Below are 144179 nucleotides of genomic sequence, written 5' to 3'. Positions count from 1 at the left end.
ATTATAAAAATACTCTTTCAAAATGCTGATGTTTTATTTAGTTATGGATCCATAACGAATTACAATGGGATTAAATATCACTGAATTACAGAAATATTGGAACAAAGTTGTCTAATGAAGGTAAACAAATTGTTGCTTACTGGAAAATACTCTTTCAAACACACACAGTCACGTTGTACAGGTGCCATTATGGCTGTTAGCAGGTAGCTGGACTATAGACTAGCCTAGAAGGAGGGTAGGGGGAGAATTCTATCGTCAAAAGTATTTCTTAGTTAGGTTGGCTGTATCACAACCGGCCGTGATTGGTTGCAATTTCAGTTTAATCCACCAGAAAAGACAAAACAAATAATACAACAAAAAGGATTATTATTATTATTATGATGTTTCACATCTGACTGTGATTGGGATTTCCCATTGTGCGGTGCATAATTGGCTTAACGTTTCTCTCCCTCTAAAAACAGAAATGTTTTGGCCTTTACAAATATTATTTTGGCCTTTTATTCAGATTATAATCGCTCACTTTCATTTTTTTGAAAACGAAATAATCTCCAAAATATCTTTATATATTATCAACTTGATGGCACAGTCATATAGCTGACACCTACATAAAGCTGAGTGACTCACTCATTCATGGCTTTGGATCAAAATAAATAAGTACCAACATTCTTTCTGATAGTCTTTGATAAATACATGTTTTGGTTATCCTGACCTGGACACCATGTACACTATATAATAGCCCATTATGTGCTATTAGCAGGACAATATACCTTTACCAACACCTCTCTGTATTTTGATACTTTGTGGATGGGTCCTCCCCAGTGGCGCAGCTGTCTAAGTCACCGCAATGCAAAATGCTTTGCTACAGATACTCATGCCGGCCGCCACCGGGAGACCCATGAGGCGGCTTTTGGTTTTAATTTAGAATCCTCCAATCCTCTATATGTAATTATTGTCGGAGAGTCATGTCATATTTTTGATAAACTGTAGGCCTACACTAGGCGACATGAGTCTCACTAGTGTTGAGTAATGTGCTGTTAAAAGTGGTGTAGGTCTTATTTATTTAAAGAGCATATTGAAGTTAGAAGCAATAGGATTTGAAGCAATAGCCTACAACTATTTTAGCACCGTTTTGCGCTGCTCTGAGACAAGCATGGGGACTGCGGTTGGGTGCCTTGCAGTTGCCATACCAAGTGGTGATGCAGCCAGTTAAACTGCTCTCAAAGGTGCAGCTGTAGAACTTTGAGGACCCCATGCCAAAACTTTTCAGCCTCCTAAGGGGGATGAGGTGCTGTTGTGCCGTCTTTACAACTGTGTGTGTGTGGACCATGTTAATTCCTTAGTGATGTGGACACTGAGGAACTTTGTGCAATTGACCACGGCCAATCACCTGCAATCAGATGTTCTGGGTAGGGCTGCAGTGGACATGGATGGTTGCTCCAGATTTCGTTCTGACGGAGCCTTTTCTCCCCTTAAGCACGCTTAGCCCTTCTCCAGTCTTCTGATGCAATCAGGTCCTCAAACTCAGGTAATGCCAGGGTGGTTCTGTCTCCATCGGACATCATGTCTTCAGTTTCCCCCCGTAAATATCTTCAGCAGAGAGTTATTTTGACCGATTGGCCAGAGCCTGTGAAATTACAGGAGACTAAGTTATTCTGCTCAATAAACAAACGGTCTTGAACACTGGAATAAAAAAAGCTAAAGAAGCACAAACACACACCAAAAGCTGTGGAACAAGTCTCAACTTTTCAAAATTCTTAACTGGCATTTAAAATGTATGAATTGGTGAACCCGTCTCTGGCGACGCCGCCTTCGCTTTTTGATGGCCGTTCTTTTGCTCTGTCTGGGTTGTCCGACTTATTCCTCTTTCAGTCCAATACTGATTTGTAGGTGCATCTGAGGAGTCTGTGTGGTTTATTAGCAATGGCTATATGCATCAAAATCCTTAAATTGTAAAATGTAGAATTATGTTAGTCAGTCCATGTCTTTTATGGGACTACTCACCTTCAAAATCTGCCATGCTCCACTCTCTATCTGTGTACCTTATTCTCAGTTGACGAACCAGCAGACCCAGTGCACAGGTGTACTGAGACATGACAAAGAAAAAACATGACATTTAAGTTTATGCATGATATTCACACCTCTATGTCAAGTAACATATTTGAGAATGCTAAGATAACATCATACAATTTACGGATAGCTCATTCCGTTTTGCTCGACGAATGCCCGTCGCCCATTCCAGTGCAGGCGCTGGAGGAGTGCTCTGCTGATGCTGTTGTTGGAAAGTTGAGCTACTTGAAAACCTTTCATTCATATCAGCCACCGTGTGGTTGTCCATCATCTGATTCAGCCTCGCCATGAGTTGTTGTATATCCATACTCTCGTTTGGTGATGCATCGTTTTCTCACAAAAAGTCTGTTTAGTAGGCGCCATCGATTTCAGTAATCCACTCATTCAACATGCAGACAAAGGAGTCCAAAAAGCTACCGCTAAAATTCGTCCAAACATGTCAAACGACGTTTCTTTTTAATCCTCAGGTACCCTAAAATGTAAATAAACTATAATATTTCATACGGAAAGTAGTATGTTCAATAGGAAAGCAAAATTAGTAAGCGCGCGCCCTCTCCCTCGAGCACCGAAAGACTGATATTGTTCCGGTGCTCTCTTCCCCAAAACTCCAAATTCTTTCTTGTTTTTCAAAAAACAAGCCTGAAACCTTGAATAAAGACTTGACATCTAGTTGAAGCCATAGGAATTGCAATCTGGGAGACGGAATTACTTAGGACCCAAAGCTTTAAGAGCTTGTATTCAGACAAAAACATGTTCTCACCATCACAAGTATATATACCCCATTTTGAACACTCCTCCTTCTCTCCAATCCTTACATCTTATGGTTCGACAGGAAGAGGGTAAGAGTCTGGGACCTAAAAAAAAAAACAATACGAATATATACAGATGTCTTCTATGTCGTGTCTTTGGCATCATTTAAACTGAAGACTGTTATTTTATCAAATCAATTTTCTGTAATTATTATTACGTGATTAAACTAATCATGTAAATGTAATTAACTAGGAAGTTGGGGCACGAAAAGAATCTTCAGATTACAAAGTCATAGTTTTCCTACTATAACTCTTCAGATATTAAAATATCTGTTCAATTAGTCTTCTTATTAATGAATTATTCTTTACCTCACGTTAGTCGCATTCCAAACGTTGTAAATTGTTGGTTATCTGCACGAACCCAGCCTTTACTATGAATCATCCATACACCAATTGTCTTAATCATTCATTTATTTACTAACTAAATAATCACGGAAATGCATAAACAAACAAACAGTAGATATGGTTACAAGGAAATGATAGGGGAGGTTCCCTAGTGGGCTTAACCGGTATGGCGGCTTGGTGGACAAAGGGAAGCGTAATAGAGCACAAAACTTGATGCATTTTATTCCCCAAAAATATTTAGAGAACAAAAAATGTATTTGAAAACAAAACTCAAATTTTATTTCGCTATCATCCACCATTCATTTTGGCAAAAAAAATTTGAGTGTCAGTTTGGCTACAACCAATACTGTTCAGCCTTTCTTTCCGACACAAAGGACGTCATAGCGGACACCTACGAAGAAGGACTGTGTGTTGATGGCATCTCAGGTAAGCAGCACTGGGTGTTCTTCCATCCAACTTCTACATAGCTAGTAGTTAGCTCCTACGATTCAGTGTCGGTTCATAACATTCTACTGTATTACTTACAAACATACATACAGTTGAAGTCGGAAGTTTACATACACCTTAGTCAAATACATTTAAACTCAGTTTTTCACAATTCCTGACATTTAATCCTAGTAAAAATTCCCTGTCGTAGGTCAGTTAGGATCACCACTTTATTTTAAGAATGTGAAATGTCAGAATAATAGTAGAGAGAATGATTAATTTTTTTCAGCTTTTATTTCTTTCACCACATTCCCAGTGGGTCAGAAGTTTACATACACTCAATTATTATTTGGTAGCATTGCATTTAAATTGTTTAACTTGGGTCAAACGTTTCGGGTAGCCTTCCACAAGCTTCCCACAATAAGTTGGGTGAATTTTGGCCCATTCCTCCTGACAGAGCTGGTGTAACTGAGTCAGGTTTGTAGGCCTCCTTGCTCGCACACGCTTTTTCAGTTCTGCCCACACATTTTCTATAGGATTGAGGTCAGGGCTATGTCATAGCCACTCCAATAACTTGACATTGTTGTCCTGAAGCCAGCTGATGATGCCATCTATTTTGTGAAGTGCACCAGTCCCTCCTGCAGCAAAGCACCCCCACAACATGATGCTGCCACCTGCGTTCTTCACGGTTGGGATGGTGTTCTTCAGCTTGCAAGCCTCCCCCTTTCTCCTCCAAACATAACAATGGTCATTATGGTCAAACAGTTCTATTTTTGTTTCATCAGAACAGAGGACATTTCTCCAAAAAGTACGATCTTTGTCCCCATGTGCAGTTGCAAACCGTAGTCTGGCTTTTTTAATGGCGGTTTTGGAGCAGTGGCTTCTTCCTTGCCGTGCGTCCTTTTAGGTTATGTCGATATAGGACTCGTTTTACTGTGGATATAGATACTTTTGTACCTGTTTCCTCCAGCATCTTCACAAGGTCCTTTGCTGTTGTTCTGGGATTGATTTGCACTTTTTGCACCAAAATACGTTAATCTCTAGGAGACAGAATACGCCTCCTTCCTGAGTGGTAGGTTGGCTGCGTGGTCCCATGGTGTTTATACTTGCGTACTATTGTTTGTACAGATGAACATGGTACCTTGAGGTGTTTGGAAATTTCTCCCAAGGATGAACCAGACTTGTGGAGGTCTACAATTTTTTTCTGAGGTCTTCGCTGATTTCTTTTGATTTTCCCATGATGTCAAACAAAGAGGCACTGAGTTTGAAAGGTAGGCCTTGAAATACATCCACAGGTACACGTCCAATTGACTCAGGCTAATTGACATCATTTGTCAGAAGTTTCTAAAGCCATGACATTTTCTGGAATTTTCCAAGCTGTTTAAGGTCTAGGGGGCCGGGCTGGGTTTCTACTAAGCTAACATATGGGATAAAAAAATGTGGACCTCTGTAAGTATAAAACAATTATGAGAATGAATAATTTGACAAAACAATGAATTTGGTTTATGGCTATTTGCCCATATAAACGCCTTGAATGACATATTCATACATGGCAAAACAGATATTCAAAAATAAATCAAAAGGAAGTATGTTTTAAATGTCTGTCCTTATATCTGAGAGATAAGAAAGTTCAGGAAATTATATACAGTACCGGTCAGAGTTTGGACACACCTACTCATTCCAGGGTTTTTCTTAATTTTTTGTTTTTTCTACATTGTAAAATAATACTGAATACATTAAAATTATGAAATAACACATATGGAATCATGTAGTAACCAAAAAAGTGTTAAACACATCAAAATATATTTTATATTTCAGATTCTTCAAAGTAGCCACCCTTTGCCTCGATGACAGCTTCATGAGGTAGTCACCTGGAATGCATTTCAATTAACAGGTGTGCCTTGTTAAAAGTGAATTCGGGGAATTTCTTTCTTAATGCGTTTGAGCCAATCAGTTGTGTTGTGACAAGGTAGGGCTGGTTTACAGAAGATAGCCATATTTGGTAAAAGACTAAGTCCTTATTATGGCAAGAACATCTCAAATAAGCAAAGAGAAACGACAGTTCATCATTACCTTAAGACATGAAAGTCAGTCAGTCCTGAAAATGTTACTGCAGTCGCAAAAACCATCAAGTGCTACGGTAAAACTGGCTCTCATGAGGACTGCCACAGGAGGATAAGAGGATAAGTTCATTAGATTTACCAGCCTCAGAAATTGCAGCCCAAATAAATGTTTCACAGAGTTCAAGTAAGACACATCTCAACATATACTGTTCAGAGGAGACTGTGTGAATCAGGCTTTCATGGTTGAATTGCTGCAAAGAAACCACCCCTAAAGGATACAAATAAGTGTCTAAAGGACACTTATAACTGTAAAATACATATTTGTATGATTAGTGGTAAAGAAAATTTGCATATTTTCTAAAGGTCTCTCGATCAAAACATCTGCCCTCACCGCTGTGAATGTCACACAGAGCTCCAGTTTGGCTTATTATTTATATTATTCATATTAATCTTGTCCATCTATGACAATCAGAAAGTGTTTTTTTTGTCTAAAATCTATAAATTATTTTTGATTTATAGACATTAATTAATCTCTGAATGTGCTATAGCGAGTGTGGTTATACAGTGAGGGAAAAAAGTATTTGATCCCCTGCTGATTTTGTACGTTTGCCCACTTACAAAGAAATGATCAGTCTATAATTTTAATGGTGGGTTTATTTGAACAGTGAGAGACAGAATAACAACAAAAACATCCAGAAAAACACATGTCAAAAATGTTATAAAATGATTTGCATTTTAATGAGGGAAATAAGTATTTGACCCCTTTGCAAAACATGACTTGGTGGCAGAACCCTTGTTGGCAATCACAGAGGTCAGACGTTTCTTGTAGTTGGCCACCAGGTTTGCACACATCTCAGGAGGGATTTTGTCCCACTCCTCTTTGCAGATCTTCTCCAAGTCATTAAGGTTTCAAGGCTGACGTTTGGCAACTCGAACCTTCAGCTCCCTCCACACATTTTCTATGGGATTAAGGTCTGTAGACTGGCTAGGCCACTCCAGGACCTTAATGTGCTTCTTCTTGAGCCACTCCTTTGTTGCCTTGGCCGTGTGTTTTGGGTCATTGTCATGCTGGAATACCCATCCACGGCCCATTTTCAATGCCCTGGCTGAGGGAAGGAGGTTCTCACACAAGATTTGACGGTACATGGCCCAGTCCATCGTCCCTTTGATGCGGCGAAGTTGTCCTGTCCCCTTAGCAGAAAAACACTCCCAAAGTATAATGCTTCCACCTCCATGTTTGACGGTGGAGATGGTGTTCTTGGGGTCATAGGCAGCATTCCTCCTCCTCCAAACACGGCGAGTTGAGTTGATGTCAAAGAGCTCCATTTTGGTCTCATCTGACCACAACACGTTCACCAGTTGTCCTCTGAGTCATTCAGATGTTCATTGGTAGACTTCAGACGGGCCTGTATATGTAGTCTTGAGCAGGGGGACCTTGCGGGTGCTGCAGGATTTCAGTCCTTCACGGCGTAGTGTGTTACCAATTGTTTTCTTGGTGACTAAGATCTTGGCCATGGTGGAGAGTTTGGAATCTGATTGATTGATTGCTTCTGTGGACAGGTGTCTTTTTTACAGGAAACAAGCTGCGGTTAGGAGCACTCCCTTTAAGAGTGTTCTCCTAATCTCAGCTCGTTACCTGTATAAAAGACACCTGGGAGGCCAGAAATCTTTCTGATTAAGAGGGGGTCAAATACTTATTTCCCTCATTAAAATGCTAATCAATTTCTAACATTTTTGACATGCGTTTTTCTGGATATTTTTGTTGTTATTCTGTCTCTCACTGTTCAAACAAACCTACCATTAAAATTATAGACTGATCCTTTCTTTGTCAGTGGGCAAACGTACAAAATCAGCAGGGGATCAAATACCTTTTTCCCTCACTGTATTGATACAATAGTAGCTAGGATGGGGAGAAGTCTGTCTATAATAAAGCACTGTCAACAAGGCAGGTCCTACATGCCCTAGTTTTGTCGCACCTGGACTACTGTTCAGTCGTGTGGTCAGGTACCTCAAAGAGGGACTTACGAAAATTGCAATTGGCTCAAAACAGGGCAGCATGGCTGGCCCTTGGATGTACACAGAGAGCTAATGTTAATAATATGCATGTCAATCTCTACTGGCTCAAAGTGGAGGAGAGATTGACTTCATCTCTACTTGTATTTGTGAGAGGTATTGACACCCATGCTGTCAAGTCCTGGCCAGTAAAGGGGTTATTTGTCATTGTAGTTGGTCAGGGCGTGGCAGGGGGTGTTTGTTTTGTGTTTTGTGTTTTTTTGTCTAGGGGATTTTGGTTCTAGTTTTCATTTTCTATGTTCCGTTTTCCAGGTTTGCCGAGTGTGGTTTCCAATCAGAGGCAGGTGTCTTTTGTTGTCTCTGATTGGAAGCCATACTTAGGCAGCCTGTTTTCCTTTGGGTTTTGTGAGTAGTTGTTTTTCGTATAGTGCTTGTGTCCTTACGGAACTGTTGTTTGGTGTTCGTTTATATTTTGTTTAAGTGTTCTCTTATATTAAATAAAGAAGATGAGCATGATACCTGCTGCGCCTTGGTCTAGCTTTTACGATGCCCCTGACACATGCAAACCCCACAAGACATGCCACCAGAGGTCTCTTCACAGTCACCAAGTCCAGAACTGCCTTGGCAGCAGCTAATGGGGATCCATAATAAATACAAACACTGACTCCAATGCTACAGCAAAATCTCTTGCACAGTTTGTTTTGTATAGATCATTTTCTTTCGGTATGTTACATTGAAGTGGCTAATATTGCATTGATTCAATCACAATTCCCACAGTGGAGAGAAACGTTGATAGTGTTAACTAAATGGGAAAACTCTAGAAAGTTGAGTGAAGTTCAATCTCTTGCTTCTCTGCGCTGGCTAACATTTCTTCTGTGCAGCAGTCCGAGGGGAGCTGTGCGCACACAAGCACAGCTTAGAGGGAACATTGTTGTGGAGTAACTACAATGTTTTTTGATCCATCTTCAGTTTTCTCCTATCACAGCCATTAAACTCTGTATATGTTTTAAAGTCACCATTGGCCTCATTGTGAAATCTCTGATAGGTTTCCTTCCTCTCCGGCAACTGAGTTAGGAAGGACACCTGTATTTAATATCTTCACCATGCTCAAAGGGGTATTCAATGTCTGCTTTTTTTTTACAGATCTACTAAAAGGGGCCCTGCTTTGTGAGGAATTTGAAAACCTCCATGGTCTTTCTTGTTGAATCTGTGTTTGAAATTCACTGCTCAACTGAGGGACTTTAAAGATAATTATGTGTGGGGGACAGAGATGAGGTAGTCATTCATAAATCATGTTAAACACTATTATTGCACAGACTTATTATGTAACTTCTTAAGCACATTTTAACTCCTGAATTTATTTAGGCTTGCCATAACAAAGGAGTTGAATACTTATTGACTGAAGACATTTCAGCTTTTCCTTTTATAATAATTTGTAAAATTTTCAAAAGTCATAATTTGAAAAAATTGGGTATTGTGTGTAGGCCAGTGACAAAAAAATCTCAATTTAATCCATTTTACATTCAGGCTGTAACACAAGAAAATTTTGAAAAACTTAACGGTGTGAACACTTTCTGAAGGCTCTGTAAAAGGTACTCTATTTGTGGAATGATACTCCTCACAGGCGTTAGTGTGAGTCAGATCTGTATCGAACAGTGTATGTGCGTGTGTGTGTGTGGAGATTGGGCGAGCAAGAACTAGCTAACTGCCTCCCCAGCTAGCAAATTTTGTTCCTTGCATGTTGTGGGAACATACGTTTTTTGCTTCGCATTGGTTCTGGGAATGAAGCAATTTTTTAAATGTTCTGAGAACAGAAGTTGCAGGGAGCTTCTGAGAACGTTTTACTATTGTTCCCTGAAAGTTTTCCTGGGAGGTTTTATTAACATCCTGAGAAAGGAAATTATAGGTTATTTGAAGGTAATTAAATAACATTCTGAGAACATGTTTGAATAACACTTTTAATAACACTGCTTGTTAACTTTTTTAAACGCCAAGCTAGAGGTCTTCACGGATCCACCTGTTTCTGAATACCCGAGACCCGATCCGGGACCAGAGCGGGTCCGGATACAGAATTCTAAATAACGTCACGAATTCTAAATAATGTCTGGGTCGGTTCTGATATGATTGTCATGGGTCTCGGGTATGTGTAATTTTAACTGACTTGTCCAGAAGGACCCATACAGATCCGAACGCAGCTGCTGTATTAGAGAGAGAGAGAGAGAGAGAGAGAGAAATTGAGTGGCGTGTGTAGCTTGTTGCTGTTGTTGGCCAATCCTAAGTCATCAATGTGGCAATAGGCTGCAGTCATAGAGCCTCCGTGTGGGGCTCTATGACTGCAGCCTATATTATATTATAGAGTGAGTCGGCTTGGTTGGTTGCTGTCTCTTGTCTCTCTCTTCCTCCTCCCTGTTCCCTGTGTCACTCCCTCACACTCACAGTAGCCTACACACACAGCACGGCCCCTGCTATAGCGTCACCTCTATCTACATCCTCTCCCTCGCGCTTTATCAGCTCCGGTTAATAAAGTAGCTTAAAAATAGACTTTTCTTCTGCTTCCCTCACTTGGATCAGGTCCGTTCGGAACAGGTCTCTATATTTAAAAAAAAATATATATATATATATATATTGGGTCCAGATGGGAAAGCCCTAGGTCTATTTCAGAACGGGTCCAACTTTTTGGGCCCGAGAAGGCCTCTACTTCAAGCACAGATAGGACACATGAAAATGAATTTGCTTAAGTATTAATCATGCAAACACATTCATGTTTTATTGTGGCATGACGCCAGTGAGATTTGAATCTTTGATCTTCTGTTTTATAGCCATGGAATGAGTCCACTGTGCCACCAAGATGGAGCCAGCATGCTATGTTTTTTTTTAAACTCATACCAAGTTGTTCGTTTTAGTCTATTCAAAAAGACCCCATTTCAAAGGAAATGGGTACTAATTAAAGGGACACTTCTGGATTCTGTCAATGAAGCCCTTTACTTCCCCAGAGTGAAATGAACTTGTGGATATCATTTTTATATCTCTGGTTGCAGTTTGAAGGAAGTTGCTAACTAGCTCAATTGCTAACTAGCGTTAGCACAATGACTGGATGTTTATGGGTATCTGCTCGTTGCTCTAATGCTAGTTAACATTGGCTCACAAAACTATGTCTAACTTATTGGACACAAATACATAAAAACGGTATCCACGGGTTCATTTGACTATGGGGATTTAGATAAAGGGCCTCATTGCCAAAATCTCAAAGTATCCGTTTAAGATCGGGTGTGGCCAATTAGTGGGCATGGCCAAGACACTTAATAGGATAGAGTTTTGTTGATGCAGAGAACGGAATGTATATGCTTTTACCCTTTTCAAACGTGAGTTCTAACGAGTTATAATTGTTGCTCCAGCTTGAGTTGTTTTATGCACGCGATGTCAGAGTGCACTCACTGTTCCAAAATGTGATTGTTACGCAACAGGACAATTAACACTAGCTGCTTGCTAGTTATGTATGTTTCAACTTGTCAATTTCAAATTATTTTCTAACAAGTTGTATTTTCTAACAGTTTGAATTGAGGTGTGTTCCGCCTCCTCATTAATTCACATAGAAGTAGCCCATTTCAATTTGCTTGAGGCTTTACTGAGCCGGACAAACTTCTCTCTTTGAGGAGAGCCCTTCCCCATTTTTTCTGCACATCAAGTATGCAGACATTTGAGCAGCACGAACTGTTACATTTTCTGGCTGGCGCTCACATTGCCTCCATTGTTGTTTTCCTTCCAATCAAAATAAGTGCCTTATTTTCTGTATATCGTGTTGTCATTGTCATTTCTACTGTAGCATGAAGTATGTGTATGTATGTATGTATGTATGTATGTATGTATGTATGTATGTATGTATGTATGTATGTATGTATGTATGTATGTATGTATGTATGTATGTATGTATGTATGTATGTATGTATGTATGTATGTATGTATGTATGTACACTACCGTTCAAAAGTTTGGGGTCACTTAGAAATGTCTTTGTTTTTAAAAGAAAAGCAAATTTTTTGTCCTTTAAAATAACATGAAATTGATCAGAAATACAGTGTAGACATTGTTAATGTTGTAAATGACTAATGTAGCTGGAATAGGCTGATTTGTTTATGGTATATCTACATAGGCATACAGAAGCCCATTATCAGGAACCATCACTCCTGTGTTCCCATGGCACGTTGTGTTAGCTAATCCAAGTGTATCATTTTAAAAGGCCAATTGATCATTAGAAAACCGTTTTGCAATTATATTAGCACAGCTGAAAACTTGTTCTGATTAAAGAAGCAATAAAACTGGCCTGCTTTAGACTAGTTGAGTATCTGGAGCATCAACATTTGTGGGTTCGATAACAGGCTCAAAATGGCTAGAAACAAAGAACTTTCTTCTGAAACTCGACAGTCTATTCTTGTTCTGAGAAATGAAGGCTATTCCATGCGAGAAATTGCCAAGAAACTGAAGATCTCGTACAACGCTGTGTACTACTCCCTTCACAGAACAGCGCAAACTGTCTCTAACCAGAATAGAAAGAGGAGTGGGAGGCCCTGGTGCCTTGGATTAGCTAACACAACGTTCCATTGGAACACAGGAGTGATGGTTGCTGATAATGAGCCTCTGTACACCTATATAGATATTCCATTAAAAAAACAGCCGTTTCCAGGTACAATAGTCATGTATAAGATTAACAATGTCTACACTGTATTTCTGATCAATTTGATGTTATTTTAATGGACAAAAAATTGCTTTTCTTTCAAAAACAAGGACATTTCTATGTGACCCCAAACTTTTGAACGGTAGTGTATGTATGTACTGTATGTATGGTGTATAATGTATTTACAGTTTTATTCACATGTTTTCAAGTACTGGTCACAAATAATGCATTCCGATTATTGCATAGATTGTAATGGACACCTTTGATGAGTGTAAAATACTTTTTTGAAGGTTGTACTGATTATAATTAGCTAATGCTAAGCTATTTGCTAGCTATGTGTGGCACCATGTTTGCTGACATCATACAATGCATTGTGAGTGTCACGTAAACGTCTGTCAGACCAAAGATTTTATAATGAGGTGAAGGAATGGTTCACTCATCTTTCGGGTAAAAAGTGAGTGACCGTAGACGACACACCCCCTTCAACATGCATACTGCAAACAGACCAAACTCATCTTGTCTCCTCTTATTATTTTTGGTTGACGCGAAAAACAAACATGGCGGCGCGCACAAACTACCCATCATTGGATTACTTTCGATTTCTATAAAGTGTTTTACTCAATGTTTTCGATCAATGTTGAGCTCACCCATGATGTGATGAATTACTAATGTACCTTACATTTTACGGTTTGGATGATTGTGTATGCTGATCCTACTTCTGTGAATGTCTAAACATTGCATCCAAAAATAAACTTGTCACATTCAGGACATAACTTTGTAAGGACTGTGTTTCTGCTAAATGTTTCTGTGAAAACACAGTGTGGCTACCTCAAATGCTGACTGTTGCATCAGTCGAAACTGGACGTTCTAAATAAGCGTTCTAATCAAACCGGTTTAAGCGTACGCTGCAGAGACCACTGTAGAATGATCACACCCGTTTGTTGGTACATGTGAAAAGGTTAAATAACATTCTTAGAATGTTCTCTGAACGTTACTAAAGATTTCTTGTGGTTTTTATGGAAAGTTTCTTAACGTTCTCGGAACAATTTGAGAACATGACTTTAAATAGAACCATGAGGAAACCTGTAGGAAATGTTATGCTGGAGTATGAAAATTCCCATAGAAGAACGTTTCTTATCATTCTCTGAACTATTTGAGAACATAATTTTAAATAGTACCATGAGGAAACCTGTAGGAAATGTTATTCTGGAGTATGGAAATTCCCATAGAAGAACGTTTCTTATCATTCTCTGAACTATTTGTGAACATTCCCAATGTCAAACCAGTTGGAGAACATTCCTAGAACATTACCAAAATGTAAATGAAATGTAACCAACTTTTAGGAAACGTTCTGTTAAAGTATTGAAATACCAAGAAAATAACGTTTTTTTTTTTTGTGAAGTTCCTTAGATGTGCTCAGAATGTTCCAAAGCCAAGCAACCATCATGCACCATTCCCATAAAGTTGTGGAAGGTTGAATGCAAGATAACAATAGGACAACAACGCTCTCACCAAGTTTGAGAAACATATGGTTCTCATAACATTATGTGCTAGCTGGGTTACAACTGTGAAATGTGATGTCATGAGACTGAAGTGAGAACAGGCAACAGTGTGCTTTCCTTATTGTTGTTCAGCAGATTCACGAGACATCTGTTTATGGGCAGGCATGGGATGTCTTCCTGTTGATAGCGACAGTTTGCTTTTACCGTACCCTATAATCATGGGGTTATTGTAACAACACAGAAGAGTGACCTTTCATGTCAACTTTATATATTTCTTATTATATGTTAAGCATATCTCTGCATTTCTACATTATTCTCTTTTCATTGATACAATTTTTATCCACTCGTCCAGTTGAATGTTTAAGCCTGTGTGTTGGCCCATGTGTGTAAAGTTGTGCTATAGTCATCAATGACCTGCCTCAGTGTAACTGTGAAACTACATGTAGGTCTACTTATATAGAGTATCATTAACTTAACTCTGCAAAATACCGGCCACCCTTATAGTGAGAGCGACCTTACCTTGTAGATGTATTGTTTGTTATATAATATATAGTGACATCCTGTTTCAAAATAATTAGTCTAGCATTGTGTCTGGGTGTTGAAAATGTGAGGATGGGTGGTATTGCTCACTGGGGTGTTGGCTGGTTATATCACTCACAGGCTGGAGGTGTGACAGGATGTGGTGAGAAAGATGAAAGCTACATGGTTGGATGCATGTGGATATGTGCACATGCCTGTATTGATGTGCACACGTGTATGTGTGTATCTCCCCATTTCAGTGTTATCCAACACGATGAGGTGTGTAGATTTCTACTTCTTTGTCTTTTTCACCACCCAAGGGCTCAGCTGTAGTTCTTTATCTATCTACCTCTGTGGTAAGAATATAGACCTTTAGCTAGTCATGCCATCTCTGGGTGATCGCCACACACTTCAATATACCTCCATTTTCTATTCATTTATGATATTTACAGTGCATCCGGAAAGTATTCAGACCCCTTTACTTTTTCCACATTTTGTGACGTAACAGACTTAGTTTAAAACGGATTAAGTATATTTTTTCATCAGTCTACACACAATACCCCATAATGACAAAGTGAAAACAGGTTTTAAGAAATGCCTTATTTACATAAGTATTCAGGTCCTTTGCTATGACACTCAAAATTGAGCTCAGATGCATCCTGTTTCCATTGATCATCCTTGAGATGCTTCTACAACTTGATTGGAGTCCACCTGTGGTTAATTCAATTGATTAGACATGATTTGGAAAGGCACACGTCTATATACGGCCCCACAATTGACAGTGCATGCCAGAGAAAAAACCAAGCCATGTGTTAAGGCACAGATCTGGGGAAGGGCAGCAAAAAAATTCTGCAGCATTGAAGGTCCCCAAAAACATAGTGGCCTCCATCATTCTTAAATGGAAGAAGTTTGGAAGCACCAAGACTGTTCCTAGAGCTCGCCGCCCGGCCAAACCGAGCAATTGGGGGAGAAGGGCCTTGGTCAGGGAGGTGACCAAGAACCTGATGGTCACTCTGACAGAGCTCCAGAGTTCCTCTGTGGAGATGGGAGAACCTTCCAGAAGGACAACCATCTATGCAGCACTCCAGCAATCAGGCCTATATTGTGGAGTGGCCAGATGGAAGCCACTCCTCAGTAAAAGGCAGATGACAGCCCGCTTAGAGTTTTCCAAAAGGCACCTTAAGACTCAGACCATGAGAAACAAGATTCTCTGGTCTGATGAAACCAAGATTGAACTCTTTGGCCTGAATACCAAGTGTAACGTCTGGAGGAAACCTTGCACCATCCCTATGGTGAACCATGGTGATGGCAGAATCATGCTGTGGGAATATTTTTCAGTGACAGGGACTGGGAGACTAGTCAGGATCGAGGGAAAAGATAAACGGAGCAAAGTACAGAGATCCTTGATGAAAACCTGCTACAGAGCGCTCAGGACCTCAGACTGGGGTGAAGGTTAATCTTCCAACAGGACAATGACCCTAAGCACACAGCCAAGACAACGCGGTAGTGGCTTCAGGACAAGTCTCTGAATGTCCTTGAGTGGTCCAGCCATAGCCCGGATTTGAACCCGATCTAATATCTCTGGAGAGACCTGAAAATAGCTGTGCAGCGACGCTCCCCATCCAACCAGACAGAGCTTGAGAGGATCTGCAGAGAAGAATGGAAGAAACTCCCCATATACAGGTGTGCGAAGCTTGTAATGTCATACCCAAGAAGACTCGAGGCTGTAATCGCTGCCAAAGGTGCTTCAACAAAGTACTGAGTAAAGGGTCTGAATACTTATGTAAATGTAATATTTCTGGGTTTTATTTGTAATAAATGTGGGATTATTGTTTTTTAATGTGTTTATGTTTTGTCATTACGTGGTATTGTGTGTAGATTGATGTGGAAAAAATGAACAATTCAATCCATTTTGGAATAAGGTTGTAAGATAAACAAAATGTGGAAAAAGTCAAGGGGTCTGAATTCTTTCCAAATGCACTGCAACTACAATTTGGGGCAGTCTTTTACTGCATTTACATATATAATAACAAATATTATTATATATTATTATAAGTGCTGCCCAAATGACAAACAATGTTTGTCACCAGCATTTCTTTTCCTGGTCGTTGTTGTAAATGAGAATGTGTCCACAATCAACTTACCTAATAAATGAAACACAAACAGTGCACATATTACTCATAATATGTGCAATCTGTTTATTAGTGTTGCCTGCATATGATGGCAAAAGAGTTGGATATGAAGCATGACGCACTTCCCTTTTTTACAGGAACGTGCACTCACAACCAGTTTCCTGACCCGTTAAAGTACCAATGCATCCAGCCCCAACCGCCCCTCTCTGACTCGAGTCTGTGTATTGTCAGAGGTAAGTACTGCTCGGTCTTTTTGCTTTACATTTCATACAGAGATACTTCAATCTGGACTGTTAATGTTAAAAATTCAGCCTAAAATGTATAATTGTTCTTTGTTGCAATATGGGATAACATTGTCTCAGACAATAGGGATAATATTCAGATATATTCTATTATACATTTTAAGTATAGAATCAAGGCACTCATTCAAATGGGTACCTGTGCTATTTACATTTGGCAAAGCTTGTGCTTTGGTTATGTAGTTTGTATAAGGTTAGAGTACCACTTCAATTGCACATGGAGGGGAATTCATTGTGCAAGAGCCAATGCACTGTTGGAATCTTACACTTTTGGAATTTCACATTTCGTACTGCACTGGAAATTTGTTCTATAGTATACAGAAAGCGCCAGCAGAGGAAACACATGAGAAGTTTTGGCTCGTCTAATGTGACACAAGAAGCCTCCGAAACAGTCACATTTGGTGTGTGGTTATTTACCCCATCACAATGTGTGGGTGAAAGGTATGGTAGTGTTGTAGAGGTTCACTACAGAGTCAAAAAGCATATCAATTGTCACCACAACAATTGCCAAATATCACACTCAGTGCAAAAAAATATAGATTTAATAGACAATATTTTTTATTACAACATCTATAACACATGATCTAGTTCATATTTGCACAGGTCTAGTATTACTACATAATTATAATTATTACCCCAGCATGTCTGTTGATAACTGCCCCATGTAATACATTTTTTCATTCAGAATTTACCGTTATGATACAGAAGCCTGGAGGCTGTTCTAGGCGTGATGATATTTCAACTTGACGAGGGGATAGCCTAATATTGGCTTTCAGTTCAGAAAAAAGTCTAAATAACAATGCACTTCAATGAAGAAGCATAAACTGTATGCAGTCATTTAACCTCAAACTGACGCCCACTGGTGGCATTTTCTAAACAATGCATAATATTGTATGCTACCCTCATAAGGTACATTTCAGTTTCAAAACTATAAGTCCTACACATGCTTAGTACTGTTAGAAAGGTAAGAACTGGGGGATTCTGATAAGGGAAACAATGTGACTACTACAGAGCCTGAGCTACAACCCTTGAAATGTACAGTTTTAGTTTTTTGTCGGGGGAATTTTTGGTTGGGGAATAAGAGATTTCAAATTCTAGGTTTGAAACAAAAAATGTCACCAATTACTGTTCCAAAAGGATAAAACAAAGATTCTGATCTTTGACCTAATGATTGCGCTCTAAACATGCACACATTCTCATAGGAACACAGACATTTTAAAAGCACAGGGCTTGTGTAATGTGCTTTCTTCATACAGGAATGATATACATATGAGGAAGCTGTAATCTCTATCTATCTATTGATGTACAGTAAATATAACCCCTGTCTGATTCCCAGTTAGTCCACTAGATAGCAGTAGGTGATCACATGACGTCTCTTGGCCACTTGAAACCATTTGGATCTGGCTTGGTTAGTGAGTCACTGTGCCAAAATGGCTAAATGGATTTTTAAACCTGACACCTTAAAACGAACTTAGCAACCAGGGCTTTCAAGTTATGGAGTAGAACTAATTCAAATATGACTCAGGCAGGTGAGGAAACTTCAAACGTATTTTCCCATTCACTTTTCCTATTGTAAACGATGAGCTAGATCAACGGCACATGTGGAGGACTCATACAAGGCCATGTGGACGGAGAAGGAAATGCATTGCTTTACAATGACCACCAGGGTGTACCATTTCCATGCATACTAAATGTTTGCACTTTTGGTGACTTGACCTACATTGCATGCTCTATGAATATGACCATAGCACATTATTTATGGTCTTTATGGGGGGGAGGTATGATTTGAGTTGTGACAAGCTACATCACATTACACTTTAGCTTGATGTATTTAGCTAGTTACTGTATCATTCCCCTTTCATCTGTGGTATCATACCTAGCCTGGCTCGCTAGCATTATAAAATAATGTTGTATAACAAAAAGTATCTACCAAACTCACAGGACCTGGTACCTTGTCCAAAACAAACACTCAGAATTTAACAGGTTTTAATTCATTGGCACGATATTCTGCCAAATCTGGTTTTAAAACGGGTTCAGATCCCAGGTGACACTACAGACAGGATCATGCTACCTTTTTACATGAATCTAAATGTCTGCCTGATCATAGGTTGTCTGTGTGAAATCATTGTTACCATGGCATGGAGTTCCAACAGCACCAAACTGGACAATACCACCTTGTCCCTGTTCCAGAACGTGACAGCCAGTACAGCAATCTCCATTGTCTACATTGTAGTCACCATCATCAACCTGGTAGGAAACAGCCTCTCCATGTGGCTCCTCCTCTTCCATACCTCTCCCAAAACTCCCTCCATCATCTTCATGGTCAACCTGACCCTGACTGACCTGACCTTGGGCCTCGTCCTGCCCTTCCAGATCATGTATCAGATGCAGGGGTATAATTGGAGCCTAGGCCCGGCCATGTGCAGGTATTCTTGTTTATTCTTTTGACTATCATTTATTTATCCCGATCGGTCCCATTGAGGTAGATGTGCCTTTTACAAGCCCTGGACAAGAGCCAACAACTTTCTTTCATCACAGATTAATAATGATTAATTATATTCTGATCTTCCACAGGCTCTTGACCCTGGTGTTCTTTGCCAACATGTACTGCTCAATTCTAACTATGACCGCCATCAGTGTGGACCGCTACCTGGGCATCTGCCGGCCCATGCTCTTCTGTGAGACCAGGGAAAGGAAGTCATTCGCTGTGATTGTTTGCTTCGCCATGTGGACAGTCGTCCTATTGGTCCTGTACCCACTCACTATAACCGACCTGACATTCCACGTTCCAGAACTCAGGATCACCACCTGCTTCGACGTTCTGAAGAGGGACATGCTTCCATCCATGGTGGCCTGGGCTGCCTTCCTCCTTGCACTGTTTGTCATCCTCTTCCTCATCCCATTCTGCATCACTGTTTTCTGCTACATCAGCATCATCCGCAAGCTGGCCCGAGACTCCAAGACCAAACAGAAGGATAAGGCTATAGGTCTCGCCGTCACCGTCCTAACGGTCTTCACGCTCTGCTTCACTCCCAACAACATCCTCCTTCTGGCTCACACCATCCGGAGGCTCTTCTATGGGGAGTCCTTGTACATGGCCTACAAGCTGACTCTCTCCCTCAGTTGCTTCAACAGCTGCCTGGACCCCTTCATCTACTACTTTGCCTCTAGGGAGTTCCGGAAGAAGTTGAGGCAGATGCTAAGGCTGAGAACACTGAGCAGTCTGGACACGGGGAAGACAGACCTGCACAGAGAGAGCCTGTTCTCCGCCCAGTATGTGTCTGAGGGACAGGGTGGAGAGAACGGCAGAGTGTCTGTTAAACAACACTGTTAAAAAACAGAGAGAGGGCCTCCCGAGTGGCGCAGCGGTCCAAGGCACTGCATCGCAGTGTTAGAGGCGTCATTACAGACCCGGGTTCGATCGCAGGCTGTGTCGCAGCCGGCTGTGACCGGGAGACCCATGAAGCAGCGCACAATTGGCCAAGCGTCGTCCAGCTTAGGGGAGGGTTTGGCCGGCCGGGATGTCTTTGTCCATTACACTCTAGCGACTCCTTGTGGCAGGCCACGCGCATGCACGTTCCTCCGACAGATTGGTGCAGCTGGCTTCCGGGTTAAGCGAGCAGTGTGTCAAGAAACAGTGTGGCTTTGCAGGGTCGTGTTTCGGAGGACGAATGGGTCTTGACCTTCGCCTTTCCCAAGTCCGCATGGGAGTTGCAGCGATGGGACAAGACTGTAACTACAAATTGAGGAGAAAAGGGGCTAAAAATTACAACAACAAAAACTGAAAGAGATGTCATTTTATAGTATCCCCTGTTCAGATAAGTTTAAATCCCGAAATTCTATTCATTCATGAAATAAATATTAATTTAACATTCTCATTCTCTGAGATTTTGATGTCATTTCCCCAATGTGGAACATTGGAACACTCCATAAGTAAATATATTAAAAAAATTATAATAATTGCATTTGTCTTTTCCTACTAGCACTGACTTAGCTGATAAACTTCTTATTGAGGAATTTCCTTTTTACTATGACTGTGATATATGGTCGTCCCATCTAGCTATCTTAAGATAAATGCAGTGTAAGTCGCTCTGGATATGAGTGTCTGCTAAATTACTAAAATTAAATGTAAACATTTCTAACCTAGCTACCTTAAGATGAATGCACTAACTGTAAGTCACTCTGGATAAAAGTGTCTGCTAAATGAGTAAATTGTAAAAATGTAAACATCTGAGTGTGCATAGAAAGAGGCCTTTATGGCCAGTGCGCTACGATTGGGTTCGATTGGTACTATGAAAAGTGTTCAATTTAGGAGCTGTGATAAAATGTTGAGATTAAGTCTTATTTAGATGCATTTACCAATGTAATGATGGATATGGGAATTGCCTTTGCAAGTGCATATGTATCAGTTTGAGGTCCTCTGATTCAGATTCATTTTGGTTTCTTGGCATGGACACGGTTAGCCTTTGCCGGCCGAGAGTACTTAGCACCTCTAAACAGAGTGGCAACAGTAATTTGCAAACCTAGCGCGAACCGATTCTACATGAAGAAATGGCCGAAAATGTCGGCAGTCAGACACCCACAGGTGGATGGTCCCGAAAACACACCACGCAGTCAGCGAGCAGAGAAAGAGCAGATGAGCGGTCTTGAAAACCTGTGTCTGTTCAGATGCTACAGGTTGAGCCTGATTTAGAGGTTATCTATTTTGGCTGTTGCCAGTGTATACAGTATCTCACAAAAGTGAGTACACCCCTCACAGTTTTGTAAATATTTGAGTATATCTTTTCATGTGACAACATTGAAGAAATGACACTTTGCTACAATGTAAAGTAGTGAGTGTACAGCTTGTATAACAGTGTAAATTTGCACATTTACACTGTTATACAAGCTGTACACTCACTACTTTACATTGTAGCAAAGTGTCATTTCTTCAGTGTTGTCACATGAAAAAATATACTCAAATATTTACAGAAATGTGAGGGGTGTACTCACTTTTGTGAGATACTGTATATTGAAAATCTAAACAAAAATATCTAGAAATCAATTGATCCAGATTAGAAAAATTATAGGCCCATGTCAAACCTCCTTTTTCTTTCAAAGATTCTAGAGAAAACTTGCTCAGCAGCTTTCCTTTTTCCAACAGCACCACCATGAGGCCAAACATAAGAATACTCCACAGCCCTCAAACTCAACTCCGGCGATTGAAGCCAGTTCCACTGCATTTTTTCATTGTTCCCCTCTAATCAGGGACTGATATGTATCTGGGACACCAGGTGGGTGAAATGAATTATCAGGAAGAACAGAAAACCAGTAGGCTCCGGACCTCATAGTGTAAGAGTTGAATACCCCTGCTCTACAGGTTAGCTAGACTCACATCCCTGAGAATGTGTGCCAAATTCCGTAACTCAGAGTCAAACAGATCAAGAGATATTAATAGGTGCCTGTTATAGCGCCACCATGTGGTTGATCAGAATATTGTTTGCATTTTTTGAGTCTTGACAGAGTTCTGAATATTTATATCAAGATTTGTTACAACATGAATAACCATGTCTGATTTATATGCATTTATGTGCCAGGTTGATTTGCCTGATATTTTCTATTACATGGCGCCTTCACTGTTGGACCACCATGAAAGACCTGTAAATAAAGTCTACACCTTGAGCACTTGACAAGCTGATTTCCTTCCATTACGACTGCTACAGTTCCATATTTTAGAAATAGAAAAAATTAAATATTAAAAGTTACTACCAAAGAAACATGGGAAAAAATGATGAAGAAGGTTTCCATAGGACGTGTAAGACATCAAATGAAGCCCTATACTATGTTCAACTTAAAATTGATCTGTAGCAGTTTTGAAAATTGTATTATTCTATGGTTGCCTTTGACACCCATTTGAAAATGTAAAATGTTTTGTAATTTATAATTAAGCTTTAGACATCCAAATGTTTACAACCTGTCATTATACAATAAACATGTCCACCTGAAACTATATATCAATTAAATTACAAAGGAATACTGCAAAAGTTTGACTTTTTCTCTTTTTTTAGGATAGGTCAGGTCTATGTCCCTCCTCCTGCTTTTGTTCTGTTGATATAATTCCACTGGATGGCGCTGTCACATAAGGGACCTGGCACTGCTTATTGACAGCTGCTATTTGAAATTCTCACGCTTCTGGTAAGAACATTACATTTTATCAGGACAGGTTTTCAGACTTTTATTACGGAACGTGTTATACTCATGTTTTCTTGCAATAGTCAGCACTTCAGTCAGCTGTTCAGCCCTATGTGAGATCGATGTTGTTGTTTGAGCTTGTTCTTATAAAAACATCGAGATAGAAACGAGATGAGAAATGTTAGATAGGTCTACTACACTATTCAAATATTATGTCACACCGTCAAAAGACATTTACTGTAGAAGTAGCCAGCCCATGACATTCGTATCGGAATGAACTAGTGAAACGTGGGGGATGGGAACTGAGAGGCTGGAGGAAGCAGTCACAGCAGAGAGGAAGAGACGAAGAGAGAGGGATAACTGGGCACAAACTCTGTCTTCTCCAGCAGGTGGCGTTTTGTATTTCTTTTCGCTCACCAAGCAAGGAATTTTGTGTCGAGGTCAATGAGTGTGTCGAATTTGGTTAATTAACAAAATATGTAATGGTTTATTTGCTACGTGTGGCTTATTTAATCGAATAGAAGCGTTTTAATGACGAGGTTGTTACGAATGTACTGGTATAAGTAGGACACGTGACATCCCGGCAACTTTGAGACAAAACACTTTACAGCCTGTTCGTCATCCTTACCACAGCCACAAAGCCATTACCCCAGCCTATTTCTATCTTCTTAAATTGTGATTTTTAAACCTAAACTTAACCGCACTGCTAACTTTAACGTTAAACTAAGACCAAAAAGGCATTTTTAAAATGATTTTGTACGAGAATAGTCAACTATTGACTTTGTGGCTTTGGTAACTAATGGAAACCGTTTGTGCCCTCTCATTGGCTAGAAGGATCCCACCTGATCTTGCCTCTTCCCGGCTGCCCTCCATGTTTGAAGATATTCATTTCCCTTGTTAGAATGGCCAATGGAGTATCTTGTCAATATAATGGATCATCTGTGGTCACTGTCCCTTTACCACAAGGTCATAAACCCCGCCTATTTCTGCTTTAACCTAACTTCATGCCTAATCCTAACCTTAAATTAGGACCAAGAAGCACATTTTTGTCTCATAAATTTTTACGATATAGCCCACGTTGACTTTGTGGCAAGAAGTGATAACACGAAATTCGGAGTGCTTCTCGAAGCGTTCATTCAAACTGCGTGCTTTATGATCACTGGCAGATAGATAGCCAGTGACTAGTTGGGGTGGGCATGTTGCTCATATTTTGATCAGGAAGTCTATATCCTGTGGCGGTAATACAATAGTAATTCTCTGATCAATTTGTATTCATGCTTCGCTATCACGTCGGACCGAACAACGCCCTATGACTGTATTCATGATACAGCACTGCGTCTTATTGCTTAAATACTTGCCTGGAAGTAGATGTATTTATATTAATGTTGCATGACACTATGGGCCTAGTATAATGAACATTATGTAATGATGACCATTTCAGATGATATGATAGTTATTCTGTACCACGACCCGGTTTCCCGATAGCGATGGAATTTATATTAGGCTTACGAGTGTTTTAACGATGCATCTTTCCTACAACGACCGAAGATGTAACTTGCGTTTTCTAAAACGCCACTCAAGAGAACGTACGTTAAGTGCATTGTTTAGCCATATGTCGATACTCCACTGTGTAGCACCCACTTGAGTGATGCTACACTGCCGCTGAAAACTCACGATACAGGCGATTGAATTTACATTCATTCTCCATTCCTTACATTTACACCTTTGGTTTAAATTCATATCATTCGCAGCTCCAACAGATTATTTGTTTCTTCTTCTGACAACAGGCGTTGTCTTTTCACCCAGGTACACACACGCCTGTGACTCCTGGGAGATGACAGCATGGGTACTAATTATCCTATTTAAATATGTGACAGCCAGCAAGGTGCAGAATACACACCAAGGGATTGTTCAGTAGAGCACTATGATAAGGCTGTTGCAGATACAGTTGAAACTGATTTTAAATAGGTTAAGTGCAAACTCATTTTAAGTGCATGTCTAGTTCACAATCAGTCAAATAACAAACACCATCATTGTTCTTATTCCAGATATCTGCACAGTCTTGACACATTCAAGACAACCCCAAGCCATTTTTCAGGAGTCAGCTGTATCTGGTAGAAAAATACAGATTTGTGACTTCACTCTCTATTTTACATTATCTAAAAAATTTCTGTATTTTACCATGTCTATCTCAAATCAAATTGTATTTATCACATACATGGTTAGCAGATGTTAATGCGACTGTAGTGAAATGCTTGTGCTTCTGGCAGGGGCGAAAATCTGATATCCACTTTGGAGGGGACAATTACATGAAATTTTCTCAAGAGCAATTCCTGAGGGGGACACCAAAAGTAGTGCTGTAACACATAGCCTACATTGTAATATGGTAAATGTATATTGAGGAACCAAAGAAATAAGGTGTTTGCCGTACTCCTAATTACCGGTACCCAAAACTACACAACTAATCACAACAGCAATACCATTGCCTTTAACAAATCTTAGTTCAGTCACCAGTTTAAGTTGAGAGTGGGGGTATCCATGGCATTTTCCAATTATGTTCCTATTTTACAAGTCCCAAAAAATTGAGAACCTTTCATAATGTTGCCAAACAAAGACTCAACAAACTTACCTGAGACTCCCTGTCTCTGCCAGTCTGTCCCTGCATATCTGTCCCCAACTCTGCTGTCTGTGTGCCATCTGTTGCCTGCTCTGCCTAATGACATCATTGTGCAACATTTCCATTAGAATTTCATTTCTTTCTTATGAACATTTTATCAACTAGTCTTTGAGATATTAGGCTACTAGGGTTCTTACTATGCGTTTTGGTGTATTGAAAAATACTCTGATGTCCGTCTTTTATTTTTCTGCCATTTTTCTACCTGGCTGGCTACACACACGCACACAGTGTGTAGGTTATTTACAGTAGGTGATGGGCTTCTATCATCTTCAATCATTCTATTTGGGCTTCGATCTAAAAGGTTGCTAGCAAATGTGAAACGGATTAAAATGACAAGAGTTGACAGCTGTATGAGTTCACCATTTACACAACATATGCTGCAACCTTTTGTAATTTTAATAGTTTGTTTCATATTGGCTGGCTTCCAACAATAGCTGAATTTGCAAAGCTAGCGAGCACCAATTCAGTTTCAGTGGTGTTTGCTATAATCTTTGCTACCCGGGTTAAATAAAGGTGAAATAAAATAAAAAAATAAAAGTTCCCTTGCGACAATTTAGCTTTTGCAACGAGACCATTAAATATATTTAAGGCAATGGTAGAAGAGAGTGTAGTTCTGTTCAGTTTGGATTTCAGTTTATCGCTAACCTTATCACAGGGACTTTGAAGCACTAACTTACATCATCTGCATGCTGATTCCATCTTTGACGACACCACATAAATGGAATAGGTACTAGCTAGCTTAATAGTTAATATTTGCGCGCTAGCTCTGCATATTCAGCTAGTGTGTGTGTGTGCGCGATTGACTGGATGAACCTCACGGCAGTTACGTGCAAACTAAGGAACTGGCAGTGGATCAAACCAGGGAGGGGGGGTCGCAAAGGGCGGGGGGGTCGCAATCTTTTGAAACTTAAAAACGCGCTATTAAGTGTCTATAATCAGCACAATTGCTTTCATTGCGTATTATTAATATTATTTAAATTACATAGTTATGTTTCAGTGATATATTGGGGGGGACAAATCATATTTTTCCCAGGATGGGGGGGTCGTGTCCCCCCCGTCCCCCCCGGGATTTCCGCCCCTGGCTTCTGGTTCCGACAGTGCAGTAATATCTAACAAGTAATCTATCAGTTCCCCAACAACTACCAAATACACATATCTAAAAGGGGTGAATGAGAATATGTACATATAAATATATGGACGAGCGATGGCCGAGCAGCATACGCAAGGTGCAATAGATGGTATAAAATACAGTATATACAGTTGAAGTCAGAAGTTTACATACACCTTGTCAAATACATTTAAACTCAGTTTTTCACAATTCCTGACATTTAATCCTAGTAAAAATTCCCTGTTTTAGGTCAGTTAGGATCACCACTTTATTTTAAGAATGTGAAATGTCAGAATAATAGTAGAGAGAATGATTTATTTCAGCTTGTATTTCTTTCATCACATTCCTAGGGGGTCAGAAGTTTACATACACTCAATTAGTATTTGGTAGCATTGCCTTTAAATGGTTTAACTTGGGTCAAACGTTTCAGGTAGCCTTCCACAAGCTTCCCACAATAAGTTGGGTGGATTTTGGCCCATTCTTCCTGACAGAGCTGGTGTAACTGAGTCAGGCTTGTAGGCCTCCTTGCTCGCACATGCTTTTTCAGTTCTGCACACAAATTCTCTATAGGATTGAGGTCAGGGCTTTGTGATGGCCCCTCCAATACCTTGCCTTTGTTGTCCTTAAGCCATTTTGCCACAACTTTGGAAGTATGCTTGGGGTCATTGTCCATTTGGAAGACCTATTTGCGACCAAGCTTTAACTTCCTGACTGATGTCTTGAGATGTTGCTTCAATATATTCACATACTTTTCCTACCTCATGATGCCATCTATTTTGTGAAGTGCACCAGTCCCTCCTGCAGCAAAGCACCCCCACAACATGATGCTGCCACCTGCGTGCTTCACGGTTGGGATGGTGTTCTTCAGCTTGCAAGCCTCCCACTTTTTCCTCCAAACATAACGATGGTCCTTATGGCAAAACAGTTCTATTTTTGTTTCATCGGACCAAAGGACATTTCTCCAAAAAGTACGATATTTGTCCCCATGTGCAGTTGCAAACCGCAGTCTGGCTTTTTTATGGTGGTTTTGGAGCAGTGGCTTCTTCCTTGCTGAGCGACCTTTCAGGTTATGTCGATATAGGACTCGTTTTACTGTGGATATAGATACTTTTGTACCTGTTTCCTCCAGCATCTTCACAAGGTCCTTTGCTGTTGTTCTGAGATTGATTTGCACTTTTCGCACCAAAATACGTTCATCTCTAGGAGACAGAACGCGTCTCCTTCCTGAGCGGTATGACGGCTGCGTGGTCCCATGGTGTTTATACTTGCGTACTATTGTTTGTACAGATGAATGTGGTACCTTCAGGCGTTTGGAAATTTCTCCCAAGGATGAACCAGACTTGTAGAGGTCTACACATTTTTTCTGAGGTCTTGGCTGATTTCTTTTGATTTTCCCATGATGTCAAGCAAAGAGGCACTGAGTTTGAAGGTAGGCCTTGAAATACATCCACAGGTACACCTCCAGTTGACTCAAATGATGTCAATTAGCCTATCAGAAGCTTCTAAAGCCATGACATAATTTTCTGGAATTTTCCAAGCTGTTTAAAGGCACAGTCAACTTAGTGTACGTAAACGTCTGACCCACTGGAATTGGGATACAGTGAATTTTAAGTGAAATAATCTGTCTAAACAATTGTTGGAATAATGACTTGTCATGCACAAAGTAGATGTCCTAACCGACTTGCCAAAACTATAGTTTGTTAACAAGAAATTTGTGGAGTGGTTGAAACACTTAGGTTGGAGTCATTAAAACTTGTTTATGTAAACTTCTGACTTCAACTGTACACATGATATGAGTAATGTAAGTGGCATTGTTTAAAGTGACTAGTGATCCATTTAAAGTGGCCAGTGATTGGGTCTCCATGTAGACAGCAGCGTCTCTGAGATAGTGATTGCTGTTTAGCAGTCTGATGGCCTTGCGATAGAAGCTGTTCTTCAGTCTCTTGGTCCCAGTTTTGATGCACCTGTACTGACCTCACCTTCTGGATGGTAGCGGTGTGAACAGGCAGTGGCTCGGGTGGTTGATGTCTTTGGTTATTTTTTTTGCCTTCCTGTGACATTGGGTGCTGTAGGTGTCATGGAGGGCAGGTAGTTTGCCCCTGGTGATACGTTGTGCAGACTGCACCACCCTCTGGAGAGCCTTGCGGTTGAGGGTGGAGCAGTTGCCATACCAGGCGGTGATATAGCCCGACAGGATGCTCTTCGATTATGGATATGTAAAAGTTAGTCAGGGTTGTGGGTGACAAGCCAAATTTCTTCAGCCTCCTGAGGTTGAAGAGGCGCTATTGCGCCTTGTCCACCCACACAGACAGTGTGGTGAAACATTTCAGTTTGTCGTTGATGTGTATGCCGAGGAACTTTAAACTTTCCACTTTCTCCGCTGCTGTCCCTTCGATGTGGATATGGGGGCTAATCTAATCTAATCCTGCTACAACAGGGCTAATCTAATTTCCACCGTGAGTACACTTCCAATTGAATAAAGTCCGCAGAAAACAAATGAATGCTACACATTTCAACTGTCTTTTTCAGGCAGTGCTTGTACATCTCAATGGCCCTATAGGCCTCCCTCTCTATTCAACTACAGCTATTATATCTGTTTAATAATATGCTATTATTTGCATCCCTAAAGAAGGCATTGGCCCTTTTAAGAGCAATTGCCTGACAACATGGACATGCTCTTGCCAGTAATTTGTTAAATTTTATATACCGTATGCACTGAAAGTCTATGGTGTAGTTGTACAGATCTTGTGCATCTGAGGATTTATTGTGATGCAGTATCTGCATGTCTCCCTTTTCAACAGCAACTCTGAAACATCACTGGACACATCTATACTCATAGCTGTACACTGAAACACACACCACCTCCCCCAGCTCCTGTGGGATGATGTGAAGAGATGATAGCAGAACCTACAGTCACCTCCAGGTCCTCAGTACAGAAGTAAGAAACATTCTTCTTTTAACACCATTTATGAAATAGTGGTAACTTTCCACTCTGAAACTTCTTAATCGAGCTGATTATGGAAAGATAGTAGCCAGGGTGCCTGACTGTTTCTGTTATCAACAATGCAAATATTTTGTCTTAGCAAATAAGACAACAACAAATTGTCTAAAGCAGAAACAGACTTGCACTCAGGCTAATGCTGTTGTTGTAGCAGTAATATAATCTCTTATGCCGGGATTCAGTCAGTTATAGATATGCCTAGTAGCTTTCCAGATGTGCACTCAGTTGCGCAGCAGTAGATGGAATAGTTGGGTAGTTGACGATGGGCGGCTCCAGAGAGGGGCTTGATGGTGCTGAAGCCCCCGTATATACACCATAGATTACAACCAAGCAACCCCTAAACTACCCAAGTAAAAAAATGACTGGTGCCCCACTGGAGTTGACACCTGATATAGAAATTGTTAGATTGCATGCACTGGAAGACTTCTCTGAACGATCATGCGATGATGGGACATGCCATACTCTTTTTGGCCAGACAGCATCAGATAAATGGGACAGAGGGGTGCTGTTTCACTCGCTTGGCTGCTTTATCTGAGATTGATGCGTCTTTCTGTCGCCCGTGCGTCTCAGTCAAATAAATTCTCAATATTTACATGTTTTATTTGGACGGGCAAGTGTAACCGATGTGAAATGGCTAGTTAGTTAGCGGTGGTGCGCGCTAATAGCGTTTCAATCAGTGACGTCACTCGCTCTGAGACTTGAAGTAGGGTTTCCCCTTGCGTTGCAAGGGCCGCGGCTTTTGTGGCGCGATGGGTAACGATGCTTCGTGGGGTGTCTGTTGTTGATGTGTGCAAGGGTCCCTGGTTCGAGCCCAGGTTGGGGCGAAGAGAGGGACGGAACCTACACTGTTACACAAGGATGTACGCTAGGGGCGGGCCAGGCACCCTAAGGCTGCCTAATGCAATTTGCCAGCAATTTTAGTTGCTTGCAACTGAGTTTGCTTCTTGATTGCTTCATGAAACACCTGCCCCCGCCCCCGCAACTAATAAGCAACTCTGGTTGTATCCAGTTGAAACTTTTCAACTTTGTGCAACTAGTTGCAAGCAACAGTCAATCAAAACAAACACTTTTGTCACATGATCCATTCAAAGGTTTGGAATTCTGACTGTTGTTTTTTTTATTTTATTTAACCTTTATTTAACTAGGCAAGTAAGTTAAGAACAAATTCTTATTTACAATGACGGCCTACCCCAGCCAAACCCTAACCCGGATGACGCTGGGCCAATTGTGCGCCGCCCTATGGGACTCCCAATCACGGCCGGTTGTGATACAGCCTGGAACCGAACCAGGGTTTGTAGTGATGCCCTTAGCACTGAGATGCAGTGCCTTAGACCGCTGTGCCACTCGGGAGCTTGAGTTGTCATGTCAACACAGCTGTCAGTGCTACGAAGCACAACCCGCGGTCAGGGTTGAGAGAACAGAGACTAGCACAACAGGAGATGTATACACATTATTGTACATGGTGAACCCAAACCTCTCACTGACCAGTTTCAACATGAACTGTGCTAGCTAGTTTAGCTAGTTTGTTGCTAGCTTGGTTTGCTCATTGCTACAATAGCTAGCTGCATTGGTGTTTGCAATTCCTATTTGCTAGCTAGCTAAATTGTACAGGCTGCATTTCTTGTATATACATGCTGTTACAATAACCAAACAGTTGGATAAACAAATAATTTGTGAAACCACAATGTAATGCAGCAGATGGCATGGGGTGAGTTTAGAATATTCAAACAAACAGCTTTAATTTGATTGGCTGTTGGATGCCATTTTAATTGTGTTTGAATTGCTTCATGTAATAGCGAAGTTGCTTGAGATGATGTCACCTGCAACAGAAATTGTGTGAAAGTTGATTCATGTAACCCTAGCCTAAAGGCATCAGCCTGCTTCGGTTCGGCTGACTAGGCGACCCGAACGTGTGCTCGCATACTCCCTTAAGACCTTCGGTGAAAAAAACGGTAGTAGTACTATTTGTCCATCTTGAGATGCCGTAGTCAGAATTAATCTAAAATAACTCAAGAAATGTGTCATTCCTTTTGATGTTTTTGCAGGAGATTTAGCTGTAAAATTGCACACTAATATGTTTGGTGCAGTATTTCTCAAGTGGAAAAATGTAAATGTAAGATGAAAACAAGTCGTCTCTTGTTGAATGACAACAAACACTTAATTGAAGAATCCATACTTTGGTACTAATCACCAACGGAGGGACGTAGATTTAGGTTACTGACTTCGGCTTGCCTCGAGAAAAAAATGTTGTGCGCACTAACAGCCGGAAAAACCTTTACCAAAGACCAAAAAATAACGTCACAAAATGTCATCATAATAATGCACAAACTGTTTTCGGATGGGAAGCATGCGGACGACTTAAGACCTGCCCATAATGCCGGTCCTCTCTATGCAGAAAATCCACTATCTACAATTGATTAAATACAGGCCTAGGTTAATTATTTTCTGAATAATGCCCTGTGTGGTAGTTGTCCATCAGTATCATCTGTGATTTCCCAGTGAGAACTTGGCTGTGGATGCAAACTTCTCTGGAGCTGTCAATCACACAGTGGGCGGAGCCGGGAATGAGAACAGTCAGAAGAGTTTGGTGGGTGCTGATCATTTACATATTCCAATCTCACTTCTGGTCATGTAGAATTTCACTGCTGGTCATTAATACATTGTAGAATTTCAATGCTGGTCATTTACAGATAATAGGATCCACAGGAGACTGGTGAGCGGAAGACAGGCTCATAATAATAGCTAGAATGGAATGGTATCAAACACTTAAACCATGTGTTTTGATGTGTTTGATTCCATTTATTCAGTTCTAGGGATTATTATGAGCCCGTCCTCCCCAATTAAGCTGCCACCGGCCTCCTGTGATAAGATCTACAATGGCACAGAGAAATATTAAACAGGCTACTTTACAGCCTACAACTAGGATGGGCTGTGCTTTGATTGGGGAACACTGGTGGATACTTTTTATTCAGTTAACATGATAATCAGATAAGGATATCAAAAATAGTTTAGTAAAGAATTTACTATGGCGACTTTGTATATAGACTTTGGGTACTCAGCCAAGAGTGTTCCAGAAACGTAAATGGTCTGTACAGTAATAGTCTATGTTCCTGTTTGGGTGTCTGTGTGTGTGGTTGTCGGTCTCTCTGTATTTAACCTTTCAGAGAGGGAAGAGGAGGGCACGGGGCGGCTCTGAGAATGCCAAGCGCAGACACACCAAGGTAACCAATGGCAGTCTGGGTCGGGCACAGACCAGACACCTCAAACATGGGGACATTGAGGCCGTCACATTGTTCGAGGTGGTCACCATGGGCAGGAGTGCCATGCAGGTACGAATAAACACACTGGGCACATACTGGTTGAATCAACATTGTTTCCATGTCATTTTAATGAAATTACAGTAAACCAATGTGGAATAGATGTTGAATTTACGTCTGTGCCTAGTGGGAAGATCTATTTTTTGTCATAATAATCCCTCCAACAATGCTGTATGATCTTTTGGACTTGATCTTGTATCTGACACCTTTGTTTCTACATGTAAAGTGGGAGAGTTTGTCTGTCTGTCTTCCCTGCAGGCTGTAGTTGATGATTGGATTGAGGCGTACATCACAGACAGAGACTCTGGCCTCCTGGACCTCATTAGCTTCTTCATCCAGTGTTCTGGTTGCAAAGGCAAGTGCACACACAAAACACCCAACCCTCCCCAACACCCACCAAATGCATACATGATTAGAAGAAGTTAACTATAAGGGAATAAGTCATGTAATGTAGTATGAGGTATTTGAATACAGGTTGTTACAAACTGTGGTGCTTGTCACCCTTTCCAGGTTTGGTGACAGCTGAGATGTTCCAAAGCAGGCAGGATGATGTCATGAGGAAGATGGTGGAGGAATTGGATGAGGTGTGGGTCTGTCAGTCATTGTGTCCTCATTTCTGTCTACCATCTATATTTGAAGAGTTTTGTTGCAAAATGCAATACCAACCCATTTCTCAACAACAAAAATCTGAAATGCTTTTGTGTGTAAAATATTACTGTTCTCAGAATTGATATAATACTTTTTAACCCAGACAGCTTGTAGTCCCCTGTGGCTCAGTTGGTAGAGCATGGTGTTTGCAACGCCAGCGTTGTGGGTTCGATTCCCACGGGTGACCAGTACGGAAAAAAATAATAATTATGAAATGTATTCACTACTGTAAGTCGCTCTGGATAAGAGCGTCTGCTAATGTCTAAAATGAAAATGTAAAAGACCAAGTCCATATAATAATTGTTTAGCTGTTTAGCAGGAATGGAATGTCCATATCATAAATATCTCATTACTGTATTGATTTCTTTTTTAAAATATAAAAATATCGTATAAGGGACTGATTGAAATTTACAGTATGGTTACCTGGAGGAAAATGGTCATGCTTTTTCAATTTCAGTCAAGGGAAGGGTTTAGATTTGTTTTACATCTACTCCTGGGGAGGCCCATGTTTCTCAGTGTTTTAGAATTAGTTGCTTATTAGACTACCTATCGGTGTGTGCCTGATGCCGCTCCTCATCTCTGATTTTCCACTGGGCGCGTAATATTACTCCTATAGACTATTTAGTATGGTCTCAATCAAATTATCCATAGTCTCTAGGCTATGAAGTGCATGCTAAGAGAAGCACAGAGCAAAGTTGTATTTCTAAGAGAGCTGCTGGGATAGTATAAATAAAACTAGCCTGCCTTACACACTGCAATGGATATTCCAACCCTGAGCCTGCTCTGCTCTTGCTGGTCAAAAACTTTTTTGTGTGCTGCTTAACCAATGGCTGTGCTGTGTAGGGCTACGATGGCAGTTCAGGAGGGGAGTCAAAAGGTTTCTTCCAAATGTTTTGGAACTTGAAGCAGCGGCTGCTGCACGATCAATCAGAAATGGACAGCTCATGGTGCTAAAGGAGGCAAATTTGAGTAGGCATAATTCATTTTAAGCGTCTTCATTTTAATTAGACTTTAATATCAACAAGAGGAGTTTGTTGGAGCCTACTTATTCCTATTTAAGAAATAAGAGGTAGGCCTACCTGTTTGACAGACAAAATTAGGCTATAGGCTGCTATATGCATAGATGTCAGTCAATTCCTCCACCCACCATGTGCTCTTTAAATAGCCTATATGTCAAGGGCTGTTAAGTTAAAACCAAGACTCTATTTGAGGGGGTACGAGAGGGTATGCCATAGGCCTACTTTTTATTAAAGGAAATGGCAAAAAGCACAGGCCTAACCCTTGTTAGCTTAAGATTTTGAAGAAAATAAAACTGATCCGATTTATATAAAGTGATCTATAGCGCGTTGGTCTGTGATGCTTTAATTATTGTTTCGTTTCTTTGACATTCCGAGGCTGACTTTGATTGGGAAGTAATCTAATTCTGTCATTATCAATTGATAAAGCTATTCACTTTATGTAAAATAGAAGATGTTTTAACCCAGACAGCTTTTAGGGAAACACTTGTGACCTTCTCTCGTTGGGTTAAGCCACGGAAGAAGAGTAGCCAGCAGTTAAAGCATACATTTGGGGGTGGAAAGGTAGGCCTAACTTTTGAAAATACCATGCTCAGATTTCATTATTTGCAAACAGGGACAGTTTCGTTGCAAACAAGACACACTGATTTGGCATTGGAGAAATAGGATAGATGGTAGATTCATGCAATGCTTTTACTTTAAATGAGATCTTTCCGCCCCTACTCTTGCCCATGGTGGTCTGTGAACCCACAACCTTCTGACCTGCAGCCCTGACCTGCAGCCCTGTGAGCTATCAAAATTCCTAAGTTGCCATGTAATGCTTACAGGACGAAGAACAGTTTCTAAAACGGCATATCTACAGTGCCTTGCAAAAGTATTCATCCCCATTGGCGTTTTTCCTATGTTGTAGCATTACAACCTGTAATTTAAATGGATTTTTATTTGGATTTCATGTAATGGACATACACAAAATAGTCCAAAATGGTGAAGTGAAATGAAAAAAATTACTTGTTTAAAAAAAAGGGGTGCATATGTATTCACCCCTAAATAAGATCTGGTGCAACCAATTACCTTCAGAAGTCACATAATTCGTTAAATAAAGTCCATCCGTGTGCAATCTGTGTCACATGATCTGTCACATGATCTCATTATATACATACCTCTTCTGAAAGGCCCCAGAGTCTGCAATACCACCAAGCAAGCGGCACCATAAAGACCAATGAGCTCTCCAAACAGGTCAGGGACAAAGTTGTGGAGAAGTACAGATCAGGATTGGGTTATAAAAAAATATCCAAAACTTTGAACATCACACGGAGAACCATTAAATCCATTATATATATTTTTTTTAAGAATATGGCACAACAACAAACCTGCCAAGAGAGGGCTGCCCACCAAAACTCATGGACCAAGCAAGGAGGGCATTAACCAGAGGCAACAAAGATATATACTGTTTTGCAGCAACATGATTATTTCTCTGAAATTAACTCTGTTAAATAATTTTGTGTGTCAGGGTTCGGGGCTGCAGTATAAGAAATTCCTGGCCTTCCCCTGGATCCTTACAGTGACGTGGCCCATGGACATGGTCAGTTTCAGATACGTATTTACATTTTAGAAATGAAAGCACTTTACGAATCTAGTTCCCCATTTTCATGTTAAGTCCCGCACTTCAAGTTTAGTCAAGTTCAAGTTTTCATAGCTACCAATATTCCCTCACTTAGTTTCCCTCTCTGTGTCTCTTTCCGTCTCTCTCTGTGTGTTTGTGTCTGTCTGTGTAGGACAGTGGGGAATATCCTCTCACCATGTCTGGTCCGTACTGGCGCCGGTTCCGTGGTGAGTTCTGTGAGTTTGTGTCGGTGTTGGTAACCCAGTGTCAATACAATGTGATCTTTGACAGCTACCTCATGGACACACTCATCTCTCTGCTCACCGAGCTGTCCGACTCCCGTGTACGAGCCTTCAGACACACCTGCACATTGGCAGGTAACAAAAACACACACACTGGCAGGTCGCGCATGCACACACACACCCCTGCACTCTGGCAGATGTCACACATGCATGGAAAAGCACCTCTAAAGGTGTGTGTGTGTAAAATATAAAATGGCTTTATTGTTTATTGTCTGAAGTGTGAAACTACTAATGACTCAATAATTCATGCCTTCTGGGAATGTTATAAAGTCCGAAAGTTATGGGCAGAGTTGGAAAGATGGGTGTCAGGAGTATTACAATGTAAATTTACTTTTTAATCCGTCTGTCTGCATATTTCAAGATGGTCATGTGAGGGTGCAGTGAGATACCCGCTGGGTTGGACAATACTTTTCTCATCAATCATAAAGAAAAAATATATATCTTTAAACTAGAAATGTTCCAATCCTCTGTTTACACAATGGAAAGATCAAATGCTTTACAATCTAAAAATTGAAAGTGTGGGCGACAGAGACTCGTGCATTTTGAGGCCATGTGGCGAAAAGTGGTACGGGAGCTGGAGATGTGGGTCTTGGCAGGTGTGATGTAGTTGATGTTTGTATGATGTCGTCGTTTGTATGTGTATTTTTTGTATTGTTTATAAAAGATTGTATTTAATCATATTAAAAAAAAGAGTGCAATAGAGCAAGGAGTTGCAGCTGTAGCAACCTCCACCAGGATGTTGAATCTGTATGACCTCCTCCTATTGTGACCCCCATAGCAATGAAGTTGCTAAGCTCTCTGATTGGAGTAGCCCTTAGTCTGAGTGTGAGTATAGAGAACAGCCAGAGACTGGGCGAGGTGGAGAGAACCAAGACATCAGGAAGACGCAACTCACCAAGACTGGAGAGAATACACAGGAAGACCACAGAGGTGTGTGTGTGTGTGTGTGTGTGTGTGTGTGTGTGTGTGTGTGTGTGTGTGTGTGTGTGTGTGTGTGTGTTCACACCACATTTTACATGTAACTTCTTCAGCTGCAGGATAGAAGGGTGGAGATAGAGAACATGATGGATGCCATATTCAAAGGAGTCTTCCTGAAGAGATACCGGTAAGCATGCTATTTACTCTACTCACCCCATTTTGTGTTTTCAATTCAGACCTGGATTGAAATATTTATTATATTACTTTCAAATGCATTTTCGAAATAAGTATTTAGACAGTTGAAGTAGACTATTGAAATGTTTTTGGAAAGTATTGGCATGTACTGTATTACTCCTACAGTAAGTTTGGACACACCTACTCATTCCAGGGTTTTTCTTTATTTTTTACTATTTTATACATTGTAGAACAAGAGTGAAGACATCAAAACTATAAAATAACACATATGGAAACTTGTAGTAATCATACAAGTGAGATTCTTTAAAGTAGCCACCCTTTGCCTTGATGACAGCATTGCACACTCTTGGCATTCTAGGTGTCAACTTTTGACTGGTACTGTACTTGTAATAAATGTAATTGTTTACATTTTGTCCTCTGTAGGGATGTGCTCCCAGAGATCCGGTCCATGTGTATGGAAGAGCTGGCTGTATGGATGAAACTTTACAGTCCAGTGTTTCTGACTGATAGCTACCTCAAATACATGGGCTGGATGATGCATGACAAGGTAAGCAACAACAACCACCACCACAACAAAAACATGTAGCCTGCACAAAGACACATTTAGTTAGGTGTCTTGGTTAATTAACTTTTAGCTTAACCATCTTTACTTGCAGAAACCAAAATGCTTGTTGAAGTTTTAAGTCAGTGTATCCTGTTGTCATTTCTTTTCTCGTTAGAACACATTATTTTGTTGTCACAATTGCAGAATCTAACCATATGTTGCAAGATGTTAGCTGATGTCATTCTCCCTGAGCTCTAAAGTTAACTGTCACTCAAGGTGTGACAGGATAGATTCTTAGTTTGCAGTTTGCTTCAAGTGATGATGTATTGTGCAGAGGATGCTGGGATCATGTCCTGGTTGAGGAGGACAGGGACAGAATTCACTCTGTTACACATAAACACCATTTTAAACTGTACACACACTCTTCCCCCTCCCCCTAGCTACCTGACGTGCGTCTGAAGTGTGTGTTGGGGCTACAGGGTCTGTATGGAGACCCGCTCCTCCTGCCCAAACTAGACCTCTTCAACAGCCGCTTCAAGGTACAGTGTGTGTGTGTATATGTGGGTACAGTACATGTGCCTGCACACGACCCAGTATGTGTGTGTATGTGCGTGTTTGCCTGTGTTTTTGTGTGGGTAGATGCATGCGTGTTAAATGGGCAATCCGCTGTTGCTACATACATTTTATGATTTAAATACATGTAATTCACACCACCGTTCAAAAGTTTGGGGTCACTTAGACATTTCCTTGTTTTTTTAAAGAAAAGCAATGTTTTTGTCCATTAAAATAACATAAAATTGATCAGAAATTCTTTGTTAATGTTGTAAATGACCATTGTAGCTGGAAACGGCAAATTTTCTTTATGGAATATTGACATAGGCATCACTCCTGTGTTCCAATGGCAAGTTGTGTTAGCTAATCCAAGTTTATCATTTTAAAAGGATAATTGATCATTAAACTCTTTTGCAATTATGTTAGCACAGCTGAAAACTGTTGTTCTGATCAAAGAAGCCTGTGTGGCTCAGTTGGTAGAGCATGGTGTTTGCAACGCCAGGGTTGTGGGTTTGATTCCCACGGGGGACCAGTACGAAGAAAAAAATATATAATAATGAAATGTATGCATTCACTACTGTAAGTCGCTCTGGATAAGAGCATCTACTAAATGACTAAAATGTAAAACTGGCCTTCTTTAGACTAGTTGTGTATCTGGAGCATCAGCATTTGTGGGTCGATTACAGGCTCAAATGGCCAGAAACAAATAACTAACTTTTATAAAACTCGTCAGTCTATTCTTGTTCTGAGAAATGAAGGCTATTCCATGCGAGAAATTTCCAAGAAACTGAAGATCTCTTACAAGTTTGCGCTGTTCTGTGAAGGGAGTAGTACACACCGTTTGTACAAGATCTTCAGTTTCTTGGCAATTTCTCGCATGGAATAGCCTTCATTTCTCAGAACAAGAGTAGACTGACGAGTTTCAGAAGAAAGTTGTGGCGACTAGTAACCGAACGGTTGCAAGATCGAATCCCCGAGCTGACAAGGTAAAAATCTGTCGTTCTGCCCCTGAACAAGGCAGTTAACCCACTGGTCCTAGGCCGTCATTGTAAATAAGAATTTGTTCTTAACTGACTTGCCTGGTTAAATGAAAATAAAAAATATGGAGTGGCTGTTGATGCCAAATTCAGCACTTTATTCAGCAGCGCTGGGAAGGCAAAAGTTATTTGTTTCTAGCCTGTAATCGAAAGGCAAGTTAACAAACAGATCACCGACCATTTTGAATCCCACCGTACCTTCTCCACTATGCAATCTGGTTTCTGAGCTGGTCATGGGTGCACCTCAGCCATGCTCAAGGTCTTAAACGATATCATAACCGCCATTAATAAAAGACAGTACTGTGCATCCGCTACAAGACCATGGTGCTTGCCTACGGAGCTGTGAGGGGAACGGCACCTCCGTACCTTCAGGCTCTGATCAGGCCCTACACCCAAACAAGGGCACTGCGTTCATCCACCTCTGGCCTGCTCGCCTCCCTACCTCTGAGGAAGCACAGTTCCCGCTCAGCCCAGTCAAAACTGTTCGCTGCTCTGGCACCCCAATGGTGGAACAAGTTCCCTCACGACGCCAGGACAGCGGAGTCAATCACCACCTTCCGGAGACACCTGAAACCCCACCTCTTTAAGGAATACCTAGGATAGGATAAAGTAATCCTTCTAACCCCCCCCCCCCCTCAAAAGATTTAGATGCACTATTGTAAAGTGGTTGTTCCACTGGATATCATAAGGTGAATCCACCAGTTTGTAAGTCGCTCTGGATAGGAGCGTCTGCTAAATGACTTAAATGTAATGTAAATGTGCAGCCGTCTTCATCGACCTGGCCAAGGCTTTCGACTCTGTTAATCACCGCATTCTTATCGGCAGACTCAATAGCCTTGGTTTCTCTAATGACTGCCTCGCCTTGTTCACCAACTACTTCTCAGATAGAGTTCAGTGTGTCAAATTGGAGGGCCTGTTGTCTGGACCTCTGGCAGTCTCTATGGGGGTGCCACAGAGTTCAATTCTCGGGCCGACTCTTTTCTCTGTATATATCAATGTTGTCGCTCTTGCTGCTGGTGATTCTCTGATCCACCTCTACGCAGACGACACCATTCTCTATACATCTGGCCCTTCTTTGGACACTGTTAACTAACCTCCAAACGAGCTTCAATGCCATACAACACTCCTTCCATGGCCTCCAACTGCTCTTAAACGCTAGTAAAAACCAAACGCATGCTTTTCAACCGTTCTCTGCCCCCGCCCGACTAGCATCACTACTCTGGACAGTTCTGACCTAGAATATGTGGACAACTACAAATACCTAGGTGTCTGGCTAGACTGTAAACTCTCCTTCCAGACTCATATAAAACATCTCCAATCCAAAATCAAATCTAGAATCGGCCTTCTATTTCGAAACAAAGCTTCCTTCACTCACGCCACCAAACTTACCCTAGTAAAACTGACTATCCTACCGATCCTCGACTTCGGCGATGTCATCTACAAAATAGCTTCCAATACTCTACTCAGCAAACTGGATGCATTCTATCACAGTGCCATCCGTTTTGTTACCAAAGTCCGTTATACCATCCACCACTGCGACCTGTATGCTCCAGTCGGCTGGATCTCGCTACATATTCGTCGCCAGACCCACTGGCTCCAAATCATCTATAAGTCTATGCTAGGTAAAGCTCCACCTTATCTCAGCTCACTGGTCACGATAACAACACCCACCCATAGCACGCGCTCCAGCAGGTATATCTTACTGGTCATACCCAAAGCCAACATCCCCTTTGGCCGCCTTCCAGTTCTCTGCTGCCAGTGACTGGAACGAATTGCAAAAATCGCTGAAGCTGGAGACTTATATTTCCCTCACTAACTTTAAACATCAGCTATCTGAGCAGCTAACTGATCACTGCAGCTGTACATAGCCCATCTGTAAATAGACCACCCGATTTACCTACCTTATCCCAATATTGTTTTTATTTACTTTTCTGCTCTTTTGCACATCAGTATTTCTACTTGCACATCATCTGCTCATCTATCACTCCAGTGTTAATTTGCTAAATTGTAATTACTTCGCTACTATGGCCTATTTATTGCCTTACCTCCTCACGCCATTTGCACACACTGTATATAGACTTTAAAAATATATATATTCTATTGTGTTATTGACTGTACGCTTGTTTATTCCATGTGTAACTCTGTGTTGTTTGTGTCGCTTTGCTTTATCTTGGCCAGGTCGCAGTTGTAAATGAGAACTTGTTCTCAACTAGCTTACCTGGTTAAATAAAGGTGAAAAAAAAAATATATGGCCTGTTTATTGCCTTACCTCCCTACTCTTCTACATTTGCACACACTGTACATAGATTTTTGTCTATTGTGTTATTGACTGTACGTTTGTTTGTGTAACTCTGTTGTTTTTGTCGCACTGCTTTGCTTTATCTTGGCCAGGTCGCAGTTGTAAATGAGAATTTGTTCTCAACTGGCTGACCTGGTTAAATAAAATGAAGCTGGTTGACAATGCAAATGGTGTGCAAAGCTGTCATCAAGGCTAAGGGTGGCGTCTTTGAAGAATCTAAAATATATTTTGATTTGTTTAACACTATTTTGTTTACTACATTTCATATCTGTTATATCATAGTGTTGATGTTTTCACTATTCTACAATGTAGAAAATAGACAAAATAAAGAGAAACCCTGGAATGATTTGGTGTGTCCAAACTTTTGACTGGTACTGTGTGTGTGTGTGTGTGTCAGCTTTATTCTAAAACAGAGGCTCTGTTATCATTTCAACTGCAGATTGCCCCTTTTAACTCTTTACTATCTGCTCTCTACAGGACAGGATGATCTCTATGACTCTGGACAAGGACCACGAGGTGGCAGTACAGACCCTGAGACTACTCACACTCATCTCCCAGTGAGTCCTTGTCTCTCTTTTACTCTACACACACACACACACACACACACACACACACACACACACACACACACACACACACACACACACACACACTATCCAGAGACATATACGGTATTTATTGGGTTTGGTCATTGCTGTTTGTCTGAACATTCAGAGAGAGCCCAGAATCTCCTCTGTTGTTAGGTTATAATTTATGCTTTTGAGTTGCGCTGTTTATTTCTGAACGCTTTCAAATCCTCAAATGTCTAGTGAAAGTGAATATGAAATTTGACACCACAACACAGAGACTTGGATACACATTATCATGCATGCCACTCGGTCAAAATGACTGTTCAATTCTCTGCTTGTTTGTAGCAGGTCATTTCACGGGGAATTGTCGGAGGCGCTCTCGTATTGCTACATCACCAAAAGTTTGAGGATAAAGATGTTAGTATGACATCCATTCTAAAATACTTCATCAACTTCCCCTTTCTTCTCTCTTTGGCCATCTATCTTTCTTTGGCCATCGCCCCCTCTTTCCTTTTCTTTCTCTTTCCACCCCCCTCTTCCCCTACCTCTCAGGTCAGCTGATGAGGTTATTAATCCAGAGGACTATAAGCAGCTGTTCCAGTTGGTATACTCCTCACATCGCCCTCTGGCTACCACCGCAGGAGAGCTGCTCTACACACGGTCAGTGCAGTGGGTTGGCCATAGACCATATACATTAGTTGGGGTATCTATAATAGTGAGAGTAAGTGAATGGGAGCCAGAGTCACTGGTGACATTCTCATCTCTGCTGTCAGGCTGCTCAGCTCCCCTACTCAGACATCTGACCTCAGAGAGGGGGCGAATGAGCAGGACACACACACACAGCTGACGACAGCCAGAGTGAGGGCTCTGCTGCACTTCTACCAGGACAGTGAGGTAAGAGAAAGTGCCTGTGTGTTGGTATGTATTCTGTTTATACATCTGCACAGGTGGACTGTGAATGTGTGTATTCTCTTTCTAGCTCCATCAGCATGTAGTATACCTGGTGGACAGTCTGTGGGACTGTGCTGGTGCCATGCTGAAGGACTGGTCATCTCTTACCTCGTTACTTCTACAGGACCCCTCCACTCAGGATGCAGGTCAGTGTGTGTCAGGGTTTCCGCTAGCCGGTAATTGCCGGCTTTCGGCCGCAAAAATTATAATGAAAAGCCGATAAATAAAATTGTAGTTGGTCAATTGTCCGGGAGAAAATAAATCCCAGATTTGGCTACCTATCATACACCACCATTCTCTCACTCCTTTTGCGCTGCCTGGCATGCCTGCTCCTGCTGCTGAGGAAAGTGAGAGAGGAGCCTTGGCAACTGTTGATTGCGAAGATGGAGGCATCTTTCCTTGACATAAATGAAAATTTGAGGAAAAAGAGTATGCCCAAAGACAGTACAGTATGGTTTAGAAACTCTGTGGTATGCCTATAGTGAAACGCCTACAAGGGGAATGTCTGAGAACAATGTTGGTGTTGCCAAATGCAGACTACTGTGTGCAACTCGATATTCAGGTAGGATGTAATTTTTGAACTTTTATTTATTTTTGTATTTATAATTTATTTTATATCATTGTTATTGTAGGCATGTTTATTCATCTAACTCAATTGAAATACACAAAATGGGTTTTGTTTCATTCTGTTGAGACATTTTTGTTGGTTAAATTAAGTATGATATGTCTTTTTTTTTTATTGTGTGCTCTGTATATAGTTAGGTTACAAGTAGGCCTGTTGTAAAATAAATATTATTATTATTAGCCTATTGATGTCATTTGTTGGGTACGGTAGGCACTAGCCTTTTGTTGGTAATTGCTGCAATATAGCCTGTTCAAAACTTTCAACTAGTTCATAAGTGTTTTGTTTCATTCTGTTGAGACATTTTCTTTGGCTAAATTAAGTTTCAACTGTAATGTTGTTTGCCGCAAAATAATATCTTGCTCATATTTCCCCTATAAACAATAGCTTGGCTTGACTTATGATATTGTATGTTTTGCTGTGGCTATTCAGCTGTTGCTTCACTAACTTTTTCTCCATTTCGTCTGCACTATTCACCGCCATTTCCGACCTCTCGTCCCTTCGTCCAAAATCTTTGCCAGGCTTCGCTTGCCCCGCCATCCTCTTGTTTTGAATCTGAAGCATTTCCGGGTCACGTTGTTTTTTGGAATCCTTCATAATAAGAGTCCTGTCCTGTAAACTGTGTAAATTAATAATTTCATTTTTTTTTTAAATATACACACTTATTGACATCTTATCCTAGTTATTAAACAATCATTTCTAAAAGTGTTTCTAAAAGTAATTGTGATACATTTATTTTAATTAGATTTTCAAGCCTACATGTTTAACAATGTGTGTGTACTCCAATGACTGTATGTTTGCTTACACCCACACTCTGAGCCACATGACATCAGCATCTGATTTAGAACTGGGAAAACCAGGAATGGTGTCCAGAATGGCACTCTAATATGGAATATAAGCCAGGGAATAGTGCTGTTTTGAATAAATGGGATCTATTGCTCTCTCCTTGGTTAATTCCGGTTTAGCCTTCAAAGGGAGTTTTAACGTGCAATCACGTTTAACCTAACGCACAACTGAGCGCTAAACTATCAAACGGTTTCATGTTTGTTCTAAACCCAAGCTAAACTAGCCTATGCTAAGTGACAGAGCAATAGCGCCAGAGGGTGTATGCATCGTGCAAAAGCTGTCTGTCCTGTAATATGCATTTGTGTGTTTGTTTCTATGTGTACATCATATCATATGATGTGTGTGTCCTCAGATCTGAGTGCTGAAGAGCAGTCTCTGGTTGTAGAGTTATTGGTGGCATCAGTGCGTCAGGCAGTAGAGGGACCCCTGCTGGCGGGAAGGAGCACATGCAAGAAGGTCAGTGTGTTGGAGAGGCTGAAGCGCAATTACCATTATCATCCATTCTCCCTGATGTATGGACTCATTTACTCCCCCACAAGGATTTAAGAACATTGGATTGGTAACAGAGTGTATACCATATGTATTACACCTCCAACCTAACGCTTTGAGTAAGTGCACTCTTTGGGGAGAAGATTAGGGAATCAGACCGCAGCGTAGTACTGCCCTGTTGGAAAATGCATCTTTCACATGAATGGATAGGTAAATGTTGGATGAAACCCCTGCTTTTAATTGTATCTGTGATTGAACTCCAGTTGTTGCTTGTGATTATGTTTTTGGCCTTAAAATATAAACTCAGCAAAAAAAAGAAACGTCTGATCACTGTCAACTGCATTTATTTTCAGCAAACTTAACGTGTAAATATTTGTATGAACATAACAAGATTCAACAACTGAGACATAAACTGAACAAGTTCCACAGACCTGTGACTAACAGAAATGGAATAATGTGTCCCTGAACAAAGGGGGGTCAAAATAACAGTCAGTATCTGGTGTGGCCACCAGCTGCATTAAGTACTGCAGTGTATCTCCTCCTCATGGACTGCACCAGATTTGCCAGTTATTGATGTGAGATGTTACCCCACGCTTCCACCAAGGCGCCTGCAAGTTCCCGGACATTTCTGGGGGGGAATGGCCCTAGCCCTCACCCTCCGATCCAACAGGTCCTAGACGTGCTCAATGCGATTGAGATCCGGGCTCTTCGCTGGCCATGGCAGAACACTGACATTCCTGTTTTGCAGGAAATCATGCACAGAACGAGCAGTATGGCTGGTGGCATTGTCATACTGGAGGGTCATGTCAGGATGAGCCTGCAGGAAGGGTACCACATGAGGGAGGAGGATGTCTTCCCTGTAACACACAGCATTGAGATTGCCTGTAATTACAACGAGCTCAGTCGATGATGCTGTGACACACCGCCCCAGACCATGACGGACCCTCCACCTCCAAATCGATCCCGCTCCAGAGTACAGGCCTCGGTGTAACGCTCATTCCTTTGACGATAAACGCAAATCCGACCATCACCCCTGGTGAGACAAAACCACTACTCGTCAGTGAAGAACACATTTTGCTCGCCAGTCCTGTCTAGTCCAGCGACGGTGGGTTTGTGCCGATAGGCGACGTTGGTGCCGGTGAGGACCTGCCTTACAACAGGCCTACAAGCCCTCAGTCCAGCCTTTCTCAGCCTATTGCGGACAGTCTGAGCACTGATGGAGGGATTGTGCATTCCTGGTGTAACTCGGGCAGTTGTTGTTGCCATCCTGTACCTATCCCGCAAGTGTGATGTTGGGATGTAACGATCCTGTGCAGGTGTTACACGTGGTCTGCCACTGCGAGGATGATCAGCTGTCCATCCTGTCTCCCTGTAGCGATGTCTTAGGTGTGTCACAGTACGGACATTGCAATTTATTGCCCTGGCCACATCTGCAGTCCTCATGCCTCCTTGGAGCATGCCTAAGGCATGTTTACGCAGATGAGCAGGGACCCTTGGCATCTTTCTTTTGGTGTTTTTCAGAGTCAGTAGAAAGGCCTCTTTAGTGTCCTAAGTTTTCATAACTGTGACCTTAATTGCCTACCGTCTGTAAGCTGTTAGCTACCGTTCCACAGGTGCATGTACATTCATTGTTTATGGTTCATTGAACAAGCATGGGAAACAGTGTTTAAACCCTTTACAATTAAGATCTGTGGAGTTATTTGGATTTTTACTAATTATCTTTGAAAGACAGGGTCGTGAAAAAGGGACGTTTTTATATATTTTGGCATTTTTCGTTGAACAGAAATACATTTATGTAACACAACTCTCGTTTTATTGTTCTCTTACAAATCCTTTCTGGAATGATATTCAAGAATGAGTATCACTTAAAATTCAAGGCTTACATGATTTTATATTGTACTGATTGCAATGGCAAATATATTTAAAATCTAGGATAAAGGATTAAATATTTAAAAACCTGCCTAGGTTGTCTATTGGAGTAGGCCTATACGATCCGAAAATAATTGGTGTCATTATGTTTTTACATTTAACAAATGTATCTCAATATTAAAAATGTAAAGGACATGTTATTGTTCCGATACACACCGGCAAATGGATTATGTATTGTCAACAGGGTTGTTGACTTTAGTGTGTGTGTGTGTGTGTGTGTGTGTGTGTGTGTGTGTGTGTGTGTGTGGGCTGTTTAACACTGGGATAAACAGATTAAAGTTAGCGGTAGAACCAACACAATAACTGTCTTATGGAAGCACTTCTCTAAGCGAGAGGGATATTATATATTTCTATATAAGTTATTTACGCTACCTTTTGTATTCTTGATCCTAATGATATAGGTCTAGGTGTAAAACGACCCTGGAATAAAAACACAATGTGTGTGGTTGGAGAGAGGGTTGGTTTTACAGGTTTACTCGCTCTGGATTTTTAGTGGTACATGTATTCTTGGCTATCGTGCCATGGCTATGTCCGAGTCGATTCTAAGTTAAACTTAGGCATCACACTACCCTTAAAGGAATACCTGAAACACATTTTTACTGGCAGTCATTAGCATCTATGTTCCTTTTTCCTTTTTTTGTCAGTATAAAACAGGATATAATGAGGACTATATGAAATATTTCTTACATGTAATGGACATAAAGAACTGGTCTGGACATAAAGAACAAGTACTTGATACACTGCCGATTTTGTAGGTTTTCCGACTTACACAGCATGTAGAGGTCTGTAATTTTTATCATAGGTACACTTCAACTGTGAGAGATGGAATCTAAAACAAAAATCCAGAAAATCACATTGTATGATTTTTAAGTAATTAATTTGCATTTTATTGCATGACATAAGTATTTGATCACCTACCAACCAGTAAGAATTCCGGCTCTCACAGACCTGTTAGTTTTTCTTTAAGATGCCCTCCTGTTCTCCACTCATTACCTGTATTAACTGCACCTGTTTGAACTCGTTACCTGTATAAAAGATACCTGTTCACACACTCAATCAAACAGACTCCAACCTCTCCACAATGGCCAAGACCAGAGAGCTGTGTAAGGACATCAGGGATAAAATTGTAGACCTGCACAAGGCTGGGATGGGCTACAGGACAATAGGCAAGCAGCTTGGTGAGAAGGCAACAACTGTTGGCGCAATTATTAGAAAATGGAAGAAGTTCAAGATGACGGTCAGTCACCCTCGGTCGGGCTCCATGCAAGATCTCACCTCGTGGGGCATCAATGATCAAGAGGAAGGTGAGGGATCAGCCCAGAACTACACGGCAGGACCTGGTCAATGACCTTAAAGAGAGCTGGGACCACAGTCTCAAAAAAAAAAACATTAGTAACACACTACGCCGTCATGGATTAAAATCCTGAAGCGCACGCAAGGTCCCCTTGCTCAAGCCAGCGCATGTCCAGGCCCGTCTGAAGTTTTCCAATGACCATCTGGATGATCCAGAGGAGGAATGGGAGAAGGTCATGTGGTCTGATGAGACAAAAACAGAGCTTTTTGGTCTAAACTCCACTCGCCGTGTTTGGAGGAAGAAGAAGGATGAGTACAACCCCAAGAACACCATCCCAACCGTGAAGCATGGAGGTGGAAACATCATTCTTTCGGATGCTTTTCTGAAAAGGGGACAGGACGACTGCACCGTATTGAGGGGAGGATGGATGGGGCCATGTATCACGAGATCTTGGCCAACAACCTCCTTCCCTCAGTAAGAGCATTGAAGATGGGTCGTGGCTGGGTCTTCCAGCATGACAACGACCCAAAACACACAGCCAGGGCAACTAAGGAGTGGCTCCGTAAGAAGCATCTCAAGGTCCTGGAGTGGCCTAGCCAGTCTCAAGACCTGAACCCAATAGAAAATCTTTGGAGGGAGCTGAAAGTCCGTATTGCCCAGCGACAGCCCTGAAACCTGAAGGATCTGCAGAAGGTCTGTATGGAGGAGTGGGCCAAAATCCCTGCTGCAGTGTGTGCAAACCTGGTCAAGAACTTCAGGAAATGTATGATCTCTGTAATTGCAAACAAAGGTTTCTGTACCAAATATTAAGTTCTGCTTTTCTGATGTATGAAATACTTATGTCACGCAATAAAATGCAAATGAATTACTTAAAAATCATACAATGTGATTTTCTGGATTTTTGTTTTAGATTCCGTCTCTCACAGTTGAAGTGTACCTATGATAAAAATTACAGACCTCTACATGCTTTGTAAGTAGGAAAACCTGCAAAATCGGCAGTGTATCAAATACTTGTTCTCCCCACTGTATATACAGTATCTCACAAAAGTGATTACACCCCTCACATTTGTGTAAATATTTGAGTATATCTTTTCATGTGACAACACTGAAGAAATGACACTTTGCTACAATGTAAAGTAGTGAGTGTACAGCTTTTATAACAGTGTACATTTGCTGTCCCCTCAAAATAACACAACACACAGCCATTAATGTCTAAACCGTTACTGTGTATATATATATATATATATATACACACACACACACACACACACACACACGGTTGAAGTTTACATACATCTAAGCCAAATACATTTAAACTCAGTTTTTCACAATTCCTGACATTTAATCCTAGTAAAACCACTTTATTAAGAATTTGAAATGTCAGAATAATAGTAGAGAGAATGATTGATTTATTTCATTTACATTTAAGTCATTTAGCAGATGCTCTTATCCAGAGCGACTTACAAATTTCAGCTGTTATTTATTTCATCACATTCCCAGTGGGTCAGAAGTTTCCATACTAATTGAGTGTATTTGGTAGCATTGCCTTTAAATTTAACTTGGGTCAAACGTTTCGGGTAGCCTTCCACAAGCTTCCCACAATAAGTTGGTTGAATTCTGGCCCATTCCTCCTGACAGAGCTGGTGTAACTGAGTCAGGTTTGTAGGCCTCCTTGCTCACAAACGCTTTTTCAGTTCTGCCCAGGTTTGAGGTCAGGGTTTTGTGATGGCCACTCCAATACCTTGACTTTGTTGTCCTTAAGCCATTTTACCACAACTTTGGAAGTATGCTTGGGGTCATTGTCCATTTTGAAGACCCATTTGCGACCAAGCTTTAATTTACTGACTGGTGTCTTGAAATGTTGCTTCAATATATCCACATAATTTTCCTTCCTGATGAAGCCATCTATTTTGTGAAGTGCACCAGTCCCTCCTGCAGCAAAGCACCCCCACAACATCATGCTGCCACCCTCGTGCTTCACGGTTGGGATGGTGTTCTTTGGCTTCCAAACATAACGATGGTCATTATGGACAAACAGTTCTATTTTTGTTTCATCAGACCAGAGGACATTCCTCCAAAAAGTCTTTGTCCCGATGTGCAGTTGCAAACCATAGTCTGGCTTTTTTATGGCGGTTTTGGAGCAGTGGCTTCTTCCTTGCTGAGTGGCCTTTCAGGTTATGTCGATATAGATACTTTTGTACCCGTTTCCTCCAGCATCTTCACAAGGTCCTTTTCTGTTGTTATGGGATTGATTTGCACTTTTTGGCACTAAAGTATGTTCATCTCTAGGAGAAAGAACGCGTCTCCTTCCTGAGCAGTATGTCGGCTGCGTGATCCCATTGTGTTTATACTTGAGTACTATTGTTTGTACAGATGAACGTGGTACCTTCAGGCGTTTGGAAATTGCTCCCAAGGATGAACCAGACTTGTGGAGGTTTACAATTGTTTTTTTCTGAGGTCTTGGCTGATTTCTTTTGATTTTCCCATGATGTCAAGCAAAGAGGCACTGAGTTTGAAGGTAGGCCTTGAAATACATCCACAGGTACATTTCCAATTGACTCAAATGATGTCAATTAGCACATCAGAAGCTTCTAAAGCCATGACATCATTTTCTGGAATTTTCCAAGCTGTTTAACCTCTCTAGGGTCGGCGGGACGAATGCGTCCCACCTACTCAACAGCCAGTTGAATCCTGTGGCGCGTTATTCAAATACCTTAGAAATGCTATTACTTCAATTTCTCAAACATATGACTATTTTACACCATTTTAAAGACAAGACTCTCGTTAATCTAACCACACTGTCCGATTTCAAAAAGGCTTTACATCGAAAGCAAAACATTAGATTATGTCAGCAGAGTACCCAGCCAGAAATAATCAGACACCCATTTTTCAAGCTAGCATATAATGTGACATAAACCCAAACCACAGCTAAATGCAGCACTAACCTTTGATCTTCATCAGATGACAACCCTAGGACATTATGTTATACAATACATGCATGTTTTGTTCAATCAAGTTCATATTTATATCAAAAACCAGCATGTGACGTTCAGAACTAGCATACCCCCCGCAAACTTCCGGTGAATTTACTAAATTACTCACGATAAACGTTCACAAAAAACATAATTATTTTAAGAATTATAGATACAGAACTCCTCTATGCACTCGCTATGTCCGATTTTTAAAATAGCTTTTCGGTGAAAGCACATTTTGCAATATTCTCAGTAGATAGCCCGGCATCACAGGGCTAGCTATTTGGACACCCACCAAGTTTAGCACTTACCAAAATCAGATTTACTATAAGAAAAATGTTATTACCTTTACTGTCTTCATCAGAATGCACTCCCAGGACTTCTACTTCAATAACAACTGTTGGTTTGGTTCAAAATAATCCATAGTTATGTTCAAATATTCTCTGTTTTGTTCGTGCGTTCAAGACACTATCCGAATGGTAAAGAAGGGTGACGCGCACGACGCATTTCATGACAAAAATTTTTTAAATATTCCATTACCGTACTTCGAAGTATGTCAACCGCTGTTTAAAATCAATTTTTATGCCATTTTTCTCGTTAAAAAAAGCGATAATATTCCGACCGGGAATCTGTGTTTAGGTTCAAAGACGATAGAAAATAAAAACATGGGGTCGACTCGTGCACGCGCCTCAGCCCATTGTCCTCTGATAGAGCACTTGCCAAAAGTGCTAATGTGTTTCAGCCTGGGGCTGGAATTACATCATTCAGCTTTTTCCCGCCTTCTGAGAGCCTATGGGAGCCGTAGGAAGTGTCACGTTACAGCAAAGATCCTCAGTCTTCAATAAACAGAGTCAAGAAGCTCAAGGAATGGTCAGACAGGCCACTTCCTGTAAGGAATCTTCTCAGGTTTTTGCCTGCCATATGAGTTATGTTATACTCACAGACACCATTCAAACAGTTTTAGAAACTTTAGGGTGTTTTCTATCCAAAGCCAATACTTATATGCATATTCTAGTTACTGGGAAGGAGTAGTAACCAGATTAAATCGGGTATGTTTTTTTATCCGACCGTGCAAATACTGCCCCCTATCGCCAACAGGTTAACCTCTCTGGGCTAGGCGGGACGAATTCGTCCCACCTACGTAACAGCCACTTGAAGCCTGTGGCGCGATTTTCAAAACCTTAAAAATCCTATTACTTCAATTTCTCAAACATATGACTATTTTACAGCTATAGACAAGACTCTCGTTAATCTAACCACACTGTCCGATTTCAAAAAGGCTTTACAATGAAAGCAAAACATTAGATTATGTCAGCAGAGTACCAAGCCAGAAATAATCAGACACCCATTTTTCAAGCTAGCATATAATGTCACAAAAACCCAGAAGACAGCTAAATGCAGCACTCACCTTTGATGATCTTCATCAGATGACAACCCTAGGACATTATGTTATACAATACATGCATGTTTTGTTCAATCAAGTTCATATTTATATCAAAAACCAGCTTTTTACATTAGCATGTGACGTTCAGAACTAGCATACCCCCCGCAAACTCCTGGGGAATTCGCTAACATTTTACTAAATTACTCACGATAAACGTTCACAAAAAGCATAACAATTATTTTAAGAATTATAGATACAGACCTCCTCTATGCACTCGATATGTCCGATTTTAAAATAGCTTTTTGGTGAAAGCACATTTTGCAATATTCTAAGTACATAGCCCAGGCATCACGGGCTAGCTATTTAGACACCCGGCAAGTTTAGCACTCACCATAATCATATTTACTATTATAAAGGTTTGATTACCTTTTGTTGTCTTCGTCAGAATGCACTCCCAGGACTGCTACTTCAATAACAAATGTTGGTTTGGTCCAAAATAATCCATCGTTATATCCGAATAGCGGCGTTTTGTTCGTGCGTTCCAGACACTATCCGAAATGGTAAAGAAGGGTCGCACGCATGGCGCAATTCGTGACAAAAAAATTCTAAATATTCCATTACCGTACTTCGAAGCATGTCAACCGCTGTTTAAAATCCATTTTTATGCCATTTTTCTCATAGAAAAGCGCTAATATTCCGACCGGGAATCTCCTTTTCGGCAAACAGAGGAAAAAAATCACAAAGGCGGGGGCGGTCAGGTCACGTGCCTAAGCCCAGAGTCCCTTGATCGGCCACTTGAGAAAGGCGATAATGTGTTTCAGCCTGGGGCTGGGATGACGACATTCAGGTTTTTCCCGGGCTCTGAGCGCCTATGGACGACGTAGGAAGTGTCACGTTAGAGCAGAGATCCTTAGTAAAAGATAGAGATGGAAAAGAAGTTCAAGAAATGGTCAGACAGGCCACTTCCTGTAAAGGAATCTCTCAGGTTTTGACCTGCCATTTCAGTTCTGTTATACTCACAGACACCATTCAAACAGTTTTAGAAACTTTAGGGTATTTTCTATCCATATGTAATAAGTATATGCATATTCTAGTTACTGGGTAGGAGTGGTAACCAGATTAAATCGGGTATGTTTTTTATCCAGCCGTGTCAATACTGCCCCCTAGCCCTAACAGGATAAATAAGCCGCACATGTCTATAAGCCGCAGGTGCCTACCGGTACATTGAAACAAATGAACTTTACACAGGCTTTAACGAAGCACGGCTTGTAACAAAAATAAATAGGCTTTAACGAAACACGGCTTGTAACAAAAATAAATGGGCTTTAATGAAACACGGCTTGTAACAAAAAATAAAAAATGAGCAGTAAACAGTAGCCTACCAAGAAAGTCATTGGTCACTATCTTCCTCCTTCTGTGCACTGAAACCATCTCCTTCGGTGTCGGAGTTGAATAGCCTCAGAATTGCTTCATCCGATATTGGATCGTTTTTATTGTCGCTCTCGTCACTTTCATCCGGAGGCAAATCCCCCGCTGAGCCCTCTTCAACACGCATCAGTCCAGCCTTTCAATTTTTTTGACAATGCCCCACACTGTCAGGACCCACAAATTTGAAAGCGGAAAAATCCATATATTAGCCGCGTCATTGTTTAAGTCGCGAAGTTCAAAGCGTGGGAAAAGTTGCGGCTTATAGTCCGGAATTTACGGTGTATATATAAATGCATGGATTACTTTAATTTCGGTGAATCTCTTATACAATGGGTTAAAGTTATGTACAGCAACCCCTGATATAAAATGTTAAATTAATGGTTACTTCTCAAAGTATTGAGCTTTTAAAAGGAGTAAAACAAGGCTGTCCGTTGTCTCCATATCTATTTATTATTGCCATTGAAATGCTAGCTATTAAAATTAGATCCAACAAGAACATCAAGGTGTTAGAAATCCAGGGGATAAAAACAAGTGTCAATGTATGCCGATGACTGATACGTTTTTTTTTCTTGTCTGGAATCTGTATCCTTGCGCAGTCTCATTGAAGATCTTGATCACTTTTCTAGCCTCTAGACTAAAACCTAATTATGACAAGTGCACCAGATTACATATTGGATCGTTAAAAGACAGTGTTTACACTACCTTGTAGTTTACCAATAAAATTGGTGGCTGGTGAAGTAGACCTACTTGGTATTCACATCTCAAAAAATATAAATTAACTTACCACAATCAATTTCAATAGAAAGTTTGCAAAAATAGATACGATTGAGCAACCATGGAGAGGTAAATACTTGTCTATTTATGGAAAAATCTGATTGATTAACTCTTTGGTCCAATCACAGTTTACTTACTTACTTATGGCACTGCCTACTCCAGATGACTTGTTTCTTAAATCGTACAGTGAGGGGAAAAAAGTATTTGATCCCCTGTTGATTTTGTACGTTTGCCCACTGACAAAGAAATTATCAGTCTATAATTTTAATGGTAGGTTTATTTGAACAGTGAGAGACAGAATAACAACAAAAGAATCCAGAAAAACACATGTCGAAAATGTTATAAATTGATTTGCATTTTAATGAGGGAAATAAGTATTTGACCCCCTCTCAATCAGAAAGATTTCTGGCTCCCAGGTGTCTTTTATACAGGTAACGAGCTGAGATTAGGAGCACACTCTTAAAGGGAGTGCTCCTAATCTGTTTGTTACCTGTATAACAATACCTGTATAAAAGACACCTGTCCACAAAAGCAATCAATCAATCAGATTCCAAACTCTCCACCATGGCCAAGACCAAAGAGCTCTCCAAGGATGTCAAGGACAAGATTGTAGACCTACACAAGGCTGGAATGGGCTACAAGACCATCGCCAAGCAGCTTGGTGAGAAGGTGACAACAGTTGGTGCGATTATTCGCAAATGGAAGAAACACAAAAGAACTGTAAATATCCCTCGGCCTGGGGCTCCATGCAAGATCTCACCTCGTGGGGTTGCAATGATCATGAGAACGGTGAGGAATCAGCCCAGAACTACACGGGAGGATCTTGTCAATGATCTCAAGGCAGCTGGGACCATAGTCACCAAGAAAACAATTGTTAACACACTACGCCGTGAAGGACTGAAATCCTGCAGCGCCCGCAAGGTCCCCCTGCTCAATAAAGCACATACATGCCCGTCTGAAGTTTGTCAATGAACATCTGAATGATTCAGAGGACAACTGGGTGAAAGTGTTGTAGTCAGATGAGACCAAAATGGCGCTCTTTGGCATCAACTCAACTCGCTGTGTTTGTAGGAGGAGGAATACTGCCTATGACCCCAAGAACACCATCCCCACCATCAAACATGGAGGTGGAAACATTATGGTTTGGGGGTGTTTTTCTGCTAAGGGAACAGGACAACTTCACCGCATCAAAGGGACGATGGACGGGGCCATGTACCGTCAAATCTTGGGTGAGAACCTCCTTCCCTCAGCCAGGGCATTGAAAATGGGTCGTGGATGGGTATTCCAGCATGACAAGGACCCAAAACACACGGCCAAGGCAACAAAGGAGTGGCTCAAGAAGAGGCACATTAACCTCTTACATCTAGACGTTCCGCTAGCGGAACACCTGCTCCAATATCCAATGATGGGCGTGGCGCGAAATACAAACTCCTCTAAAATACAAAAACTTCAATTTTTCAAACATATGACTATTTCACAGCATTTTAAAGATAAGACTCTCCTTTTATCTAACCACACTGTCCGATTTCAAAAAGGCTTTACAACGAAAGCAAAACATTAGATTATGTCAGCAGAGTACCAAGCCAGAAATAATCAGACACCCATTTTTCAAGCTAGCATATAATGTCACAAAAACCCAGAAGACAGCTAAATGCAACACTAACCTTTGATCTTCATCAGATGACAACCCTAGGACATTATGTTATACAATACATGCATGTTTTGTTCAATCAAGTTCATATTTATATCAAAAACCAGCTTTTTACATTAGCATGTGACGTTCAGAACTAGCATACCCCCCGCAAACTTCCAGGGAATTCGCTAACATTTTACTAAATTACTCACGATAAACGTTCACAAAAAGCATAACAATTATTTTAAGAATTATAGATACAGACCTCCTCTATGCACTCGATATGTCCGATTTTAAAATAGCTTTTTGGTGAAAGCACATTTTGCAATATTCTAAGTACATAGCCCAGGCATCACGGGCTAGCTATTTAGACACCCGGCAAGTTTAGCACTCACCAATATCAGCTTTACTATTATAAAAGTTTCATTACCTTTTGTTGTCTTCGTCAGAATGCACTCCCAGGACTGCTACTTCAATAACAAATGTTGGTTTGGTCCAAAATAATCCATCGTTATATCCGAATAGCGGCGTTTTGTTCGTGCGTCCCAGACACTATCTGAAATGGTAAATCAGGGTCGCGTGCATGGCGCAATTCGTGACAAAAAAAATCTAAATATTCCATTACCGTACTTCGAAGCATGTCAACCGCTGTTTAAAATCCATTTTTATGCAATTTTTCTCGTAAAAAAAGCGATAATATTCTGACCGGGAATCTCCTTTTAGCTAAACTGAGGAAAGTAAACAAAGCTTTCGGTCGACGCGGGCACGAGCCTGAGTCTCACAGTACTGTAACCAGCCACTACCCAAACGCGCTACTTTTTTTCAGCCAGAGCCTGCAAAGCCACGATTCAGCTTTTTGCCGCCTTCTGAGACCCTATGGCAGCCGTAGGAAGTGTCACGGGACAGCTAAGATCCTCACTCTTCAATAAACAGAGACAAGAAGAACGACACCTTGTCAGACAGGCCACTTCCTGCCTGAAACCTTGTCAGGTTTTTGCCTGCCAAATGAGTTCTGTTATACTCACAGACACCATTCAAACAGTTTTAGAAACTTTGGAGTGTTTTCTATCCATATGTAATAAGTATATGCATATTCTAGTTACTGGGTAGGAGTGGTAACCAGATTAAATCGGGTATGTTTTTTATCCAGCCGTGAAAATACTGCCCCCTAGCCATAACAGGTTAAGGTCCTGGAGTGGCCTAGCCAGTCTCCAGACCTTAATCCCATAGAAAATCTGGGGAGGGAGCTGAAGGTTCGAGTTGACTAACGTCAGCCTCGAAACCTTAATGACTTGGAGAAGATCTGCAAAGAGGAGTGGGACAAAATCCCTCCTGAGATGTGTGCAAACCTGGTGGCCAACTACAAGAAACGTCTGACCTCTGTGATTGCCAACAAGGGTTTTGCCACCAAGTACTAAGTCATGTTTTGCAGAGGGGTCAAATACTTATTTCCCTCAATAAAATGCTAATAATTTTATAACATTTTTGACATGTGTTTTTCTGGATTTTTTTGTTGTTATTCTGTCTCTCACTGTTCAAATAAACCTACCATTAAAATTATAGACTGATAATTTCTTTGTAAGTGGACAAATGTACAAAATCAGTAGGGGATCAAATACTTTTTTCCCCCACTGTAGTAACCAGGAAAGTGTTAAACACATAAAATATATTTTTAAATTTTTTATTCTTCAAAGTAGCCACCCTTTGCCTTTGACAGCTTTGTACACTCTTGGCATTCTCTCAAAAAGCTTCATGAGGTAGTCACCTGGAATGCTTTTCCAACAGTCTTGAAGGAGTTCCCACATATGCTGAGCACTTGTTGGCTGCTGTTTCTACACTCTGCGGCGCAACTCACCCCAAACCAACTCCTTTCGGTTGAAGTTGGTGATTGTGGAGGCCAGGTCATCTGATGCAGCACTCCATCACTCTCCTTCTTGGTCAAATAATAGCAATTACACAGCCTTGAGGTGTGTTTTGGGTCATTGTCCTATTGAAAAACAAATGATAGTCCCACCAAGCGCAAATCAGATGAGATGGAGTATCGTTGCAGAATGATGGTTAAGTGCGCCTTGAATCCTAAATAAATCACTGACGGTGTCACCAGCACAGCACCCCCACACCTCCTCCATGGTGAGAACCACAGATGCAGAGATCATCCATTCACCAACTCTGCGTCTCACAAAGACATTTTTTACATTTTAGTCATTTAGCAGGTGCTCTTATCCAGAGCGACTTACAGTAGTGAATGCATACATTTCATACTGGCCCCCCGTGGGAATCAAACCCACAACCCTAGCGTTGCACACACCATGTTGGCGTTGCAAACACCATGCTCTACCAACTGAGCCACAGGGAAGACATAGCGGTTGGAACCAAAAATCGCAAATTTGGACTCATTGGACTCATCAGACCAAAGGACAGATTTCCACTGGTCTAATGTCCATTGCTCGAGTTTCTTGGCCCAAGCAAGTCTCTTCTACTTATTGGTGTCCTTTAGTAGTGGTTTCTTTGCAGCAATTTGACCATGAAGGCCTGATTCACGCCGTCTCTTCTGAACAGTTGATGTTGAGATGTGTCTGTTGCTTGAACTCTGTGAAGCATTTCTTTGGGCTGCAATCTGAGGTGCAGTTATTTGCCGATTTCTGAGGCTGATAACTCTAATGAACTTATCCTCTGCAGCAGAGGTAACTCTGGGTCTTCCTTTCCTGTGGCGGTCCTCATAAGAGCCAGTTTCTTCATAGCGCTTGATGGTCTTTGCGACTGCACTTGGAGAAACTTTCAAAGTTCTTGAAATGTTCCACATTGACTGACCTTCATGTCTTAAAGTAATGATGGACTGTCATTTCTCTTTACTTATTTGAGCTGCTCTTGCCATAATATGGACTTGGTCTTTTACCAAATAGGGCTGTCTTCTGTATACCAACCCTACCTTGTCACAACACAACTGATTGGCTCAAACGCATTAAGAAGGAAAGAAATTCCACAAATTAACTTAACAAGGTACACCTGTTAATTGAAATGCATTCCAGATGACTACCTCATGGTTGAGAGAATGCCAAGAGTGTGTAAAGCGGTCATCAAGGAAAAGGGTGGCTACTTTGAAGAATCTCACATATAAAATATATTTTGAATTGTTTAACTTTTGTTTTTGGTTACTACATGATTCCATTTGTGATATTTCTTAGTTTTGATATCTTTACTATTATTCTACAATGTAAAAAATAAAGAAAAACCCTGGAATGAGTAGGTGTGTCCAAATTTTGACTGGTATGTGGGACTGCAAAACAACAGTCTCAACATCGACAGTAAAGAGGCGACTCCGGGAAGCTGGCCTTCTAGGCCGTGTTGCAAAGTAAAAGCCGTATCGCTGACTGGCCAATAAAAATAAAAGATTAAGATGGGAAAAAGAATACAGACGCTGGACAGAGAAACTCGCCTCTTTACTGTTGCCGTTGAGACTGGTGTGTTGCGGGTACTATTTCATGAGGCTGCCAATAGAGGACTAGTGAGGCATCTGTTTCTCAAACTAGACACTCGAATGTACTTGTCCTCTTGCTCAGTTGTGCACCGGGCCTCCCACTCCTCTTTCTATTCTGGTTAGAGCCAGTTTGCGCTGTTCTGTGAAGGTAGTAGTACACAGCGGTGTACCAGATCTTCAATTTCTTGCATGGAATAGCCTTCATTTCTCAGAACAAGAATAGACTGACATGTTTCTAGCCATTTTGAGCCTGTAATCGAACCCACAAATGCTGACGCTCCAGATACTCAACTCGTCTAAAGCAGGCCAGTTTTATTGCTTCTTTAATCAGAACAACAGTTTTCAGCTGTGCTAACATAATTGCAAAAGGGTTTTCTAATGATCAATTAGCCTTTTTAAAACTATAAACTTGGATTAGCCAACACAACGTGCCATTGGAACACAGGAGTGATGGTTGCTGATAATGGGCCTCTGTACGCCTATTTAGATATTCCATAAAAAAATCAGCCGTTTCCAGCTACAATAGTCATTTACAACATTAACAATGTCTACACTTTATTTCTTATCTGTTATTTTAATGGACGAAAATGTTGCTTTTCATTCAAAATCAAGGACATTTCTAAGTCACCCCAAACTTTTGAACGGTAGTGTATGCAGTATTAGTAGTAGTAATAATAATAATAATAATGTGTGTGTATGGGTGGTGGATGGGTTAATAATACTAATATATATATATATATATTTTCAAATCTTGTAAATGTAACACTGTTTTTGACAGGTGGTAAGTGCCAGAGAAAAAAAGTCTCAGGTAGATGATTGTGGCAGACTCACTGAACACTTCCTCAATGTACTACCACAGTTGCTGATTAAGGTAAGAACATATACACGCACACACACACACACACACACAAGTTAAGTAAAACACACTCTTTCATGGGAACATATTACACCAGTGCAGGAGGGCTGGTGGTGACAGAAAGGATGATGATGATATTGATAATGCTGCTACTGATGATGTTAAGAGAATGACAATAATGATTGTATTGATATTACACTTGTTATCCTCCTGCTAGTTAATATCTGTTAAGGCTACTGCCACTAGAGGGCATTACAATCCAGCAGGTGACCGGTTATATTCCGTCTAACAATCTCACAACTCACATGGCTTTTGCTACAATGAACAAACTGGTGTGCAGACTAATCAAAACAATGATGATGATGGTTGTGATAATTGTGATATGATAATGATGATTGTGATCATTATATTCCTAGTATTCAGGAAGCCCAGAAACTGTGGCATCTCTTTTGAAGATACCTCAGTTTTTACACCCAGACTCACCTAATGCGGAATTCCCACAGGTCAGCTTACTTGAAAATGTGCTTTATAGCCAGCTAGCACTTTTACATTGTTCTTGTAAAAGTTGAATTGTCAACAAATGCAAAATTCCAGTGATTGTGATATGTGATCGTCTTACCTAATTTAGTTGAATGCACATATTGTAAAAGTGTTTGCTAAATGACTAACAAGAAAATGTTAAACAAATACCATAGAGATGAATAAGTGAGAAATACATAACAAGACTAGTAATAATTTATTATTGTATTAGTGTACGGGACATGTGAGCTATGTACTTCTCAGCAATCCTGATGTTTGCAGACTGCTCTTAGAACCTTCTGCTGGTGAGACTATTAAATCAGATTTGAGAAGGAAAAGATCTCCAGCATTCTTGTATGATTCACAGTATTTTCAATGGTCCAAAACATATTTAGTCCATAGACCTTGATCAGGGGTTAAAGTTAAACCTCCATGAAGGTCTATTGACCCAACCATTTGTTTGAGATCACCAATGCCAGTGTGTTGTTTTACATATACACCCAAAATTAAACAAAATGTCAGAACAACCCTGTTTTAAAGAGTATTTCTCCGTCCCCCTTCCTTCCAGGCGTTGTCAGGCCTGCTGGCTGAGATGGGAGCTGTTTTGGAGCTCCACACTGACCCTGCGGTGCTGGAGGCGGCTGCTCGCTCATACCTCAGCCTGTGTGGAGAGGAATCAGCCTGGCACCCCCTGGCACGACCTGTCAGAGACGCAGTGGTCCAATGCTGGGCAGACAGACTGGCAGCACTGCTGGGTGACACACTGCAGGTAGGCACAGAGATGCCATGTGTAACACATACATAAAAATCTGTAGTTTCTTTAGGCAGTTTCTTTAATACAGAGTGGCGATTGAGTTATGTATCTGTTGCCATGTTCCACTCCCACCTCTCTCTCTCTCTCTTCTCAGAATGGCAACTTCACTGCTGATGAGGAAAAGACAGGAGAGATTCTATCCACACTGAAGAAACTCACTGCTTTCCACAAGTAAGATAATGTGTGTGTTTGTTTGCGTGTGTGCGTTTGTGCCTGTGTATGCACACAGGTGATCATGGCTGCGTTCGTGTGTGTGTGTGTGTGTGTGTGTGTGTGTCACCTGCTCTGCTTTCTTGTAGTGCCCAGGACCTGTCTCGTTGGGGACTGTATGAGCAGGTCTTTCCTCTTCTCTCAGTGGAGATCATTCATGGTGGATTACCTACACAGGTAGATAGCTCAGGGCAGGGTATACTATGATCACCCTCTGTCAAATAACATCACACCAGTCACGTCCTACTAACCCTGAGCTTTTCCTATATGGAACATCACATAAACTTTTGACATTTACAGTACAGTTGAAGTATAAAACACCAATCAGGACTCAACCTAGTTGAGAACACCATGTCTCTCTCTCTCTCTCTCTCTCTCTCTCTCGCTCGCTCTCTCTCAGCTGACAGTGGAAGCCCTGCAGTGTGTATCTTACTCTGTCCTCTGGAACCTCAACACCAGCAGAGAAACCCTGACCTCACGGGTGATTACCTCCTACAGTTAGCTAGTCCGGCTTTATTTACAGTTAGCTAGTTTCCTGTACGGTTGTACTGAAGTATTGAATGCTATGACTGACCGTGTATGTGTGTGCAGGAAAAGGCTGTAGCCCAGAGGAGTCAGATGAGAGCATTGTGTGAGAAGTGTCTACGTTGTCTGTCCCACAACGATCAGAGTGTGAAGGAGCAGGTAGGACACACAGCAGAACTATTAATCGGAACCTTTAAATACTTTAGCTGCACTGGTGCATTGGATTCAATGGAATAGTCCCAAGAGTGTAAATCCTGTCCGTCTGGCACAGAATGCAGGCTCAATGAAAGGGGTCTTAACACAGGACTGCTAGCCTCCATGTTATTTTTTGGGGGCGGCAGTGGTTAGAGCGTTGGACTAGTAACCGAAAGGTTGCAAGTTCAAATCCCCGAGCTGACATGGTACAAATCTGTCGTTCTGCCCTTGAACAAGGCAGTTCCTAGGCCGTCATTGAAAATAAGAATTTGTTCTTAACTGACTTGCCTAGTTATATAAATAAAATACATTTTGTCTAAATGGACCCGTACTGTATTGACTAGTGAACTTTGTTATCCCACTGTCCTAGTGACTCTGTTATCGTTTACATCTTAGTGATTTTATTACAACGCCACCCCCATACCTCATTCTGATAATTAGTGAAACTAATAAACTATCAGCAATCGCTTCCCATGAGTAAAAATGAACTATAGTCAAAATGTGCTTTATTAGCCCTTTAAAGAACAAACATTATTTATACGATTATTTCCTCTGTTGTTTCTGCCTTTCAGTGGCTCCAGCATGTGTGACAATGTGCTGCTTACACCATTGGACATACCATTGATTCTACATCACTGGTTGTGTCCTCAACCGCTCAGGCCTTCCTATCTACAGTATCTCTGTGTATGATAGCCTCACTGACACTGGGTGGTTCATCTGCTCTCTTTGTGAAGGGTACAACTAGCGTGAGCTAGCATTCATTATGACAACTACTAAAGAGTTAGCTAAAGCAGAAACAGTTTTGACAACCATGCCACAAGTCAGTTAAAATATATATTTAGTTCTCTGAATGTTGGCTACTTGTCTCTTTACTGTGAAACTAACTAATATGTTGTCTTGCTCCTGTCTCTCTGATGGTCTCTCTTTTTTATTATTTTTCTCCATCCCTCCACCACTTTCTCACCCACCCCAGGCATTCCTGTCTCTGTGTGATGTCCTGACGGCCCACAACTACCAGTTGCAAGTGTGGGATCCCTCGTCTTACGGTCCCCTGCTCTACACTCCCGACCCGAAACTTCAGAGGGCGCTGCTCGCCTTCATTCTGGAGCACGTCTTCACTGGAGCAGAGTACGACAGCCACAGCAGGGGTGAGACCATTGACAACTCTACTTCTGATTACTGTAGATACTCTATTGGAGAGGGAGAGCGAGCTAAATGCACCCCCCTCTTACCATACCTCTACCCGACTTGCTCACCCCTTCTCCCCAAACTTGAAAAATCAATAGGAGTTTGTCCAAAGTTTGCAGGAATGTATTAAGTCGGTAGAGTGCAATGATGATGATAAATGATATCCGTAGACTAGATGAGGCTAGAGAAAATGGCACCTCTGTCCCTTTGTTTCGTCCTGTGTGTCTTACACACTTGTACCTTTCTCCAGCAGATGGCACTGTTTTTCTTTGTCAGACTGTAGGATGGTACAGATGTACAGTATGTCACAGGTTTACAGTTCACTCCCTGTTTCTGTTAAGTTAATTATGATAATACATTCAGATATTACATTCACAGCCACAGTTGTAAGATAATGGATCTACACAGAGGTGCTCCTGGGCTATAAATCACTTCATATTCTACTTCTCAAACCTGACCTAACAGTTGACTTCAAATCCCGTAGGAAAGCCAGTAATACACACCCAGTGCTACACAGACTCATTATACAGTGTGTCATTAGTCCAAGAGATCATAAGTATTTGTTAGGTGACGTGTCTATGGATGCTTTGTATGGCGTTTGGATATATTTTTACAGATTCCACAGTGGGAAAAGTTATATTAAAAAAAAAATGACTATTTAAACAAAAAGGAAACTGGATCGATAGAAACTACATGCACTGCTTTATTCTCCGAGAATTTATTTTGTGTGGGCCATTTACTGTGTGAGTATTGATGATCAAGAGGAGGCATTCATAATCAATGGCACTTGACGACAGTTTCTTTCATGTGAAACATATTGCGTCCTCACACGGATAGTCCAGATAAGTCAATAAGCGCACAGGAAGGAATTTCTCATATGTTCAAACAAATGCAATATGGGACTATTGGTATGGAACATGTAATAAAGATCTATTGTGTTATTTGATTTACTTCGTGGCCATTATAGTATAGACACTGTTTTCTATTAGGTGGTGGATTGGAGATCAGTCTCGGGGCAAAGGCATTAAGTTATGAAATAAGGGCAATGTTTTTCCGTGAGAAAATAGCATTAACTTTGGTTCACCTCTGAGAGTGTTTTATTGGCTCTGTGAAAGATTGAACCCACATGGTGTCATAACTATAGTTGCATGTTGTCACTTATTTCCACCTGTTAAACCCATTGTCCTGAAACTAACTAAACCACTCTTTCCCTCATCTGTCTCTCATTCCCCCCTTTCTTTCTTTTCTCTCTTTTTTGCTTTTCCTCTTGTTCATCCTTTTCACCCCCTCTTCCCCTTACTCATTCTGCATCTCTCTCTTTCTCTCAGGTAGTGATGTGGAGTCTGGTGAGGGGAGGTTGGAGGCGCTCCACAGACGTAGGAGCTTATTGGCAGGCTACTGTAAACTCATAGTACACGGGGTGCTGGAGATGAGTATGGCTGCTGATCTCTTCAAGTATTACATGAAGGTAACGCTACTATCACAGTCATTTCTGCATACAATATACATATTTCAAGGGATATATACTGTGTATTCAGAAAGTATTCAGATCCCTTGACTTATTCCACATTTTGTTGTTACAACCTGAACTCAAAACAGATTAAATATCATATTTTTTTTCCCTCACCCATCTACACACAATACCCCATAATGATGAAGTAGAAAATGTTTAGACATTTTTGCAAATGTATTGAAAATTAAATACTGAAATGGCTAATTTACATAAGTATTCACACCCCTGAGTCAACATGTTAAAATCACCTGTGGCAGCGATTACAGCTGTGAGCTTTGTACACCTGGGTTGTACAATATTTCCCCATCATTTTCCAAATTCTTAAAGCTCTGTCAAATTGGTTGTTGATCATTGCTAGACAATAATTTAAGTCTTACCATAGATTTTCAAGCAGATTTAAGTGACTCAGAAACAATCACTCTTCTTAGTAATCAACTCCTGTGTAGATTTAGCCTTGTGCTTTAGGTTATTGTCCTGTTGAAAGGTGGCTGGGTGTATTGATTGCTCAAAGGGATATTCCGTTTTTTTTGTTTTTACTCATCTACCAATAGGTGCCCTTTGCAAGGCATTTGAAAACCTCCTTGGTCTTTGTGGTTGAATGTGTGTTTGAAATTGAGGGACCTTACAGATAATTGTATGTGTGGGGTAGAGAGATGAGGTAGTAATTCAAAAATCATGTTAAACACTATTATTGCACACAGCGTGAGTCCATGTGACTTGTTAAGCACGTTTTTCCTCCTGAACTTATTTAGGCTTGACATAATAAAGGGGTTGAATACTTATTGACTCAAGACATTTCAGGTTTTCATTATTTAATTAATTTCTAAAAATAAAACATGATTCCACTTTGACATTATGGGGTATTGTGTGTAGACCAGTGACAAAAAATCTCAATTGAATCCATTTTAAATTCAGAAATTCTAAATGTGGAAAAAGTCAAGGGGCGTGAATACTTTCTGAAGACACTATGTTTTCTACTTGGGTAGGACAAAATGTCAAGGTAGAACATTGCTGATTGTATTCAGTTTTTTTGGTTTTTACTCATCAACCAATAGGTGCCCTTTGAAAACCTCCCTGGTCTTTGTGGTTGAATCTGTGTTTGAAATTGAGGGACGTTACAGATAATTGTATGTGTGGGGTACAGAGATGAGGTAGTCATTCAAAAATAATGATGGGGGCGAGGGGGCAGAGGCCAGACGCCACATGAAAGGCTCCGATATGACTCTCACCACTGATACTCTCTCTCTCTCTCTCTCTCTCTCTGCAGTATTATAACAACTTTGGTGACATCATTAAGGAGACTCTGAGCAGAACGCGGCAGATGGATAAGATAGAGAGTGCTCGCACGTTGGTGCTCTGTCTGCAACAGGTTGGCCAGGGTTGTCCTCCCTCTACCCCTTCACCTCTTTTTTTTACGTCATGTTTCACCCTTCCCTTTACCCTACATGGCGCATTCCAACAACCCCCCCCCCCAAAAAAAAATGTATACATACATACAGTACCAGTCAAAAGTTTGGACACATTTTCTACATTGTAGAATAATAGTGATGATATCAAAGCTATGAAATAACAGATATGGAATCATGTAGTAACCAAAAAAAGTGTTAAACAAATCAAAAGCTTTATATTTGAGATTCTTAAAAGTAGCCACCCTCCACCAGTCCTATTTATCATTTGCAAAGATTATACCATCTTTTTTTTCTTCCAAAAACATATGCTAATTGATAAAAAATATGAGTTCAACCATATGTTATTTTTCTGTCTTTTCTGGTGGATTAAACTGAAATTGCAACCAACTTTCTATGGCTTGTTTTAAAAATAGCTATTTTTTACATTTTCAAATAACCGAAAGTGAGAGATTGTAATCTGAAGAAAGGGGAAAAGACCATTCGTGAACATTAGGTCAGCCATTCTTACTAATCTGCCAGAGAACCAGTTTGGATTTAAGTACCGTAATTTCCGGACTATTGAGCGCACCTGAATATAAGCCGCACCCACTGAATTTTTATTTTTTTATTTTTTTTTGGAACATATATAAGCCGCACATGTCTATAAGCCGCAGGTGCCTACCGGTACATTGAAACAAATGAACTTTACACAGGCTAACGAAACACGGCTTGTAACAAAAAAATTAAAAATTAGCAGTAAACAGTAGCCTACCAAGAAAGTCATTGGTCACTATCTTCCTCCTCCTGTCCACTGAAACCACTGAAGTCATCTCCTTTCAAAAAAATTTAAAGCGGGAAAAATCCATATATTAGCCGCGGCATTGTTTAAGCCGCGAGGTTCAAAGCGTGGGAAAAAAGTTGCGCCTTATACCGTAATTTCCGCACTATATCTTTTGTATGACTGAAGCCTTTAGTGAGAGGTCTAATGCTTTAATATTTAATAATTTCTGCTATCTGAATTCACATTCATTATATAAATATGCTCGTTTAATGTTGTCTGGCTTACCGTTCCAAATAAAATGTAATTTTTTTTGTACAAATAAGCAAATAGGTCAACTGGGATATAACTAAAGAGTTAACCAGGGTGATATTTTCCTTTCCCTGGTAGCAAGGGATTATTTATTTTTGCTAACTTTTTATTAAAATGTATTGTAGTTTGGTAATTTCTGTCTTTTGCGTACTTTTGAGTATGCATTTTAAATCTGTATCCAAAAGAATTATTGAGAAATAATTAAAGTTGGGAAATGTGACATTTTGGCACTATCCAGGCCTCCAGGTTTTAGATGTTCACGTTTATATTTTTTATTATCCATAGAATGTGTTCTTCCCATGGTAAAGTTTTTAAATGACACCAATACAGACTAATTGTAAAGGCCTGGGTAAGGCCTAATGGCAGATAACACAGAGGAGGGAGGAGTGGCTTGTAGGGGATGCCTCACTCAGCTCTGCAGTATATGGGTATGTGTTGTCCTTTAGTTGGCTGGCTAATTGATGGCAAATATCATTCAGGTCTAAATGAGGGAGAGAACTGAGTTTGATTGAATTGAGCTGATCAGATTTTAGTTGGATTTGATTTAACTGAGTTTATCTGAACTGAACTAAATTGAGTAAAGTACACTTTAGAGTTAGATTCAGCTGACATGAATTGAACAAAACTGTGACCAAGTTGATCAGTGATGTCTCTCACTTTTTCCTCAGTTGTTCCTGCGTCTGAAGCAGGAGCAGGACAGTGGAGTCACCTGTAGCTCAGGTGTCCAAACATTCAGCAGCATCAAGGAGCTGGCCAGACGCTTCTCTCTCACCTTCGGCTGGGACCAGACAAAGTCCAGAGAGTCCCTCGCTCTGATCCATAGGTAGGTAAACACTACCCTCATAACCATGCACACTCATGTCCCCTTAACGTTTTTCATCGTGGTTTCCGAGGCCTCATTTCACCACACCAGTACTATGAGCATTTGTTTAAAATAATACTCATAATAATTAGACTAATAATACAATTGTTAGCACATTTCCTACACTCAATGCACTCATGTCATTCATTCACTTTTCCTCTCTCTGTGTGTGTGTGTGAAGGGACGGTATAGAGTTTGTTTTTCAGGGGTTTGTCCAGAGAGCAGAGAAGCCCTCTCCTCCGTACCTCTCCTACCTCACCATCCTCAGTGAGTTCTCCAGCAAGCTCCTCAGACCAGACAAAAAGATTGTGTAAGTGTGTTCTCTTCTCTGTATAACATGCTTAAAGGCCAAGTGCAGTCAAAAAGTGAGTTTATACAGTACCAGTCAAAAGTTGACACACCTACTCATTCCAGGGTTTTTCTATATTTTCTACATTGTAGATTAATAGTAAAGACAAACTATGAAATAACATGGAATTATGAGGTAACCAAAAAATTGTTAAACAAATCAAAATATATTTGAGATTCTTCAAAGTAGCCACCCTTGCATTGATGACAGCTTTGTACACTTTTGGCATTCTCTCAACCTTCATGAGTTAGTTACCTGGAATGCATTTCAATTAACAGGTGTGCCTTGTTAAAAGTTAATTTGTGGAATTTCTTAATGTGTTTGAGCCAATCAGTTGTGTTGTGACAGGGTAGGGGTGGTATACAGAAGATAGCCCTATTTGGTAAAATACCAAAGTCCATATTAGGGCAAGAACTGCTCAAATAAGCAAAAAGAAATGACAGTCCACCCTTATTTCAAGACATGAAGGTCAGTCAATCTGGAAAATGTCAAGAACTTTGAAAAGTTTCTTCAAGTGCAGTCGCAAAAAAACATGCGCTATGATGAAACTGGTTCTCATGAGGAACGCCACAGGAAAGGAAGACCCAGAGTTACCTCTGTTGCAGAGGATAAGTTCATTGGAGTTACCAACCTCAAAAATTGCAGCTCAAATAAATTCTTTATAGTGTTCAAGTAACAGACACATCTCAACATCAACTGTTCAGAGGAGACTGCGTGAATCAGGTTTATGGTTGAATTGCAACAAAGTAAACCACACCAATAAGAAGACTTGCTTTGGTCAAGAAACACGAGCAATGGACATTAGACGGGTGGAAATCTGTCTGATGTGTCAACATTTTTGGATGTAGAGTAGTACCCACCGTGAAGCATGGAACCCACCGTGAAGCATTGAGGTGGTGTGATGGTGATTTATTTTAGAATTTAAGGCACACTTAACCAGTATGGCTAACACAGCATTCTGCAGCTATAAGCCATCCCATCTGGTTTGCACTTAGTGGGACTATCATTTGTTTTTCAACAGGACCAATGACCTAAAACACACCTCCATGCTGTGTAAGGGCTATTTGACCAAGAAGGAGAGTGATTGAGTGTTGCATCAGATGACATTGGCCTCCACAATCACCCGACCAAGCCAATTGAGATGGTTTGGGATGAGTTGGACCGCAGAGTGAAGGAAAAGCAGCCAACAAGTGCTCAGCATATGTGGGAACTCCTTCAAGACCGTTGGAGAAGCATTTCTCATGAAGCTGGTTGAGAGAATGCAAAGTGTGCAAAACTGTCATAGGCAAATGGTGGCTACTTTGAAGAATCTAAAATATAATTTGATTAAACTGTTGTTTTTGGTTACATGATTCCATATGTGTTATTTCATAGTTTTGATTTCTAATATTATTCTACAATGTAGAAAATAGTCCAAATAAAGAAAAACCCTTGAATGAGCAGGTGTCCAAAGTTTTGACTAGTACTGTATATATTTCCACATGGAGGTTGGAATAAAACTGTGAAACTGAAAATAATGCCTTTTTAGATCTGATGATGTCACCAGGCAGTCCAAAACTCCATCCCACCAAAATAGGCTGAAATTTCAGGCAGTTAATAGACCAATATGAAAGAGTTCCTAACAGCTAGTTTTCCCCTCCCCACTCAGACCACTCCCAGACAGTCCTCGCTAAAGTTTTGCTTGAGAAATTGCTCTTTGCTAAGAAGCTATGCGTTTCTTTTTGACCATATTAATTCAAAACAATCACAGTAAGGTACTTAATATAAAATCATTTCTGGTAACGATTGAGATAAAAATGGCTGCATTGGACCTTTAAAGACTGTGTGTCAGTGGACTAGCTTAAACCTGTCCCTCTCTCCCTCCAGTTACACCTACCTACAGAGGTACGTAAGTGAACAGACCATCAGTAACAGAGAGGAGTGTTGGCTGCCACTCATCTACTACCGAGCCTCCTTATTGGCTACTGGGGCTGAGGGGGAAGATGCTGTGTCCTTCATCAGCTCTGATACGCTAAAGCAACCGTCTCTAGCCAATCGCTCACGCTCTCCCTCTGTCAGACACAGCCCTACTGCTGATGGTAGGTACTTTGACATCATCCGACAGGGATCTTCTGATCATGATGCCCACCATGACATGACTTCCATGAGTAATTGCACTTTGTATTGCTTTGTATAGGATTTATTCTTGCATATTGAGTTTTCAGAGTGCCATAAAAGGCCGGCAAGATCGTTATGCACACAGAACATATTCGATTGAGCAGACTGATAGAGAAATGTATATTGTCTTTGATAGGAGACATGAGGTCCCCGTCTGCTCTTACCTCTACTGAGACCAAAGTAAGGAGGCCCCATAAGGCCAGCAGCAGTACAAGGTAGAAACCCTAACACTTATCCCAACCCTAACCCTGAATTAAGTGGATTGGAGATGGAACTGATCCCAACTCTGGCCAAGTTTTTACTCCTTTCAAATACTTATTTCTTTCTGTTTTACCTTGATGGAAACACTGCCTTAACTCATTCAATCACATACAGATCAGTGATTGCTTCCCCAAGAAGGGATGCATAAAATAAATAAAAAAATTCAAGCAGGGCTCACTGTTTCTTACCATAGAGTATAATCGTTCTATGAATTATGTCTTTGACCCGGTCAGCCCAGAGGACAGGAAGCCAGAGGTTGAGCTTGGTCCCATCGTCAGAGAACCCCCGCCGACCATAGTGATTTCAGAGGAGCCGTTCCACGCTAACGAGGAATTGGATGTGGACACCGTGGAGGTTGACCTGTGAACTAGAAGATGGATTAAACCAAATTTGTCACATGCTTTGTAAACAAAAGGTGTATACTAACAGTGAAATGCTTACTTACGGGCCCTTCCCAACAATGAGGAGAGAAAGAAAATAGTGAAGTAATAATAAATACACCAATGAGTAACGATAACTTGGGGTACCAGTACCGAGTCGATGGACGAGGTAACTATTTAAACATAACTAGGAACTACACAGGTGGCTAGGGGTCGTGTCTGGACAGGGATGGAATAGAGGGCTGGACATCTGAAGGGAGTAGATAAAAACCCTTATACGCATCTTAGTTATCAAAAGGGACAACAGTCTTGCTTCCTCTCCTTCATGGCACTGATTTGAAAGAGGAAGAAAATAGGATGGGTGAAAGTAATATGGTGTATGCTTTCCCCCATCCAGATGTAGGAAAGGAGATGAGACATGCAAGCCGCTTTAGTCTATTGAGACATGGTTGGAGTATTTTTCTGTAACCTTATTTAAACCAACTGTCAAAATAGAACTGGCTCTTTGACAAAGTTTTTTTTTTTTTTAACAGCTTCCAGCCCATGTAGACATAATTTGACAGTCTTCCTTAGAGAAGATGCTGTACCAATGGTAGGTTAAGACTAATTACATTGGGTAATTGTCCGGGAATCAAGTATGTGGTGCATTATGGATATAAGCTCTTTTTAATTTGTATTGAAACCAATGCATCTGCTGGTGCTGTTATATTTGACCCATAAATTGGTCTTCGCTCTTGGGAAAAGTCCCTCTAGATACTAAAGAATGATAAAAATAGTACTCAAGCTTGATAGAATGAGTACAAAGCATGACTCGATTGTTTATATCAACAGCTTTTAGGGAAAGCTAATGGGCTCGTTTTTACACTAAAAGCATATTCATGAAAATGCCAACTTAAATCGTAGCAAATGCTATTTTGGTGCCAGTGTTTTGATTATAAAATAAGCATATTGTGTGTGTGTGTATGGGGTTAGGGTCATATAGACAATGATTATCAATGAGTCAGGTTGCTGTACCAGTATTGTACAAGATTGAACTGTAGATGTGCCCTAGCTAGTAGGTGATTGTGTTATGGCTCAGATAATGTAGGTGAGATCTAAATAGGATTGTTATTGAAACACACCACTGTTCATTTGTTGTTCTAATGGTAGATTTTTACACAACAATGTGGTCTGGAAGGGTGTGTGGTCATAGTAACTGATCAGACCTGTTTTAATTGACTTGTGTCATTGGAAATAGTACCATCAATAAATATTACTCGCACAAAATGCTCTTGCTTCTTTCCATGAAGAAATGCCACAATCTTTATTTGAACAAAAGATACTTTACAGGAAGTAAAATGTACTTTATTTAAACAAATCTGACCACCTATTTTGCAACACAGCAAGCACAAAATAAATATTTACAGTTTAGATTTCAAATTTATAACCCCATCTCACACAAAAAAAGCATATGACATGTTATACTGATGAACTCAATATTGTACAGTTAGACACTGTCTGTGCCTTGCGAGGCATTTGGACTGAGCTCCAGCACTCTACTGCCCCTCCCAGCAGGTAGACCATACCTTTTTACTTTGCAATCAGACCAGAAACTACTCAATATGGTTCATATCTCCGGAATGTTGAATTAGCCAATTCCTAAGAATGAGTAACAAAAATGTTTGTCATTGATGTGGGATATTAACTTAATCATTTAAGTGTGCTACAGTGGCTCGTCTAATGGTTACCAAACTGTTTCATGCTGTGATCGACCCACCAAAAAGCGTCTCGTATCTCCTAATGACCTAAATGTTTTACGCTGCAACCCACCCAAGGCCTCCTGAATTGCCTCGCGAGCCACCACAGTCACAACCAAGAAGTGTTGAGCCAGGACCCAGTAGGAACCAGCATTTAAACCAATTAGTGTATGTTTAACACCACTGCTAAGATGACGGCAGCACCTTTCTCTTATCACTCTGTTGCAACAATGTGTTTGGACCTTAACTGAGTAAAGAAAGAAAAGGCAAACCATGAGGGGGTCTTTGAGGCCATGGACTGAAGTGTCCTCTACTTAAAGGTAAGAGCTGGTAACGGCACCTGCATTGTGTGGCAGATCAAGATGCTACTTCCCACCACAGAATGTGTCTTCTTCCTGTATTGCCTAGAGTCTGGTGGGCGTTTCCTGTTCCTGTGGTTGCCAACTTCCACTAAGTAACCATGTGATGTTTGTTTGTCCTGTAGTTTGGTGGTAGCGCTTGTTTTCATTCCTAGTTTGACGAGTGTCTGTGGTTCAGAGTTAACCGTGTGATCGTATCTGTACCATCGTTTAGTTTGAACGTTTGTGGTTCTGGTTTGGCATTCAACTGCTCACACTGCTATATGTCCTGTAGCCCGTAGCCGCTTCTTCTCCCTGTTTTGTTGGTCTCCCAGTGCTGGTCATTCAAAGTCGTCCTCATCCAAGTCCAGATTGCAGTGAGGGTTGGGGATCTCAAAGAAATGTCTCTCCTCTGTCCTCAGACCCAATTCACTGGAGATGTGACTCAGAGCATTGTCATACCTACAGAGAATATATGAGCGAGAGAGAAGTTCTTCCAACATTGTGAAATAAAACCATTGCATTTTTTTATTTTACCTTTATTTAACCAGGTAGGCCAGTTGAGAACAAGTTCTTATTTACAACTACGACCTGGCCAATATACAGCAAAGCAGTGCGACACAAACAGTTACACATGGGATAAACAAACGTACAGTCAATAACACAATAGAAAAGTCTATATACAGTGTGTACAAATGTAGTAAGATTAGGGAGGTAAGGCAATATAGGCCATAGTGGCAAAATTACAATTTAGCATTAACACTGGAGTGACAGATGTGCAGAAGATGATGTGCAAGTAGAGATACTGAGGTGCAAAGGAGCAAAAAAATTAAACAATATGGGGATGAGGTAGTTAGATGGGCTATTTACAGATGGGCTGTGTACATGTGCAATGGTTGGTAAGCTGCTCTGACAGCTGATGCTTAAAGTTAGTGATGGAGATAAGTATCCAGCTTCAGTGGTTTTTGCAGTTCGTTCATCATTGGCAGCAGAGAACTGTAAGGAAAGGCGGCCAAAAGAGGAGTTGGCTTTGGAGATGACAAGTGAAATATACGTGTGCTACGGGTGGGTGTTGCTATGGTGAGCTGCGATAAAGCGGGGCTTTACCTAGCAAAGTCTTATAGATGACCTGGAGCCAGTGGGTTTGGCAACGAATATGAAGCGAAGGCCAGCCAACGAGAGCATACAGGTCGCAGTGGTGGGTAGTATATGGGGCTTTGGTGACAAAACGGATGGCACTGTGATAGACTACATCCAATTTGCTGAGTAGTGTTGGAAGCTATTTTGTAAACTACATCGCCGAAGTCGAGGATCGGTAGGATAGTCAGTTTTACGATGTTTAGCAGCATAAGGAGGCTTTGTTGCGAAATAGGAAGTCGATTCTAGACTTCATTTTGGATTGGAGATGCTTAATGTGAGTCTGGAAGGAGAGTTTACAGTCTAACCAGATACTTAGAATATGTGGACAACTACAAAAGTCAGAACCGTCCATAGTAGTGACGCTAGACGGGCGGGCGGGCAGTGATCGGTTGAAGAGCATGCATTTAGTTTTACTTGCAGTTGTAAGCCACGGAAGAGGTGTTGTATGGCATTGAAGCTCGTCTGGAGGTTTGTTAACACAGTGTCCAAAGGGCCAGAAGTATACAGAATGGTGTCTGCGTAGAGGTGGATCAGAGAATCACCAGCGACATCATTTATATATACAGAGAAAAGAGTCAGCCCGAGAATTGAACCCTGTGGCACCCCCATAGACTGCCAGAGGTCCGGACAACAGGCCCCCCGATTTGACACACTGAACTTTATGAGAAGTAGTTGGTGAACAAGGCGAGGAAGTCATTTGAGAATCCAAGGCTATTGAGTCTGCCGATAAGAATGCGGTGATTGACAGAGTCAGAAGCCTTGGCTAGGTCAATGAAGATGGCTACACAGTACCGTCTTTTATCGATGGCGGTTATGATATGGTTTAGGACCTTGAGCGTGGCTGAGGAGCACCCATGACCAGCTCGGAATCCAGATTGCATAGCGGAGAAGGTACGGTGGGATTTGAAATGGTCGGTGATCTGTTGACTTGGCTTTCAAAGACTTTAGAAAGGTAGGATAGATATAGGTCTATAACAGTTTGGGTCTAGAGTGTCTCCCCCTTTGAAGAGGGGGATGACCGCGGCAGCTTTCCAATCTTTTGGGATCTCAGACGATACAAAAGAGGTTGAACAGGCCAGTAATAGGGGTTGCAACAATTGAAGTGGATAATATTAGAAAGAGGGTCCTGATTGTCTAGCCCAGCTGATTTGTAGGGGTCCAGATTTTGCAGCTCTTTCAGAATATTAGCTATCTGGATTTGGGTGAAGGAGAAGTGGGGGAGGCTTGGTCAAGTTGCTGTGGGGGGGTGCAGAGCTGTTGGCCAGGGTAGGTGTAGCCAGGTGGAAAGTACCTACATGAGACAGGACAAAAAGTAGTACAGTAGATATGCAGGGATCAACTCCATGGAGGAGCTACCATCGTTCAAGAGAAACAGGTCAGGACAGCAACAGGAGGAGCAACAGGTGGGAAAAATACTGATGGTGAAGAGTTCCACTGAGAGTGCTGAGGAAGGGATTGGTTTTGAAACACAGCTGCCATATCAATTCCATTTCAGCCTGTAGCCCCTACCTACCTCCCTATGTCCTAGGTGTTGAAAGAACAGAGTGTAGAAAGAGTGTAGTTATGGCAAAAAAATACACCCAAGCTTATCAGAGGACAAGGTGGAGTGCTTACCATGTACCTACCCACTACTACCTATCCAATCCTTTTAGACATGTACCTAGAGGCTAGGGGTGGAATTGGAACTGAGCGAGCATGGAGAGAGTGAAGGAGTGAGAGAGAGCCTGCACCCTGAGGATAGACAGACACCCTGGTCTCTTACCTGGCCAGGCAAAGCAGCCTCTCCCCTCATCCTACCCAGCCTGTCTTTAGAAGTTTGTGGTGTTCCTAAAACCACCACACAATAGCCTGTTAACAGCCTTGTCCCTCACACTGGCCCCCTATAATCATTCTACACAAACACAGCAAGCCTCCTGAAGTCAAGCCATAACAAAGAAAAACTTAACATACATAACATCTACAGTGATACCCTGGCTTAGTCACCAGTCACTAACCCTGGCATTCCTACTGCAAAATAGGTCAAAGCACAAACTATCCTTCAGGAGAGCAGTCAGTCCCCTAACCAACTGAACTCAACTATTGACTTTCTCCTCTACAGAAACAGATACTGATGAGAGATTTGTCATTAAATCAACAACAGGCTTCTGCGATTCTGTCCAGTAAATTATAGAACACTGGTTGAGTGTAGTCAGTCCGTCCGTCTTACCTGTCGTTGTACTGATCAGTAGTAGTCTCCTCAGCAACCAGGATATCGTACTCCTCCGCTGCATATTTTTCCCAGTCCGAGATCTCCTGGCCCTCTGTCTCAGCCTCCTTACAAAAGACAACCAACAAAACTCCATTATCCATCATCCCCCACAGCCTCTGATGTCATATCATCCCTGCGTAATAATAACATCCTGTCATAGTCAATAGTTACCCTTACAACAGAGAAGGGGTCTTTCTGCTCGTGGTCCAGGTATTTCTCGATGTTGAAGAAGGTGTCATAGAAGATGTGAGACAACTTACACTGCTTCAGGTCCCGTAGGGTGATCTTTCCTGGGGAGAATAGAAATCTTTTTTTTTATGCCCAATTCGGCTGCTTTTCAAGATTTAGTGGTGCCCCCAAACTAGGTCAAATACCTGAGCTGCGCTTGATTTAGTTTACCTGGTACATTGGAACCAATACTGTAGTCATTTTTGTCTCAGACTAAATCAAACACACCTCAAACATGTTCAGTTGTGGCATATAGTATGTGTTTTTCACCCAGGTCTGGGAAGGTGGGAAGGTGTTAGCAAATTACCAAAGCTTCGGTCTAAAAATGCTACGCGCTGGAACTAACAGCTACTTGTGGCATCAAACTAGGCTAGCATTCATAGTTGTGTGCTGGAGTACCAACTCCGGACCACACACACACACAATACATTCGGAAAGTATTCAGACCCCTTCCATTTTCCCACATTGTTACATTACAGCCGTATTGTAAAATGGATAAAAAAAAATCCTTAGTCTACACACAATACCCCATAATGACGACGCGAAAACAGGTTTAGACATTTTTGCCAATTTATTACAAGTAAAAAACAGATAACTTATTTACTTAAATATTCAGACCCTTTGCTATGAGACTCAAATTGAACTCCGGTGCATCCTGTTTCCATTGATCATGCATGAGATGTTTCTACAACTTGGAGTCCACCTGTGTAAATTCAATTGATTGGACACGATTTGGAAAGGCACACACCTGTCTATATAAAGGTCCCAGTTGAAAGTGCATGTCAGAGCAAAAACCAAGCTATGGAGGTCGAAGGAACTGTCCTAAGAGCTCCGAGACAGATCTGGGGAAGGGAACCAAAAAATGTCTGCAGCATTGAAGGGCCCCAAGAACGCAATGGCCTTCATAATTCTTAAATGGAAGAAGTTTGGAACCACCAAGACTCCTAGAGCTGGCCGCCCGGCCAAACCGAGCAATCGGGGAAGAATGGCCTTGGTCAGGGAGATGACCAAGAACCAGATGGTCTTTCTGACAGAGCTCCAGAGTTCCTCTGTGGAGATGGGAGAACCTTCCAGAAGGACAACCATCTCTGCAGCACTGCAACAATAACTTTATGGTAGATTGGCCAGACGGAAGCCACTCCTCAGTAAAAAGGCACATGGCAGCCCAGCACCTAAATACTCTAAGAACATGAGAAACAAGATTCTCTGGTCTGATGAAAACAAGATTGAACTCTTTGGCCTGAATGCCAAGTGTCGCATCTGGAGGAAACCTGGCACCATACCTACGGTGAAGGGTGGTGGTGGCAGCATCATGCTGCAGGGATGTTATTCAGAGGCAGGGACTGGGAGTAGCGAGGATCGAGGGAAAGATTAACGGAGCAAAGTACAGAGAGATCCTTGATGAAAACCTGCTACAGAGCACTCAGGACCTCAGCCTGAGGCGAAGGTTCACCTTCCAACAGGACAACCACCCTATGGACAACCACCCTAAGCACACAGCCAAGATAACGCAGTAGTGGCTTCAGGACAAGTCTCAATGTCCTTGAGTGAACCAGCCAGAGTGCGGACTTGAACCCGATGGAACATCTCTGGAGAGACCTGAAAATAGCTGTGCAGACACTCTCCCCATCCAACCTGACAGAGCTTGAGAGGATCTGCAGAGAAGAATGGGAGAAACTCCCCCAAATACAGGTGTGCCAAGCTTATAGCATCACACTCAAGGGTATAATTGTTGCCAAAGGTGCTTCAGCAAAGTACTGAGTAAAGGGTCTGAATACTTATGTAAGTGTGATATTTAATTGAACTTGTTAATATATTTTCTAACATTTGTAAAAACCTGTTATTCCTTCGTCATTATGGGGTATTGTGTGTAGATTGGGGGGGGGGGACAATTTAATACATTTTAGAATGAGGCTGTGAATCCTGCCTCAGCCCATCTCATCTGTCTGTCCCGCTACATGCATCTCTTTCTCTAATTTCTGACTGTGCTGTCAAATAAATTGTAAATACGTAGAGGTTAGAACCCTTTGATTAGTCAGTCTTTCATTCAGTGCAGGAATGTATTACTATTTGTCCCAGTCGCTGTGATGTACTGGTGTGTGTGCATGCTAGCTCTTTACTTCATTGCTAACACATATCTATTGTCTGCATGTCATAATGAAACATTTTTATAATTTGGGTTTAGGTGTCTGACCCTCGACCTCCGGCCTGACCAGGTCGAGCATCTGACAGAGACAGTCCTCGAAGGGCAGGGGCTCGATTGCCATGGTCTCCAACTTCACACACTGCTCCTCATAGAAATACTCCAGCTCGTACATAGACAACACACCGTCCCCATCCAGGTCCATACACCGGAACCAGTACTCTATACTGTGGAGGGAGAAAGAGAGAGACAGGCTAGATACACAGGATAGAGTGGTATCACCAACAAATCAGTACTCCATATAGAGGGGGGTGGGGGACTATTTTGTTTCCAATGTGAGACTGGTGTTACTGTATGTAGTACCTGGTGTCAGTCTTCTTGTCTTCTTCGGAGATGAGGAACCAGACAAAGTCAGCGTAGCTCAGCCTACCGTCTTTACGCAGACGTCTATCCCTGGGAGGAGAGAGATGGGTAGGGCAACACTCAAACACACCACTCCAATTTCACCTTCAATTCTATCAAGCTTCATTTGCAGGGAATATTTGTTTATTTCTAGAAAATAGCAGTATCTACACAGAGCTTTAGACAATAGTAGATTAAATGTTGCGTTTATCTAAGGAAAAACACACAGGGGACCCAAGCCAACCTCAACTCAGTGAAAGGAGTCTATACAGAACACAGTGTGGAACGTCATAACAGCCATTAATTAGTTAATGTCTCTTACCTGGTAACTGTCCCAGAAAATATTCTTTCAATCATCTTGTGGGAGATAGCTGGAAAACATAGGAAAATAAATACATTTCACAAACTAGGCAAGATAACAATGTGACGCGAGTTACTGTATACAAGGTCTTTCATTATAGATGTGATCCAGTCACAGATCATAAATCCAGCTCATTGGGAAGTAAAGTGAATGATGTAACTGTTAACCTCTCCTTTATCTTTTCCATACAATAAATAGTGATTTCTGCTTGTAGGGGAGATCTATAGGACTAATAAATGAAGCCAGACATGGCGTCATCCAATTCAACCAAGACATTCATTTGGGTGGTGGGTGGGTGGACGAATTGGGCCTATTGCCCCATTGATCTTCCTTTCCTGTTTCCTTCATGACCAGGAACATATGGAGTGGTGTGTGGGAGCAAAAGTACTTGACTCCACTTGAACATTAAGGTTGCCTTGGTAATCCTCTCTGTGTGTACACACACCTTGGTCGTTGTGTCGGACCAAAGGGGTATGTCACGAAGCTAGCGCTTTCCAACTCAACGGTTATCCTTAATTGAGAATTGAGTTTGTGAACTCTATATCCCGCTACGTGACATACCCCTTAGCTCTCTTTTGTCTATGTAGAGGTCGTGTGTGTGTGTGTGTATGTTTCTGTGTACCTTGGTCGTTGTGTCGGGCCAGGTCTCTCTGGTCTATGTAGAGGTCATGGTCTGTGTCCAGCTCCCAGAACTTGCAGTAGATGACGTAGAAATGTTCATAGGAGAAGAACTCTGTCAGCTGGTTCACGTCCTCCTCCTGCTCTAGCAGGGCCACGTTCTGTTGGACCAATCAATTCATCAACCAACCAGCCAAAATCAAATCACTGGTGACTTACTTAGCACTTTTAACAGATACAGTGAGGAAAAAAGCTCCCAAACCATTGGAGGAACTAGACTCGACAAGAGGGTGGGCCCCATCGTCATCCGACTCACAGCATTACTGTAGATGTGACAACTGATCAGTTCCACCTCAAAGCTTCCTTCCTACCTGGAGAAAGCTGCTTTTCCTGAGCTCTGAACAGCTGATCCTGCCTGACCATGACCTGTTCACATTGTAGAATATCCTCTGGGCAACCTGCAGACAACACACAGCTTTAATAGCCTCCAGAACCCTCAAAAGATCACTTCAACTCATCCACAGAAAAAATCTGTATATGACAAAAAGGCTTCAGAGTCAGTCACGATAGGACACATTTGACATTACATTAAACATCACACGTTAACCTCTGTAGACATACCAAGTGGTAAGGATTGAAAAATGTCCTTTGGTGTGGTATATAATGACTTACTGTGGTGATGTAGCGTGAGTGGAAGTCGGACGCCTCCTTCAGGAAGGCCAGGCCTGTGTGAGAGTTCACCACATCCTGAACAACACAGACAGGAGGTTAATAACATTACAACAAGGCCGGGGAGAGGTCCAGAGGACTAACTGGGCCTTGCCACAAGACAAGCACCAGAGAGACAATCAAACATAGAAAATTATGTCAAATCACTCTCTGGAGAGTTAGTAGCAGAAAGACAGACCCCATTTTCTGCTCTGCCTGTTGGAGAGATGTTGAAAGGGCTTGACTAGCTCAAACACCATATTCAAGATGTATTGGAACTTCAAAAAGGTGGCCTAAAGTCAAGCAGCGTCCATCTATATAGCCGCTCCATCTGTTGTGTAGATCCAGCTATGCATTAGGAGAAATCCGCAGACCGCAATGGCAGATGAATGGGAAGAATCTAAATTGGGAGGACAATTTAATTGCACTTTTGAAGTATGAAAGCATCTAACAGACTCTTATCCCTTTAAATGGCCGGCATGAGTAGGGGACATCGTGGAGACATTGAGACCATGGAAACAATAGGAGACGAATGGGAGAAGAGGCCTGCTCTGTTATATAGCTGCTCATATTCTCCATGCTGGACCACCACACACAGATGCTTTCATGTGGTGACTGGTGAGCTGAATCTCCAATGAACTGTGCTTTTATCCAAGCCATGAAAATCACTCATGCCCCCTCTGTCGTTTTTTTAACCCCTCTCTGTCAGATGGGTGAAAGGAACTAAACGTTGATGTAAATGCGAAGGCGGCAGTGAAATTAAAATAGCTTTATTTTGAGGCGGACTGCAGAGTGCCCACTCCTCCCCCTTAACCCTTCCCGTGAGAAATGAAATAATAGAAAAACCCATAAATCACCAGGGTGAGGAAACTGCCGGGGACAGTCACATCTACTCTGCGCCAATCCTTCCTTCATTCATCACAACAGTCAGAGCCCATTCGCCCCGGCGTCGCAATACAAATTAAACGGTGAGTGCCAGAAGGCATCTCCTCCCGGTATGCTAACGGGTGTTTTGTCACGGCCCAGACGGATCTGCCAGCATGAATATGAATCAGTCCAATGTGGGGCAGATACGGTACACCAACAGGTAGGTAGGCAGACAGCCAGGGTTTATGTTAGCCGGTAATTGACGACTTTTGGCCGATCCTGTCATACACTCCGATTTCGCACTTTTGCACCATTCTCTCACTCTTTGCGTGCATGCATCTGCTGCTGAGGAGAGAGCGAGAGAGGAGGCTATTGTTGATTGCTACGATGGAGGACTTTTTCATTTAATTAAAACAAAAGTTTGAGAGTATGCTCATAGTGTAAAGTTTACAAGGGGAATGTCCTCTGCATGGAAACGTTTTAATATTGTAGTGGACAAAGATGAGAAGAACGTTGGCGAGAACAAATGCAGGCTACTGTACAACTCCCTATAGGATGCTTTTGGAACTTTACTTTTTTTTTTGATCATGCATTTATTGTATTGTTATTGTATATCATTGTTATTATTGTAGGCATATTAATTAATCTAAACCAGTTATTTAAATATTCAAAATAGGTTAGGCTTCATTCTGTTGAGCCATTTTCTCTGGCCATATTAAGTTTAAACTAATGCGTTTGCAGCAATATAATATCCTGCTAGTATTTTCCCTAGAAACAGTGGCTCGACTTGCTTTTGATAATACCTTAAAGTTTAGAAACTTTTGTGAAGGTGTGGAGTAGTGTGGTTATTAGGCTACTATACTGCAGGCCTGATATGAAGGCAGTGCACACCGGCGCTCCAACTGACTCCGACAGTTGAATTTGAGGTGAGGAAGAATGTTTAAAGCCTACCAGAGTTACTGATAATGGAATTTTATATCCTAATGCTATAAATTAACAATCAATAAGCCCTGACTAATCCCCAGGGTTTGTAAGACACTGGGTTGATAATTAGGCAAGGACTCAGCTTTCTGTTAAAGGTCTGTTCAGTTTATTCAGAGAATGTTCTGGAGGTCCAAATGACAAAGATGTTCATTGTATCCTCTCTCCGCTTACGCACACACATCCACACCCAAAAGTAGATAACCTATGCACACACATACGCACAGACAGTAGGTGAACACTATCTCTTCCTAGACCTGCTACCACTGTGCCAGCACTGCCTGTTCCTTTCCCCATAGATTAGGAGAACATTGAAGGCTCCTCCCGGTATCTCTAAAACACACACACACCTCTCCCTTTCCAGCCTCTACTAGACCTTTATGAGACTAACGTTCAGTACATTAATTATCCATGCTACATAACTACTAATTAATGATGGATTATTGATTCATTTACCCTTATTTGATAATTCTCTTATCAGTTACTCATAACGTAGAAATATTCTGATCGAAAATGTATGAATTTGCCCCCTTCTGTACGCCTATATGTGTATAGCAGACGCACTAGTATCTGACAAGGATAAAGAAATATGTCAGTGTTGTAACATGTCGCCGGCAAATCGCTCTCTCTGGGGCTAGGCCTAAGTTTCTCTTCCTTTGTATGCATGTACATGCATACATGCATGTATTTTTTTTTACTATTTTCTACAATGTAGAATAAAGAAAAACCCTGGAATGAGTACGTGTGTCAACTTTTGAAAGGAAGTGAGTGATACATACATACCGTACGTATGTATGTATCACTCACTTCCTTTCAAAAGTTGACATACGTACTCATTCCAGGGTTTTTCTTTATTCTACAATGTAGAAAATAGTAAAAAAAAATACATACATCTCAAAAAAATAAAGGGAACACTAAAATAACACATCCTAGATCTGAATGAATGAAATAATCTTAAATACTTTTTTCTTTACATAGTTGAATGTGCTGACAACAAAATCACACAAAAATAATCAATGGAAATCCAATTTATCAACCCATGGAGGTCTGGATTTGGAGTCACACTCAAAATTAAAGTGGAAAACCACACTACAGGCTGATCCAACATTGATGTAATGTCCTTAAAACAAGTCAAAATGAGGCTCAGTACTGTGTGTGGCCTCCACGTGCCTGTATGAACTCCCTACAACGCCTGGGCATGCCCCTGATGAGGTGGCGGATGGTCTCCTGAGGGATCTCCTCCCAGACCTGGACTAAAATCATCCGCCAACTCCTGGACAGTCTGTGGTGCAACGTGGCGTTGGTGGATGGAGCGAGACATGATGTCCCAGATGTGCTCAATTGGATTAAGGTCTGGGGAACGGGCGGGCCAGTCCATAGCATCAATGCCTTCCTCTTGCAGGAACTGCTGACACACTCCAGCCACATGAGGTCTAGCATTGTCTTGCATTAGGAGGAACTCAGGGCCAACCGCACCAGCATATGGTCTCACAAGGGGTCTGAGGATCTCATCTCAGTACCTAATGGCAGTCAGGCTACCTCTGGCGAGCACATGGAGGGCTGTGCGGCCCCCCAAAGAAATGCCACCCACACCATGACTGACCCACCGCCAAACCGGTCATGCTGGAGGATGTTGCAGGCAGCAGAACGTTCTCCACGGCGTCTCCAGACTCTGTCACGTGCTCAGTGTGAACCTGCTTTCATCTGTGAAGAGCACAGGGCGCCAGTGGCGAATTTGCCAATCTTGGTGTTCTCTGGCAAATGCCAAACGTCCTGCACGGTGTTGGCCTGTAAGCTTCTTAAGTGGACAGTTTGATTTCACAGAAGTGTGATTGACTTGGAGTTACATTGTGTTTAAGTGTTCCCTTTATTTTTTTGAGCAGTATATATATATATATATATAATACACACACACACATGTAGTGTAGTAACCACTGTGTGTGTGTGTGAACCAAAGAAAGTGTTTTAAAATCAAAATATATTTTATATTTGAGATTCTTCAAAGTGGCCACACTTTGCCTTGCTGACAACTTTGCACCCTCTTGGCATTTTCTCAACCAGCTTCATGAGGTAGTCACCTGGATTGCATTTCAATTACCGGGTGTGCCTTGTTAAACATTTAAATTTGTGGAATTTCTTACCTTCTTAATGCGTTTGAGACAATCAGCTGTGTTGTGACAAGATAGGGTTGGTATAGAGAAAATAGCTCTATTTGGTAAAAGACCAAGTCCATATTATGGCAAGAACAGCTCAAATAAGCAAAGAGAAACGACAGTCCATCATTGCGTGAATCAGGCCTTCATGGTCGATTTGCTGCAAAGAAACCACAACTAAAGGACACCAATAATAAGAAGAGACTTGCTTAGGCCAAGAAACACAGGCAATGGACATTAGACCACTAGAAATCTGTCCTTTGTTCTGATGAGCTCAAATTTGAGATTTTTGGTTCCTGGACACTTGTCCGGTGCCAGAAAACCCTTGTAGCCAGACTACACAAATGGCCAGCACAGCAATGCTCAACGCAGGGATGTGATTGGCACAATTTTTTGTTTGTTATAAAGGGGATAAAATAAATACAAGGTACAGTTACTTCTCTGATAAATCTACACTGAACAAACATAAAATGCAACCATTTAAAAGATTTTACAAAGTTACAGTTCATAAGGAAAATCGGTCAATTGAAAAAAATGTATTAGGCCCTAATCTATGGATTTCACATGACTGGGAACACATATGCATCTTTTGGTCACAAATAGATAAAAAAGGTAGGGGCGTGGATCAGAAAACCAGTCAGTATCTAGTGTGAACACCATTTGCCTCATGCAACGCACCATCTCCTTTGAATAGAATTGATCAAGCTGTTGATTGTGGCCTGTGTAATGTTGTCCCACTCCTCTTCAATGGCTGTCCGAAGTTAATACACGTCGATCCAGAGCATCCCAAACATGCTCAATGGGTGATTATGTCTGAGTATGCAGGCTATGGAAGAACTGGGACATTTTCAGCTTCCAGGATTTGTGTACAGATCCTTGCAACATGGGGCCGTGCATTATCATGCTGAAACATGAGGTGATGGTGGTGGGTGAATGGCACGGCAATGGGCCTCAGGATCTCATCAAGGTATTTCTGTGCATTCAAATTGTCATCAATAAAATGCAATTGTGTTGGTTGTCCGTAGCTTATGCCTGCCCATACTCCCACCGCCACCATGGGGCACTCTGTTCACAACATTGACATCAGCATACCGGTCGCCCACACACTGCCATCTGCCCTGTACAGTTGAAACTGGGATTCATCCGTGAATAGCACACTTCTCCAGTGTGCCAGAGGCCATCAAAGCTGAGCATTTGCCCACTGAAGTGAGTTACAACACGGAACTGCAGTCAGGTCAAAACAACGATGAAGACGAGCACGCAGATTAGTTTCCCTGCAGCAGTTTGACAGTTTGTGCAGAAATTCTTTAGTTGTGCAAACCCACAGTTTCATTAGCTGCCCGGGTGGCTGGTCTCAGACGATCCTGCAGGTGAAGAAGCTGGATGTGGAGGTCCTGGGCTGGCCTGGTTATATATCATCTGTGGCGTTGAGGCCGGTTGGACGTACTACCAAATTCTTTAAAACGATATTGAAGTCAGTTTATGGTAGAGAAATTAACATTCAATTCTCTAGCAACAGCTGTGGTGGACATTCATGCAGTCAGTATGCCAATTGCAGCAGGTAACCTAGTGGTTAGAGCATTGGGCCAGTAACCGAAAGGTTGCTAGATCGAATCCCCGAGCTGACAAGGTAAAAATCTGTCGTTCTGCCCCTGAACAAGGCAGTTTGTTCTGAAAAAGAATTTGTTCTTAACTGACTTGCCTAGTTAAATAAAGGTTAAAAAAATTAAATAATTGCATGCTCCCTCAAAACTTGAGACATCTGTGGCATTGTGTTGTGCAACAAAACTGCACATTATAGAGTGGCCTTTTATTGTCCCCAACACAAGGTACACCTGTGTAATGACCATGCCGTTTAATCAGCTTCTTAATATGCCACACCTGCCAGGTTTATGGATTATCTTGGTAAAGGAGAAATGCTCACTAACTGGGATGTAAACAAATTTGTGCACAAAATGTGAGCGAATTAAGCTTTGTGTGTGTAGGGAACATTTCTGGGATCTTTTATTTCAGCTCATGGGACCAACACCTTACATGTTGGTTTATATTTTTGTACAGTATAAAACACCACTGAATGGAATGAAGTCCTCATGTTAACTCTACCACCGGCCCAAAATACCCCTCTCCCCCTGCCCTGCGCCAAAGAACCCCCTCCTTGCTTCTCTTCCTAGTAATACGCCGCTGCCCAGCACTTCTCCCCAAACTAGAATCCCACTCTCTCCCCGGGTGGCTGTGTGTGTGGTGTTCCTGTACCTGCAGGAATGGAATAAAGTCCTCTTGTTCCAGGTAATTACAGCCAGGTTTGGCCAAGAGGTGTACAAACTTAGACACGTCGTCATGACAGGTCTGCAGCATTCTGGGAAGGAAAGAGGGAACATATGGTTTCAGGGTTTTTCAGGGTCTCGCTCTCTCCCTATTTTCTCTCTCCATCAGAGAACACTTCAGAGAGAGTCTGAAATCATTCACCTCTGAAGTGGCAGTGCGGGTTAATACATTCTGAAATTAGGATTCTGAATTGACGCTGGGTCACGTGTTACAGCAGTGATGATGACATAATGGAACTTTCTTTTTTGAACCCCCTCAGAGCCATGAGGTAATGTCAGAGGCCATTCCACTCCAATTCTCTAGAGACTCACACATGATTAAAAAACAGTACGCTTACAACACACAACCAAGAGAACAGTCCAGTAGAGTACAGTACATCTTAATTTCTCCAAGAGAAACAGTGCCTTCGGAAAGTATTCAGACGCATTTATTTTTTCCACATTTGTGACACCACCTGGATTCGGTCTTATGCAGCAACATTTGAAATTCTGTTTTTTTCATTGGATACAAGTAGAGACTCAGAGCTACAAAATGGTATATCATACACCGCATTTGAGGAAACAATGAGAAAGTAATTCTGCTTTGAAAGTTGGCCAACTTGTAAACTCTCTTTTGAGAAAACTGTCTTTCAATGTTTAGGTACTGCTGTTGGAGAGCCCTTCTTTGTCTACACCCATTCAGCATTGTTCACACCCTCTCACGCATTAGCCCCACCCATCTCTTTAAGGGTTGATCCAACCGTTCTGTACTAACTTGCCAGCAACATCCAGACATCTAAGAGAGCGAGAACAGCTCACTGAATATTACTCGCCCTAGCAGAGCCGCTAAGCTGTTATGTTATCCCGAGCGTTGTTGACTGCAACTGTGCTATCAGATTGTCCATTCGTAAATACAGAGTGTTTCGCGTTCAGAGCGCACACACACACACTGGATGCTCTGGCCAATAAGTAGGGTTGATCCGAAAGCTGTGACCTCACAACGACAGTCAAGCACTCAAGCTAACTGGCTAACATTGGCTAGCTACTTCCAGACACAATGAGAGAACTCCCCACACTGACCATTTTACTCACCCTAGCAGAGCCGGTTAGGCTGTTGTTATCCAGAGCGTTGGTGACTAACTGTGCTGCTGGCAACAATTGAATTACGCTTTGTTGATGTTTACTGACACCGGACATAGGCAACGGGTGGTGAGCGTTCAACAATTCATCAGTTATTCTGCACTCTGGCACACTAAGACGAGAGTCTTTTGTTAAGAAATGTAGCTAGATAGCTAGCTAGGTAAACAATGAATCCCAACGCATAACGTAACGATAGTTAGCGAGCCAGCCAACAGTACATTAACTTGAAATGAAAATACTTTGTCAAAATTAGAAACGCGTAATATCTGAAAATGTAGCTAGCTGGACTATCTTACCCTTGGTCTGAAATCGGAGTAGATAGCCAGAGCGAATTTACCAGCTAGTACGTCTAGCAACAGTTGCAGTGACATTCTATTGAAATTGATACTTGCATGGAGTCTTTTAAGACAAGTATCTAGCTAGCTAAACAATGGACCATCAAATCAAATTTTATTTTATCACATACACATGGTTAGTAGATGTTAATGCGAGTGTAGCGAAATGCGTGTGACCATGCAGTAATATCTAACAAGTAATCTAACAATTTCACAACAACTACCTTACACACACACACACACACGTAAAGGATGAATAAGAATATGTACATATAAATATATGGATGAGCGATGGCCGTGCGGCATAGGCAAGATGCCGTAGATGGTATAGAGAACAGAATATACATATGAGATGAGTAATGTAGGGTATGTAAACATTATATAAAGTGGCATTGTTTAAAGTGACTAGTAATACATTTATTACATCCAATTTAATTATTAAAGTGGCTAGAGATTTGAGTAAGCATGTTGGCAGCAGCCACTCAATGTTAGTGATGGCTGTTTAACAGTCTGATGGCCTAGAGATAGAAGCTGTTTTTCAGTCTCTCGGTCCCAGCTTTGATGCACCTGTACTGACCTCGCCTTCTGGATGATTCCGGGGTGAACAGACAGTGGCTCGGGTGGTTGTTGTCCTTGATGATCTTTTTGGCCTTCCTGTGACATCGGGTGGTGTAGGTGTCCTGGAGGGCAGGTAGTTTGCCCCCGGTGATGCGTTGTGCAGACCTCACTACCCTCTGGAGAGTCTTACGGTTGTGGGCGGAGCAGTTGCCATAACAGGCGGTGATACACAATCGAGAGCATGTCGGGCTGTATCTGTAAAAGTTCTTCACTTCTTCACCACGCTGTCTGTGTAGGTGGACCGTTTCAGTTTGTCCATAATGTGTACGCCGAGGAACTTAAAACTAGAGGTCGACCGATTAATCGGAATGGCCGATTAATTAGGGCCGATTTCAAGTTTTCATAACAATCGGAACTCGGTATTTTTGGACGCCGATATGCAAGTCAGTTAAGAACACATTCTTATTTTCAATGACGGCCTAGGAACGGTGGGTTAACTGCCTTGTTCAGGGGCAAAACAACAGATTTTTACCTTGTCAGCTCGGGGATTCAATCTTGCAACCTTACGGTTAACTAGTCCAACGCTCTAACCACCTGCTTTACATTGCACTCCACAAGGAGCCAGCCTGTTATGCGAATACAGTAAGAAGCCAAGGTAAGTTGCTAGCTAGCATTAAACTTAACTTATAAAAAACAAATCAATCATAATCACTAGTTAACTACACATGGTTGATGATATTACTAGTTTATCTAGCCTGTCCTGCGTTGCATATAATCGCTTAGGTACACGTTGCTCCAACCATAAACATCAATGCCTTTCTTAAAAATCAATACACGAGTATATTTTTTTAAACCTGCATATTTAGTTAATATTGCCTGCTAACATGAATTTCTTTTAACTATGGAAAATGTGTCACTTCTCTTGCAAACAGAGTCAGGGTATATGCAGCAGTTTGGGCCCCCTGGCTCGTTGCGAACTGTGAAGACTATTTCTTCCTAACAAAGACAGCCTACTTCGCCAAACTTTAGCAAAAGCGAATTTGCGAAAAAAGCACAATCGTTGCACGACTGTACCTAACCATAAACATCAATGCCTTTCTTAAAATCAATACACAGAAGTATATATTTTTAAACCTGCATATTTAGCTAAAAGAAATCCAGGTTAGCAGGCAATATTAACCAGGTGAAATTGTGTCATTTTGTGTTCATTGCAAGCAGTCAGGGTATATGCAACAGTTTGGGCAGCCTGGCTCGTTGCGAACTAATTTTCCCGAATTTTACGTAATTATGACATAACATTGAAGTTTACAGGAATATTTAGACTTAGGGATGCCACCCGTTAGATAAAATACGGAACGGTTCCGTATTTCACTGGCAGGAAAATGTTTTGTTTTCGAGATGATAGTTTCCGGATTCGGCCATATTAATGACCTAAGGCTCGTATTTCTGTGTGTTATTATGTTATAATTAAGTCTATGATTTGATAGAGCAGACTGACTGAGCGGTGGTAGGCAGCAGCAGGCTCGTAAGCGTTCATTCAAACAGATTTGCCAGCAGCCCTTCGCAATGCATTGCGCTGTTTATGACTTCAAGCCTGTCAACTCCCAAGATTAGGCTGGTGTAACCGATGTGAAATGGCTAGCTAGTAGCCGGGTGCGCGCTAATAGCGTTTCAAACGTCACTCGCTCTGAGACTTGGAGTAGTTTTTCCTCTTGCTCTACATGGGTAACGCTGCTTCGAGGGTGGCTGTTGTCGATGTGTTCCTGGTTCGAGCCCAGGTAGGAGCGAGGAGAGGGACGGAAGCTAAACTGTTACACTGGCAATAACATAGTGCCTATAAGAACATCCAATAGTCAAAGGTATATGAAATACAAATCGTAGAGAGAGAAATAGTCCTATAATAACTACAACCTAAAACTTCTTACCTGGGAATATTGAAGACTCATGTTAAAAAGGAACCACAAGCTTTCATATGTTCTCATGTTCAGAGCAAGGAACTTAAACGTTAGCTTTCTTACATGGCACATATTGCACTTTTACTTTCTTCTCCAACCAAATTTAAACCAAATTGAATATGTTTCATTTATTTGAGGCTAAATTTATTTCATGTATTATATTAAGTTAAAATAAGTGTTCATTCAGTATTGTTGTAAATTGTCATTATTACAAAAAATAATAATAAATAAATTACAAAAAAAAAATGTTTTTCAAAATCGGCATCGGCTTTTTTGAGGTCCTCCAATAAATCGGTATCGGCGTTGAAAAATCATAAAATCGGTCGACCTCTACTTAAAACGTTCCACCTTCTCCACTACTGTCCCGTCGATGTGGATAGGGGGGTGCTCACTCTGCTGTTTCCTGAAGTCCACAATCATCTCTTTTGTTTTGTTTACGTTGAGTGTGAGGTTATTTTCCTGACACCACACTCCGAGGGCCCTCACCTACTCCCTGTAGGCCGTCTCATCGTTGTTGGTAATCAAGCCTACCACTGTAGTGTCGTCTGCAAACTTGATGGTTGAGTTGGAGGGCATGCATGGCCACACAGTGATGGGTGAACAGGGAGTACACAGGAGAGGGCTGAGAACCCACCCTTGTGGGGCCCCAGTGTTGAGGATCATCGGGGTGGAGATGTTTTCCACCCTCAGCACCTGGGGGTGGCCCGTCAGAAAGTCCAGGACCTAGTTGCACAGGGCAGGGTCAAGACACAGGGATTCAAGCTTAATGACGAGTTTGGAGGGTATTGGTGTTAAATGCTGAACTGTAATTGATGAACAGCATTCTTACATAGGTATTTATCTTGTCCAGATGGGTTAGGGCAGTGTGCAGTGTGATTGCATTGTCTGTGGACCTATTGGGGCGGTAAGCAAATTGGAGTGGGTCTAGGTTTTCAGGTAGGGTGGAGGTGATATGATCCTTGACTTGTCTCTCAAAGCACTTCATGATGACGGAAGTGAGTGCTACGGGGCGATAGTCATTTAGCTCAGTTACCTTAGCTTTCTTGGGAACAGGAACAATGGTGGCCCTCTTGAACCATGTGGGAACAGCAGACTGGGATAGGGATTAATTGAATATGTCCATAAACACACCAGCAAGCTGGTCTGCGCATGCTCTTAGGACGTGGGTAGGGATGCCGTCTGGGCCGGCAGCCTTGCGAGGGTTAACACATTTAAATGTTTTACTAACGTTGGCTGCGGTGAAGGAGAGCCCGCAGGTTTTGGTAGTGGGCCACGTCATTGGCACCGTTTTGTCCTCAAAGCGAGCAAAGAAGGAGTTTAGTTTATCTGGGAGCAAGACATCGGTGTCCGTGACAGGGCTGGTTTTCTTTTTGTAATCCGTGATTGACTGTAGACCCTGCCACATATGACTCGTGTCTGAGCCGTTGAATTGCGACTCTACTTCGTCTCTATACTGACGTTTAGCTTGTTTGATTGCCTTGCGGAGGGAATAGCTACACTGTTTGTATTCGGTCATGTTTCCGGTCGCCTTGCCATGACTAAAAGCAGTGGTTTGCGCTTTCAGTTTTGTGCGAATGCTGCCATCAATCCACGGTCTCTGTTTGGGGAAGGTTTTAATAGTCACCGTGGGTACATCACCACCAACGCACTTGCTAATAAACTCGCTCACCAAATCAGCGTATACATCAATGTTGTTGTCTGAGGCAATCCGAAACATATCCCAGTCCACGTGATCGTAGCAATCTTGACGCGTGGAATCAGATTGGTCGGACCAGCGTTGAACAAACCTGAGCACGGGCGTTTCCTGTTTTAGTTTCTGTCTATAGGCTGGGAGCAACAAAATTGAGCCGTGGTCAGATTTGCCAAAAGGAGGGCGAGGGAGGGCTTTGTATGCGTCGTGGAAGTTAGAGTAGCAATGATCAAGAATGCTGCCAGCCCGGGTCGCGCATTCGATATGCTGAAATTTTAAGGAGCCTTGTTTTCAGATTAGCTTTGTTAAAAATCACAAGCTACAATAAATGCAGCCTCGGGATATGTGGTTTCCAGTTTACATAGAGTCCAAGGAAGTTCTTTAAATTTTATTCCATAATCACAACACATGACGTTACTACCCTGCATGAATCTGCAGGTAGCTAACCAACCAGTTCTATAGCTATAACTAGTCAAGCAAATGTGTCTGATATACAAATAATAAGATCATACACAAAGTTAGCTAGCGACCCAGACAGCTAACATTAGCTAGCTAACAGCATACTTGAAATGAAACATTCTGTCAAAATTAGAAACATGTAATATCTGAAAATGTAGCTAGCTAGACTATCTTACCCATATACATCATGGTTGGACACGAATCCTGTCTGATGCAATGTATGGTTTCCCTTAGTTTGAAGATGTAATCAAGACTGGTGTTTTCTCCATCTCCTTAGCTATCATACTCAAATTCCACTGATTTCAAAACTCGGTCCCCCAGAAAGTGAAGAGCATACACAATGTTAGCTAGCGAGACAGCCAGCTAACATAAGCTAGTTAACAGTACACTTTAACTTGACATTAGATTTATGCAGTTTTACTACTAGATATATAAAAAATAAAAGTGCCGTTCAACACAATTACCTAGACATACTGACCAGCTCCAATAGACAGAGGCGTGCTATATGGCAGACCAATCCAAACTCATCTCTTGGCATGTCCAGCCTACTCATTATCTCAGGCAATCATGGCTAGCGGGAAGGTTGCTCACTTTTTCTGTGACTAAACCAACTAGGCTCGTGCATCTTGTTTCCATTGATCATCCTTGAGATGTTTCTACAACATAATTGGAGTCCACCTGTGGTAAATTCAATTGATTGGACGTGATTTGGAAAGGCAAACACCTGTCTATATAAAGGTCCCACAGTTGACAGTGCATGTCAGAGCAAAAACCAAGCCATGAGGTCGAAGTAATTGTCCATAGGCACAGATCTGGGGAAGGGTACCAAAACACTTCTGCAGCATTGAAGGTCCCCAAGAACACAGTGGTCTCCATTATTATTTAAATCAGGGGGAAAGGGCCTTGGTCAGGGAGGTGTGCAAGAACCTGATGGGCACTATGACAGAAGTCCAGAATTCCTCTGTGGAGATGGAGGAGAACCATCAGGCCTTCACGGTAGAGTTGCCAGACGGAAGCCACTCCTCAGTAAAAGGCACATGACAATCCGCTTGGAGTTTGCCAAAAGGCACCTAAATACTCTCCGACCAGGAGAAACAAGATTCTCTGGTCTGAATAAAGCAAGATTGAACTCTTTGGCCTGAAAGCCAAGCGCTACGTCTGGAGGGATCCTGGCACCATCCCTACGGTGAAGCATGGTAGAGGCAGCATCATGCTGTGGGGATGTTTTTCAGTAGAGGGACTGGGAGACTAGTCAGGATCGAGGCAAAAATGAATGGAGCAAAGTACAGAGAGATCCTTGATAAAATCCTGCTCCAGAGTGCTCAGGACCTCAGACTGGGGCGAAGGTTCACCCTCCAACAAGACAACGACCCTAAGCACACAGCCAAGCCAACGCAGGAGTGGCTTCAGACAAGTCTCTGAATGTCCTTGAGTGGCCCAGCCAGAGCCCATACTTGAACCCGATAGAACAACTCTGGAGAGAACTGAAAATACCTGTGCAGCATCGCTCCCCATCCAACCCGACAGAGCTTGAGAGGATCTGCAGAGAAGAACGAGAGAAACTCCCCAAATACAGGTGTGCGAAGCTTGTAACGTCATATCCAAGAAGACTCAAGGCTGTAATCACTGCCAAAAGTTCTTCAACAAAGTACTGAGTAAAGGGTTTGAATACTTATGTAAATGTGATATCATTTATTATTATTTAGATAAATTAAACATTTCTAAAACCATTTTTTTCTTTGTCATTTTGGGGTATTGTGTGTAGATTGATGACGGAAAAAAACTATTTAATACATTTTAGAATAAGGCTGTAACCTAACAAAATGTAGAAAAAGTCAAGGGGTCTGAATACTTTCCGAATGCACTGTACATGTAAACATTTCAAGTGTTTGTTTTTCAACCGTTTTATTTGCTATGAAAAAAATAGGACAAAATATTATTGGAAGACCAGTTCTGTGTACTCTTTGCTTAAGCTTTGACCATCACATGTGGCTACTGGTAGTTGTTTACAAGAGACTAATCGGACTATGGGTTGTGATAGTAGCTCTGTGGGGTCGGCTGGCTGGGTACAAGAGCCATTGTCTTACTTTCTCCACATGGCCACAAACTTGTGAACGGACACGAAGCCCGTCCTATCGCCTCCAGCCGAATTGAACAATGGAGCTTTCCAGTAGAGCGGACACTCGCACGCCTGGAGGGGGATAAGGGGGAGGGAGGGAGAAATAAGCGATTTAGACAAGTGTCCTCTTCTGTGCAGTTGAATGTCAGTTCACTTAACTATCCTTGACCGCTCACACGTAATAGAACTGTGTCAAACAAAATATTGTCCAGCTACACTCTTTAAGGGTTCAACATTATCCTCCATCAGGGTGAACTAAATGTTATTTTGTTTTACAGTGCTTTTTTGATTTTCTCTCTCCACCTTACAGCTGTCAGTCACTCTGCTCTGATTCCAACTAAAAACGTTTAATCCAGTCGTCAAAATGTGACACAGCGATTCCCTGGGCTGTTAGTGACACAGCAGGGGTTCGAGTTGGGCTGCCTGGGATGACTGGCTTTGACCTGAAGAGGATTCGATTTGGATTGAAAATGTCAATAAAGTGCCCATCTCCCACAGATAATAGTGGTGTTTCCCCTCAAAGACCTCCCTGAGGTAACCTGGCTGACGTTTCTTTCTCAACTCAGGTTCCCCCACAGGTCAGTGGTCACATACCTGGGGGGGGGCAGAAATAATATTTTCATGGGTTAAGAGAGAGAGAGAAAAACCACGTCTGAGCTGCAAACCTTCACTAAAGCCAGGGGCTAATTGCACTAACGAAAACAAATTTGCTGGGTGGCTGTGGAGCCTTGGCGCTACAAATCACCTTCTCACCTTGGCAACCTTCCCCATGTCCTCAATGGTGGCCCTTTCATTGGGGAATTGGGAAAATATTTTCTCGATCTTAGCAATGAGGCCGTCGATGTTGAGGTTGGCTTTGGGCCGCCCCCGCGGAAAGTAGAACTTTGGAATGCTTTCACTCAGCGCCGTGGGAACAGGCGCCTCGCTCTTCACCTGGGCCTGAGGAGAAACAGACAGGACAGAAATAGCCTGTGTTAGCATCAGTGGCTAACAGTATCTAACATTTAGGATCCACCGACACTAGCGCTGGCTAAAGTAAGCAAAGGCTACCTAGTCCTAATAAAGTAATCCACCACTGGCCCCGCCTCCATCTGCTTCATTAGGAAAACGACTCCCCCCATCCTTCAACCAATTAACTAATGGCTTTCAATAAAGTTGTGTCAAGTGATGTTGGAATGTTCAAAAACACACCATTTACACTAAGAGACATTCTGGCAGGCACCAACCACCAGGATAGACTTCTACACAGAAGTCTACATCGAAAAAGCAACAGATGAATGGAATTACGTATCAAATTATCTGAATGAAAGCAGTGAATAATGTATGCTACGATCCAAGAATAATTGACAGCAGTGATCCATGTTTCAAATGCAAAGCTGTAAAATACAGCCTAGTGCATGACCTGAGATCAACACACAGAATGGTAAGTGAAAATGCTCTAGAAATGGTTGATCCAATGAATCATCTCCTGACAAGAGAGGCACAGTGCCATCAGAAAGTATTCACACCCATTGACATTTTCCAAATGTTATGTTACAGCCTGAATTTAGAATTTGTGTCACTGGCCTACACACAACACCCCATAATGTCAATGAGGAATTATGTTTTAATTCATTAAAAATGAAAAGCTGAAATGTCTTGAGTAAATATGTATTGAACCCCTTTCTTATGGCAAGCCTAAATAAGTTCAGGAGTAAAAATGTGCTTAACAAGTCACATAATAAGTAGCATGTACTCACTGTGTTTAACATGATTCATGTTAAATGACTACCACATCTCTGTACCCCCACACATACAATTATCTCCAAGGTCCCACAGTCAAGCAGTGAATTTCAAACACAGATTCAACCACAAAGACCAGGGAGGTTTTCTAGTGCCTTGCAAAGAAGGGCACCCATTTGTAGAAAGAAAATAAAAATGCAAAAATTGAATATCCCTTTAACCATGGTGAAGATATTACTTACACTTTGGATGACATACATACATACAACACGTGTATACACACACATACATACAACACGTGTATACACACACACACATGTGTATATATACATACACACACACACACACACACACACACACACATACACACATACATACACACATACACACACACACATACATATATATATATATATACACACATATATATATATATACACACACACACACACACACACACACACACACACACACACATATACATGGAAATCCAATTTATCAACCCATGGAGGTCTGGATTTGGAGTCACACAAAATTAAAGTGGAAAACCACACTACAGGCTGATCCAACTTCGATGTAAAGTCCTTAAAACAAGTCAAAATGAGGCTCAGTTGTGTGGCGCCTCCACGTGCCTGTATGACCTCCCTACAACGCCTGGGCATGCCCCTGATGAGGTGGCGGATGGTCTCCTGAGGGATCTCCTCCCAGACCTGGACTAAAGCATCCGCCAACTCCTGGACAGTCAGTGATGGTGTGCCACCCCACACCATGACTGACCCACCGCCAAACCGGTCATGCTGTAGGATGTTGCAGGCAGCAGAACGTTCTCCACGGCGTCTCCAGACTCTGTCACGTTTGTCACATGTGCCCAGTGTGACCCTGCTTTCATCTGTGAAGAGCACAGGGCGCCAGTGGCAAATTTGCCAATCTTGGTGTTCTCTGGCAAATGCCAAACATCCTGCACGGTGTTGGGCTATAAGCACAACCCCCACCTGTGGACGTCGGGCCCTCAAACCACCCTCATGGAGTCTGTTTCTGACCGTTTGAGCAGACATGCACATTTGTGGCCTGCTGGAGGTCATTTTGCAGGGCTCTGGCAGTGCTCCTCCTGCTCCTCCTTGCACAAAGGCGGAGGTAGCGGTCCTGCTGCTGGGTTGTTGCCCTCCTACGGCCTCCTCCACGTCTCCTGATGTACTGGCCTGTCTCCTGGTAGCGCCTCCATGCTCTGGACACTACGCTGACAGACACAGCAAACCTTCTTGCCACAGCTCGCATTGATGTGCCATCCTGGATGAGCTGCACTACCTGAGCCACTTGTGTGGGTTGTAGACTCCGTCTCATGCTACCACTAGAGTGAAAGCACCGCCAGCATTCAAAGTTACCAAAACATCAGCCAGGAAGCATAGGAACTGAGACATGCATTTTTCTGGATATTTTTGTTGTTATTCTGTCTCTCACTGTTCAAATAAACCTAGCATTAAAATTATAGACTGATCCTTTCTTTATCAGTGGGCAAACGTACAAAATCAGCAGGGGATCAAATACTTTTCCCCCCGTGTGTGTGTAATATCTATAAGCATCCTGTTTGCAATAGGGCACTAAAGTAAAACTGCAAAAAATGTGACAGAAATTAACATTATGACCTGAACACATTTGAGTACCACCCTTCATATTTTCAAGCATGGTGATGGCTGCATCTGTCCAGTGATCCTGCCGACCAAGGCCGGGTCTGAGGAGCTATTTGGCGTAGCAGCTAGCATAGAAGACCTGACTACAGAACAGGACCTCTGAAGAACAGTTTGCAGTTCTCCCAGGGTCAGCTCGATGAGGTGATACAAGAGAACGGCAAGATGACAGCAATCTGGAAGTCATTGAGAGAGAGCATCAGTTCTGTGTGTGAATCAATGATAACAATGACGGATAAATCTGAATATCGAGGGACAATCGAGGCGAAACGTGGTCATGGGCAGAATCCCCCACGAGACCTTGACGGAGTCTGAGGACAAAGTGAGGGAAATGATCTACACTCAGCAAAAAAAAAAAAAGAAATGTTCTCTCACTATCAACTGCGTTTATTTTCAGCAAACTTAACATGTGTAAATATTTAACAAGAATCAACAGAGATAAACTGAACAAGTTCCACAGACCTGTGACTAACAGAAATTGAATAATGTGTCCCTGAACAAAGGGGGGGGTTCAAAAATCAAAAGTAACAGATACTAAGTACTGCAGTGCATCGCCTCATGGACTGCACCAGTTTTGCCAGTTCTTGCTGTGAGACGTTACCCCACTCTTCAACCAAGGCACCTGCAAGTTCCCGGACATTTCTGGGGAGGAGAAGGCCCTAGCCCTCACCCTCCGATCCAACAGGTCCCAGACGTGCTCAATGGGATTGAGATCCGGGTTCTTTGCTGGCCATGGCAAAACACTGACATTCCTGTCTTGCAGGAAATCACGTACAGAAAGAGCAGTATGGCTGGTGACATTCTCATGCTGGAGGGTCATGTCAGGATGAGCCTGCAGGTCGGGTACCACATGAGGGAGGAGGTCTTCCCTGTAACGCACAGCGTTGAGATTGCCTGCAATGACAACGAGCTCAGTCCGATGATGCTGTGACACACCTCCCCAGACCATGACGGACCCTCCACCTCAAAAGCGATCCCGCTCTAGAGTACAGGCCTTGGCGTAACGCTCATTCCTTTGACGATAAACGCAAATCCGACCATCACACCTGGTGAGACAAAACCGCAACTCGTCAGAGAAGAGCACTTTTTGCCAGTCCCGTCTGGTCCAGCGACGGTGGGTTTGTGCACATAGGAAACGTTGTTGCCTGTGATGTCTGGTGAGGACCTGCTTACAACAGGCCTAAAATCCCTCAGTCTAGCCTCTCTCAGCCTATTGCGGACAGTCTGAGCACTGATGGAGGGATTGTGCGTTCCTGATGTAGCTCGGGCAGTTGTTGTTGCCATCCTGTACCTGTCCAGCAGGTGTGATGTTCAGATGTACCGATCCTGTGCAGGTGTTACACGTGGTCTGCCACTGCGAGGACGATCAGCTGTCAGTCCTGTCTCCCTGTAGCGCTGTCTTAGGCGTCTCAGTATGGATATTGCAATTTATTGCCTTGGCCACATCTGCAGTCCTCATGCCTAAGACACATTCATGCAGATGAGCAGGGACCATGGGCACCTTTCTTTTGGTGTTTTTCCAGAGTCAGTAGAATTCCTCTTTAGTGTCCTACATTTTCATAACTGTGACCTTAATTGCCTACCGTCTGTAAGCTGTTAGTGTCTTAACGACCGTTCCACACGTGCATGTTCATTAATTGTTTATGGTTCATTGAACCATGGGAAACAGTGTTTAAACCCTTTACAATGAAGATCTGTGAAGTTATTTGGATTTTTACGAATTATCTTTGAAAGACAGGGTCCTGAAAAAGGGACGTTTCTTTTTTTGCTGAGTTTATAAGAACTTGAAGATGGACCACAGGAAGATTGAGGTGGAGCGCGCACACAGGACTGGAAAACGTACCACCAGCCCAGGTGACAGGCCCAGGGCGATAGTGGTCAAGTTCCTGAGGTTCAAGGACAAGGTAGCTAAGAACTTGAGAGGAACGTATATTTTCCTCAATGAGGACATCCTGAAGCTGTGCGCCAGAAGAGGAAAGAACTTATCCCAGCGATGAAAGCTACGGAGCACGTGGGGACATGACAGGCTCATTGTCCACCCTTCCCGCTTGGAAGGGATGAGAGAGCTAACCATATGGGTTCGTAGCACACACACCAACTTATTAATGGAATGCTGAATGTATATATTTTTTCTCTTGCTTCGTTTGCAATACAAGGACATAACATCTATAGAAGACACAAACAATTATGGGCAAGGTGTTGCCCTATTATTTCAGAGCTATATCCCTGTAATGCTTAGAGAAGATTGTATGTCAAGTAGAGGTCGACCGATTAATCGGAATGGCCGATTAATTAGGGCCAATTTCAAGTTCATAACAATCGTAAGTTGCTAGCTAGCATTAAACTTCTTATAAAAAACGATCAATCTTAACATAATCACTAGTTAAACTAGTAATATCATCAACCATGTGTAGTTATCTAACGTGTCCTGCGTTGCATATAATCGATGCGGTGCCTGTTAATTTCTCATCGAATCACAGCCTATTTCGACAAACGGGTGATGATTTAACAAGCGCATTTGCGGAAAAAAAGCACTGTCGTTGCACCAATGTACCTAACCATAAACATCAATGCCTTTCTTTAAAATCAATACACAAGTATATCTTTTTAAACCTGCATATTTAGTTAATATTGCCTGCTAACATGAAATTGTGTCACTGCTCTTGCGTTCATTGCCTGGCTCGTTGCGAACTAATTTGCCAGAATTTTACGTAATTATGAGATAACATTGAAGGTTGTGCAATGTAACAGGAATATTTAGACATAGGGATGCCACCCGTTAGATAAAATACGGACTGGTTCTGTATTTCACTGAAAGAAAAAAACGTTTTGTTTTCGAGATTATAGTTTCCGGATTTGACCATATTAATGACCTAAGGCTCGTATTTCTGTGTGTTTATTATATTATAATTAAGTCTATGATTTGATAGAGCAGTCTGACTGAGCGGTGGTAGGCACTAGCAGGCTGGTAAGCATTCATTCAAACAGCACTTTCGTGCTGATGTGAAATGGCTAGCTAGTTAGCGGGTGCGGGCTTATAGCGTTTCAAACGTCACTCACTCAGACTTGGAGTAGTTGTTCCCCTTGCTCTACATGGGTAACGCTGCTTCGAGGGTGGCTGTTGTTGATGTGTTCCTGGTTCGAGCCCAGGTAGGAGCGAGGAGAGGGACGGAAGCTATACTGTTACACTGGCAATACTAAAGTGCCTATAAGAACATCCAATAGTCAAAGGTATATGAAATACAAATCGTATAGAGAAATAGTCCTATAATTCCTATAATAACTACAACCTAAAACTTCTTACCTGGGAATATTGAAGACTCATGTTAAAAGGAACCACCAGCTTTCATATGTTCTGAGCAAGGCACTTAAACGTTAGCTTTCTTACATGGCACTTTTACTTTCTTCTCCAACACTTTGTTTTTGCATTATTTAAAACCAAATTGAACATGTTTCATTTATTTGAGGCTAAATTTATTTCATGTATTATATTAAGTTAAAATAAGTGTTCATCCAGTATTGTTGTAATTGTCATTATTACAAATAAAAAAAATAAAGTATTTATTAAATCGGCGGATTAATCGGTATCGACTTTGGGTCCTTCAATAATCGGAGGCGAAAAATCATAATCGGTCGAACCTCTAATGTCAAGTATTATTGAAGTGTTGTGGTTGCAGGTTCACTTGGCACATCTGAAGCTTTTTCTTTTGGGGTGTTGCTATCGGCCACCAAGTGCTAACAGTCAGTATATAAATAATGCGTGTGAAATGCTTGATAGTGTATGTGATGTAAACAGAGAGGTCTACTTTCTTGGGAACCTGAATATTGACTGGTTTTCATCAAGCTGTCCGCTCGAGGAAACTTCTCACTGTAACCAGTGCCTGTAATCTGGTTCAGGTTATTAATCAATCTACCAGGGTGCTTACAAGCACTATAGGAACAAGATCATCCACATGTATTGATCACATTTTTACTAATACTGTAGAACATGTTCTAAAGCTGGATGCAGTAGTGTGGCTATAGCCAGGAAAGCCAAAGTTCCAAAAGCTGGGCCTAAAATACTGTATAAGAGATCACACAAAAGATTTTGCTGTGACTCTTATGTGGATGATAAAATATTTGTTGGTCTGATGTGATTAATAAGGCGCATCCAGACGCTGCACTTGATGAATTTATGAAATTGCTTCTTCCAATTATTGATGAACATGCACCTGTTAAGAAACTGACTGTTAAAACTGTTAAAGGCTCCATGGATTGATGAGAAAATGTTAAAACTGTATGGTTGAAAGAGATGGGGCAAAAGGAGTGGCTAAAAAGTCTGGCTGAACATCTGACTGGCTGACTTACTGCAAATTGAGAAATGATGTGACTAAACTCAAAAAAGAAGAAGAAACTATATTTTGAAGCCAATATCAATTATATAAAGAATTATGGGATTTTTTTTTAAAGTACTTTAAATGAAATTATGGGCAGAAAGACAAATTCAACTCCATCTTTTATCGAATCAGATGGCTTATTCATCACAAAAACGATTTGATGTTGCCAATTATTTTTATGATTACTTCATTGGCAAAGTGGGCAAACGTAGGAAGGAAACGCTAACAATGAATCATCGTATTCATGCATAAAAAAAAATTAATAATAATGAAAGAAAAGCACTGCAAGTTTGAATGTTTTCAAGTTAGTGTGGGGGAAGTGGAAAATGTTTTGTTATTGATCAATATTGACAAACCTCCTGGCATTGACAACTTAGATGGAAAGCTACTGAGGATGGTATCCGACTCTATAGCCACTCCTATCTGTCATATCTTTAATCTGAGCTTGGAGGGAAGCCAAAGTAATTCCACTACCCAAGAGTGGTAAAGTGGCCTTCACTGGTTCTAAAAGCAGACCTATAAGCTGCTGCCAGCTCTTGGCAAACTTTTTGAAAATAATTGTGTTTGACAAAATACAATGCAATTTCTGTGTAAACAAATGAACAGACTTTCAGCATGCTTATAGAGAAGGGAACACAATATGTACTGCACTGACACAAATAACTGATGATTGGTTGAAAGAAATTGATAATAACATTGTGGGAGCTGTACTGTTAGATTTCAGTGCAACCTTTGATATCATTGACCATAACCGGTTGTTGTGTTATGGCTTTTCAACCGCTTCCATATTGTGGATTCAGAGATATCTAATAGAACAAGTTCTTTTATTTTTTTTATTTTATTTTTTTTAAATGGAAGCTTCTCTATACCCTCTACTCTTTTCTAGTTTTACCAATGACCTGCAACTGGCATTAAACAAATAAAAATGTATTTGTCACATGCGCCGAATACAACAGGTGTAGAACGTACAGCGAAATACTTACGCCTTTAACCAACAATGCATTTTAGAAAAAAAAATACCTACAAAAATAAATAAAATAAATAATTAAAGAGCAGCAGTAAAATAACAATAGTGAGGCTATATACAGGGGGTACCGGTACAGAGTCAATGTGCGGGGACACTCAACTGTGGGACCTTATATAGACATGTGTGCCTTTCCAAATCATGTCCAATCAATTGAATTTACCACAGGTGGACTCCAATCAAGTTGTAGAAGAATTTCAAGGATGATGAATGGAAACAGGATGCACCTGAGCTCATAGCAAAGGGTCTGTTTAAGGTATGTTTTTTTATGTTTAATACATTTGCTAAACTTTCTAAAACGTGTGTTCGCGTTGTCATTATGGGGTATTGTCAAGGGGTCCAAATACTTTCCAAATGCACTGTATACTTAGTTTTACCTGCATTCAATACTAATTTCAGGTCAATAAAGATTTTCTCCAATACAATAAAGGCAGACTGTAGTTCAGATAGAGCCTGGTCAACTGTGGGGGCAATAGCATACACAACACTATCATTGGCATGCAAGTGAATGTTACGTTTTCTTTTTTACAGACAAATCGATATTGCTAATATAAACAGTCAAAAGTACAGGACCCAAAATCGACCCCTGTGGGACACCTTTCCAGGAAACCTGATTTAACACCATCAGTAGATATACATTGAGTTCTGTCAAGTAATTGATAAACCAGTTACATGCAGCCTAGACCAATTGAGGAAAGCCTCTGAATTAGCAGTGAGTGAGCAACAGTATCGAAAGCCTTTGACAGGTCAATGAAGAGGGCAGCACCAAGTTGCCTTTATCCATACAGTTAACCACATAATGTAGAACTAGGGATGCAGCAGTGAGCGCCATGACCTGGTCTAAAACCCAACTGATGTACATTTAGAATTAATCAAGGATTTTAATATTTTAGCTAGACAAAGTTTAGAAATAGGGCAATAATGATTTGGGGGGGGGGTAGATGGGCCCCCTTCCAAACCTTAGGGATAGTCCCAGATATAATCGTCAGGTTAAAACTATGGGTTAATGATTCGTCAAATCAGGGGGGCAGAGAGCTGCAGCAAAAATGGATCAAGCATATCAGCCCCCCAGTGGATGTTTTTAAAACAATATTAAGCAAGGCATCTAGCGCATCATAGATAGTAAATTGTTGAAATGAAAACAAAGATTCAAGAAGTTGACGGGTTAACCGTTGAGTCAGCTAGAGGCTGGCAGACGGAAGAGCAGTCGATTGACTGACCAGGGTAAATTAAACCAAAGTTTCACTAAAATAAAAAGCTTGTCGAGATAAAATGATTAAAAGCATCACTTATCCCATTCTTCTTAGTTATGATGCCAGAGTCTGACAGAACTTGCTTAGGCAGGGAAGAGGAATATACACTGAGTTGCTTACCAAAATGACAAATGTTCCTGAGTTACAGTTTTGACTTAAATCTGCTTGAAAATCTATGGCAAGGCTTGAAAATGGCTGTCTAGCAATGATCAACAACCAACTTGACAGAGCTTGAAGAATTTTTTTAAGAATAATCTGCAAATATTGTACAATCCAGGTGTGCAAAGTTCTAAGAGACTTACCCAGAAAGACTCACAGCTGTAAATCGCTGCCAAAGGTGATTCTAACATGTATTGACTCAGGGGGTTGAATACTTAAGTAATCAAGATAGTGTTTATTTTTTTTTATATACATTTTTACATAATGGGTGGGTGTCAATAGTTCAATAATCAAAATATTATTTGACAATATCATATCGTAATATTATGCTTGCGCTAGTTGGCTGAACCTGCAACAAAATTCCCTTCATAGCTTGTTCTCCATCTTCTAGAACAGGGAGTCAATTTATGTTCAACACATTTCATTCTATGACTAATTAAAACTTGTTTTCTCATGGCTCTCTTGTCCCTCTGTAGCAGACATATGGTGAACAATATGTTTGGAACATCGAATCACAGAATCTCAGTATCGAATCGCAATACATATAGTATCGCGATAATATCATAACGTGAGGCCCCTGGCAATTTCCTGCCCTACTAGAGAGGTAGGTAGGTAATGGTAGACCTAAGTTTATGTAGACCAATTAGAGAGATAGGTAGACCGGAGTTGATGTAGCCCAACCAAAGAGGTAGGTATTGGTAGACCTAAGTTTATGACCAGACAGGTAAGTAAGTACTGGTAGATATTAGTAGATCTAAGTTTGTAGCCCAACTAAAGCGGTAGGTAGGTATTGGCTGCCCTAAATTTATATAGACTAGCCCAATTAATGAACAATACAAGAAGCAAAGCCCAAGAAAGTGAAGATGGCAAATTTCTTTTTTATTTTACCTTTATTTAACTAGGCAAGTCAGTTAAGAATAAATTATTATTTTTCAATGACGGCCTAGGAACAGTGGGTTAAATGCCTTGTTCAGGGGCAGAACGACAGATTTGTACCTTGTCAGCTCGGGGACTTGAACTTGCAACCTTTCGGTTACTAGTTCAACGCTCTAACAACTAGGCTACCCTGCCATCCCATATCAATGGGATTTGTAACATTTCAGTCATTCAACAGAAAACTATGGATTTTAAGGTTAAGAAGGTAATCAACAAGGAGTAAGTAGCCTGTTATTTTGGCAAAATAGAGATTATCTACATGCTAAAGGAAAAACGGACAAGACAGCGTGGCCTATTCTAAACATCCCTGAAATAACAAATTGGCAAACGTAATCAGTTTGTAAACAACAAGTAGTTAACTATGCCTAATAGCAGAGTAAAAAAAAGAGATCAGAGAGCTCTAATGTAGGTGTGTGTGTGTGTGTTTTGTTCTGCTTGTGTACGAGTGTAATCTGGCAACCAGAGATAACCAGCATGTCTCTGAAAGCAAAGTCAGGAGACAGCCACCCAGAGAGATAGGACAGGAGCCATCTTGGCTGGGCCTGAATGCCAGACCCTGATTAGAGAACAGCAGTTCATAGCAGGCATTGCTTATTTCACGTTAGTTTATTATCTATTTCACTTGCTTTTGCAATGTAAACACATTTCCCATGCCAATAAAGCCCTGTGAATTGAGTGAGTGAGAGTGTCAAACTTTTAACGTTCAGCATTGTTCAAGAGATTGGTGCTTTGCTTATGTCATAGGGTACAACCAGACTCAACATTGTTCTACTCTGAATCTGTGGGGATCAATACTCCTAAAACCTAAATGTTATTCCAAAGTGCCTGCTGCAACGTCAGTAACATAAAACCCAAAGCATGTCAGAGCTTGGGCACAGCTGTTTGTGTGTGTGTGTCCCTACGCTGTTTCCACCGAAGACAGAATGACAGTTGTCTGCTCCTAGGCTCATAATGGCTGAGCTGTGTGTGTTATTTAAGCAATAAGGCACGAGGTGGTATGGTATATGGCCTTAGCTGTGGTATATTGGCCATATACCACAAACCCGAGGTGCCGTATTGCTATATAAAACTGGTTACCAACACAATTAGATAAGTAAAAAATATGAAGTTGACTGACAGCAGGCACTGTGCCTTGCTACTGAGTAACATTTGGCTAACGCAATAAAGTTGCAGAGAAAAGTCAGCTGTACTGTAAAACTCGGTGCACTAGTCACAGCAGAACAGATGCCATGAAAAGTAATTTGTGCATTAGTTAGAACCTCACTACACTAACTAGTCAGCTAGAGGAAGTATTTAGCATGGAGTGTGTGAACTGGTGTTAGCATCCCTGCCTTTCCTTTCATATGGATTGACTGGAGACTGGTTCAGCCAGCAACGCGTTAGCTAGCAAATTTTTATGCACATTTCATAAACTTATTCTGCCACCACAAAACACCTTAGCTAGATGTAGAATTAGATAGTGAAGACTTGCTCATGACAAAAATGACAATATTAGCTACAGGTTTATACAGTAGTTTTTGGTAAGATTAACCGACTCGAGGGTGAAAATGTGATTCAGTGGACGACGTCACCTTGGTAACATGTTCTAATGTTAACTTAGGACAGCATATTGTAGCTGGACATCTTTTTAGCTATCCCATGAGTATGAGTCTGCTAAAATGACATAAATGTCAAAATGTACATCATTCCCAGAGACCATTTACATGGCATTTAACCTCTGGATCTGTCTGCTCGTCCTTTAAATTCGCTGTATCCATGCCTGAACACAAATACAATGTTTGGCGCTCCTAAAACAAAACGTTGTGTGTTTTGTTGTATTCTGTTTTCTCCAATCTCCAGTCAGTGGCCTTTAACTCACCCTAGACATGGCTCTGTAACATGCCTTATTGTCAAAGTCTCAATGAGGACTGCTGTTTAACCTGTTGGGGCTAGGGGGCAGTATTTTCACAGCTGGATAAAAAATGTACCGATTTAATCTGGTTACTAATCCTACCCAGTAACTAGAATATGCATATACTTATTATATATTGATAGAAAACACCCTAAAGTTTCTAAAACTGTTTGAATGGTGTCTGTGAGTATAACAGAACTCATTTGGCAGGCAAAACCCTGAGACATTTTCTGACAGGAAGTGGATACCTGATGTGTTGAATTACCTTTAAGCCTATGCCATTGAAACACACAGGGGTTGATTAATGTTTTGGCACTTCCTATTGCTTCCACTAGATGTCACCAGCCTTTACAAAGTGTTTTGAGTCTTTTACTGTGAGATCTGACCGAACAAGAGCCTTGGAACGGTGATGGCCGATTAGACTCTGGCGCGCGAGTTCATGTTGGGTACCCTCGTTCCAATACGTTATAAAAGAGAATGCATTCGTCCACCTTGAATATTATTCATGTTCTGGTTAAAAAAGGCACTAATGATTTATGCTATACAACGTTTGACATGTTTGAACGAACGTAAATATATTTTTTCCCCTCGTTCATGAAGTGAAGTCCGGCTGGCTTAGATCATGTGCTAACAACACGGAGCTTTTTGGACATAAATGATGAGCTTTTTTGAACAAAACTACATTCATTATGGACCTGGGATTCCTGGAAGTGACATCTGATGAAGAGAATCAAAGGTAATGGATTATTTACATAGTATTTTCGATCTCTCCAACATGGCCGTTTGTCTGTATAGCAAAGCGTATTTTTCTGGGCGCAGTGCTCAGATTATTGCAAAGTGTGATTTCCCAGTAAGGTTATTTTTAAATCTGGCAAGTTGATTGCGTTCAAGAGATGTAAATCTATAATTCTTTAAATGACAATATATTATTTTACCAATGTTTTCTAATTTTAATTATTTAATTTGTGGTGCTGACTTGACTGCCGGTTATTGGAGGGAAACGATTTCCTGAACATCAACGCCATAGTAAACCGCTGTTTTTGGATATAAATATGAACTTGATAGAACTAAAAATGCATTTATTGTCTAACATAATGTCCTAGGAGTGTCATCTGATGGAGATTGTAAAAGGTTAGTGCATCATTTTAGCTGGTTTTATGGTTTTGGTGACGCCTGTCTTTGAATTGACAAAACATTACACACAGCTATTGTCAATGTACTCTCCTTACATAATCTAACTTTATGCTTTCGCCGTAAAACCTTTTTGAAATTGGACAACGTGGTTAGATTAAGATGTTTATCTTTCAAAGGGTGTAAGATAGTTGTATGTTTGAAAAATTTGAATTTTGACATTTATTTGGTTTCAAATTTGCAGCTCTTGAAATGCACCTGCTGTTGATAGGGTGCACCACGGGTGGCACGCTAGCGTCCCACATAGCCCCAAGAAGTTAACTAAAGCTCAGCAGCAGTTATCCTAATTAATACAGATGACCAAGAGAGCAGTGATCTAGATGTCTAAATGTCTATCTACATGAGTCCTTGTATGGCGTGTGCAGTGTTGTCTGTTTGGAAATATTCTGTGGCATTCTGTCAGGTGGCATTCTGCTCAGAGCAGGCATAGATAAATGCTGTTGATCTTCTCTTGCTCCTCTCTGCACGCGGGTGTCAGCTATGGCTATAAAAGGACAGATTACTCCTGCTGCCCCACTCAACTGTCCGACTGTCCCCCCCTCACTCACCAACTCTACCTGATCTTGCTCCCACTCTCTCTCCACCAGCAGAGCTCCCCAAAGCACAACCGCTAATCCTTGAGATATTCCACACATTCACAAGAACCACATGGTCGGTTAAACTAAACACAGTGCACCTCAACTTGGGGCTCACCCCTAACCTGAATTTAAGTTTATCGTGTTCTGGGACAACATTTACAACTGTATCCTTAAAACAGCCTAAAACCAAACTGTGGCAAAGCTTTGCTTGGATCGGTCTTCTTGGGCCAGGTCTCCCTTAGAGAACAAAAAACGTTTTCTGTGTGGGATTTCTTGGTTTAAATGGATAGTTCGAGGGCGATTGCTAACTAGCGCAATGACGAAGAGATCAGCTAGCGTTAATTGCCAAAATCTCGAACTCTCAGTTTAAGCAAGATAACACAGCCTGGCCTAGTTTAGCAATGGCTCACCTGTGTCATAGTAGACAGGTTGCCTAAGATCTAACTGGAAGCCATTTACACAGACCTACTGGAATGACTACAATTAGGGAATGACAAATTGACAATTTTACTTAACGTTAAAACTCATTTATTTCTTTAGTGTGAGAAAAATGTATAAAATTCCACAATGCAGAATATGGTCCTATTGCGTATGACCGCTAAGGGGCAATGAAGTTCTACCTACCACAGTCATATGCTGAATCTGAAACCAAACAGTTGGCCCCTAAGCCCTTTATCGAGTGGCCACTTGCTGTTGTGTGCATACTCTGATAGGCAGTGAGAAAGTTGTAAAAACAAAACATCTTTACTCCTGCACAAAAAATGTGCAAGTATATCGGTCCCCAGTGATTCCATCAGCTGATTTAGCTTGTGGTAGCCTGCCTGCTGCTAGCTAGCTTCACTGCCAATCACAGGGATATAATTCTAGCTAGCTAGCTAAGGATGTTGGGCAAAGCACTGATAAACACCATGTAGCTTGTCACTTATTTACGATAGTTTGACAGCTTGCTGATGAAGTTGTAGGCATGTTCCCAGCAGTCAGTCCATACTTCAGCATGTTTCCAATGCACCAATTGCTACTTTGTAAAGTTAGGTCATCTAAAAAAAATAAAAAATGTTTAAAAAAAGAACAGCGCAGCAGCAGACTCAATGCTGTGCTGACTCGGGGCAGAGCAGGCTGTTCGCTGCGGTTGCTTGCCTTTCTCTGCCATTTTTCCAACTTAATGATGGTGTGCGGAACGCTTTATATGCATCTTTCTAATTATTTCCCATGGATATCTTCTAACATTGCTGCATTGTTGCATTATTTTTCCCTTTATGATCGGGACCTGTTAGTGGTAGTTTTGATAACTGCACTGTGATTTTAATTTTGTGGAATATATATTTCTTCTTAACGTTAATTTCCCAATTTAATTTAAATGTTTACACCTCCAGCTACTGCTGGCTGCATCAACTACATTACCCACAATGCATCTACAAATCAGAGTTTGTGAGACATGATGGGACTACAGCCATAAAAATGTAACATGGCATCTGTTCCAATATCCATACTAGCGTACCACCCTATAATAAAGCTATGTATTGGAGCATGCTAAGTGGTATGCTTGACATTGGAATCCAACCATGGCCTACTGAACAAAAGAAACATCCATTTCCAGCCCCTAACCCAGTCTTCCCTTGCCATAATCCAAAATGCATCTAACCCCAAGAGTAACAGACCGCAACGGACAACATGGATGTCCTTGTTAGAAGCCACAAAACATGTCACAGCCAGTAATGTTTGTCCTAGACTGCTATAGTATAGGACTTACCCTTTTGGAAAGCTTTTACATTCTCAGTTAGCCTACTGCTGATGGACATAGTAGATCAATGGACAGACAGATGGACTCCAACAGACTGCTACCTTATAGGCTACAGTAGGACCGCAGGTCTGTCCTTGCTGGAAGACTTAGCCGACAATCATTCATACAGACAAACACTAGAGAGGATGAAAACAGTCTTGTATTGGGAGTGGACCACCTGCCTGTCCTTGCTCAGCGTGGAAGGCTCGGAGCCTCTTCTTGAAGCGTGATGGCAGAACGAAGTCACATCCGCGGGCCAGCAGAGCCAGCTCCTTCCTCAGGTCAGGGTCCTGACGCAACGACAGCTCCTTCATCCTCATCCTCGCGCCAGACAGGACAGGATGCCTCCGCACAAACGCACACACAGATCCACACCCTCTGATCCAATGGGATTATCTTCCTATGGATTGTCCCAATAGTAGAAATCGCAAGAGTAGTAGTACTAGCAGTAATTAGGCTAATTACTAGAACATAAATACTCAGTGTGTGTCCACTGTCCTTGTCCTGGGAGAGCCTCTTGAAGTCAGAGTAGCAGTGGTAGCGCTCCTCTGTCCCTGTGATTGTTAAAGGACAGAGCGAGAACTTCTTAATGCTGGGCAGCAGCTGCTGCAGTGTCACGAGCCTCAACTCTGCCCGTCTGTCTGCTGTCCTACACACACACACCAAACACCACAGTGACTGACTGCTAGGGTCAGGGAGACCCAGCCTACCAGCAGCCACTAGGGAGATAAGGACTCTGTGTGTGTGTGAGTGAGAGAGGTGTGGATATGCCCTTTCCAGTTTGCATTCCTCAGCTCTCATAGAAGGTTATGTAAAGAGACAGACCTGCTGTTGTTGAGGGCCCGCTAACTTGGGAATGCAGCCGAATGCCAAGATGACCCCCTGCTCACCAGCTTCCTAACAGCACAGCAACCATATTACCTAACGGTTCCCGAGACACACTAGTAGGTCTGTGCCACAGGAAAATACCTAGAGCTGTCTCTGTATGACCACAATCCAGCTGGTAGTTGGAAGTACCAAACATGTCTTCAGGGCAAGAGCTTCGAAATGCAAGATTCACCGTCAGTTCTTCCTCCTATTTCATTGGGAATTCAGAGACTCCACTCAGCATGAGATACCAGGTTCTGTGGCAGCAGCCAGATTCATTAGTGGGCCTCCGTCATATTAAAAAGGTATATTTAACCAACTTCAAAATACATGTAGGCAGGGCACACCTTTTTCTGAGGGATGAATATGTGTAAAAAAAAAAAACTTGAGCCGATGAGGACGATAGGAGAAGCCATCAAAACTTGTGACAACTCACAAAAAGTGGGAAAAGAAAAGCCTTAGTTTTCCTCTGTGCATCACATTGTATGGTCTTCCTTTGTTTTGCCTTCCCTTCACAGGCTTGGGCTGCCATCCATTCCACGTCTTATTATAGTTGACGGGCCCTAGCCGGCTGTATGGAAGGGGAAGTGTTGAATTTCAAAGAATGATGGCCGAACCAGTCTCTGCCTATTAAAAGCACCAGCGAGCACTGTTTGGGCAACCTAAGACACCAGATCTGGAGAAACAAGTATGCATCTTTAGTGCTTGCGCAAACATCCGCCTCCTGTCCTGGACTGACAGCAATTACATCAATTCCCCATAAACGTGCTGATCCAACGGCACTAGGCAGCCTAGGCGTGGAGGAGGGGTGCGTTCAAGAGGAGAGATGTTTTTATAAACGCCAGTTGTTGTTCTCTGAAACAAATCTAATTAGGCTGAAAATGACTTGAGCTCGTGTGTGTGTGTGTGTGTGTGTGTGTGTGAATACAGTGTGGTTGTGGTGTGTAAAAATGCAGGGTGTGAATAGAAAAGCACAGCCGGGCTAAAATGATAAGTATTTTTAGATGACGGGATCACAGAGTCCACATTCTTCCACTGGTTTCAGCACAAACCTAGTTCCTGTTGTCCCCCAATAGCAGGATACGGCAGCAGTTTGATAAGCCATTTGTGAAGCCTTTTCACGCCATCTGCCTTTTGTTGTCCCTCTACGCTCGTCACAAACACGAAAGGAAAACACGAGGACTCAAACAAACTGAGCACATGAAACTGTCAGCACACACACACATACTCTGTCAGTGTTTGCATTAGCGAGAGCCATAATCTGAAGTTGTTTCCTAAACAGAGGTATTATTCTGTGATAATGATCTGTTCGTTCATACTTTAGGACACAGCCTCTCTTTGGAAAATGGAACACAGAGAGGAAGAGCGAGAAGTCTCTCTGTTGTACCAGTGAGCTCTGGTACTGAGTACTACTGGACTGACTGGGAGAATCAGATGGGCCTTCACTGGAGAGGACAGCTGTCAGTGCCAACAGTGCCACTCTCACACACACTCACGCAGACATGCACACAGAGGCCAAAACTACTTAACAATGGCACCACTCACCAATTCAGCCTTGGGCTTTTGTCTGCTCTGCTGTTGAAAGGCTAAAGCCTACCCTGGTTGCCAAAATATGAAGACACAAAAAAACGTTCAATTAAATAAAAACTATTGCATAGAGAGACAAAAGTAGACATGGTACACTATATAGAGACCAAGTCAAACACAAATAAACACATTCTTACACAGTGAGTCCACCCACCAACCTGTCTAATCTGAAGGCTCTAAATATGAACAGGAAACAGTATACCATGCTCTCAGTGAGAGCTTGTTGCGTAATGTTAGAGATTTTTGTGAGAGAAAACGAGCGAGAGAAAACGAGCGAGAGTGAGCAAGTGACCCCTCTGACCCAACAGCGGGAGAAAGTCAATACAAAACAATAGCAGCGTAGTCTGTACATGGAATCGAGCAAGCTCCAGCTCAATCCTCGCCAATCTTATGGCTGAGACAGGGATTTGAGAATCCATATGAACCCAAGACAAAAATAGGGCCCATTTCACCGACATACATGGTGGGTGTTAGGGAAGGGCCTGCTAGAGGAACATGATGTGAGCAGGATCAGCTGGCTTGCATAAAAGAGTGATAAGGAAGTAGCAAGAATGACACTCATCATTGAGGTTTAGGGGAAAATCCATATGGCCAACGTGGCGACTAACTGGAGCCAAGGGCTAGGTGGCCTACATCAACGACTGGAACTAGCCTAACTGCTATTGAGCTAATGATACACAGATCAGGTTTTCGTGACCAAAATGACCTGATCAAGAAAAACTCTGGGTTTGACGTAGCCCATAGGCCTTTGAAAAGATGGCGACGAAGAACATGGCTGACGTTTTACATTCTCCCAACCAATTGTGCAATTTTGTTATTTTTTTTTGCATAACCTATTTTTTTTAGTTATTGTGTACATAATGTTGCTGCTACCGTCTCTTATGACCGAAAATAACTTCTGGACATCAGAAAGAGATTACTCACCGCGGACTGGAAGAAACTTTTTCCTATAACAAGTCCAACGAGAAGGATATCCTGCTTTCACTGGAACAAGCTCAGATCCACGCCTTTTGCGTGAAGAAAAGATACCGGAAAAGGGGACGCAGATCGGGGATCCTTCTGAGAATCCGTAGGCGAGCGAGTAAACTCCTAATTAAAGGTCGGCCGATTAATTAGGGCCGATTTCATGTTTTCATAACAAATCGGTAATTACGGCCGATTACATTGCACTCCACGATGAGACTGTGGCAGGCTGACCACCTGTTACGCGAGTGCAGCAAGGAGCCAAGGTAAGTTGCTAGCTAGCATTAAACTTATAAAAAAAAAAATCAATCTTAACATAATCACTAGTTCACTACACATGGTTGATGATATTACTAGTTTAACTAGCTTGTTCTGCGTCGCAAATAATCAATGCGGTGCCTGTTAATTTATCATTGAATCACAGCCTAATTCGCCAAACGGGTGATGACTTAACAACCGCATTTGTATTATTCGTAGTTGTCTATTTACAACCACAAAGCGAAGCTGGCACTAAGACCGCTCTCAACCAACTCTATAAGGCCATAAGCAAAGAAAAAAAAATGCTCACCCAGAAGCGGCGCTCCTTGTGGCCGGGGACTTTAATGCAGGCAAACAAAATCAGTTTTACCACATTTTTACCAGCATTTCACATGTGCAACCAGGGGGGGGAAAAAAAATCCTAGACCACCTTTACTCCACACACAGAGATGCATACAAAGCTCCATTTGCCACCTTCCATTTGGCAAATCTGACCATAATTCTATCCTGATTACTGATTCCTGCTTACAAGCAAAAACTAAAGTAGGAAGTACCAGTGACTCGCCCAACACGGAAGTGGTCAGATGACGCGGATGCTACACTACAGGACTGTTTTGCTAGCACAGACTGGAATATGTTCTGGAATTCATCCAATGGCATTGAGGAATACACCACCTCAGTCATCGGCTTCATCAATAAGTGCATCGATGACATCGTCCCCACAGTGACTGTACGTACATATCCCAACCAGAAGCCATGGATTACAGACAACATCCGCATCGAGCTAAAGGCTAGAGCTACCGCGTTCAAGGAGCGGGAAACTAATCCGGACGCTTATAAGAAATCCCGCTATGCCCTCAGACGAACCATCAAACAAGCAAAAAGTCAGTACAGGATTAAGATTCAATCCTACTACACCGGCTCTGATGCTCGTCGGATGTGGCAGGGCTTGAAAACTATTACGGACTACAAAGGGAAACCCAGAAGCGAGCTGCCCAGTGACGTGAGCCTACCAGACGAGCTAAATGCCTTTTATGCTCGCTTTGAGGCAAGCAACACTGAAGCATGCACGAGAGCACCAGCTGTTCTGGATGACTGTGATAAAGCTCTCGGTAGCCGATGTGAACAAAACCTTTAAAACAGGTCAACATTCACAAAGCCGCTGGGCCAGACGGATTACCAGGACGTGTACTCAAAGCAACTGTCAAGTGTCTTCATTGACATTACAACCTCTCCCTGACCGAGTCTGTAATACCTACATGTTAAAAGCAGACCACCATAGTCCCTGTGCCCAAGAAAGCGAAGGTAGCTTACCTAAATGATTACTGAAAAGGCGGGCCGAACAGGCCACCATTAACATCAACGGGGCTGTAGTGGAGCTGGTCGAGAGTTTCAAGTTCCTTGGTGTCCACATCACCAACGAACTATCATGGTCCAAACATACCAAGACAGTCGTGCAGAGGGCACGACAAAACCTTTCCCCCCCCCGAGGAGACTGAAAAGATTTGGCATGAGCCCCCAGATCCTCAAAAGGATCGAGAGCATCCTGACCAGTTGCATCACTGCCTGGAATGGAAACTGTTCAGCATCTGACAATAAGACTCTACAGAGGGTAGTGCGAAAGGCCCAGTACATCACTGGGGTCAAGCTTCCTGCCATCCAGGAGTTGAAGTCGGAAGTTTACATAAACGAGTATTAATGACTCCAACCTAAGTATTTCAACCACTCTACAAATTTCTTGTTAAAACCTGTTAGGGCTAGGGGGCAGTATTGACACGGCTGGATAAAAAAAACGTACCCGATTTTAATCTGGTTACTACTCCTGCCCAGTAACTAGAATATGCATATAATTATTGGCTTTGGATGGAAAACACCCTAAAGTTTCTAAAACTGTTTGAATGGTGTCTGTGAGTATAACAGAACTCCTATGGCAGGCCAAAACCTGAGAAGATTTCAAGCAGGAAGTGGCCTGTCTGAGAAGTAGTGTTTCATCTTGGCTCTTTTTATTGAAGACTCAGGATCTGTGCAATAACGTGACACTTCCTACGTCTTCCATAGGGTCTCAGAGCCCGGGAAAAAGTTGAACGATATCGAGGCAGGCTCTGGCTGAAACACTATCGCTTTTGGCAAGTGGCCACTCAGAGTACTATGGGCTTAGGCGCGTGCCCGCTTCGACCGAATGCTTTCTTTTCCTTTGTCTGTTTATCTATACGCAGATTCCCGGTCGGAATATTATCGCTTTTTTAATGAGAAAAATGGCATAAAAATTGATTTTAAACAGCGGTTGACATGCTTCGAAGTACGGTAATGGAATATTTAGAATTCTTTTGTCACGAATTGCGCCATGCTCGTCACCCTTATTTACCCTTTAGGATAGTGTCTAGAACGCACGAACAAAACGCCGCTGTTTGGATATAACGGATTATTTTAGACCAAACCAACATTTGTTATTGAAGTAGAAGTCCTGGGAGTGCATTCTGACGAAGACAACAAAGGTAATAACATTTTTATTATAGTAAATCTGACTTTGATGAGTGCTAAACTTGCTGGGTGTCTAAATAGCTAGCCCTGTGATGCCGGGCTATCTACTGAGAATATTGCAAAATGTGCTTTCACCGAAAAGCTATTTTAAAATCGGACATATCGAGTGCATAGAGGAGTTCTGTATCTATAATTCTTAAAATAATTGTTATGCTTTTTGTGAACGTTTATCGTGAGTAATTTAGTAAATTCACCGGCAGTGTTCAGTGGGAATGCTAGTCACATGCTAATGTAAAAATGGGTGTCTGATTATTTCTGGCTGGGTACTCTGCTGACATCTAATGTTTTGCTTTCGTTGTAAAGCCTTTTTGAAATCGGACAGTGTGGTTAGATTAACGAGATGTTATCTTTAAAATGGAGTAAAATAGTCATATTATTGAAGTAATATCATATCTAAGGTATTTGAATAACGCGCCACAGGATTCAACTGGCTGTTGAGTAGGGGTAGCCCATAGAGGTTAACAAACTATAGTTTTGACAAGTCGGTTAGGACATCTACTTCGTGCATGACACAAGTCATTTTTCCAACAATTGGTTAGACAGATTATTTCACTTAATCACCATTCCAGTGGGTCAGAAGTTTACATAGATTAAGTTGACTGTGCCTTTAAACAGCTTGGAAAATTCCTGAAAATGATGTCATGGCTTTAGAAGCTTCGTGTTAGGCTAATTGATATAATTTGAGTCAACTGGAGGTGTACCTGTGATTGTATTTCAAGGCCTACCTTCAAACTCAGTGCCTCTTTGCTTGACATCAAGGGAAAAATCTAAAGAAAATCAGCCAAGACCCCAGAAAAAGAATTGTAGACCTCCACAAGTCTGGTTCATCCTTGTGAGCAATTTCCAAATGCCTGAAGGTACAACGTTCATCTGTACAAACAATAGTACGCAAGTATAAACACCATGGGACTGCGCAGCCGTCATATCGCTCAGGAAGGAGACGTGGTCTGTCTACTAGAGATGAATGTACTTTGGTGGTGCGAAAAGTGCAAATCCATCCCAGAACAGCACCAAAGGACCTTGTGAAGATGCTGGAGGAAACAGGTAAAAAAGTATCTATATCCACAGTAAAACTAGTCCAATATTGGCATAACCTGAAAGGCCGCTCAGCAAGGAAGAAGCCACTGCTCCAAAACCACCATAAAAAAAGCCAGACTAGTGTGCAACTGCACATGGGGACAAAGATTGTACTTTTTGGAGAAATGTCCTCTGGTCTGATGAACCAAAAATAGAACTGTTTGGTCATAATGACCATCGTTATGTTCGAGGAAAAAGGAGGAGGCTTGCAAGCTGAAGAACACCATCCCAACCGTGAAGCACGCGGGTGGCAGCATCGTGTTGTGGGGGTGCTTTGCTGCAGGAGGGACTGGTGCACTTCACAAAATAGATGGCATCATGAGAAAGGAAAATTATATGGATATATTGAAGCAACTTCAAGACATCAGTCAGGAAGTTGAAGCTTGGTCGCAAATAGGTCTTCCAAATGGACAATGACCCCAAGTATACTTCCAAAGTTGTGGCAAAATGGCTTAAGGACCACAAAGTCAAGGTATTGGAGTGGCCATCACAAAGCCCTGACCTCAATCCTATAGAAAATTTGTGGGCAGAACTGAAAAAGTATGTGCGAGCAAGGAGGCCTACAAGCCTGACTCAGTTACACCAGCCCTGTCAGGAGGAATGGGCCAAAATTCACCCAACTTATTGCGGGAAGCTTGTGGAAGGCTACACGAAACGTTCAACCCAAGTTAAACAATTTAAAGGCAATGCTACCAAATACTAATTGAGTGTATGTAAACTTCTGACCCACTGGGAATGTGATGAAATAAATAAAAGCTGAAATAAATCACTCAACTATTATTCTGACATTTCACATTCTTAAAATAAAGTTGTGATCCTAACTGACCTAAGACAGGGAATTTTTACAATGATTCAATGTTAGGAATTGTGAAAAACCGAGTTTAAATGTATTTGGCTAAGGCGTACGTAAACTTCCGACTTCAACTGTATATAATAGGCGGTGTCAGAGGAAAGCCCATCAAATTGTCAGAGACTACTGTCACCCAAGTTATAGATGGTTTTCTCTGCTACCGCACGGCAAGCAGTACTGGAGCGCCAAGTCTAGCACCAAAAGGCTCCTCAACAGCTTCTACCCCCAAACCATTAGACTGCTGAACAATTCATAAAAATCGCCACTGGACAATTTACAGTGACACACCCCCCCCCCCCCTCGTACACTGCTGCTACTCGCTGTTTGTTTGTTACCTATGCATAGTCACTTCGCCCCACCTACATGTACAGATTACCTCAACTTGCCTGTACACTGACTCGGTAGTGGTGCCCTCTGTATATAGCCTTGTAATTGTTATTCTGTAACTTTTTATTTTAGCCTACTTTGTAAATATTTTCTTCTTGAACTGCACTGTTGGTTAAGGGCTTGTAAGTAAGCATTTCACGGTAAAGTCTACACTTTACCGTGGGCGTTGTCACCACTGCGTCAAGTAGGCTAAAACAAGAAAAAAAATGTTTTGGTTAGGTCCAGGTTACAGTCAGTGAAATAAGAAAACAAAAGAAAATGTACGATGACAAATGGTTTAATGAAGAATGCAAAAACCTAAGAAAGAAATTGAGAAACCTATCCAACCAAAAACATAGACCCAGAAAACCTAAGCCTATGAATGACTAAAACAATACAGAAAGAGACTACGGAAAAAGGAACAGCACGTAAGAAATCAGCTCAATATAATTGAAGAATCCATAGACTAACCACTTCTGGGAAAATTGGAAAACAATAAACAAAGAGTTATATACTGCTCAAAAATTAAAGGGAACACTAAAACAACACATCCTAGATCTGAATGAAAGAAATAATCTTATTAAATACTTTTTTCTTTACATAGTTGAATGTGCTGACAAAAATCACAAAAATAAATCAATGGAAATCCAATTTATCAACCCATGGAGGTCTGGATTTGGAGTCTCACTCAAAATGAAAGTGGAAAACCACACTACAGGCTGATCCAACTTTGATGTAATGTCCTTAAAACAAGTCAAAATGAGGCTCAGTAGTGTGTGTGGCCTCCACGTGCCTGTATGACCTCCCTACAACGCCTGGGCATGCTCCTGATGAGGTGGCGGATGGTCTCCTGAGGGATCTCCTCCCAGACCTGGACTAAAGCATCCGCCAACTCCTGGACAGTCTGTGGTGCAACGTGGTGTTGGTGGATGGAGCGAGACATGATGTCCCAGATGTGCTCAATTGGATTCAGGTCTGGGGAACGGGCGGGCCAGTCCATAGCATCAATGCCTTCCTCTTGCAGGAACTGCTGACACACTCCAGCCACATGAGGTCTAGCATTGTCTTGCATTAGAAGGAACCCAGGGCCAACCGCACCAGCATATGGTCTCACAAGGGGTCTGAGGATCTCATCTCGGTACCTAATGGCAGTCAGGCTACCTCTTGCGAGTACATGGAGGGCGGTGCGGCCCCCCAAAGAAATGCCACCTCACACCATGACTGACCCACCGCCAAACCGGTCATGCTGGAGGATGTTGCAGGCAGCAGAACGTTCTCCACGGCGTCTCCAGACTCTGTCACGTTTGTCACATGTGCCCAGTGTGAACCTGCTTTCATCTGTGAAGAGCACAGGGCGCCAGTGGTGAATTTGCCAATCTTGGTGTTCTCTGGCAAATGCCAAACGTCCTGCACGGTGTTGGGCTGTAAGCACAACCCCCACCTGTGGACGTCGGACCCTCATGGAGTCCGTTTCTGACCGTTTGAGCAGACACATGCACATTTGTGGCCTGCTGGAGGTCATTTTGCAGGGCTCTGGCAGTGCTCCTCCTGCTCCTCCTTGCACAAAGGCGGAGGTAGCGGTCCTGCTGCTGGGTTGTTGCCCTCCTACGGCCTCCTCCACGTCTCCTGATGTACTGGCCTGTCTCCTGGTAGCGCCTCCATGCTCTGGACACTACGCTGACAGACACAGCAAACCTTCTTGTCACAGCTCGCATTGATGTGCCATCCTGGATGAGCTGCACTACCTGAGCCACTTGTGTGGGTTGTAGACTCCGTCTCATGCTACCACTAGAGTGAAAGCACCGCCAGCATTCAAAAGTGACCAAAACATCAGCCAGGAAGCATAGGAACTGAGAAGTGGTCTGTGGTCCCCACCTGCAGAACCACTCCTTTATTGAGGGTGTCTTGCTAATTGCCTATAATTTCCATCTGTTGTCTATTCCATTTGCACAACAGCATGTGACATTTATTGTCAATCAGTGTTGCTTCCTAAGTGGACAGTTTGATTTCACAGAAGTGTGATTGACTTGGAGTTACATTGTGTTGTTTAAGTGTTCCCTTTATTTTTTTGAGCAGTGTATATCCAAAACACAGATGTATGGGTAAACCACTTCTCCAATCTTTTTGGCCCTATAACAAACAGCAAAAACATATACATGATCAAATACAAATCTTAGAATCAACTATTAAAAGACAACCAGAACCCACTGGCTTGTCCAATTACATTGAATGAACTACAAAACAAAATACAAACCCTTCAACCCAAAAAGGCCTGTGGTGTTGATGGTATCCTCAATGAAATGATAAAATATAATAGACAACAAATTCCAATTGGCTATACTTAAACTCTTCAACATCTTTAGCTCTGGCATCTTCCCCAATATTTGGAACAAAGGACTGATCACCCAAATCCACAAAAGGAAATGAATTTGACCCCAATAACTACCGCGGGATATGAGTCATCAGTGCCCTTGGGAAAATCCTCTGCCTTATAATTAAGAGCAGACTTGTACATTTATTATGTGAAAACAATGTACTGAGCAAATGTCAAATTGGCTTTTTACCAAATTACCGTACGACAGACCACGTATTCACCCTGCACCCCATAATTGACAAACCAAAACAAAGACTTCTCATGCTTTGTTGATTTTTAAAAAAGCCTTCGACTCAATTTGGCATGAGGGTCTGCTATACAAATTGATGGAAAGTTGTGTTGGGAAAAAACATACGACATAAAATCCATGTACACAAACAACAAGTTAAAATTGCCAAAAAAAAACATTTATTTCCACAGGGCCGTGGGGTGAGACAGGGATGCAGCTTAAGCCCCACCCTCTTCTACCTACCAACCTCAACGAATTGGCGAGGGCACTAGAACAGTCTGCAGCACCCGGCCTCACCCTACTAGAATCTGAAGTCAAATGTCAACTGTTTGCAGACGATCTGGTGCTTCTGTCACCAACCACAGAGGGCCTACAGCAGCACCTAGATCTTCTGCACAGATTTTGTCAGACCTGGGCCCTGACAGTAAATCTCAGTAAGACGAAAAGTGTTCCAAAAAAAGTCCAGTCGCCAGGACCACAAATTCCATTGCCCTAGAGCACACACAAAAAAAATATATACATACCTCGGCATAAACATCAGCGCCACAGCTAACTTCCACAAAGCTGTGTGAAATATCTGAGAGACAAGAAGGGCCTTCTATACCACCAAAAGGAACATAAAATTTGACATCCCAATTAGGATCTGGCTTAAAAATACTTCAATCAGTTACAGAACCCATTGCCCTTTATGGTTGTGGAGGTCTGGGATCCGCTCACCAACCAAGAATTCACAACATGGGACAAACGCCAAATTGAGACTCTGCATGTAAAATTCTGCAAAAATATCCTCCGTGTACAACATAAAACACCAAATACGCATACAGAGCAGAATTAGGCCAATACCCGCTAATTTTCAAAATCCAGAAAAGAGCCGTTAAATTCTACAACCGCCTAAAAATAAATGATTCCCAAACCTTCCATAACAAAGCCATCACCTACAGAGAGATGAACCTGCAAAAGAGTCCCCTAAGCAAGCTGGTCCTGGGGCTCTGTTCAAACAGACCCCACAGAGCCACAGGACAGCAACACAATTAGACCCAACCAAATCATGAGAAAATAAAAATATAATTACTTGACACATTGGAAAGAAAAAAATAAATAATAAATAAAAAGAGCGAACTCAAATGCTATTTGGCCCCAAACAGAGAGTACACAGTGGCAGAATACCTGACCACTGTGACTGACCCAAACTTAAGGAAAGCTTTGACTATGTACAGACTCAGTGAGCATAGCCTTGCTATTGAGAAAGACTGCCGCAGGCAGACCTGGTTCTCAAGAGAAGACAGGCTATGTGCACACTGCCCACAAAATGAGGTGGAAACTGAGCTGCACTTCCTAACCTCCTGCCAAATATTTGACCATATGAGACACACATATTTCCCTTAGATTACACAGATCCAAAGAACTCAAAAACAAACCCAATTTTGATAAACTCCCATATCTACTGGGTGAAATACCCCAGCGTGCCATCACAGCAGCAAACTGTGACCTGTTGCCACAAGAAAAGGGCACCATTGTAACAAACACCATCGTAAATACCCATATTTATTTGTTTATTTATTTTCACTTTAAATAATTGCACATCCTTACAACACATATCATTGTAAATAGACAATGAAATTCAAAATGTCTTAATTCTTTTGGAACTTCTGTGAGTGTAATGTTTAGAGTACATTTGTATTGTTTATTTTATTTTTTCACCTTTATTTAACAGGGTAGGCCAGTTGAGAACAAGTTCTCATTTACAACTGCGACCTGGACAAGATAAAGCAAAGCAGTGCGACAAAAACAACAGAGTTACACATGGGATAAACAAACGTACAGTCAATACTACAATTGAAACATCTATGTACAGTGTGTGCAAATGTAGTAAGATTAGGGATGCAAGGCAATAAATAGGCCATAGAGGCAAAATAATTACAATTTAGCATTAACACTGGAGTGATAGATGTGCAGATGATGATGTGCAAAAGAGCAAAAGGGGAAGTAATAATATGGGGATCAGGTAGTTGGGTGTGCTATTTACAGGTGCAGTGATCGGTAAGATGCTCTGACAGCTGATGGTTAGAGATGGAGAGAGGTCTCCAGCTTCAGTGATTTTTGCAATTCACTCCAGTCATTGGCAGCAGAGAACTGGAAGGAAAGGCAGCCAAAGCAGGTGTTGGCTTTGGGGATGACCAGTGAAATATACCTGCTGGAGCGCGTGCTACGGGTGGATGTTGCTATGGTGACCAGTGAGCTGAGATAAGGTGGGGCTTTACATAGCAGAGACTTAGATGACCTGGAGCCAGTGGGTCTGACAACGAATCTGTAGCGAGGGCCAGCCAACGAGAGCATATAGGTCGCAGTGGTGGGTAGTATATGGGGCTTTGGTGACAAAACGATGGCACTGTGATAGACTACATCCAGTTTGCTGAGTAGTGTTGGAGGCTATTTTGTAAATGACATCGCCGAAGTCAAGAATTGGTAGGATAGTCAGTTTTACGAGGGTATGTTTGGCAGCATGAGTGAAGGAGGCTTTGTGGTAAAATAGGAAGCCGATTCTAGATTTAATTTTGGATTGGAGATGCTTAATGTGAGTCTGGAGGGAGAGTTTACAGTCTAACCAGACACCTAGGTATTTGTAGTTGTCCACATATTCTAAGTCAGAACCGTCCAGGGTAGTGATGCTAGTCGGGCGGGAAGCAATCGGTTGAAGAGCATGCGTTTAGTTTTACTTGAATTTAAGAGCAGTCGGAGGCCACGGAAGGAGTGTGTATGGCATTGAAGCTCGTTTGGAGGTTTGTTAACACAGTGTCCAAAGAAGGGCCAGATGTACACAGAATGGTGTCATCTGCGTAGAGGTGGATCAGTGAATCACCAGCAGCAAGAGCAACATCATTGACATATACAGAGAAGAGTCAGCCCGATAATTGAATTATTATCTACTTCACTTGCTTTGACAATGTTAACATATGTTTCCCATGCCAATAAAGCCTCTATACTGAAATAGTGTTTCAGAATAGAATAGATATAGGCCTAGCCATTGAGAACTGAACAAGCACTTAGCTGCCGTAATGACACTGTTGTTACTAGGGATGCATGATATATCAGTGAACATATTGGAATCGGACGATATTAGCTAAAAATGCCAACATCGGCCTGATATCTAGTTTAACGCAAATGTGCAAAACCGTTCAAAGCTGATGTGCACATCTATATAAATGTAGGAACATTACGTAATGGCGCCACGTAAAATTTTGCGCTAAACATGCAACACAGCATTCCTAACTTAGCCCACAATGTCTGCTGTATGGGTCGAGCAGTCAACAAGTTGAGCAGTCGTTTGACAGAGTAAGAAAATTTCAGCGAGACCACTCAAAGGCGAAATCCATTAACGCCAAGATATTGGAATTCATGGCCCTTGACAATCAACCGTTCTCTGTCGTGGGTGACGTTGGCTTTCACCGACTGGTCGAGCACCGGTACACACTACCAAGTGTGCTATTTTTCAGACGTTGCCCTACCGGAGTTGCACAGTAGAAGAGTCACTGCTATTAGCTTCACGACTGACATTTGGACCAGCGATATAGGCCCCATGAGCATGCTGAGTCTGACAGCACAGTGGGTCGTTGAAGATTTCGTACTGAGAAGTCGTATTGCACGCTCATGAACGTGCTGGTTGTCATACCGCTGCTGCCATTTCAATGGCATTTGAGAACATGTTTGAAACATGAACACACTCCATTCAAACAACTGACTCGAGAAATAAGCTCATCAACTGCACCTGAAGTAGACATGATACCCTCTGTCATGGCATTGAAACTAGAGGTCGACCGATTATGATTTTTTAACGCCGATACCGATTATTGGAGGACCAAAAAAAACCGATAAGGATTAATCTGACGATTTATTACATTTATTTGTAATAATGACAATTACAACAATGCTAAATGAACACTTATTTTAACTTAATATAATACATCAATAAAATCAATTTAGCCTCAAATAATGAAACATGTTCAATTTGGTTTAAATAATGCAAAAACAAAGTGTTGGAGAAGAAAGTAAAATTGCAATAAGTGTCATGTAAAAAAGCTAACGTTTAAGTTCCTTGCTCAGAACATATGAAAGCTGGTGGTTCCTTTTAACATGAATCTTCAATATTCCCAGGTAAGACGTTTTAGGTTGAGGTTATTATAGGACTATTTCTCTCTATACCATTTGTATTTCATATTGCTTTGACTATTGGATGTTCTTATAGGCACTTTAGTACTGCCAGTGTAACAGTATAGCTTCCGTCCCTCTCCTCGCCCCTACCTGGGCTCGAACCAGGAACACATCGACAACAGCCACCCTCGAAGCATCGTTACCTATCGCTCCACAAAAGCCACGGCCCTTGCAGAGCAAGGGGAACAACTACTCCAAGTCTCAGAGCGAGTGACGTTTGAAACGCTATTAGCGCGCACACCGCTAACTAGCTAGCCATTTCACATTGGTTACACCAGCCTAATCTCGAGAGTTGATAGGCTTGAAGTCATAAACAGCTCAATGCTTGAAGCACAGCGAAGAGCTGCTGGCAAACGCACGAAAGTGCTGTTTGAATGAATGCTTACCAGCCTGCTGCTGCCTACCATCGCTCAGTCAGACTGCTCTACCAAATATCAAATCATAGACTTAATTATAACATAATAACACACAGAAATACGAGCCTTAGGTCATTAATATGGTTGAATCCGGAAACTATCATTTCGAAAACAAAACGTTTATTCTTTCAGTGAAATACGGAACTGTTCTGTATTTTATCTAACGGATGGCATCCCTAAGTCTAAATATTGCTGTTACATTGTACAACCTTCAATGTTATGTCATAATTATGTACAATTCTGGCAAACTAATTACGGTCTTTGTTAGGAATAAATGGACTTCACACAGTTCAACAATCCAGGCGGCCCAAACTGCTGTATATACCCTGACTGCTTGCACGGAACACAAGAGAAGTGACACAATTTCCCTAGTTATAAGAAATTCATGTTAGCAGGCAATATTAACTAAATATGCAAGTTTAAAAATGTATACTTGTGCATTGATTTTAAAGAAAGGCATTGATGTTTATAGTCAAGTACACATTGGTGCAACGACACTGCTTTTTTCACGATTGCGCTTGTTATATCATCACCCATTTGGCGAAGTAGGCTGTGATTGGATGAGAAATTAACAGGCACCGCATCGATTATACGCAACGCAAGACACGCTAAACTAGTAATATCAACCACCATGTGTAGTTAACATAATCACTAGTTAAGTTTAATGCTAGCTAGCAACTTACCTTGGCTTCTTGCTGCCCTCGCGTAACAGGTAGTCAGCCTGCCACGCAGGCTCCTCGTGGAGTGCAATGTAAGGCAGGTGGTTATAGCGTTGGACTAGTAATCGGAAGGTTGCAAAAATGAATCCGAGCTGACAAGGTAAAAATCTGTCTTTCTGCCCCTGAACAAGGCAGTTAACCCACCGTTCCTAGGCCGTCATTGAAAATAAGAATGTGTTCTTAACTGCCGACTAAAGTTCTTAACTTTAAAGGTGTAAAAAAATTATGAAAACTTAAAATCGGCACTAATCAAAATTGGCCATTCCGATTAAATCGGTCGACCTCTAATTGAACCGCCTGCTCAACAAAACTGCCGACAGGCTGTTAACAAGCAATTCGGTGGCATTCTCGCTGAGCCTCTTTACTGTGTCGCCACCATGCTCGATGCTATGTACAAGGACCGCTACTTCGATGCAGACAAGAAACGGGGTTTACGTGAAATGTTAGACACAGCTGGACAAGACAGTGCGCACCGAGGAAGAGAGGCCATGGACAGAGAGCTGAAACTTCACTGCTTGACTTGTACGATGAAATCCTGGTTGAGAATGAAAAGACTGAACAAATGAACGAAACAGCACAGCAACTAAGTGAAAGAAATAGGTTTTGATTATGTTTTACTGGTAATGGGGACATATGTAAATGCCAACAAAATAACTTTTTGGTTAGTGTGGTGTGTAACCTTTATTTAACCAGGCAAGCCAGTTAAGAACAAATTCTTATTTAAAATGACGGCCTACCCCGGCCAAACCCAGACTACGCTTGGCCAATTGTGCTCCACCCTATGGGACTCCCAATTACGGCCAGATGTGATGCAGCCTGGATTCGAACCAGAGACTGTAGTGACGCCTCTTGCACTGAGATGCAGTGCCTTAGACCGCTGCGTCCGTGTGTGTAACTACTTAACTGTACTAGAATCCTTAAAAGGCAGCTAAAATGTTAAATATCGGTATCATTTTTTATTGGCAAGGAAAATATCGGATATCAGCCAAAAATGTCATATCGGCGCATCACTAGTTGTTACTAGATTGGATATTTTCTGGTGAAGAAGGCCTTGCTAATAAAAAGCACTTGAGATGCAGTTTAGCACTTGGGTCGCCCCGATAGGTCAGGCAACCGATAATGTGACCCTTGGCCCCCCTTTGCCAGAAAAACTTTATGGTTAAAAAAATACCCCTAAATCCAATTTCCAAGATACAACTAAAGCTACTGTTTAGGAATCCTGAAAAATAAACAATGTCTTACACTTAACTGAGACATTATCCTAGCAATGTCAGAATTGTTTCCAAAATGCTTGGTTGGGAACCATTGATGGGTAGTGGCTGATTCCTTTTGGGTTGCCACTTGAGGCTGGGTGCTGGCTAGAATTGTTCTAGCCTACGTGTGGCCGACTTCACGAGAGAGCGAGCAGGAGCAAGCTCCAAAAGCTTTAGAAGGGTCACAGTAAAACAGGTTCAATGACCACTCAAGTGATTGTAGAAACTGAATAGGGATTGTTTGAATGTAGCCTCGACAGCCCATTAAAAGAAGGCGAACACTGATCACGTCAAATCATTGAGACCTCAGGTCATGCCTAGTAGATATTGCCTTCTCTGAACCTCAACCTCCACAGCAGAAAATCTAAAGAATGATCGACCGCCACTTACTCAGACAATTAACAGCATCTGTGTAGAGTTACTCTTCACTGAAATTACAGAGGACAAATTTGCTGCCTGCTGCCACCCTTGCCTGCACACCCAGGCTCAGTTCTGAGTAGTTAATGCAAGCACAAGGGAAACCAAGGCTATCTATATCAATGTCTTGTGTGAAAGTTGGATCAGCTGTTCTGAGCAGCATCAGTATGACGTTAATTGCATTTTTAACTAATCCTTTGAAGAATGCATTTGTATTCTGGAATTCCTGTGGCTTGCTTAAAATAGAGCATTACTTGATACCCGATAGCAATCACTTTAATACGAAGTGACATATTGTGGGCACATGCATCTGACGTCAGGCCACAAAATACAGACTGTACAAAACAGTTGCTACATGGAGGGAATGGGGCCGAGGACCAGTGAAGAGCTCGGGGAAAAAGAGAACGGACGTGGAAATCACCTTTTCACATCTGTCAAACCTCTTGACGTTTCACAGCAATACTTTTTCAAATGGCAAAAATGAAGACAAAGCAGACCAAACTCTTTGGTCCTTTAAAAACCTGCTGTAAAATAGTGTGCTATAGCTTGGACAACATAATGATGTGCGTTTCCAACATTAGGGCTGTTTTCCGAAAGAAGTTAATCCGCTTTGTGTTTTGTTTCCTTGCCATGATACTAATGAGAATCGCGATATTGGTATCATCCGAGCCCTAGCAGACACAGAGAGGGAGAGCCTATGACAAGCAATTCATTACCAACAGATGTCTCCCTTGAGAAAAGACCATTATCTGACTGAAATCCACAGATACAGAGGCTGAATGGTTCTGTTGCGTTTCTCTAATTTCTGCCAATCACTGTTGTGGCTAGAGACTAGGCAATTTAAAAAAAAAAAAAAACTGTCCCTTGTTGTATACTAAGAAACTATTGGTTTTGCTTTGACTGCACCCACTCTTTAGCTTTGAGAACCATGCGTGTGATTATCTGAATGAACGAGACATAGAGACTTGTGCATTTGTGTCACTATCCAGAACCCAAGAAAGGACTTGGGACTGCTTCACAATCCATCTTAAGATCATGGAATGTGGGACTTTGCTGATAGGATAGCTCTTAGTATCATAAAAACAGATAAACTAACTAGGTCTAACACTTTTTAAAAACAGCAATCTGGGATTCCAAAAAACAACAAAAGCGGCCACCCCGCCACTTGTTTTGGTAAACAGCTGAAGGATGGGGCTTAAGAAATGTAACCGCAGCTTAGCTATGGATGCAAGAACTGACCATCAATGAGTATGTTCCCATGCACAGTAATAATTCAATATTAAAACTGATTATGGCAGATTATAGGACTATTGCATAAACACCTTACACTGCTCATCTTAAATCGATGTAAGGTAAAAAACGAAGTAAGCACACACCGATTAAAAGACCTGGTTCTGAATAATCTTTAGAAATATTAGGACATGTAAACACCTTACGTCGGCGTAACAGCTGTGTATTTGATCAGCGCATGTGCTAGCACCAGCCGAGTGAGCCGCTCTCTTTAGTGTGAGTGAAGTGAGTTCGGAACAACACACAAGTACTTCACACACACATTTTACGTCTGAACTCAGAGTCAAATATGCTTCAGAAAAATAACATGGTTGCTGTGGTAGAACGTTTATTTTGATTGACAATTTTCTGCATTTATCAGAGTGCCATCAGGTAGCCAGATTTCAGACGTGTCCATGTAAAACAGGATTATTAGGGAAATCATTCTTCTTACAAAGCATGAAAACGTTTTAATCAAACTATTATATTAAATCTGACTATGCACAATAAATTGCATTATTGTGTGCATGTAACCAGACTCTCAAACCCTGTACCTGGAGAGCTAACCTCTGGTTTGCAATCCAACCCCAGTTGTAACTAACCTGATTCAACCAGCTAATTATTTGAGTCAGGTGCGCTAGATTACGGTTGGAGGGAAAGCCTACAGGACGGTAGCACTCCAGGAACAGAGTTGGAGAGCCATGGTCTATGATATGAAAACGGTTGGCTAGTTTTAAATATTTAGAAACTAGTGTTAGTTTGGTGTCACAGTTTTGTCCCAGACCCAGCTAACACACCAGACTGGAAGGTTCTCTAGAGCTCTGTTAGTGACCATCCGGTTCTTGGTTACCTCCCTAACCAAGGCCCTTCTCCCCAGATTGCGCAGTTTGGCTGGGCGGCCAGCTCTAGGAAGAGTCTCGGTGGTTCCAAACTTCTTCCATTTAAGAATGATTGAGGCCACTGTGCTCTTGGGGACCTTCAAATGCTGCAGAATTTTTTTAGTACCCTTCCCCAGATCTGTGCCTCGACACAATCCTGTCTCGGATCTCTACGGACAATTCCTAAAAACCTGTTTTTGCTTTGTCATTATGGGATAGTGTGTAGATTGCTGAGGAAATTGTTTTATTGAATCCATTTTAGAATAAGGCTGTAACGTAACAAAATATGGAAAAGGGGGCTGAATACTTTTCCGAAAGAAATGAAGATTGATGTTTTAAGCACTGCAGACAATTAAAAATGAAGACACAAATTACTACAGAGAGTAGTTGACATGTTAGTCCTTTTAACGTGGAACCGTCGTCCTCACATCCTCGGAACAGCTTATTATCTGAATCCTTCTGACATCGGACCGTCGCCCTAATGTACCCGGAACAGCTTATTATCCGAGTCCTTTTAAAGTGATGCTGCAGGGCTCGCGTACTGAGAACAGGAGGTTACATTTGTGTCAAGGGCTTATATAGTGGAGGGAGAGAAGGGTGCGTTTCATAGTTTATAACCAATGTCTCTTCACAGGGGCGGGCCACTGATTGAGCAGAGCTCTAACCTTATGAAAACCCAATTCTCTCATTTGGAAGCTAAAATTACATTTAATCTTTTCACAAATAGTTTCATATTTAAACATTTAAATTGCACAACAATTCCATGTGAATCTGATAACTAGAATGTGTAGACTTTCCCAGATATAGTTTATGTCGTCCTGTCATCAGTCATAATGTCTCAGATGACAACCGAACTGACATCATATTCATTAAGTACCAACGCATATTTTCAACTGGTTGGATTACCGAAATATGGCCCCCCCCCCTTTTGATGTTCCCTGACTCTCTATGTTTAACAAAGGCTTTTCAAGAGTCCTTCAGTAGAGTCAAGAGAGGAAAGGTATTTATGGGGGGGGGGTCATAAACCTTACCCACAGGTCAACGTCATGACATTGGTCTGGCCCAAAGCTCATGCTAGCAAACTTGCAATATTGTATAAAATATCCTAGGCCCTCAGTTCCCAGTGCCAGTGAGCTCTGGAGAGACATACACAGCTGTAAGCTATTTGCACAAGGGATAAGTTATTAGGTAGGACTATTTTATGACTTTTCCACCAGATCAGAGCATGACATATTTTTCCCCTTTCATGCTGAGTGGTTATCAAAAGGGAGAGCGCTAGAAAGATTTTTCAAATAGGCTACGTTGAGTAGTTAGTTGATAAAATGGATGTTAATTTGATGCTTGAGGCAAATAAAAAATTACTTTGAGAAGCTACACAATGATTGTGAGTTAAGGCAATCAGAAATAGTATCAGATCCCCAGATGGGCACATTTATAGGCCTACATTTGCACGCAGGCCAGGTAGCCTAGGCCTACTTCTATGCATAATCAGGTGCGTGTCCTTACTCAAGATTGACAGAAACGCTCCAAAAATATACATTTTAAAAAGACTCGCAGCAAAAGGTCTGAATACTTATGTAAATAAGGTATGTTTTTTTTATTTGTATTAAATTTGCAAACATTTCTAAAAACCTGTTTTCGCTTTGTCGTTATGGGGTAGTGTGTAGATTGATGAGATTTTTTTTTTAAAGCAATTTTAGAATAAGTCTAACAATAACAAAATATGGAAAAAGTCAGTCTGAATACTTTCCGAATGCACTGTATATTGGCTACACCTATCCAATGATGTCAGATCAAAGATACATTTCTAGGGCTAGAGGATAGGTTGATGATGTGGGACTGAGATAAATGAGTCTAGTGAGCAGCAGCCTTACCTTTTTAGTGCTGACAGACCTCCGTAGCGCCCTCCCATTGGGTCCCACTACTCTGGCGTTACCACTGCTCCCAGAGGGTAGTGTGTGTGTAGAGGGGGAGCTGGAAGGCGCACCGAGGGGTGCAGAAGACCTCTCCGTCAGACTTCTCTTGGACGCCACATTGTTGTTCTCATTGAAGGTCATCGACCTTTTGTCCTTAGTGTCCCCAAGCCCCAGGTCAATGCTCTGTCCACTCTTGATCAGGCCGAGGTAGTCTTTGAGTATCGTCTGGGTCGTTGGCTCACTCAACCAGTTGAGGAAGAGCTCATCCACTTTCATTTTAAGCACCGGTTGCAGGACTTGTGGCGATGGCATGTTGTTAACCTCCATTTACTACTTTGACACCACAGCACCTGTCAATGGAGAAATCAAATAGAGAATATGGGCGGGGCAGCTACGTAGCTGGCTAGCTAGATCCCTTCAGATATACCAGTGGGCAGTTTTTATCACGTTAGATACGTTTAGGAATGGGTGGCCAGTAATAAACTGGTCCTGAACATCTCTAAAACTACAAGCAATGTATTTGGTACAGATCATTCCCTAAGCTCTAGAAATCAGCTGAATCTAGTAACGAATGGTGTGTGTGGCTGTTGAACAAGTTGAGGAGACAATTACTTGGTGTTACCTTACATTGTAAACTGTCATGGTCAAAACATATATATTCAATGGTTGTCAAGATGGGGAAAGGTATATCCATAATAAAGATGCTCTGCTTTTTTGACACCATACGCCAAAAAGCAAGTCCTGCAGGCTCTAGTTTTGTCTTATCTTGATTATTGTCCAGCCATGTGTCCAAGTGCTACAAAGAAAGACCTAGTTAAGCTGAGGCTGGCCCAGGACAGAGCGGCACATCTTGCTCTTGTTTGTAATCAGGGGGCTAATATTAATACTATGCATGCCAGTTACTCTTGACTAAGAGTTGAGGAGAGACTGACTGCATCACATCTTTTTATAAGAAACACGAATGTGTTAAATTCTAAATTGTTTGCATTGTCAACTTAAACACAGCTCTGACACACACTTACTCCAGCAGACATGGGCTAAACACGTGCATGTGACAAATAACATTTTATTTGTTACAGATTCTAGTTTTGGAAACAGAAAACTGAATGAGATCAAATGATGAGAAGCAGAATGTTGGCCAAAATCCAACTCGCTATATCTCCTCCCACTACTGGCCACAAGGCTTCCTCTCATCCCGAGTGGCGCAGCGGTCTAAGACACTGCATCTCAGTGCAAGAGGCGTCACTGCAGTACCTAGTTCAAATCCAGGCTGCATCACATCCGGCCGTGATTGGGAGTCCCATAGGGCGGCGCACAATTGGCCCAGCGTCGAAATATATTTTTTAAAACACCATATTTGATAGTTAGTGGAAACACCAACCGGATAATTCACATTTATACATCCAATGAAATAACTAGCTCATTTTTCTATATGTGGCATAATGGTACTTGAAGAGGGTTTTAACTTATATATCAAACAGCTTTATAGAAACATGTGCCTAACGGTGGAGACAGACTAACATAATGAAACATTGAAAAATAGATACAACTGAGTGTTTACATATTTATTTAGCTTTCCACCGCAATTACGCAGAACTATGTTGTGTGTAATTGCTGGCTATTCTTTAGATGCTGAAATAAGTCTATTTTTTCCCCCCAACTTTCTTTTATGTGGTGTCGGAGCTCAAGTGCGCTCACAATAGTAGCTGCTTAAATCGTGGAGTTGAGTTTAAATAGTCTATGGATACTAACATTAATGCGTTAGCTAGCCCATTCATAGACGCTACCTTTAGCGCCTTGACGATAGTATCTTCCGGCAAACGCATTAACGTTAGCCAGATGTTTTGTTAAAGCCCCGACGCTTGCACTAACATTAAGACTCATCGCTTGCAGTACGGTTTTTTTTAAGGTTAAATTACTACACACCTTTATATGGTTAGGGTTTCCACACGGCATATTTCCATGTTACAGCACTTCTTTATGGAAAACAGACAGAAATCAGAATCGACTGCCTGTGCTAATTAGCCATCTGAGTCTCCGAAAACGGAAGACAGATGCCACAAAGGTTGTCACTGAAAACTACTGTCGGCTGCAACTGTTAAAACAGGGTACAGCAGTGGAGGCTGCTGAGGGGAGGACAGCTCATAATGTCTGGAACAGAGTAAATGGAATCGAGTCAAACACATAAAAAAACATGAGTTTGATGTATTTAATACCATTACACCAATTCTGCTCCAGCCATTGCCACAAGCCGGTCCTCCCAAATTAAGGTGCCACCAATCTCCTGTGGTGTACAATAAGTACATTTTGCATTTGTACAATTATTTTAATATGATTTGAAAGTAGAGTACTTTACGTCTCTAGAACCGTATTGTAAATGAGAATTGATTCACATTCAGATTGATTATTTAGCTGTTTTGGCTGCCAGAGCCAATTTGCCTCTGAACAGAACATGTAGCTAAGGTCCTTGGGTAACTTTAGGCTCCTTTAGTCCATTATCGGGTTAGTGCGGTAGCTAGAGAGCTTGTTAGAGCTCATCTCTCGTGTATCAGACAGAGAGATACATTCGAAAGGAAAACCAAATAGGTATCTAATGTTTGTAAACTGCAAGAAAGCAAGCTAACAAACGCCATCCTTCAACAGTAGTTAGTTAATCGGCTAGTAGCAGCCGTAGTTAGATAAATTAGCTAACGTTACCTTTTGCACGAACCCTGTCAAGATTCATGTCACTACGGAAACGTTAGCTAGTTGTTGCAGTTAGCAAATTAGCATCACAGCAATTAGCTAATTTATCCAGCAGTTAAATAGCTAGACAGTTGCATCAGCCATTTCCTAATACTGAAAAGCAACATAATAACAAGCTACTTAATCAACGTTAGAATTAAAACAAATAACGTAATAGCTACAGCAGCAGCTAGTTACTTCTTCTGTCGTGACAAACTGCTACGCTAATTGGAGCAATGCAAGCGAAATACCACTAGCTACGATGAAGGCATTGAAAGGAAATGTATGTAGCTAGCTACCATATACAAGTAGATTCACATTTTAAAGATTACCTGTATGTTATTATAGTCAGGATACAAATTGTAGAGAAGCGTTCATTTCACCGGGGTTTACTTTGAATTCCAGATCTCGTTCCCTACCTAAGTAACCAGGAAGAGCAAACAACGCGGGAACTTTCTGACAACAAGAACGTGCCCACGTAACTTAATTAACCCTATCAGTCCTGAGACCCCATCAGAAGTCGGCTTTTCATTTGTCTGACATTCATTTATCTGTCCAGCCCGTATATTTAGCCTCACAATGAAGCGTTATGCCATTTTATTTTCAGGACAACCAGGGGTACAAGTAGAACACAAAACAATTAATGAGTTTCCTAAGTGTTATTGACAAATGTCCAGTGCTTTACTTGGACCGAACTAGATTCCGGTGCTCATTTTGGATTTATATTTAGGTGCAGGAGCAAATGTAAATAAATAAAAGTAAGGTTGGCCATAGCAAAAACCTGATAAAGATACATTTATATGAATGCTCAGTGGGAAATTATTATCCAACTAGTCAGTGACAACTGTGTGGAGTTTGGAGTTTGTGACAGAAGAACTCTGTACCTTCTAACAACTCTTGTGTAGAACAAAACATGTTTAGTCCCTGAGTCTCAGCTTTTCATAGATAGCTTTTAATAGTTTATAGCTCAAACCATTCGGACTCTAAAGACATTTTTGTAAAAAGACCGGACCCGGGCCCTTTCGGGATCTGCCCTTGTCTCACAAAATCCACTCTAGCTCAGTCCCCGTTAATTATCAAATCAAGTTGTATTAGTCATATGCACCGAATACAACAGGTGTTGACCTTACAGTGAAATGCACATTTAAAAGCCCCTAACCAACAATGCAGTTAAAAAAATATATATGGATAAGAATAAGAAATAAAAGGAATTAATGAGCAGCAGTAAAAGTAATTAAAGAGCAGTTGTAAAATAGCAAGACTATATACAGGGGGATTCCGGTACAGATTCAATGTGTGGGGGCACCAGTTAGTTGAGGTAATGTGTACATGTAGGTACAATTACTAAAGTGACAATGCACAGATGATAACAACAGAGAGTAGCAGCGGTGTAAAAGGGGAGAGGGGGGGCAATGCAAATTGTCTGGGTAGTAATTTGATTAGATGTTCAGGAGTCTTATGGCTTGTGGGTGGAAGCTTTTTAGAAGTCTCTTGGACCTAGACTTGGCGCTCCAGTACCGCTTGCCGTGTGGTAGCAGAGAGAACAGTCTATGACTAGGAGTCCTTCACAATTTTTAGGGCTTTCCTCTGACACCGCCTGGTATAGAGGTCCTGGATGGCAGGAAACTTGGCCCCAGTTATGTACTGGGCCGTACGTACTAACCTTTGCAGTGCCTTGCGGTCGGAGGCCGAGCAGTTGCCATACCAGTCAGGATGCTCTCGATGGTGCAGCTGAAGAATATTTTGAGAATCTGAGGACCCATGTCAAATCTTTTCAGTCTCCTGAGGGGGAATAGGTTTTGTCGTGCCCTCTTGGTGTGCTTGGACCATGTTAGTTTGTTGGTGATGTGGACACCAAGGAACTTGAAGCTCTCAACCTGCTCCACTGCAGCCCCGTCAATGAGAATGGGGGCGTGCTCGGTCCTCATTTTCCTGTAGTCCACAATCATCTCCTTTGTCTTGATCACGTTGAGGGAGTTGTTGTCCTGGCACCACACGGCCAGGTCTCGAACCTCCTCCCTGTAGGCTGTCTCGTCGTTGTCGGTGATCAGGCCTACCACTGTTGTGTCATCGGCAAACTTAATGATGGTGTTGGAGTCATGCCTGGCCGTACAGTCATGAGTGAACAGGGAGTACAGGAGGGGACTGAACACGGACCCCTGAAGGGCCCCTGTGTTGAGAATCAGCGTGACGGATGTGTTGTTACCTACCCTTACCACCAGGGGGCGGCCCATCAGGAAGTCCAGGATCCAGTTGCAGAGGGAGGTGTTTAGTCCTAGGTTCCTTAGCTTATTGATGAGTTTTGAGGGCACTCTGGTGTTGAACGCTGAGCTGTAGTCAATGAATAGAATTCCCACATAGGTGTTCCTTTTGTCCAGGTGGGAAAGGGCAGTGTGGAGTGCAATAGAGATTGCATCATCGATGGATCTGTTGGGGCAGTATGCAAATTGGAGTGGGACTAGGGTTTCTGGGATAATGGTGTTGATGTGAGCCATGACCAGCCTTTCAAAGCACTTCATGGCTTCAGATGTGAGGTCTTCAGGTCCGTAGTCATTTAGGCAGGTTACCTTAGTGTTCTTGGGCACAGGCACTATGGTGGTCTGCTTAAAACAAGTTGTTGTTACAGACTCAGACAGGGAGAGGTTGAAAATGTAATTGAAGACACATGCCAGTTGGTCAGTGCATGCTCGCAGTACACATCCTCGTAATCCATCTGGCCCTGCGGCCTTGTGAATGTTGACCTGTTTAATGGTCTTACTCACATCGGCTGCGGAGAGCGTGATTACACAGTCTTCCGGAACAACGGGTGCTCTCATGCATGTTTCAGTGTTATTTGCCTCGAAGTGAGTATAGAAGTAGTTTAGCTCGTCTGGTAGGCTCGTGTCACCAGGCAGCTCACGGCTGTGCTTCCCTTTGTAGTTTGTAATGTTTTGCAAACCCTGCCACATCCGACGAGCGTCAGAGCCGGTGTAGTGCGATTCGATCTTTGTCCTGTATTGACGCTTTGCCTGTTTGATGGTTCATCAGAGTGCATAGTGAGATTTCTTATAAGCTTAAAGTCCCGCTTCTTGAAAGTGACAGCGCTACCCATTAGCTCAGTGCAGATGTTGCCTGTAATCCATGGCTTCTGGTTAGGGTATGTACGTACAGTCACTGTGGGGATGACGTCATCGATGCACTTATTGATGAAGCCAATGACTGATGTGGTGTTCTCTTCATTGCCATCGGAAGAATCCCGGAACATATTCCAGTCTGTGCTAGAAAAACAGTCCTGTAGCTTAGCATCTGCTTCATCTGATCACTTTTTTATTGATCTAGTCACTGGTGCTTCCTGCTTTAATTTTTGCTTGTGAGCAGGAATCAGGAGGATAGAATTATGGTCAGATATGCCAAATGGAGGGCGAGGGAGAGCATTGTATGCATCTCTGTGTGTGGAGTAAAGGTGGTCCAGAGTTTTTTTCCCTCTGGTTGCACATTTAACATGCTGATACAAATTTGATAAAATGAATGTAAGTTTCCCTGTATTAAAGTCCCCGGCTACTAGGAGCGCCGTCTCTGGGTGACTGTTTTCTTGTTTGCTTGTGGTGGAATACAGCTCATTCAATGCTGTCTTAGTGCCAGCCTCAGTCTGTGGTGGTATGTAAACAGCTACGAAAAATACAGATGAAATCTCTCTAGGTAGATAATGTGGTCTACAGCTTATCATGAGATACTCTACCTCAGGCGAGCAATAGCTCGAGACTTCCTTAGATATTGTGTACCAGCTGTTATTTACAAAAATACATAGTCCGCCTCCCCTTGTCTTACCAGACGCCGCTGTTCTATCCTGCCGTTACAGCGTATAACCAGCCAGCTGTGTGTTGATAGTGTCGTCGTTCAGCCACAACTCCGTGAAGCATAAGATATTAATGTTTTGAATGTCCCGTTGGTAGTTTAATCTTCCGCATAGGTCAAACATTTTATTCTCCAAAGATTGCATGTTTGCTAGCAGAATGGAAGGAAGTGGGAATTTATTTGATCGCCAACAAATTCTCCGAAGGCAGCCTACCCTCTGGCCTCTTTTTCTCCTCCTAATTACACAGACTAATGGTTTGTACCAACAGATGCAGAATAAATAGATTAATCCAATGGCAGCTCAAACATACAATGCTTAAAAGGGGTTAGAAGTCCTAAATCAGGCCAGCATGATGTGGGACTCATTGGGTTAAAGGGGCAATCTGCATTTAAACAACAAAGCTTCCCTGCCACTGTTTTGATAAACAGCTGAGGGATGGGGCTGTAACCACTCTCGAATTTATAGACAGAGCTATGGATGCAAGGACTCAAAATGTTATCAAAATTATAGTTTTAACCATAGAATTACATATTAGAACAAGACTTTATTCATTTAGTAGAGTAATTGAATAGGATATCTGTGGTTTAAACCATGTTTTTAGGCCACAGTGTTACAATTTCAGTGTTAACAAACAATGGAGTAATAAAAGCGTATATTTTGAGTTCCGGTGGGGTACAACAGTGGAACTAAGTTCATAAGGTAAATATTATTCATTTAAAATTCCAAAATCTATGTTTCAATCACAGATTGCCATGTAATTAATCGCAAATCACTGAAATCATTTGATAACCATATGACCACAAATGAAGTGAGCGCCTTGTTTCCTCACATCCACTCACTCAAGAAGAAAGGGAAGATGGTTTGGAAGTATGCTGTATTCAGACCATTCTGACACATTTATCAGAGACCATTTTGACATGAGTGAGAATGTGGTCAGTGTTTTAAACAAGAGCCTAACCCTAAGACTGTACAAAGACAACGACAGGTAGGCACCCACAAATGATGTGATATCAGTGCTGTTATTATACTTTTTGCCAGTGTAGCGCAGATGCATAAGTGTTAGTTCTAAGTATCCTTTTGATTATACTGCAGCCAAATGAGGGACAAATTGGTAGTGTGTTGAAGATGTTCTTGCAACATGCATTTAATATAAGCAGCATTTGACATCAACAATTTTCCTTGGAGCCACAATTTTCATTATCACTAACACTGAAGACGAGCATCATTCATCATCCATAAAAATCTAAATGTGAAACATTTTCATGAAATTGAGATTCCCTCCATGATGAATAACTAATACTATTCACTGAGATGTACAGTGTGTCAACGGCAGGGAAATGTAACCTATAAGGTCACACAAGCCAAGTAAGAAGATGTTGTAATCAAATTCTTAAATTGTATTTATTCCTCGACCCTCCATTAAGAGCCATTGAGATAGAACTACA

At 41.7% G+C, this 144179-nt stretch overlaps 3 protein-coding genes across 11 annotated transcripts; 2 read left to right on the top strand and 1 right to left on the bottom strand.

Annotated features, from left to right (window-relative positions):
- The first annotated feature begins 16688 nt into the window (after nucleotides 1-16688).
- Nucleotides 16689-20723, top strand: LOC106581655 (P2Y purinoceptor 8). 2 transcript variants are annotated; one of them, XM_014163839.2, is made up of 3 exons: nucleotides 16689-16779; nucleotides 18953-19271; nucleotides 19420-20723. In XM_014163839.2, exons 2-3 carry the CDS (start codon nucleotides 18979-18981, stop codon nucleotides 20177-20179), a joined length of 1053 nt encoding a protein of 350 aa, XP_014019314.2. In that variant the 5' UTR covers nucleotides 16689-16779; nucleotides 18953-18978; the 3' UTR covers nucleotides 20180-20723. The 2 variants fall into 2 exon arrangements, with proteins under 2 accessions (XP_014019314.2, XP_014019313.2); XM_014163838.2 differs by lacking the exon at nucleotides 16689-16779 and having other exon boundaries at nucleotides 16859-19271.
- Nucleotides 20724-22886: 2163 nt separating this feature from the next.
- On the top strand, nucleotides 22887-74175 carry si:ch211-269e2.1 (cohesin subunit SA-2). 3 transcript variants are annotated; one of them, XM_014163828.2, is made up of 32 exons: nucleotides 22887-23019; nucleotides 29603-29739; nucleotides 32302-32389; nucleotides 32967-33131; nucleotides 33378-33474; nucleotides 33630-33703; nucleotides 36294-36365; nucleotides 36559-36763; nucleotides 37467-37618; nucleotides 37720-37793; nucleotides 38225-38348; nucleotides 38786-38884; nucleotides 42711-42790; nucleotides 43355-43462; nucleotides 43576-43696; nucleotides 43782-43899; nucleotides 45574-45677; nucleotides 61381-61473; nucleotides 61875-61961; nucleotides 62546-62746; nucleotides 62886-62962; nucleotides 63091-63178; nucleotides 63402-63482; nucleotides 63593-63685; nucleotides 64695-64869; nucleotides 66238-66377; nucleotides 67690-67791; nucleotides 69569-69723; nucleotides 69944-70072; nucleotides 71978-72189; nucleotides 72405-72483; nucleotides 72763-74175. In XM_014163828.2, exons 2-32 carry the CDS (start codon nucleotides 29696-29698, stop codon nucleotides 72893-72895), a joined length of 3570 nt encoding a protein of 1189 aa, XP_014019303.1. In that variant the 5' UTR covers nucleotides 22887-23019; nucleotides 29603-29695; the 3' UTR covers nucleotides 72896-74175. The 3 variants fall into 3 exon arrangements, with proteins under 3 accessions (XP_014019303.1, XP_014019304.1, XP_014019305.1); XM_014163829.2 differs by lacking the exon at nucleotides 22887-23019 and adding an exon at nucleotides 23111-23405; XM_014163830.2 differs by lacking the exon at nucleotides 22887-23019 and adding an exon at nucleotides 24582-24602.
- Nucleotides 74176-74178: 3 nt separating this feature from the next.
- On the bottom strand, nucleotides 74179-139376 carry ppp2r3b (protein phosphatase 2, regulatory subunit B'', beta). 6 transcript variants are annotated; one of them, XM_014163834.2, is made up of 15 exons: nucleotides 139232-139376; nucleotides 136134-136525; nucleotides 98145-98330; nucleotides 97360-97463; nucleotides 89086-89188; nucleotides 82796-82870; nucleotides 82495-82581; nucleotides 82128-82284; nucleotides 81467-81515; nucleotides 81106-81195; nucleotides 80794-80969; nucleotides 78543-78661; nucleotides 78330-78436; nucleotides 77886-77950; nucleotides 74179-75445 (listed from the first exon to the last, which is right to left on the bottom strand). In XM_014163834.2, exons 2-14 carry the CDS (start codon nucleotides 136500-136502, stop codon nucleotides 77932-77934), a joined length of 1641 nt encoding a protein of 546 aa, XP_014019309.1. In that variant the 5' UTR covers nucleotides 136503-136525; nucleotides 139232-139376; the 3' UTR covers nucleotides 74179-75445; nucleotides 77886-77931. The 6 variants fall into 6 exon arrangements, with proteins under 6 accessions (XP_014019309.1, XP_014019310.1, XP_014019307.1 ...); XM_014163835.2 differs by having other exon boundaries at nucleotides 78549-78661; XM_014163832.2 differs by lacking the exon at nucleotides 77886-77950.
- Between the last annotated feature and the right edge of the window lie 4803 nt (nucleotides 139377-144179).

The sequence above is a fragment of the Salmo salar genome, chromosome ssa21 (genome assembly GCF_905237065.1).
Source record: "Salmo salar chromosome ssa21, Ssal_v3.1, whole genome shotgun sequence".
NCBI classification, from domain to species: Eukaryota; Metazoa; Chordata; class Actinopteri; order Salmoniformes; family Salmonidae; genus Salmo; species Salmo salar.
This window is presented reverse-complemented; position numbering and strand designations above follow the sequence as displayed.

Coding starts and splice junctions, on each gene's coding strand:
- ppp2r3b (XM_014163832.2), bottom strand. CDS start 136,502: ATGGAGGTTAACAACATGCCATCGCCACAAGTCCTGCAACCGGTGCTT. Junction 80,970..81,105: donor GACAAGAAGACTGACACCAG/GTACTACATACA, acceptor CTCCCTCCACAG/TATAGAGTACTGGTTCCGGT. Junction 75,446..78,329: donor ACTGATCAGTACAACGACAG/GTAAGACGGACG, acceptor TATTCTCTGTAG/GTATGACAATGCTCTGAGTC.
- si:ch211-269e2.1 (XM_014163828.2), top strand. CDS start 29,696: ATGATAGCAGAACCTACAGTCACCTCCAGGTCCTCAGTACAGAA. Junction 33,132..33,377: donor TGGGCAGGAGTGCCATGCAG/GTACGAATAAAC, acceptor TCTTCCCTGCAG/GCTGTAGTTGATGATTGGAT. Junction 42,791..43,354: donor CTACTCACACTCATCTCCCA/GTGAGTCCTTGT, acceptor CCTACCTCTCAG/GTCAGCTGATGAGGTTATTA.
- LOC106581655 (XM_014163838.2), top strand. CDS start 18,910: ATGCTACCTTTTTACATGAATCTAAATGTCTGCCTGATCATAGGTTGT. Junction 19,272..19,419: donor CTAGGCCCGGCCATGTGCAG/GTATTCTTGTTT, acceptor GATCTTCCACAG/GCTCTTGACCCTGGTGTTCT.